Source organism: Acomys minous (genome assembly GCF_964271855.1).
Source record: "Acomys minous genome assembly, chromosome: 12".
In the NCBI taxonomy this organism is placed as follows: domain Eukaryota; kingdom Metazoa; phylum Chordata; class Mammalia; order Rodentia; family Muridae; genus Acomys; species Acomys minous.
The window spans coordinates 47,502,843-47,646,316 of NC_140493.1; the positions used below are offsets into that span (position 1 = coordinate 47,502,843).

Sequence of the window (143,474 nt, forward strand, 5' to 3'; positions counted from 1 at the left end):
CATTGTCCATAAGTCCATGGGTCAGTGGATAGTCGTGAACAACATCATGTCAAGGTTGGCTGATCTTGGTTGAGTTTTTGGCCACATCAGTAGAAGGTATAGGAAACGCTTACTTGCTGGGATCAGGCTGTGCCCTACTCTGCGTTACTCTGAGTTGTATAAAATGGTGGATTTTCAGGGTATGGTTTTCCCTAAGAGACTCCAATTTAGCAGCAGCTTTTGACTCCATTTATAAGAAGGTGAAAGACCAAGAGACCCCTAGGGGCATGACACAAACATCACCACCCCCTCCACCACTACCCATGCAGCAGACTGACAGATGACTTATTGCTGAGAATAGAAAGGGAGCACTCTATAAATTTATCAGGGTAAACTGAGAGTATAAGAACACATGGGCATATTAAAATCATAATGAGGAAAGGAGCCCTGAAAACTTATCCGACACACCAGAGCAAAGGAAGAGTGTAACTCCTTTGCCTGAACCTCATAAAATGGTAGAGACTTAACAGTGCTGTGACAGCACAGTGCCCTTGACCTGGTACCTACTGTGCATCAGGACTGACAGACACAGAACACCTGGAGCTTCATCTTGGGCCCTGCTACCGACTCAGCCTACCTGACTGCCTGCTTTCTACTGACTAGTTCATCTGGGCCTCAGTACAGATCTTTCTCAGTGCTAGGCTTAGGCCCTTCATCTTACAATATAGATCTTGTTAACACTTTTATCATCACTTCTGAGGCTTTTTGAATTTCACTATAAATTTTAAAACTTGCATTTATTTTATAAATCGCATGTATTCATGTATACATGTATTTATATATGTACATAAATGCATGTGCATATATGAGAGATTTATAGTGTGATAAGTGAAATATGATGAGACTTAATATTAGTAATTAAGATTGGAATCAAAGAATCTGCATTCATGTTGGCCAGATCGCCAAGGCAGATGGGGTTATCTGGCACATTGATGCTGTTGAAACCTCATCGCCCTGTGACTGTACTGTTATCCAATAAATTCTGACACTGTGGAGAAGTACAGCTGTGGTGGTTTGAATGGAAAATGCTCCCTATATTGGGGCTGGAGTGATGGCTCAGTGGTTAAGAGCACTGGCTGCCCTTCCTGAGGGCCTGAGTTCAATTCCCAGGACCCACGTGGCAGCTTGCACCTGTCTAAACTTCAGTTCCAGGGGATAGGGCACCTTCGCACAGGCACACATGCAGGTACAACACCAATGCACATACAATAAAAATAAAATTTTTTTTTAAAAAGAAAAATATTCCCTAGAGGCTCACATATTTGAAGACTGGTCCATAGCTGGTGGTGCTGTGCGGAGGAGCGTTCACTGTAGGCCGACTTTCAGAGTTTATAGCCATACCGCCACTTCTAGTTCACTCTCTGCTTCCTGTTTGTGAGTAAAGGTGTGATCGCCTAGCTTCCTTATTAGTCTGCCTGCTGCCATGCCTCCCACCTTCAATTGTGAACCCTCTCTCTGGAACCATAAACCAAAACATACTCTTCATTTCATAAGTTTATTTTAATTGTGGTGTGTGTGTGTGTGTGTGTGTGTGTGTGTGTGTGTGTGTATGTGTGTGTGTGTGTGTTTATCACAGCAGTGAAAAGTAACTAATACTGAAAAACATTGCACCTTGTATCTTACTGTTATTCAGTAAATCCCGACCTTGTGGAAAGACACAATTATGTTTGTCTATGTTTCTGGCTGAATGTGCTCACGACACTCATGTGGCAGAGGTGTCGAGGTGCCTGGGCCACCCACCCCGTTCTCCAGCAGCCTAGTCCAGGGTTCATGTTGGATAGGCCCTGCGGGAACCAGTGCAACGTGAACAGTTCAAGGTCTCAGTGGCCTCTGTTTCCAACCTCACAGACTCACAAATAAGAGGACTATCAAAGTCCAAGTGTGGTTCTATGTCTCTCTTTGTTTCTTTGTTCCTTCCTTCCTTCCTTCCTTCTTTGTTCCTTCCTTCCCTTTTTTCTTTCCTTCTTCCTTCCTTTCTTTTATTCTTTCACTTTACATCCCTATTGTAGCACCTCCCTCATCTCCTCCCAGCCCCACCCTCCCTCCCTCTTCCCCCATCTTCCCTCCCCTACTCCACCCATCTCTTGATGGTCAACTACAAAACTGCATAGCCAATGGGGATGGGCCTGGATGCAGCATGAGTGACAACTGTGGTCACTGTCACAGTTCATCCTGGGGTTGCTGTTGAAGATTTTGCTTCTATTTCTTCCTGGCTCTCCAGGGCTGTGGGAGATGCTTTGGTCAGTAAGGCAAACAAGACCAGAAAGGGGGCTCTCTAAGAGCCTGTGACCCCAAGTGATTATGACTTTCAGAGTCCGCACCTCCACCCTGTCCCTCACTCACCCATGTTGTGCATGGAGCATTGGAAGACCATTAATGGAAAGTCTTTTTCTTCTGGTAAAAAAAAAAAAAAGATGAAATCTGTCTTTGGTCTTTGCTGAATATGTAACATTCCAAACTATGCAAACATGAGAGTTTATGCAGCCTGGCCTGTCAATCATCTGCCTAAGAGACCATGCCTGCGGAAAGCAGACTTAACTATTACCATGCTAAAGGGATGTAGGGAATATTTTTTTTGTTTTTTTGTTTTTTGTTTGTTTGTTTGTTTTTTGAGTTTTTTGTTTTGTTTTGTTTTTTGAGACAGAGTCTCTTTGTGTTAGCCTTGACTGTCCTGGACTTGAACTCATAGCGATTCACCTGCCTCTCCCGCCTGAGTGCGCCACCACACCCAGCTAATAATTATGTTTTTAATAAGATGACATACTTTTCCTTTCCTTAAGCTGGGCTTTTGGTGCTGCCACGAGGCTGTGCTAGGTCTGCTTGCTTATCTGTTAACTCTGAAAAGTGTTACTTTTCCTTTGCTTTTTTTTCATGTCTTCCTTTCTCCTGGCCAGGGCCTAAGAGTGCTTTCTCTGGTTCTTCTGGGATTTTTTTTTTCACTGTTTCTCTGAGGCTACCTCCCTTTTGCCATGTGGCTGCTTGCCAAACCCCAATGCCCAACTTAAAAACACAGAGCTTAGCCTAGCTTCCTCTTTCCTGTCTTTCTCCTCTTGGGAGCTGCTGGGGTGCAGTTTGTCTGCCCTGTTGTTTTTCATTTAAACTCTAGTAAAAGTGTACCCACATTTTTTCTGGGTCCATTCTCAAAGACAAAGAACCCTGAGAGAAGATCCCAATTTCCTAGTAAAGCCTGACACCCCCAAATTTCTAGTAATAACAATACCAAGAGTCCTACATTGTTTTAAGTCTCTGAGATCTGAGGATACTCGCCATAGCCACAGAATTGACTGTATCCTGATGGGTACAAACCCTGACCTGATGCCACACACCACTCACTCACTGGCTGTGAAGGTTCAAAAGGACGAGGAAAACCCTTGCCTTTTTCAGCTCTCATCCTCATGAAGGCAAAATGAGCAGGTGCGCAAACAAATCAATGAGCAAACTATGCATTCAAAGTATGGTTGACCTGGCAAAGGAAAACACTAGGACTTGGGAACTATGTAACTTGGTCACTGGTTCAAAGCCAACTTTCTGGAGGAAACATTTAAACCACGACGGGAAGGCAGAAGGAAGGTCTCAGCTTTGTGGGAACAAGAACAACATTCTGGGGAGGCATTGGCAGGAAATGAGGTCTGAAGTGGGCAAGGCCTGGCTCACTGGAGGAAGTGAGAGGAGGCCAGTGTGGCAGGAAGGAGTGGGAGCTGATCCTCCAATGATAAGGATATGGGTAAGGAGGACGTCAGACCACCAGGCCGTGGAGGTGTGAGAAGTGTTTGGACTTATTGAAGAATCTGTGGGGCGCCACTGCCTATTGACACTGGGCCCAAGAGGTGTCATATATCTTCAGAGGGAACAGGGCAGGTATGGCTTTGCCTCTTTGGTGCAAACACAGATTCTAAGACTTGGTCCTGGCATTAGAGGCCCTCGTAAAAGAAAGGAAACTTTCCCACAATGTTTACAACATGGTGCAGCTAAGTCTTCTCTCTTTCTCTCCAAGGCTAGAGGCCAAGTTAGGGGCTGGGCAGAAGGTATCTTAGCAAATCCTGGCCCAGCCTGGAGCCCTCAGACACAGAGGAGCATGTGTGACCAGACACCTGATTTAGATAGTCACTTTATGGCAGAGAGGAGCAGGAAATGTAAATCAAACTAACTGTAGAGACAAGGAAAAGCTAGGCTAACTGGACCCGAGGAAACCACAGTGGGGTCTGTTAATCCCACTGGGTGAGAATAAGACCACTATCACATTTTTGAGCCAAATTTGAAGTAAGCTTTAATAAATATTGGTCAATGGATAATGGCTGAGTTTGTGGTGGTTTGAATAGGTATTGCCTGCCCCCTCACCCCAAAAACTGATGTGTTTGAATGCTTAGTCATATGGAGTGGCACTTTGAGGAGGTGAGGTCTTGTTAGAGGAACCGTGTCACTGTAGAGGCAGGGCTTTGAGGCCATGTGTGCTCTGGCTACATCTCCTTTTGCTGTCTTCTGGTCAAAAAGTTGAGCTCTCTCTCCCAGTACTTAGGAGGCAGAGGCAGGCAGATCTCTATGAGTTTGAGGCCATCCTGGTCTACAAAGCAAGTCCAGGACATCCAGGCCTACACAGATAAACCCTGTGTAGGAAAAAACAACAACAACAACAACGACAGAAAAGATGTAGAACTCTCAGCTCCTCCAGAAACATGCAGGCCTGTATGCTTCCATGTTTCCCGCCATGATGAAAAATGACGATATTGGACTATACCTCTGAAACTGTAAGCCAGCCCCAATGAAATGTTTTTCTTTATAAGAGTTGCTTTCTCATCATGGCATGGTGGCTCATGTCTGTAATCCAGCACTCAGAAAGGCAGAGGCAGGAGAATCTCTGTGAGTTTGAGGCCAGCCTGGTCCACAAATCTAGTCCAGGACATCTAGGTCTACACAGAAAAACCTATCTTGGAAAAAAAGAAAAGAAAAAGGAAAGGAAGGAAAGAAAAGTTGCCTTGGTTATGGTGTCTCCTTGCAGAAATGAAAGCCTAAGTAAGAAAAGGTCCATACCTGGAATTCCCAGACTATGGCTGAGAATTACATTAGCCTGGTACTTGAAGTCCACAAGGCTCTGTACTTCCCATCCAATTGGGGGCAATCATAAATCGTGACCCACTTCCTCTCTATGTATCTTTTGCCTATGTGTGATCAAGCACATGCTGTCTATTTGGGCAACCAACCTTGTTTACAGAAGTGAAAACATGGGGCTTATTACCTTATTTGAACACCATCCCCCAACATTCCTTTGACCCCTCACAGGTTCAAGTCCTATTCCTTCCTCGCTCCAAGCCTGTCAGCAGGTAAGGGGAACCTAGCCCATTAGACTCAGGCTACCTACTTTGGCTTGCTCAGGTTGTAGACTCAGTGGTCCATAGAGGATATAAGTGGCCTGGCTCACTGGAGGAAGTGAAAGGAGGCCAGTGTGGCAAGAAGAAATGGGAGATGATCCTGCCAGGATGAGGATATAAGGAGGGTCAGCTCATGGGCTTTTGAGTTGTAAAAGGGGCTTGAACTGAGCCTCTTATATATTATACACACACACACACACACACACACACACACACACACACACACACCAAGTCTCCCATGACTTATACTATACACATGCCACAGCAAACACACAGTTCACACACATATGCTACATAGGGCACGTTGTGGACTCCATTCACACACTTTCTACATGTACCACACCATATACCAAAACAAGCACACTATCACACACCATATACACTATATACCACATACACTATACAATCCACACAATATACCTCACACACCTCTTGCTTGTCATTTTATACATGTGACATACATTACATGAGACATGCATCCCACATTATACAAATCTCATATGCCCCACATGTCCATAAGCACAAGCTCCATATGAGCCACACACAAGCCACTTCATACTATATAGCATATCATGCCATGTCACATCATACATGAATACATAGATATGTGTACCACATACATCTTCCACATACATTACATAGCATATATCTGACATTATAGTAACAACAACAACTACTACTACACAGAAACACATACACTTCTGTAGGCATAGGGTTTTTTTGACTATTTTATTTAGGTTCTTATATCTATCACCCTTCTTCACCCCAATCCCTCCTAACACCCCAACACTAGGTAGGAGAGACAGAAGGCAAGAGAGGAAAGGGGCCATAGGTCCCTTTATATTTATTCATTTTTTTTTTTGAGACAAGGTTTCTCTGTGTGATAGCCATGGCTCCAGGACTTACTTTGTAGACCAGACTGGCCTAAAATTCACAGTGAGTCACCTGCCTCTGCCTCTGTCTCCCAATGCTGAGATTAAACATGTGCCACCATGCTCTGCACATAGATCTCTTTAAACTACTTCCTACTGATTAAGGTCTTGGGGTCCCTTAGTGCAAGTCCAAATTTCATTGTCATGATATCTCCAATATTTTCTTCTAGTCAAATTGTGACAACAGCAATCAGGAGCAGCAGGGGAGAGCAGCAGCCACTTACTTCTTCAGAGAGCACCCATCCCTCTCTGGGCTCTGGCATTTATACCCGTTCAAGCATCCCCAGAATTCCAAACTTAAACTATCTGTAGCTGGCAAAACTCACACCCCTGTTGGTGCATGAGACAAATCATAGTTAGCAGCTATGGACAGTCTGAAGCAGGCCCATATCCCCACACCTGGGATTAAAACAAAAACAAATTCACATAACATAATTTTCTTTTTTAGGAAACCAAAAACAAAACAAAACAAAACAAACAAAAAAACAAAAAAACCTCTCGCTATACCCCTCTGTATCTCAGGCATGGCAGATGCAATGAAAAAAAATCAAGGTACCTGAGATGGCCTGGGGAGGGGACTTCAGGAGGGTCTGGAATGGGTATGGAAGATTTCTGACAGTTTTCTTTGCCATAAAAAACAGTACACGTTTAAAAACACAGTTCTGACCAGTGCCTATGTTAGCATCAGAGGATATCATGATGCCCCGGTAACAGAATATTATCCCACAATCATAAACGCTAAGAGCCTAAGATCCAGGAGTACAGAAGCTGGCATCTGCTCTCTTGTGTGCAGTTTCTGATTGCCTTCCTTGGCTGGTAGACATACCTCTTGGATCGCTGCCTCTGTCTTCCTATGGCATTTCACCCCGTGTCTTCTCATTATTCTAGTAAGAGTTCCGTAAGCCCAAAGTGGCTTACCTTGCAGCCATTAATTAAATTAGCAAAGATGCTATTCCCAAATGACAGTGCTGGGAAGATTCACTCCCACCATATCGGGATCTAAAGGCCTCTTTCAACTTCCATAGAAGGCTGTTGAAGAAGAACCCTGAGCCTCTGGGTAAGTCGACTCCCTGTGCACTCACCATGTCCCTCCCAAACTAATTGGAGCAACAGGGTCCCTGCAGGGTGGCATGTGTTAGCATATAGGTCTTTGCCTCTAGGTTGCTTAGCAACCTATGACATCATCGCCAGATGCTGCAGGTGCATGTCAGATGCCCTTCAGCTGTGCAGCAGATATAAAAGGGCCAACCTGACACCTGTCTCTCTCTCTTATTTTCTCTCTTTCTCTTGCACTCTCTGTGCCTAGGGTTTCTCTTCCTCTCCCTGTGTCTGGGGTGCCTTCTACCCCCATTTCTCTCTCTCTCCCATTGTCTCTCTGTCTCTCTCTACCCTCATAGCCCACTCAGGCCCCAACTCCTTGCCTCTTCCCTTCCTGCAAATATATCTCCCCATAGTAGACCTGTTGTGTCTCTCACTATATTTTTTAATGAAAGCAGCATGTACAGGGCATATCACCTTGGAGAGTTTCACTGGTTATCTGAGTTACTTTTCTATTGCTGTGATAGAACGCTTGACCGAAAGTAACTTTGGGATGAAAAGGTTTATTTCATCTTGCAACTCTCTAGTCACAATCCATCAGTGAGAAAATCAGGGCAAGAACTCAAGGTAGGAACCTGGAGGCAGGAATCGAAGCAGAAGCCAAGAGGAATGCTGTGTACTGCTTCTTGGCTTGCACCTCATGGTTTGTTCACACTGCATGTTCATACAATTCATGACTGCCTGCCCAGGGATGGTACTGCCCACAGTTAGCTGTGACCTCCATAACACCTACAGGCTGGTCTTGAGAGGCATTTTCTCAATTAAGAGTCTCTCTTCCTAGATATATCTAGGTTTGTGTGGTTGATCAAAACCAACTACCACAGGATTCAAGGAGTAGTTTAGGGTTTGTTGTTGTTGTTGTTGGTTGGTTGGTTGTTTTGCTACCTTGTCACACTGCCCCTTGGTTCCACACCAAGAATCAGTCTATGTGCCCTCAAGATTGACTTGTCTATCCTTAAGCAACACAGGAGACCCTGTACTATTTATTGCCTTTTCATACTTGAGGAAACCGAGGCTCACAGACACGTCTTACCTAAGCACAAGGACAGAAAGGCAGATCCAAAGCCTTCAAATCTTTTCACAGACTCTAGCAAGACTCCCATTGTTTTGACTTGACTGTTTTGTTTTCCATGAAATTCAAAGCTGGGTGGGTAAAGAAAGAATTTGATAAACTTCTCAGGCCTGGAGCTCTTCCCAGAGGCCTGGGGGCAGAGAACCAAGTTCTGCTGACACACCCTCTTTGCCTGAAGGGCTTTTATAAAACTATGCCTGCCCTCTGGCTTCCTGTTTAGGCCACTGGATAGGGGGCACCTGGAGTGTACGGTGTCTTTCTGAGACTGTCCCTCCTAGGTGATGATTCTGCACAGCCTGAGTCTTTCCAGATTCTAAATGCAGAGACTTGAGAGAAGTTAAGAATCTTCCTGGACCATCAGGGAAAAGGGGATCCCAGGATACAAAATGACTTCTGCCAAACCAGAGCCCCTACAGCAGCCCCCAAACAGCTTTCAAATTAGCAGTGGCCTTGGGATCAAAGGTGATGAGCAGACACTGGAGAAAGGTGCCCTCATTTTATTCCAGACCTAAAGAACAGCCCTCCCCCTTTTTCCCAACTGTGGGTGCATCAGCTTGAACTTCCAGCATCAACAACTCAGCCCTGCCCAGCAAGAACTCTGCCCCAGGAGGCCTCAGCTGGTGAGCAAAACAAGAGTCCGTGTTAAGACCTTTGTTTTTATTGTGTCCGTTCCAAAACTCCAAGGCACGTTGGCAACAGCCGCAGCTTGCTTCTCGGTGACCAAATCTTTGGACCTGGAGACCTCCACGGAGCAGCATCTTTCTGGAAGCAGTAAGGACACCTGTGGAGAGAATCCATGCTCCAAGTCTTGTCACTGCCTTTCCTCAGGATGATGATGAGCCTGCTCCAAAGATGCTTAGGAAAGAGCGGTCCATCCTCAATAGTCTTCCAGCCTACTTGTTAAATAGTTGTCTAAACTTGTTATCACAACTGTAACTCTGGTTCTTTGATCATCTAGGCATTTCTCATCTTTAAAGAAATGCTCAAATACTCACTTGCTGATGATCTTGTGCAAAATTCTGCACTCTTAAAAGGTTTTTTCCCTTATTTTTATTTTATGTGTATAGGTGTTTTGCCTGTGTGCATGTCTAGGCACCGCATGTGTGCAGTGGCCTCAGCCGCCAGAAGGTGTTGAATCCTTGACACTGGGGTGACAGACCGTTGAGAGCTACCATGTGGATGCTGGGAATTGAACTCGGGGTCTCCTAGAAAAGTAGCTGAATGAAAAAAAAAAATGAAATAAAAGGAGGACATGACTACAGGAGAAGATTTTTATTGTAAATGTAAGGGAGAAAACAGGCTGAGGGGTGAGACCAGGCTGAACATGACCAGGAGACTAAACTGGACCATGAGAAGAGAGAGTGCGGGAGACAACAAGAAAGGAGCCACTGACCAAGAGAGGAAACCAGGGCCAAGGGACCAGCCAGCATAGCCAATATGACTAAGCTTTATATAGGGATCAGGCTGGGGAAGGAAGCAGAAGCTCAGGCTTTGGGAGGAAGAGGTTTAGGGTAGGGGTGGGTTGAGAAGTGCTGGGGAGAGCCACAGGTACTGCGTGAGACTTAGCCTGGGTTTGAGACCTAACAGTCGCCAGCGCTCTTAACTGCTGAGCATCTGTACAGCCCCCAAATATTACAGCTTTAAGACCTCAGCTTTCTCCATTGAACAAGAAGGGGTTCATCCAGCTGTTAGCCTCAGGTCAAGGTTGCTAGGATTCTGCCCCAGTCTGCCTAGCAACCTGTGATGTAATTGCCTACTTGCCACTGGGCGTGCCCCTGCCCAGGAGTATATAAAAGGACAAATCCACCTATCTTTCCCTCTTGCTCTCCTTCCTCCTCTCTTCCTCTCTCGTTCCTGTTTCTCTCTTCCTTTCTTCCTCTGTCTCTCCCTAAGGTCCCGCCTTCCTTCTCTCCCCATGCTTATATAGTAAACTTCATATAATACCTGTTGTATGGTGAATATTTCATATCTCATATTTCATTGTTATTTTTTAAAAGGCGGTTTTTCTTATTTTTACATTCCTTCCTTTCCGGGTGTCTTTCTCTTCTTTAGCTCCAATGCATAAACGTGCAGTCAGTGTCACTGAGAATTAACACTTGTTGGCAACTTGACAATATCTAGACTCACCCAGCATGTGTCTGGCTCCTTCTTCCTTCAGCCATGTCAGTGTTTGCTTTATATACTTAGGGACCTTGAGGGTTGATGCATAAGTATTTTAATTGTTTTATTCTCCTGGTAAATTGATTTCTTATCATTACACAGAGCTTTCTTTAGCTTGTGGCATTTTTAAAATTCTGTTTTGTTTTAATAGCCTTGGTATATGATCCAGGCTGGCCTCAAACTTATGACCCTTCAATGTCACAGTTGTGAGTCCTCGATCACAGGGCTGCACTGTCCTGCCCAGGCATTCTTGTGGCATTTTCTTACTTAAATTCACTGTATGTGAGATTAGCATAGCTGTTGTTGCTCTCCCTGGATTACGATTTCCGGAAACTGTGTTCTATCCTTTCATTTCCAGTCTGTGTGCCCTTCTGTCTAAAGTGAGTTTCTTACAGGCAGTGTATTGGTGAATCCTAGGGGTTTTTTTTTCCCAATCAACCTAATTACACCCTTTGACTTGGAATCGTAACACGGAGTAGAGAGGAGTGGAGCCAGCTTTGACTCTTTTGTTCCAAGGTTGGTGGCTTCTTCTTGGTGTCTTTAGGACTTTCAAAGCTCCTGCCTGGTACCGTAGCCACTAGACTATTGCATTGGCTTATAGGTCAATATTGCACATAAAAGTCAGTGGCTCTTTAATATAGAGACTTTGCCCTTCCCCTGACACTTTGCAAGCAGAGTGCCAAGCACAGAGCAGGAACTCTGTGCCTTCTCCTGCCTTTGCACTGGGTCAGGTGCTATGTGAATGCATTTTTGTTTCTGTCTTAGTGATCCAAGGAACTTGTAAAAAGAAAGCATTTAACTGGGGAATACTTATAGTTTTAGAGAGTAATTTCATCATGATGGAAAATATGGTGGCAGGGAGGCAGACAAAGTGCTGGAGCAGTAGCTGAGCGCTTACATCTGATCTGTAAGTTACAGGGCAGAGAGAGTATGTGGGGCAGGGATGGACTTTTTAAACCTCAAATCCCACCCCCCAGTGATACATCTCTTCCAACAAGGCCACATCACCTGCAGTAAGGCCACACCTCCCCATTCCTCCTAAATAGTTCAGCAGCTGGCAACCAGTCATTCAAATATATGAGTCTCATTCAAACCATCACACCTTGCATCATCTCTTCTTCCCACAAACTGATGACGTAAGGGTCATGAGTAATGGTCACTTGGGTAAGGGGAGTAACGGAGGTTTTCAGACTCCCTAAGCTAGGAGTAGCAGACCAGTCTGCAAACCCAAGGTGTCCAGTTCCAGTCTGAGCTCTAAATGCCTCATTATTGCCTCATTAAGTATCTCATTTTGTTCCATGTGACAGGACACTCCAAAGGACTAAAAGCCTAGGTCAAGAGGAAACTATTTATCTCTCATTTGGAAGAAGCCTGAGGCAGGCAGCAGAGATCAACACATCAGTGGATCAGGCTCACCTGATCCCAGAGTTCTCTGCTCTGTGCTCTATCCTTGGGAGAAACTGCCTCTCCAAAGCCTCACACCCAAGACAGCTACTATAATTCTAGAAAAAACAAACAAACAAAAAACCTGAAACAACAACAAAACCCGCCCACATTCCAGGTCCCTGGTGGTGGGAGACAGGTAAGGACTGGGCACTTTTTTACTTTGAGACAAGGTTTTGAAGCCTACACACGTTCACATATTTTGTGTATGTGTGTGCTGGCTAGTTTTATATGTCAAGTGGCCACAAGCTGGAGTCATCAGAGAGGAGGGAGAGCCTTGAGAACAATGCTTCCATAAGATCCAGCTGTAGGGTATTTTCTTAATTAGTGATTGGTGGGGACCACCCAGCCCATTGTGGGTGGTACCATTCCTGGACAAATGGTCCTAGGGTCTATAAAAAAGCAGACTGAGCAACCATGAAGAGCAAGCCAGTAAGCAGCACCCCTCCATGGCTTCTGCATCAGCTCCTGCCTCCAAGATTCTGCCCTGTTTGAGTTCCTGCTCTGACTTTCTTCAATGATAAACAGTGACGTGGTAGTGTAAGCTGAATAAACCCTTTCCTCCCCAAGTTGCTTTTGGTCATGGTGTTTCATCATAGCAATAGAAACCCTAACCAAGCCAATGTACATATACATATTTCTGTGCAGGTGCACATGCATGGTGCATGTGTGTGTGTGTGTGTGTGTGTGTGCACATGCATGTGGAGGCCAGAGACTAACCTCTGCTGTCATCCCTTAGCCGCTGTCCCTCCGTTTTGGTTGTTGCTATTGTTTGTTTGATTATGTCGTTGTTGAGACAGAGTCTCTCACTGGCCTGGAACTGATTAAGAGCAAGCTTGGCTGGCTGGTCATCCCTGACCAGCTCCAGGAATCTATCTGCTTCCACCTCCCCGGTGCTACAATTACAAGAATGCACTGCCTCACCCATTATTTTATGTGGGTTCTGGGAGTTGAACTCAGCTCCTTATGCTTGCAAGCCAAGCATCTTACTAACTAAGCTATCTCTGCAGCTCTTACATATACTTCCTGTTGCTCCACAGTAAACCTAGCAGCATAGAAAATATACAGCTATGGCACCAACTTCTCTGCATCAGGAGACCAAGCATGATTCAATTGCTCTTAGGGCCTTATGATGCTGCAATCCCAGAGACAATAGACACAGACCTCTTTGGAGGATGAGGAAGGACTTGTTTTCAAGGTTACTTGCAGGCTCTACTTTTGAGAGGATCTCACTCTTGTATCTGGAGGAGAAAGGGCATTAGTCTATAGCTAACTGTAAGCTAAAGCTGCCTCGGCTCCTAGTTGGCCTGTGAGTTCTACCACATGAATTCTTCAACAAGGTCACCAGATGGGTTTGTTGTTGTTTGGTTCTTTGGTTGGTTTTTTGAGACAGGGTTTCCAGACAGCTCTGGCTGTCCTGGAACTCTCTTTGTAGACCAGCCTGGCCTTGAACTCACAGAGATCCACCTGCTTCGGCCTCTCTCTAAGTGCTCGGATTAAAGGCACGCACCATCACCAGATGTTTTACTTTGACAGTTCTAACAGACTCCCAAGATATCTCCTGTGACAATTTTACTCTGCTCCCATTGTCTGAGACGTAACTTGTGTGGTTACAAGGGACATTGGGACTGTAGTTCTTCAGCTATGTCCCTTTAGAAGGAAGATTCTGCTGCTCAAACAGAGGAATAGTCACAGCTAGGAGTCACCTCCAAGTCAGATTGTTCTGCTGTTTCTTGTGGAAAAAAAAAAACAACACCAAAACAACAACAACAACAACAAAGAAACAAACAAAAAACATTAAAAAATGATGGATAGGAACAGCTTCTCTCTTAGCTTGTCTTGTTTTAATAATATTAGTTAAAAGAAAACTAAAGACTAAAATAAAGTCATGCTTTGTGTTCTTGAAGTCTCTTGTATGGTTGTATGTGGTTGGATGCACTAATTTCCGAGCATGTATGAAAGTCAGTGACTGTCTTGTAGGAGCTCCAGTGTGTAGTTTTCAGGAGTCAAAATCATGTCTCCAGGCTTGGCAGCAAGCACCTTGCCAGCCTTCTTCCTCTTACTCGGCTTTATTTCAGGTTCACTGAGTGCTTTATTGTAAATTTTCACTACTCGGGAGTCAATATGAGGGCTGGGATCCTAAGGGAACACTTTGAGGTAATTAATAAAATGAAAGAACAGCCATGGGTGCAGTCTCATCGCTAGAGAGTTGGATCTAATGACCGACATTTGCTGCAACTGAGAAGTCCAACTATTCCGTACCTAGCAGATGAGATAAAGATAAATGACATGTGGGAGTAGTGGCCGCCATAAAGTACTTTATGATGTGTATTTAGGAAAAGAAGTGCTCTCGACACATAAAATTTTTAAAGAAGCAGGAAGAATAGCTGTGTGCATAAAACTAAGACTTCAATACTATAAAAATGTGTGATGGAAATAATCTGATAGAAGATGATGAAACTGTCAGCAGTGCATTTCTTCAGCCAATTGAGGCCTGGGAGCTGTGACCTCAGATATCAGAGGGGGCCCCTTCTCAGCATTTTTGCTTTTGCATATTTTTGCATTCTCTACTTTAATAACTAGACACCACTTCCAGCATGGTAAAAAAGGGAGAAGTGTGTTTCTCCACAAGCAGTGACAGGAAGCACAATCTTGCCTGGTTAGAAGGGCATGGTGGGGGCACAGCTGAAGTGGCAGCCAGCTCTGTGGCTCTTTCAGTCGCACAGAAAATGGACCTTTGTCTTGTCCTTGAATCCTTTACTCTGGCCACAGTCTCAGTGTAAGGTCCCAACAAAACCCTGGATAAGGCTCACTCAGTACCTGGGGCTCCTCCCAGCACTTTGCCCCCTGCCCTCTACCCTAAACCTCTTCAGCCTGACATCCAGGAGGGGAGGAGTTGGATGGAGTGGGGAAGGGAAAGCTGTGCCTTTGAGCCCACAGTTTCCATGCTTGGAAAACAGCATCCTGAGGAGAGCTTTTGCATCCTGCCTGCAGCTGATGTTGTCACTGTCCTTTTCCTGTCCCCTCTGCCACCAACTGCTTTCTCCTTGGAGCTCTCATGTCAGCCTGAGCAGGAGCTGGCGGGGCCTGTATTAGTAACCTTTCTCTTTGTGACAAAACACCTGACAAAGAAATAGAAGAAAGGAAGGAAGGAAGGAAGCCAGGAGGGAGGGAGGGAGGGAGGGAGGGAGGGAGGGAAGATATATTTTGGTTCAAAATTTGACGTTACAGTCTGTCATGGCAGGAAAGACCCTGTGACAGGAATATGAGCCTGTCACACTGTATCCACAACCAGGAAGCAGAAAGAGAAAAAGGCTGGTGCTCCGTTCACTTTCTCCTTTTTATTCAGTTCAAAACTCTGACCCATGATGCTGCCAGGGTTGGTCTTTGTACATCAACTGATCTAACTTAGAAATTCCACTACAGACATGCACTAGGGTACATTTCCACGGCAATTCTAAATCTTGTCAAGTTGATGGCCAAGACTGATCATCACAAGAACCCACACAAGGACCAGGCTGGAGAAGCAGGTGGTGGCTGCGTAAAGGCTCAGCTTCCTTGGCCGCCCTGTATACACTGGTTCACGTTCCAGCACAGTGATGGAATCTCAGTGGTTATCTGTCCATCTCCAACATGGACACGTCTCTTTCTGTCTACTTCCTGTCCCCTCTCCTCTACTTCCCTCGTCAGTTCCAGAATAACATATCTTCTGAGATCCTTTTAGTGTCTGCTTCTCAGGAAACCCAGCCTAAGGCATGTTCTCTCCCCTTGCATCCTACTCCAGGGACCCAGCAAAGCAATTGTCAACACCTCTGAGCATGGAGACAGAGCAGCTACTGAAGAGAGGCTGAGGATAACCAGTGAGTCCATTGAGACAGTGAAGCAATTCAAAAGACATAAGAGCATCCCAGCTCCAACAGAGAGAGCTGGTTCTATCCAACTTTGCACTGAAAAAAAAAGGGGGAGGGTGAAATATGAAGGAACCAGGAGATAGGAAAGGACAGCAGAAGCATTTGAAGAAGGGTACAGACCTCCTTACCTTACACAGTGGGAAATTAACAGACTAATCTTTGTTTTATGATATACAGTCATGCAAGCTCAGCAGTAGCGCATGTTCTGAAAGATGTGGCAGTAGGCCTTTCTTGTGTGACTATCCTTGTGTGCTTCCATAAACCCACATGATGGAGATCAACCACTCAGGGTAGACACATGGTTAACATAAAAATAGATGTTGTAAAGACAAGATGTGCAGTAAGTGGACTTAAAAAAAACCATAACTGAAAGCGTGTACTCTGACACAATAATGCAAACGTAATAATAAATACATAAGCTGGGGTGAGGTCAACTTGATTGGACTGAGACATGCCCAAAAGTCCAGCATGGTGCACCCTTCAAAATGTGTCTGCAAGGGCATTTCCTGAGAGGATTACATGCAAGACAGAGAGAGAGGGACCCTAGGAATAGAGACAGCACCAGCTACAGGCTAGACATCAGATGGTAGAAGAGTGAAAGGAGGAAGAAACCCACAGCACAGGCTCCCTGTTTCACTTGCTGCTTCCTGGCTGCCACGGGGGAAACAGCACTGCTGCAACACAGCCTCCCTTCCATGATGCTGCTGCCTTGCCACAAGCCTAAAGACACAGAACAAAACAGAAACCAAAAACAATGCAGTGAGCCAACCGTGGAGACCAAAACGTCTGTAAGCCTGAGCATGGGGAGTAGAGCAAATTCTGACCTGAGTGACTGCGTATTGTTGACATGAGCACAGCCATATCAAGGACCCTTCATAAGTCCACAGTATATGCCTCTCGCTGGCCTCTCTGGTGTCTGTGCCTCATGCTAGCCACTCCACTGTCTCACCATGTCCTCATTGCACCCCACAGCTCAGCACTCCCACCACTGAATGCCTGCTCTCTGCCCAGTCCTTGACCTCTCTGCTCTCTGTTTCCAGTGCTATTCCCATATCTTCTACAGGACTGCCTCCTCCACACTCTGATGAGAATGCCCATCCCCTGCCAGTAAGCACTGCTCCCTTCTGTCCTTTGTCTGCCCAGAAACTCATAACGGTAGCTGAATGTACATTCAGTACAACATGCTTTCCTCATGACGTGGCATGGGACCCTCAGCTTGTGTCCTGGAGACCCAGTGCACAGCCCTGTTTGTTGATGGCTCTACAATGTATATAATAGGGATCAATACTTTAAAGGTACAGACTGTGTGTTTGCCATTGTACCTGGACTCAGTCAATCCCTAAGCTGTGCAGGTCATGGCAATAAGCTGAAATGTATCTTCCTTTGCTGTCTGGTGAAATTGTACACATTCTCATATAGTTGTTGTCCATTTGTATTTCACCTTTTGAGAACTGTCCATTCCATTGTCTATTTGTATAATCCAGAAATGTGTGCATGACACACCATCTTTCCTTCTTGGCTACTAAAGGCTCTTTACTATGGCATATAATTCATGACCAGTTTTCTTTTCTTGCTACATTATTTGACTGTAGACACTCACCCCTGACTTAGCACCTTCTATATAATATATACAAGCTCTAAGCTGAAATTAGCTTGAATGCCCCGCCACAGTCTCATCTGGCATCTGACCCCTTTGTGCTTTGACCTCCTTTACCTAGGACACTCTCTTTCTCCATTGTGCTCCTCTTTTTCTCTGTACAGAATTCCACCTTTGCAGCTCTTTACTTTGCTTCTTTGCTTACCTGTTTATTTCACCATTAGCCCATAAGGTCCCCGAGAAGCTCAGAGTAAGATGCCATACCTGGAAAAGAGTGGGCACTCAATAAATTTTGCTCAAATATGAGTGTGTTAAGGGGGGGGGTCTTCAGGCCCAGATGCTGTAGATATGGTACTTGTTGGGGCTTAGTCTGATATATTCTGGTGTTAATTACTGGCTCAAAGATCTAGTTACTGCCCTGAACCTTACCTCCTTAATTGGCTGAATAAAATACCTGGGCAAGGCCGAAGGAAGGGATGGAGTGAAGGCTCCCAGGCTTCGAAGGGAGAGGATCTTGGGAGAGGGAGCAGATGGAATAGGGTGGAGACTAGGAGGTATGGGAGGATAGCTTAGGAGGTAATATCTGCCTTGACTTTGTGTATGTGCGTGTGTGTGTATGTATGCATGATATGTGTGCATGAGCATTTGTGTATGTGAATGTATATAGTATGTATATGTTTGTGTGTGCATGTATGCACACTCATGTGTGTATGTGTGTGCATGGTATATGTGCATGAGTATTTGTGTGTATGAATATATACATGTATATATATATGCTTGCACGTGCATGTATGTACGTGTGTGTGTGTGTGTGTGTGTGTGTGTGTGTGTGTGTGTGTGTGTGTGTGTATTTGTTTTCCAGAGGTCAAACTTGGTGTCATTCCTCAGAAACTCTCCATGCTGTTTTTTTGAGACAGGGTACCTCAGTGGCCCAATGCCTACAAGTAGGCTAGGTTTCTTGGCCAGCAAATCCTAGGAATTCACCTCTCCCTGCCTCCCTAACAGCAAGTTATAAGTGTATACCACCATGTCTGGCTGTTTTGTACCAGTTCTTGAAATTGAACTCAGGTCCTCACACTTGGAAGAGAAGCACTTTAGCACCTGAGCCTTATTCCAGCCCTTGGTTGAAGACACAAAATCTGTGGCTTCTTCTAGGAGCCATAAGATAGCACAAGGCAGCTCAACCTCAAATGCCCACACACTCACTGTACCAGTTTCACTTCAACTCCCAGAACAGACAGAAACAAAGTAACCTCATGCCTGGAAGCAGATGGAGCCAGTGCCTTGCTTTCAGTCCCTCTGAAAGAAAGGCTGCCAGAGGCCTGCCTCTCTGTGGCCCAGGACACCCAGTTCTTGGTGACAAAGAACACAGAGTGGTCTTACTTCTTTCTTCAGTCCAGATCCCAGAGGCAGGAAATCTCTTTCCCCTTCCATTTCTGGGATCAGCTAAGAATACAAGTTGATGGGGCATGGTAGCCTAGCCTGTAATCCCAGAGATAGGGTTGGGGGTGGAAACCGGAAGATTAGAAAATCATAGCCAGTACTGGCTACCTAGTGACTGTGAGGCCAGCCTGGGATCCATGAGACCAGGCTTCAAACAAAGACAGCAGCCTAGAGTCGCAGATGTGCAGGCTTAGCAGAAGCTGGAGGAGCCAGCTTGCTGCACCCCTGCCTCCATCTTTGCAGCCCTGACCTCCCACTGAGAAGAAGAGACAGATCATTAGGCCATCCCTAGGGTGCCAAGTCAGCCTCAGGCAGCACCAGCAAGGTGGGCTGTGGCTTTCCCAGAAGTCTTTGTGCTGTGCCAGATTCTCCTGGAGTCCTCCTGTTCATGCTGCCAAGCAGATTCCTGTTGTGTGCTCTGGTCTCCTTTAGGAGAGCAAACGGGGTGGGGGGGGTGGGAGGTGGGGGGGGTGAGGGGGGGGGGGTAGGGAGGTGGGGAGAGGCTGTGCTGGAGCTAGGAGCAGGCCAGGCATCCAGGCATGACTGCCAAGGCAACTCCAGAGTCAGCAGGCACTGGAGGTCTGCTGTGTGGCTCTAGAAGGTACAAAGTCCTCCGGGAGGAGACAAGAGGCTCCCGAGAGAAGAGGGAAAGCAACACACCTTAGGTGCCTATCAAATCTTTGCAGCTATAAAACTTACTGATAGGCACTGTTCCTGAAGGTCCTGAGACACATTATCTGAACGTCAGTTTAGGCTTATGTATTCCTCTGAAGTCATCTTCCTTCTGCTCTATTCCCTATACTCCAGGGAAGAAAAACACACAACAACACATCCAGAAGAAGAAAACAAAGTGGAAGCAGCTGTTCTGTTTGTATCATGATTTATGTTGAAAGAATTTATCATTATAGGATTGTTTCTATGAATAAAGGTTAAGAAACCGTACAAATCTAATGGCAGGAGCTCAGATAAATGAATGTTGGTAATTCTGTATGCTCCTAGGCTAAACAGGTTGTTTAAAACAGGATGACAGGAAGTGGGGGGCAAACATACAAGACTGTGTGCTTCAGCAAGGATGTGTGTGCAAGTACGTAGACACACACACACACACACACACACACACACTTTCCAAAGAATGTTCCGGAACATTTGGCACAGTTGTCTTTAAAGCTGAGGTATAGTTTGTAATTTTCTAACATATAATTATCTGTGTTGTCTAAAATAACAAGTTCATTTATGTGTTTTCCTTTCTTCTTTTCTTTTTTCCCCCCAAGACAAGATTTCTCTCTATATCCTTGGCTGTCTTGGAACTCATTCTTCAGAGCAAAACGGCCTCTTGAACTCTGCCTGTGTTTGTTTCCCAAGTCTTGGGATTAAAAGCATACATCATCACAACAAGATACATGTTATTTTTCTTAAAAAAACAAAACAAAACAAAAGAAACTTTTTTTTTTCTTGAGATGAAGTTGAACGCTGCAGCCTAGGCTAGCTATGAACTCACAACAGTTCTCTTTCCCCGGCATCACGAGTGCTGGCATAATAGAAGTGTGTCACTCTGCCTGGCTGTAGTGTTTTTTTTTTTTTTAAACATTTATTTATTTGGATGATGTGTGTGTGTGTGTGTGAATTTATGGGAATTAGTTCTCTCCTTCTACCATGTGGGTTCTGGGGACTAAACTTAAGTTGTCACTTTTGGCATCCAGTGCCTTTCCCAGCTGGCCCATTTTTCTGGTCCATAGTACTTCTTTTTTGATGTTATGAATCCAAAAAATGTGCAGTCAGCTTATGTCTTGCATCGAGGATGGAGAAAAAAGCATATGGCAATGGTAGCCAACCAAGCTCTGGCTGAACCTGTCACCAGGGACATTTTTCTGGAAACCTCTAGAACTATAGCCATCAGCCAGGGCACAAGTTCACTCATGAGCCTGTTCCAAGTTTGCTTGACCTTTTACTTTAATCACATCCCTCAGCTTCTCTTCTTTAGAGGCCCAAGCTCTCTGAGTCTTCTGCACACGTGTCCCTGAGCTCGTGGGAATGGGGGTACTTAGATGGCATGCAAATTATTTTATGCATTTTCTTTCCATTCTAACACATATTCCACATGCTCCTGGTTAACACTGTTCCCTGAGCAGACATGAGTATATCCCTCCAGATGAATTCTAGGATTCTTAGAGACCATTTGATGGTGGCACCAAAGCTAATAAGGAGAATGGGGCTTGGGCCCATGACCAGCTAGCTTAGGACTTGGGCTTCTTTGTCCAGAGGATAGCATGTGTTCTCAGGCAAGTTAGATATACCCCCAAACCAAAGTCCCCAGGGAGTTGGGGCCCATAAGCTGTGTTTATAAAAGGCAGTTGGGAGCCTCGGAACCCTAGTTATTCATTACACTTTATGAAATGCTGATATCTCGAATCCTCATAAATAGGCTAAGAATGGTGAGTCACTCAAAGGCCAAACCAGACAAACGAGAGCCTTACTGATTAACCAGCCTTGCATCAATCTGCCAGCTGCCTAGCAGCGTGGAGGAGGCCCATGCTTTGCCAAGGCAATCAAAGGTAAGAGGCTGCCCTGATTCTATGGCTCCTGATCATCAGGAAACTCGACATTGCCCTTGGATTTTGTCAACTCTTAAAGGCTGAGAGGAGTCCCTTGATCCCCATCTTCCTGGACTCCATGAAGCTCATTGTGGAGACACAGATATGTCTTTCTGAAGATATATGGGAGTTTTGTCATCTCCCCTTTCACTGGGCCTAGGGCTTCACCTTGAACTCTGCTCTACCCCTTAAGCTGAATCAAAGTTAAACATTCTTGAGCACCCTTAGGACAGACCTAAAAAAAAATCTTCTCTGGACAAAGTGTTCAAGAACAATCTTTGTGCCAGAAGTAGAAAAAGAGGAAGAAAGATGACCTCTAAGGGACATGAATCACCAGGGACTTAAATTCCAGAGACACTGTCTTGGTTGACGCTTGGACATAGTTGTAGTTTAAATGTGAAATCTCTCTCTCTGAACACTTGGTTCCCAGCTGGTGACATTTTTATGGGAGAACGCCAAACCTTTCCAATATAGAGCCTGGCTGGTGGATATAGGCCTCTGGAAGGTTGGTCTTGAGGGGTAGAGCCTTGGCTTCTTGATATACCAGGACATGAAGAGCTTTTTCCGTGTCAGTTGGTAGATACTAGGCCTCTCTCAAAAGTCTGGAATAACCTCCCCATCTCAAGATCCTCAATTTGGTCATGTAGGCCAAGTCCTTTTGGCCATGCCAGGTGAAGTCCTCCTTGATTCTTGGGATGAGGAGATGGCCATCTTTGGGACTAAGCTCTTCCTGCAATTGTCAATGGGCAGATCCTCTGTTCTAATGATTTACTAATTTTCCATTAGCCCCAAGACACAGTGTTCCCGACTTTTCCTTAAGCCTCTCTCTAGGATTGGCAGAGCAGGTACTGGAACTCTCAGGTTGACAAGGTAGGAGGACCTTATGCTATAAGGCTTTGTGGCTCCTTGCTAGAACACTGTGGCTACCTACCACATTAGGATTCTGGCAATCCTAGGCTCCACTTTTGGTTTGAGTTTGAAACCAGACTTGACTAAAACAAGGCCATGAGAGACTTTAGCTGAACTGCTGCCACCTTTGTACTCTGTTTTTTTCATGGGCACAAAAGGGCCCAATGCCATCCCATCTCTATGACTTTGTTTTGGTTTTGATTTGTTTTGTTGTTTTTTTTTGTTGTTGTTGTTGTTTGTTTTTTTGTTTTTTGTTTTTTGTTTTTTGTTTTGAGACAGGGTTTCTCTGTGTTAGCCTTGGTTGTCCTGGACTCACTTTGTAGAACAGGCTGGCCTTGAACTCAGAGTGATCCACCTGCCTCTGCCTCCCTAGTGCTGGGATTAAAGACATGTGTCACCATCTCTATGACTTTTATGAGAAAAGCCTGAAATGTTGGTTGGGTAACATAAACACCAAGAATGGTCTTCTTGCTCTCTTGGAACCAAGCAGAAGTTTTGAAACAGCTCAGATTCTGGTCCTCATTCATTCACTCACAGTAGGCCTTTCAGCAGGTTCCAGGAACACATCTCCTTACAAGGGCAGGAGTCTCTCTAGGAGGAACATGTGCTGTGTGATGCCAGGCCCTCTCTAATCTCACCCTAGCACATTCTTCTTGCTTGGGAGGCAGCAGCTACACTTGCCTAGCTTCTGCTCCTGGAACATAAATGTGATTCCCCTTTCTAGAATATGTATTTTCTGTCTATCCAGTCCAGAGCTCTCTACCCAAGCCACTGGACCAGCTGGCTCCTAATCATCCTTCACCTCTTCACCCAAGCTCCTCTCCTCCTCCCTGGCCTTAGTAGGAATGTTTCCATTCCTTCTCAGTTTCTTTCCTGTACTTATTATGTCCCTTCTTTTCCTGAACCTGGCTGGCTCCATATCCAAGATATGTGTTCAGTGGGCTGTGGCATGGGACTTCTTTAGTCCCTGGTGTATGATGTAGCCTGTCTTTAGTCCTACTCAATGACTGGGATCTTTCAGCTCACACTAGTCAAACAAGGTGCCAAGCATCAGGGAAGACTATGCGCTTCCTACCAAAGGAGAAGTCATAAGATGATAGGGCCTGGACCTTCAAACCAATGCAAGGCCTCTGATAAGCACCCCTGTCAGATCGCCTGTGACCTAAACATGCAGCTGTTGGTTGTTTGGTGTTTGTACTCTCCTTGGCTTATTCATTGCCTGTCGTTTCCACTAAAATACAATACAAATTAAGGAGGAGAGAACTTGTCTATCATGGTCTTATCAGTCAGCACCAAGCATAATGAATATCCAAAGCTTGCTTAGTCAACAAGCAAGTCCCATGGCCCGGCTTCCTTCTCCAAGCTCTGTGGATGTCCAGCACCCCTGCCCCCATACACACACACCAGACTCCCATCTCTACAAATTACCAGGTAGCCAAAAGGCTCAGAGATTTACCATTCTCATTTCATTCCTGTTGAAATTTCAAGGGCTTTCATTCCATACTCACATTACAATAAGCCACAGATGTACCTTTACCCTTTTCTGTCACACCCATACTGTATCACAACACACACACACACACACACACACACACACACACACACACACACACACACACACCTTCCTGAGTCCTTTCTGTACAGGATATTCAATTCAAGTTTAGGAAAGGGTGTTCACCCCATAGCAATGCCTAGTACTGCCAAATGAAATCAACAGTTTTCAGCTCCCAGGCCTGTTCCAATCCACTCTCTCACTAACCTAGGTATTTTTTACTGCTATTTCCTTCCAGTATTGTTCTTCCTGCAGGCTACTTTTCTGTTCTTCCTTTTCCTCTTTGGCCTCCGTTCCATCCCCTTGATACCAACTATAGATTTTTTCAAGATGAATGGAGCCCTGTCTCCCATCTTGCACGATCTTCTATAGCATGGTCTTGACACCCTCTTCTTTGTCTCATTTTCATGACTCTGACCAACCCTGTGCCTGTTCCACATAGACAGCCGAAAGGACGAAGAGACTACGCATGGCCTCTAGATCATGGTAGTTTCTCCCTTGTCTACTGAGATGCTACGGCTGTGGCTTCAGTGTGTCCTTCAAGATGTGCTGGAAACTTAGGCTGTAGTGCGACAGTACAGAGAGGACAGGGCTGCCCTTGCCAGTGACTTATGTTGTCACTGAAAGGGTGATCTTGATACAAGGATCAATTTGGCTCTTTCCTTTCCCTCCTCCACCACCTTCTCAGTCCCCCCATAGTCTCCTACTTTGCCTCTCCTCTTTCTCTTTCTTGTTCTCTTATTCATCTGCCTCTGGCCATGGCATGAAATATGAGGCAGAGTCTCATCGTATCTAACCAGCTTTGAGCTCTTAACTTCTGGATTCCTAGTTTCTTTCCAGGATGGTAAGAGACAAATCTCTAATTTATTATTTTATCTCTATCTATTTATCTATCCATCCATCTTTTTATTTATTTTATCGTGTGTGTGTGTGTGTGTGTGTGTGTGTGTGTTTGTACACGTGTGTGTGTGAGAGAGACAGAGACAGAGACAGAGACAGAGACACAGAGAAAGATAGAGACAGAGACACAGAGACACACAAGAGAGACAGAGACAGAGACATAGAAAGAGTTTGCAGAAGTCAGTTCTCCCATTGTCTTTCTGTCATGTGGGTTCTGGGAATTGAACTCAGGCTTGGCAGCAAGAGCCTTTAACTTGCTGAGCCATCTTGGAGGCTTGAATCTGTTTTTAATAAATGCTCTAATCTCAGGTGTTCTGTTATGGTGACATAAAGCAGACCAGAGCACTTTGTTTTGGAAACCTGAGCCCAGCTCTGGCTGTGATATTGAGCGGAAGTTCTGGCCACAAGATGCTCCCTGATAGATGTTCTGGTCACAAGTCCCCACTAACGTTCTATCTGTGAAAAGGTTGAGAGAGGACACAGTGTGATGAATGATTTGGCTCCTGCAACAAGCTGATGCCCCAGACATCATGGGGGCATCCCTGCCGGGCCCTGTCCTACTTCCTGACCCACAGAATTTGTGAGCATAATGAAATTGTCCTTTGACGTCACTAGCTCTTTGGAACATTTGCTTTACAGTAAAACAGAACCCAAGAGGTCCCTTTCCTATTCTCTACAGGCAGAATGACCATTACTTTTCCTAAGCAGAGCTGTGTGGTCACTTCTATTGTTCTCGGGGGCCTTGCCCACCAGTCTCACATACTGCCCCGTGGTGACTTATCAAGATGTTTTCCTAAACAAAATCCTCCCAGGGGTTCCTTTGATGCCAGCAATTAAAATAGCAAAGACTTTTTTTTTTTCCTCTGCCAAGGTTTTGAATCTTTGGCACAGACACAGGGACACTCAATTACTGTCGGGTTTTTAATTCCTGCTTTTCTTTGAAGCCAAGGAGGAGAAGGGCGAGTGGGAGAAAGCAGAGTGATGAAAGGACCAAGGCTGGGACTGCAGAAATACACCACTGGCTCACGTTGGTCCACACGTCTGTCTGGCATGATTCAGAGCTAGACTAAGAGCTCCTACCAGGGGCAGCTAAGTAGGAAGTGCAACACGGAAGAGCAGGTATAGTGCCCTGGAGGGCTCTAAGGAGCCTTAGGTGCAGGGTGCAGGATAACACCAGGCAGCTAGTTAAGCCAGCAGACAAAGATCCTATTTGATTTTTACTAAAATGATTTGGGGTTTGCTATTTCTCTCAATGCAAATGCAACTACAACAGGGCTTCCTGTCTCTTCACTTGCTAATTTTGGTAACGCTACCCTAGGGACCAACTGGGAAGCCAGAGGTTAGAGTAGCAGGGGCCTTCCTTCCCTGGGTTGCAGGATGGGTGGTGCCTGAGTTCAGGGGTCAAGGCTGTCCTGACGGGTGTTCCAGGCATGCCCACTGCCTGGCAAAACCTAGGGAGAAGGAAGGGAAGCTCCATCCATCTCTACTATAGAGGAGTTGCTTGGGCTAGCAACTGGAGCATAACTCAGAGCCCATTCCAGCTTCTTGCCCTTCTTCCTGCTCCCTCGTGGCTGAACCCAGCAGGAGCCGCTGGCAAGGAATCCTTGGAAATGTAATTTGTAGAAGTGACTCCTGTGGGACCAGCAGGGCACAACAAAGGCAGTAATCTCTACACTCTAAGTTTTATTGCATTAATAAAAACTATTATATTAGATGTTAGTCTCTTCTTCAACCGTCATGGTATTTGCAACACTGTAATAAGCAATCCTAAATGCATTCTTTCAACGCATTCCTCACAACCTCTTCATCAGGACTCCGAGCCTCAGCAAGATTCAAAATATTGCCATGAAGTGTGCACAGAAATAGGGTTAGGACCAGTCCTTCTTGTACCAGCATCATGGCCACAGGGAGAAGGAAGAATAAAAGATAGGGACCCACTGGCAACACCGTTCCCCATACAAGGAAGGTCTAGACCAGGTGCTATCACAATCCTGGACTACATATTTTATCTAGTACTGGATCAGAAATGACCTTTCATTCTTCATAAAAGCACCAAACTCATGAGTTCTTCCATGAGTCTCAATAGGCTGTACCAGTGGCAGCTATGTGTGTTTTCAGAAATATCAGGGACTCCAGAAAAGGTAGAACTGGAGTCTGATGTCCAGTTTGAATCCTGGTTGTCAATGACTACCTCTGGACACGGGATGAGCTTCAGAGATGGTCTGTGTCCCCAGTTCCTCATGGCACAATGGAGCTGGCATTACAAGAATACCGCTCATGGTGATGACGGTGTCCATGTCCCAGGTGGGCCCACCAAATGCAGCCATACGTTCTTTTACACAAGGTTCAGTGCTGTCTGTGTGATAGGGTGGCAGTTTTAGACAAAGGTCACTGTCTAAAACTCCTTTACCTGCTGATATGAAGGGTTGGTAGACCCAGCCATAGGAATCCAGGGAGGGTGCTAATGCCAGGGACACAGTCTGTACCCTAAAAGTATTGATCCCTATTATATACATTGTAGAACCATCTACATACAGGGCTATGCATTGGGTCTCCAGGACACGAGGCTGAACGTCCCATGCCATGTCATGAGGAAAGCATGTTGTACTGAATGTACATTCAGCTACCGTCATGAGCCTCTGGGCAGGCAAAGGACAGAGGGGGCAGTTCTTACTGGCAGGGGATAGGCATTCCCATCAGAGCATGGAGGAGGCAGTCCTGTAGAAGATATGGGGACAGCATTGGAAACAGAGAGCAGAGAGGTCAAGGACTGGGCAGAGAGCAGGCATCCAGTGGTGAGAGTGCTGAGCTGTGGGGTGCAGTGGCGGCAAGGTAGGACACTGGCGTAGCTAGCACAAAGCACAGACACCAGAGAGGCTAGAGAGAGGCATTTGCTATGAGCCTACTAGGAATGACGGCTTAACTTCAGTAGCAGAGGCTGCTTTGCTTAGAGCTGACTTTTGACTGGGTGGCTGGGAGAACAGGAGGGAACAAGCTAGAAGGAAAGACTCTTTTCTACCCTTGGGTACCAGGCTCCATCCACTCCCTACTCTATTGTAGCCCCTCCTCAGCCTGCACTTTGCTGTTCCTCTGACCCAATGCCCCCTGTCTTGTACCATCCAATCTTTCTAGATGCTGCATTCCAGAGTTCCCAGCCCCATCTACCTCCTTCCAAATAAATCTGACCTCTGTCTCCCACTCTTAAGACCCACCCTGATCTGCCCTGTGGTTAGCTAGGCAGTCCACACAGAAGTCTCTGGCATCCCAGCTTGCCAAATTCCTTCTACGTCTGTTTTGCATTGAACAGAGTCCTTCATGGTCTCACGGAGGCTATCAGGGTTCATTTTGCTGTGAGCCCTTGGCTACAGTCACTGTCTACACCTTCCCAGTGAGGAACTTGTGGCCTCTCCTCCTTGGCTCTCAGCAGGGTTGTAGGAAATAACTTGGATTTTGGACACTGAAGTACACAGGAAAAGTCAGAACTTGAAATACTTTACAAAATTCCTGAGTACACTATGACCTAGCACAAAGGACTCTTTTGTTCTAGGCAACAACATCAAGGGGACTTTCTGTAGGAGGAGGTCGCTGTCTCAAAGTCCCCTCTGTCCTGAGCCTCTGCCTATGGCCTTTCCCCTCTATTCCACTTAAGGCATAGGCTACAGGAATGCTAGAATCAGAGAGGAAAAGACCTCTGGAACCCCCACTGTGTGTTAGAACCAGGCATGCCCACAGCCATGCAATCACAGGTCCAACAGCTTGCAGTTTTATTGGGCATTGTGGAAACTTTAAGAGGGGGCATGGGACTGGGGAGAGGGCTCAGCAGTTAAGATCCCTAATGGCTACTAAAGACCCAGGTTCAGTTCCTAGAACCCACGTGGCAGCTCACAACCATATGTAATTCCAGTGTCAGGGTATCTGATGCTCCTTTCTGGCCTCTGCAGGCACACTGCACATATGTGATGCACAGACATGCATGCAGGCAAAACACTCATAAGAAAATAAAATAATAAAATTTTAAAGGAGGAGCCTAGCATATGGTAATTAAGCCATCAGAGACATGCTATTGAAGCAGATGCTGTGAACCCATCCCATTTCTCCCTCTACCCCGTCTCACTTTGTTCTAGGCAACATAAGGTAAATGGTTTTACCCTCCCCCCTACAAATACAACATTCTGTCTTGCCACAGTCCCAAGGCAATAAACTGAAACCTCTGAAAAACTATAAGCCGAAATATACCTTTCTCCCCTTATTAAGTAGAACATTATGATAGGCAGATTTGGGCCCAGGGGTCCCACTCAAACTAAGGCACCAGCCAAGGACAATACAGGCCGTAAACTTTAAACCCCTACCTCGATCTAGCCAAGGGACAGAACATTCTCCACAGTTGAGTGGAGAGTGGGATATGACTTTCTCACGTACTCTGGTGCCTCACATTTGACCATGTCCCCTGGAGGGAAAAACCTGGTGGCACTCAGAGGAAGGACAGCAGGTTACCAAGAAGAGACTTGATACCCTATGAGCATATACAGGGGGAGGTAATCCCCCTCAGGAACAGTCATAGGGGAGGGGAATAAGGGGAAAATGGGAGGGAGGGAGGAATGGGAGGATACAAGGGATGGGATAACCATTGAGATGTAACAAGAATAAATTAAAAAAAAGAAAGAATGGAGAGATTACAATTGAGATTTAATGTAAATAAATTATAATAAAATGTAAAAAAAATTGTTTATCACAGATAGTTTATAACAGCAACATAAAGCAGATTCCCAGTAAGCTCCAGATGAGATCCCGGAGTGGTCTTACAGCTTTCTAGGTAAGTTGGGCATGGCACGATTTATCTTTTTATTTGGGGCCAATACAATGTGTGTGTGTGTGTGTGTGTGTGTGTGTGTGTGTGTGCGCGCGCGTGCGTGCGTGCATGTGTGTGTGTGTGTATGAGTTCTAAAAATGTATGCGTTTCTCCACTTACCAGCTCTTGTTGCACACCTCCCAGATGACAAGAACTACACTAGGCCCTGAAGCTATGCAGAGGGCTCCTAGAACAGGCAAGGAATAGAAACATGACTAGGAGAACGCCGGGAAGGGCTGCTTTTCTTAAGGCTAGTGATCATACCAGGGCTTGGGAAACCCAGAAGGGATGAGACAGGATGCCTGATCCTCCTGATGAGGATGGAGAGGACAGAATGATATTCCCGAGACCCATAAGGACATTTGTGTCCTCAGGAGATACAGCAGTGCAGCCTTGCTGGGCTGAAGGACGAGTGCCCCAGGATGGGTGGCTTTGTCCACCAGAGCTTGTGCTTAATTTTGGGCAGGAGGGCAGAAGGAGGAGAATTTTGCTCAGTGCTAGCTTTCCAGGACATTGGTCATCAGCTATCCCTACGTGCATTAGGGTGTCCAGGCGTCTGCTGTCCACACCACAGTGGCTCCAAGTGGCTTCATAGGCCATATTTTCCACCTTTATTCAGTGAGTTCTGCTGACAAAGGGAGGTTGGCTTATGTACCAGGAAGTCCATTTCCAGGATGTGCCATGCAGTCTCAGCCCTATTTTTGGAAGACTTCTACAGGCTCTGTGTTCCCGAGAAGCTCACACAAAGCCTCTGCAGGCCAACAGGCAGTGGGAGGGCTCAGCTTCTCCTCCTTGCAGAGTTCCTGGATCTGACTTTTGCTCCTCTTCCATCCCTAAGGCCTGCTGCCCTCATGCATAGCCTGAACTCCACAGCTGGGGCTTAGAAGGACCCCAAGTCACAGAGCACTGACATTGACTTGAGATTCAGGTACCCACTGTCCTCCCTCCATGGGCCAAGAAATGTTGATGGCTAGCCCCAGGCTCTCCCCTAGAAAGGGGAAGCTGGGGAACTGGGGCCTAATCCTTGTACCCCTGCAGAGACTGTGAGATTCAGCAAACTTGTTAGCCCCCCAGGACCTTCCTCAGTTTCCACTTATACAAAGACCAGAATATTGCCTGTGAAGGACAGCGTCTTGTCAAAGGAGAAGGACACTTTGAAATGTCATTTGTTATGTTATTGCTTTGAAAATCTTGCTGAAATTCCCATAGCACACAACCAGCCACTTAGGAATATAGCCCTGACCAGCACTAGTACACTCATAATGCGCCATTGCCACTTGTACCTAGTTGTAACACACACACACACACACACACACACACACACACACACACACACACACACACACAAAGTCATCATCCACTCAAAATGAACCCTGTACTCATTAAGCAGCTCTTTGCCGTACCCTGCAATCTTCCGCAATCTTCTATCTCCTCCTTACCTTCAGCCTCCGGAAACCACTGTTCTGCATTTTTATTTTGGGAGACAGGGTCTCATGTAGTCTAGGCTAGGCTCGAATTTGCTTTATAGCCAGAGTGACCTTGATTCTCCTGCCTCCATCTCTCAAGCTCCTGGTTACAGATGGGTTTCACCACGTCTGGTATATAGTGTGCTGGAGAGCCAACCTGCAGCTTAGTGCCCGCTGGGCAAGCACTCTAGCAGTTGAACTATATGCACAACCCTTCCTCTGCCTTTGGTTTGTGTGAATTTACAGATTATGGACACTAAGGAGTCCTAGAGCAGGCCGCTGGATCTGGCTTCTGGCCCGCAGCACCACACTTTTGGTTGTTGTCCACACTGACGCTTGAGACTGAGGGGTCACATGACACTGTGTGGAGGGAGCAGCCATCCCTCCCCCGATTCCCCTGCTGATGGATTTGGGGGTTCTTCCCACGTTTCACCTGTTTTGCAGCTGTGGGTGTGAGTATTTGTGAACCTGCTTGCAGCTATCGGCAATGCATATCTAGGCACAGAATTGCTGGGTCTTGGCTTAACTTTCTGAGGATCTGCCAAACTATTTTCCTACAGCAGCAGTGCCATTTTCATCTGGGCAGCAAAGCCCAGGTGTGCCACTTTACCCCCCTCTTCATCACCGCTGGTTATTTTCCACTGGGTGTGCTGACTCCAGCCGTGGTGGCTGATGAGTGTGGAGTGTCTCCTCAGGGTCACTGCTCATTTATTTGCTTTTTTGTAGAGAATGTTCCTGAGGATATTTCCCGTGTTTATTGCTCATTTGTTCGTCTCCTTTGGAGAACCAGCCACTCAAATAAGTCCTTCATTTTTCATTCACGTATTTTGTTTATGAGTGTGTATATGTGAGTGTGTGTGTGCATGTGTGTGTGTGTGTGTGTGTGTTGCATCTGTTTCACAGTGGATGTGGCATATCAGAGGAAAACCCCCAGCATTGGTTCTCACCTTCCATCATGTCTGAGTCAAGGCGTCCTGCTATTCACCACAATCCCCACACCTTGTATGCCAGGCTGGCTGGTGTCCAAACTTCCCAGGATTCTCCTATGTCTCTCCCCTACTCCACTGTAAGGGACCAGGACCTCTAAGGCACAGGCTACTCCACTGTAAGGGACCAGGACCTCTAAGGCACAGGCTACTCCACTGTAAGGGACCAGGACCTCTAAGGCACAGGCTACTCCACTGTAAGGGACCAGGACCTCTAAGGCACAGGCTACTCCACTGTAAGGGACCAGGACCTCTAAGGCACAGGCTACTCCACTGTAAGGGACCAGGACCTCTAAGGCACAGGCTACTCCACTGTAAGGGACCAGGACCTCTAAGGCACAGGCTACTCCACTGGATGTGTTCTGTGAATCTGAGCTCAGGATTGCCTTGTACAGAGAGCAGTTTACCCACCGAGCCATCTCCCTAGCTTACCTTCTCTACTGTGAAATTAGATTGCTTGACTGTTGTTGTTACAGTTGAAGGGTTCTTTGTGTATTCTGGGGACTGCACCTGTAGAGGGGGATACTCTTTTCTCCCACCCTGTAGATCTTTTAAAGGAATTAGTTCCGGGACTGGCAGAATGGCTCAATGTGAAGAAGTGTTTGACACAAGCCTTGGCCTCCACATGTGAGCATGGGCACTTGCGTATTCTCTGTCCCCGCCCCCTTTGAGGAAATGTGCATTAGTGTGTGAGTGCGTGCATAACACACACACACAAACACACACACACTCACGCACACAATTTATTCTTAATGCTAGTAAGAAATCACTCAGTAGGGGTTTAAGGTTTACCGCCTGTATTGTCCTTGGCTGGTGCCTTAGTTTGAGCGGGACCCCTGGGCCCAAATCTGCCTATCATAATGTTCTACTTGTAGGTTTCTAGGACCCTCTGGATCCTTCTACTTTGCCATTCTCCCATGCTTCTCTAGCCAATGGACAAAACACTCTCCACAGTAGAGTGGAGAGTGGGATATTACTTTCTCACATACTCTGGTGCCTCACCTTTGACCATGTCCCCTGGAGGGGGAGACCTGGTGGCAATCAGAGGAAGGACAGCAGGTTACCAAGAAGAGACTTGATACCCTATGAGCATATACAGGGGGAGGTAATCTCCCTCAGGAACAGTCATAGGGGAGGGGAATAAGGGGAAAATGGGAGGGAGGGAAGAATGGGAGGATACAAGGGATGGGATAACCATTGAGATGTAACAAGAATAAATTAATAAAAAAAAAAAAAAGAAATCACTCAGAAGAGATGAAGAGAATTGTTTGCAGCTCCTCTCACCTCATCTGTCTTTATGTAGGACACCCAACATATGCTAGCAGATATCTGAAAAACTTTACACACAGTTTTCCATTTATTCTGGAGATTTGACCATTCTTCCCTCAAAGAGGCAGAAACAGGGTGGCAGGGAGCCACTGCATGTGGGTTTTCTGGCTACTTGGATACTCTTCTCTGACCTCCTTAAAGCCAATCTGGCAATTTTTGAGGATATTTTACATGGTGGTTATAATAGGTGACAAACCAGGTCTCTTGGATTTCTAACTACCACTCAAATAAAACCTTATCTATCTTTTGACCAGCAGCTGCCCAGTGCCTCCCCAATTCCTAATAACCACCACCTTGTCCTCTGCTTCTGTTCTGACTTCTTCTCACCCACGCATATATGGGGAGGGTCACTACTGTGAGCAGTATTGAGGTGAACACAGGGCACAGAGATAGTGATATCCCTTTTCCTTGCTATATATATAGGAAGAGCTGGCTCACACAGAAGCTCTATTTTTAGTTGTTTTGAGGAATCTGCACGTTGTTTTCCACAGTAACTGTACTGATTCACGTTCTCACCAGCGGTGCACTTGCTGTGGCTTGTCCTTGCCTTGCTGTGAAAAACAGAGAAGGTGTAGGCATGGGGCTAGAATGCTCACTGTGATGCACTGAGGGACCTGTGACAGGGCTCCAGTTCCTGTGTACCCCGCTATGGTCAGAGGAGGGTCCTTTCTCACACTCGACTTTGAGCTTAGCCATCTCTTTTGGCTACACACTGCTATGTAGAAGATTGCCCCAAAACCCAGGGTGCAAAGCAGCAATTCTCACTTCCCCAGCTCACAAGCCTATACTGGAGGCAGGTCTGGGTGTGTGTGGGTTCTTCCCTGCTTCATCTGATAGAAACCAAAGCAGCTCTCTGGGGGTACAGAATACCCTCCCAACACTGTTCATGTGGGTGTGAGTTATGTTTTTTACCCAGGGTTCCTGCTCATGCCACAGGATCTCTGCAGGATCTGGTGCTTCCTTTAATGTGGTGTGTGTGCAAGTTATGGCACCAAGAACTCGAAGCTTCCACCGTTTGCTGAGCTGATTTAAATAGCACAATGACCTCTGCCATGCAGGAGGAGACACCCAGCTTGTCCTGCTCCATGGTAAGGGGCAGCTTAATAGGGGAATTGTAAAAGAATCTGAAATAGGTTTTGTTTTTCTTCTCCACCAGGTGTTAGAGGATATGATAGGAACCGATCTTTAATGTGCACTGGGGCTGGGCGTGGCGCACACCTTTAATCCCAGCACTCAGGAGGCAGGGCAGGCGGATCGCTGTGAGTTCAAAGCCAGCCTGGTCTACAAAGCAAGTCCAGGACAGCCAAGGCTAACACAGAGAGATCATGTTTCAAAAACAAAACAAAACAGAACAAAACAAAAAGTGCACTGAGGTGGGAGTAAATCTTTCTCTGTAGTACCCCTGTCACCCACATAATGTGTGTCTGGCTGAGAGTTATGAGAGAAAGTAGGGAAGTGCTGGACCGTATGTAGACAAAAGCCAAGTGCGAGGGAGATGAAGCCTGGTCACCAGGCGGATGATTGTGCAGCACAGCTGTGGCCACAGATGACTGATGCACGCCGGCTTGGGTTTTAGGCAGAACTGTCTGTACAGAAGGTAGAGAATGGATGAGTGAGTGACGAGACCCGCGTCAGGGGAAGGATGCTCACATTGATGTTATCTGGCTGGGAGGTAAAAAAATATCCTGTGCACACGCCAAGGGCATAGATAGGGCTGTGGAAAGTGCGGCTATGAGTCATGTCTGTTTTAGAAGTAGAAGGGCCGGGCTGATGTTGGATAGGCAGAGGGAGGACGGTGAGGCTTCTCAGGTCTCCACATGGGGATTTGGGCACACCTGTCCTGTAACGGGGAAGAGCAGGGGCAGAGAAGGGAGGAAAGACAAAATGTGTGGGTAGGGCCTGTGGAGTTGAAGGGATGTTAAACATGTCGGGAAACATCTCAGAAGGCAGAAGAATATGGAGCCTTAAGTGAGGATAGTTTGTCTCGAGAGGTCAAGAGGAGTGTTGCTCCTTTGTGAGAAGTGGAACAAATGGGGCAATGTCGGGCGGTCCAGGAACATGAATGTGGTGTTGGGAGATGTGGGAGCTGCAAATTTCCTAGAGAGGTGCAAACAAGGATGAAGGCAAGCCATGGGAAGTAGGAGATGGCCTCTGGCCTTTCAGTGGAGAAGCCCCTTTCCCACATTTTTACCCTCTGGAGAAGTCTGATGCTGCCCTCAGCATCCTGCTTGGTGTACCTGCGCTTCCATGGGCTGCATAACTGCTTCTGCATCCCCCAACTCAGTTTCTGGAAAATGAACCACCTGGAGACCACAGTGGGCCCTGCCTGGCTGGCTCTCTGTTGATGCACCAGCCCAGTGTCTGCCCCGCAAGGTGACTCTGTGTGGAGCAAGGCTTAGAGATAGGTGCCCCTGGCCTTGAGGGGAGGAGCAGTCTTCACCGGTTTGCGCGATCTCACACCACACTCAGCCCAGCTTCTTCCTGGGGAGTTTGCTGTTGACTCTGCCTACATAAGCAATTTCAGGCGGCTGGCTTCTGAGCCTGAGAGCCTGGTTCTCAGTGAGGTCTGTCACTACTGAGTGGCTCACCTCTTAGAAGGTTAGACTTCCGTATAATGTGTATGTCAGTGAGGCTGCCTACCCTGGGACATGTGAGAAGCAGGTGGGGGCCAGCCTGAGATTCGGCTGGAATGTTTCAGCTCTTATCATTCAATCGAAACAGAGTATTATGTGGCAATCAACATGATTCTGATTCACCTGCCTGCCTGATTCTTTGCTAGATGCTGGCCATTCAGAAGGAAAATCATTTGTATTATCTCTGCCTTTCGAAGACCTGTGGAAGTGGAATGTCAGGATGATTAGAACCTTGAGATACAATGCCCCGGCCCACTGGGATTCGACTAATGCTCAGGAGGAGAATTTTCCTGTATGGAGACAGAACAGTAGACACAAAGAAGGGGGCAAGTCTGCATTCTGATCAAACCCCGTTTATTGAGAATTTTTACAGAGTTTATATAGGCACAGAGGCATGGGTATTTGCGTAAGCAAGGGTTGCTATGGGTACCTAACTCTGGAATGCTCCAGCAGGTAGGTATCTACCTTTACAGCTGCTATAATTGCAGGAGAGAAATTCCAGGAAAATCATGAAGGATCTGGTTAGTCAGGAAAAAGCTACCGGAACTGCTGATCGCAGGCAGCTGGCCCTTAATCTGATCTTATCAGTAGTCCCACCGGAAAAGGAGTAGCTCAGGGGGGTCTAGAATGACCAGCCCCCACAATAAACCACAACAGGTGTCTAACTGCCGACCTACGACAAGGTCAGCTAGTTTCTGGTGAATGGCAGACTTCTGGAGAAATAGGAACCTAGGTTCTGACAAGATGGCTGAACATTGGCCATGTAGCCTGTCCCCAACAATACAAAGGTCTTGCTCAAGCCTTCCAGTGAGTACATTGGGAGCTAGAACACTGAAGTCAGCACATGGAAGCAGCTACCCTGAAGTCCCCGAGAACAGGAACAGCTTGGATTCTTGGGCAACCCACTGTCTTTCCACTGTGGCTCAAGGTACCGTTCATCTCTACCTGAGCTTGCAGGGAGAGTGAGCAGCCTCCATCTCTGTTCTCTGATGCTGGGCCTCCTGTCCCTTGGGATGCTCCTGCCCTACTGCCTGCATCATCTAAGCCTTCTGATCAGCTTTAACCCATGATTGACCAGAGTAGATCTGCTGGCTTGTCCCTAACTGGCTCTAAGTGTAGGGCAGGATCTCTCGCATCAAGAAAAGATTTTGGCAGATGTGGCCAGTTGCCCTCAAGGAGTCTGGAAGTTCTACCCCACCATCCATTTTCCCTTTATGGCTCTGTCTGGGCAATGAACATGCTGGTCAATGGACCTAGCATGGAAGTGATTGGGTATCAGATATAACTGGAGACATCTGAGAGCTTATGAGCCATTTGTTACCAGCTCCTTGTGCAGTGACCTTGAGCTCTTTGTGCTGAAGGTGAAGTTGGTAATGTCTTTCATTAAATAAAATATACAGGGCAGGTTGGGTCACCACATGGGGGAAAGCATGAAAACCCTAGAAGTGTCCCAGGAAGAAGCTAGTCTTGTGGCAGTCCCAAGTTAGTGGGACTTGGAGCATATTTGTTTTTGCAGCATTAGCCTGTCACAGCCTGACGGATACGCAGTCAGCTCTGGTCTTTATTCCTGGCTGAGTAGATATGAACAGTGTGACCACAGGCAAATGTCATTACCATCTTGGGTACTCTATGAGGACACCCTTGCCATCTCAGTCTCTTGGGAAAATTTGGGGAGAAGTATGTTAAGTGTTAGGCACATAGAAAATGTCGGAAACTGGGTGGCACAGAGCCTCATGCCTATCTTGTCATTTAATATCTTTTATAGATTAGTAAACCAAGGCTCAGAGAGGTCAGGTTCGCTCATGGGCACACAATTCAGAAATAATGGAGAGCCAAGAACGAATTCCAGGTCCGGTGACCCATGGAAGACGATACCACAGACAGAGCACTTACTATCTTGTCCACACTTGTTGGGACCCATGCCAAATTCTGCCATGTCAGAAATCCTGTGCTTAGGCTGTATGCTATGACCTTCGAGTTGCTGACCTTGACCTCACCACGAGGTCTTGTGTTCTAGGCCATCCTTGGACTATTTACCTTTGAAAGAAGTAGAGAAGTCTCAACTTGGACCCACCCAGAGGATTTAGGAAGTTCTTACAAGGAACTACTCAGAGAACTAGGAAGTTCTACAGGGAGTGATTTAGGCTATTGCATCCTTGCCCGGGGGCTAGGGTGAGTGAGATAAGAATAGATCCTATTGACCTTGCCCTATATCTGTTCCTGCTAGTCGGCAATAAAGTGAATCTTGATCAGAAATGTCCTGACTTGATTCATTATTTCTCGTGTCTCTGTATCCTACTTTCAATCCCTACTCCCTCTTTCAGGTGAACCCTGATTCGATTTTTCCCGAGGGATGGGACCCGACATACACTGGCTTGGGACTTTGGCTTTTCTCATATTTGGTCCAGGCCTGTTTTCTTCACTAGTCGAATGACAGAGATAGTGATCTTATCTGAAAAGTGTTGGGCTTGCTAAAGTCTAAGGCAAAGTCCTTTGAAGGTCTGACTTTGTTCACAGGTGTGTGCCTTTTCTCCTGTGGCTTTCAAAGGCTGCTCAACAGCTAAATTCAGCTGGATGCGATCCTGACGAAGGTGGCTCTGTTGCGCCCTCTGGTGGCCACCACCACTAATCACACTGGGTGGTGCTCTAAGCCAAGATCAGAAGGACCTGGGCAGCCTTGGGGTGGGCCTGCTTTCCTGCCTAAAACCAATGTGTAGGGTTCATCTCTAGAGTTCTTCCATTAGGAACACCACATACGATCTTTGTCCATGTCCCAAATGTCATATTCAGTGTTCAGGACACAGTACCTCAATCCTAGCTTTTGATGTGCTTGCTGCCTCCACCCTCTGACTCAACTTCACGTCTTCCTGAACCTGTTTCTCTTCCACCATGTGCTATGCCTCATCAAACTGATGCCTACGAAGAAGCCATAAACAATGACACTTTCTTGTTTTTATAGGCGTGGCTGCTGTCTGGTTATCTTCCTGTCACATGACTTCTGGCCTTGTCCTGCAGAGAGCCTTCGTCTTCCCACAGACATCTCCAGTGCCCAGTGCCCTTGCTGCTCTTGTGTTAGAAGCAGCAACTCCCAAGCCTGCATTTGCTCATGGCCACAAACTGTGGCATCCTTCTTACTCTATAGCAGTCTCAGCTCTAGACGCAGGCCTTTGGCTCCTGAGACTCATGGGTACCCTTGGTCCAACCACAGCTCCTCTTGAGGGAAGAAACCCTCCATCCGTGGGTAGACCCAGACCAACTTGAGCTCCTCTTTTGGGACAATGCTTCCACTGAGCTAGTCTAAGTGTTGGAAAGTATGGAGGGAGGATTGTCTCGGGGCAGCCAGGGAGGCCGGGCCTAGGAGCCTGAGGCCAAGAATCTCTCAGCCCATGAAACTTTCTGTTTCAACAATGCTCAGGGAGCCCTGATCCTTGAGCTCAAAGCAGATGCCAAGATCTTTTCTCTTAGGTCTGCCGTGGGCCAGGAGTACACCTGTACTTAGCTGATGAGGACCTGAGAGGAAACAGCTTGACTCCTTGATTGTAGAACACACCTGCAGGGGGATCCACGGCTCTGTCCTTTGGCACTTTCCCATCCTTTTTATCAACCAATGACACCACCCAGAAAAGGACTTCACCACCACTTTCCCGAATGAGAGCTTTTGCCTCTTTCTCTGTGCCGTATTGCATCCCAGCCATTTTGCCTCGGCAGCCTGACCCCACCACCTGGCTGCCTGTGTTCCCTGTCTCTTGCAAACTGCAGATGGGTCGGTGTGGTTTGAGTTAATTTGAGCCTTTATATTGTTGTCTGTCATGTCCCACTGCAATCATGCACATCCCTGGGTACTGGTGGCCTCTCTAGATTTTTCTATTTTTTGTACAGTTACCCCTCCTCAAATCACCCTCTCACCTGGAGGCAGCCATGATGCAGACTCAGGTGTTCATGGCCTGCAGCCTAACCAGGGCCCCCTCCTGTGATCAAGCACTGGCACTCAAATCCTCCACCCTGCTTCAGGGCCACAGTTGAAGTGATGGAGAAGCCAAATCAGGAAGCAGCGGAGGCTACACTCTTTTTCTGCTGCGTAGACCACAGCATAAGGCTGGGCACTGCAAGGAGCTGAGGAACTGCCTCTGCTTCATCTTGACCACCCGGTGTGCTCATCTGGCTCCATGGCAGTACCTTGCCCACAGTGGCCAGGTCAGCTGGAGAGCCGCCAGCACGAGGTGGGAAGAACAGGATGCTCTGTCCTGGAGAACTGCTGCACAGGGTGGGGCTTCCTTGAGAACGCTGGGACCACAGGTCCAGTCCCACCTGCCTCATGCCTCAACAGCAGAAATGTAATCGTTTGGGTTCTGGACACTAGAAATCCAAGGTCAGGGTGGGTTCTGGTGAGGGCTGCCTTGGTCTATAAGTGGATGTGTCTTTACATGATGGAGACAGAGAGAAAGGGAGAATGAGAGAGAGAGAGAGAGAGAGAGAGAGAGAGAGAGAGAGAGATGGTGACAGAGATGCAGAGGAGAAGGGAAAAGGGAGGGAGAACACTGATACTCAATGTCTCTTTGTTTATGGTTGTAAGAACACAACCCCGGGCTGGAGAGATGGCACAGTGGTTAAGAGTACTGCCTACTCTTCCAGAGGTCCTGAGTTCAATTCCCAGCAACCACATGGTGGCTCACAACCATCTGTAATGAGATCTGATGCCCTCTTCTGACATACAGGTGAAACACTGTATACATAATAATAAATAAATCTTAAAAAAAAAAAAGAATACAACCCCATCAGATCTGCCCCCAGCCCCCTGCTCACTTGAATAGCCTCCCAAAGGCTGTGTGTGTGTGTGTGTGTGTGTGTGTGTGTGTGTGTGTGTGTGTGCCTGCAGTATTGGAGTTGAAAGTTTGCCAAATACTAGATGTGAGAAGCAGCAACAGGCAGCCCCTGCAAGATGAGCGAGAACTAGGAGGCCTGCTTTTAGCCTGACACATGGAAGAGAGAGTTCACCCTCCTCTGTGGTTCAGGCTTGGGCATTCCCTGTGCGGGAACTGAGGGGTAGGGAAATGAGCCTGTCCTCTGAGGTACCTATGGCGAGTAAAGCAGGATGAAGCAGAGGCCGAGCCCTCCTCAGCAACCCCTGCTTAGCTCCTCCAGCAGGTGTATTGGGCCTCTAAAGTCCACTCCCACTTGGTAAGGGACAGACCTCTGAGGACACAGTTATCCATGTGTATCAGTAGTGGACTTCCTCTAGCACTTTGAGGATTTCAACATCCAGTGGTGCTGAAGCACCTTGTATTAAGCAGAGGAGCACACTGGAAGGCTCTCTGGGTTCTCTCAGAGGGGATGGCCAGAGGGCTGGGTGCTGTCTAAGGCCACTGTATGCAGGAGGTGCCAGGAAAGTCCTGCCTTTTTTTTTTTTTTTTGTCTAATGTACATTTCAGTAATTCAGACCTGAGACCTAGCACTGGGTGATGGGGACAAAGGAAGGAAACCAGGCCTGGTACCTCAGGGACCAACTACAGCATGCTGCCACCCTGTGGCTGCTTGTCCATTGTGTAACTGAAAACCATTCTCTGACGGAATGTGAGTATGTGATGTTTTTGATATGGTATGATGCATGTATGTGTGTGTGTGTGTGTGTGTGTGTGTGTGTGTGTGTGTGTACACTTGTGTATGTGAGTGCTATTGTGGTGTAGTATCATAATACATACATACATGTATGTGGTGTGTATGTGTTATATATTATGGTGTGTGTTGGCCACGGTGGGTTGTGTGTACTATGTATGTGCAGTGTGTGTTGCTATGATGTGCGCTTCTGTATTTTGTGTGTGAGGTGTAGGTTGATTGAATATACATGTATATGTGTGATGTGCTATGGTATGAGTTGTGCCTGTGTGCACTGTGTATGTGTAGTGTGTTGTGTGCGCTGTCTCTCTGTTGGGTGTATTCATGTATGCTATGTGTGTCTGTGTGTAGTTTGTTGTGTGTTTTAATCATGAATGAGCATAACTGCTTGTGAAGAAACAGACATGATAGAAGAAAAAAATCCAAGAGAAGAAGAAGCCACATGGAGAAGATGCATGGTGGAGGCCAGCACTGAAGGCAGGAGGCAGGAATGGATGCACAGGGAGCAAGAGTAAAGGCAGCCAGGGATGGGGCCTGGCCACCCTTCCTGGTGCTGCTCAAGTTCCTCTGTTCAGTGCTAAGTCCATTACCTGCGACAACTCATTGTTCAGTGCATATATATATATATACACACACACCCAGGTGTGTCACTATCCCAGTGTTACCATGGAGACGAGGTACTCGGGGCCTCAGAAACCTGCTCAATCTTACATAGCCAGGTGGTAGCCCCCAGACTGCCTGGCTCTAGGGCCACATCTGTATGTACAGACACCTGTACACCCATGTACACCTGTACAAGCTGTCTTGGTCTGGCTTCAGAGTGTGTCCAGTGAATTCAAGGGTCGGGCAGCAGGATGGATCAGGAAGCTAGGCCCACCTCTGCCTTCTCCTGTGGTGAGCTGTGTTGGAAGACCAGCCTGGGCAAGCAAGTTGGCATATAAACTGTAAAGTGATGTAGCAATCATGAGAGAGGGATCACAGGCACACACCAATCTCACATGACAACGTTCCAACTCAAGGCTTCTGGAGATACTTCTTTAAAAATCCAAGTAAGCAGAGCTAGGTGTGGTGGTGCATGCCTTTAAGCCCAGCACTTGGGAGGCAGAGGCAGGCGGATCCCTTCCAGTTTGAGGCCAACCTGGTCTTACAAAGTGAATCCAGGACCCCAAAGCTACACAGGGAAACCCTGTCTCGAAAATCAAAACAAACAAAAACAGAAAATCTAAGTTAGACTAGTTGCACCATTCAGACCTGGGCTGTGCTCTGCCCAGGCCTCTGTGTACACTGGGTGCCAGCCAAGCAAACATCACAGGCTTTGGCTCTGTGTCCACTTGGGCCTCTTGGGATGTTTTGTTTCTGATCTCAGTCCCTCCTTTGAAAATTGGCAAGGTGAAGTCCATCTGATGGACAGGGATTCAGGGGGGTCAGGTAACGCACCATAGCTACACAGCAGGGAAAGGCTCCACTCTGTCTCCTGTGCCCCCTTCAATGGGGAGGGCAACATCTCAGGGGACCCTCAGAGATGACACATCCAGCCATCCATTTCAGGATTAAACAGACCCCTGGAATAGAAGCTGCACCAAAGCAGAACTCTGAACACACTCAAACAACAAAATAGCTCTTTTTATTCACTTTGATTCGGATCATTGGCAATATTCAACAATAAATAAGAGAGACAGGGGCTGAGGAAGGCAGACTCGCTAACATCATCAGAAATGCATTCAGACCAATTGGGAGGATTATGGGATGTGGGCAGGTGAAAGCAATGTTTAAATGGGCAATACTGGGCCACAGGAGGCAAGGAAGGAAAAGATTTTGGGGGGAAAGTGCTTGGAGAACTTTGGCTCTGAAGGGGGCTTGGAAAGGGGCTAAAGTGATTGTGCAGGGGTCTGAGGGTGCAGGGGGGGACCCATAATCAGGCTCTGTGGAAAGGGTTAAGTGACTGTGCAGGGGTCTGGGGGTGCAGGAGCGACCCATGTCCACCTATGTTCACCCATGGGTGAGCAAGATCCATAGTAGGCTCTGGAGAAAGGGTTAAAGCTGATGCCATGGGGCAAACCCTGGGCAGGGGGAGCCAAGATGAAAGCTTAGTGAGCAGAGAGCTTGGAGACTTTAAGATGGGGTCCTTCCCTAAATGGAAGGAAATCAGCAAGTGGAAGCGAGCTCCAGGCTGGGCCTGCCTGAGGTTACATACTGTTTAGGGTAATGACACAGTTACTACATTCTGAGGCTGAAGGCATGGGACACAGTTCTGCTGGTCTCTGCTTTCTCTCTTCACCCTCCGTGTTTCTTACAGGTACTAGGTAGCAGCTGGGGCACAGGAGAGGGTGACAGACAAGAGGAGAGCTTTTGCTATCTCAAAGTTGGCTAGGCAGGCCACAGTGGCTAAGCAACCCTGGGCCAATCTTTCTCACCTCAGGGCCACCTGGCTATGGTGGAACCAGTGGCCCTAGCTGCCAGCTCCTGAGGGGATATCGCTGGCATCCTCTCCTCTGGTGGACACACAGGGCCTTCCCCACTCTGCAAGTTGGGAGCTACTCTGAAGGGCACAGGTAAAGCCAACCTCTGGGTTCCCAATATCCACTGTGGTCCCTTCCCCCTTGGACAGGGAGGCCACATTCCCAGGAGGTGCGATGGGCCTCTAGCGGCCCCATGTGGCTATGGGGGAGCCTGCAGCACCATCTGTACCTTTCTGTGGTCTTTTTTTCCCTAAAGCAATCTACATGGCCTTACCTAGTTGCTGGCCTCCTTATTCTATCATATCCTTGGGCATATTTCACTAGCCCTGCCCACAGGCTTTATTGGATGATGTCTGATGCCTTTAAAAGCTAGCCTAAAGGCATCGGCATAAAGATATTCCTCTGGCTTGTCTCTTCCAGGAACTAACAGCTAGAGGAACTAAACAGGAACTAAAAGAGGCTGTGGGCAGGGGACGCCTGCTGCCAGTGCAAGAAATGCCAGCCTCCTGGTTCACTGCACTTTAGCAGTCTGGGGTTCTGCTCAGACACCCTCAATTGCCTTGGACTTAGCAGCTTCCCATGCACTGGAAGCCAACCCCATTGCTCTCTGCCTGAAGCCCAGGACCAGCTCTTCTCTCAGCAGTCAGACTAGTCTCCTTGGGAAAGGCCTTTCTTGCTCTCAGCCACCCACACCCAAGGAAAGCTCCAATTACCTTAAACTAATTGGCGCACTTAATTCTGGCCACAACGGACTGTGTTTTATTCGGTTAGGAGCCCACTGCTAAGGCAGGGAAACACAGGAGAGGGAGGAAGATTATGGAAAGAAATGAATGCTGGCTGGAGGGCTGGAGGAGGGACAGAGGGTGGGAAAGTGGAAGGCGGGGAGGGCCAGGAAGGACAATGGGAGTGAGCTGTGAAGACCACAAGAGCTTCCTGAGCATTCTGCTAGAAATGGCTACACTCTTGGTGCGGGCAGGCACTTGCTCTCATGCAGTCGAACCCAGCTACCCCCCGAACTGCCAACCCTATGTCAATGCCCACCGATTTTGACTTATCCCAGGGCTCGGCCCGCTGGCTCACAAACATCCGCCGAGTTCCTTCCTCACACTTGGATCTTTTAGGATGCCTCTCCACAGCAAGGACCTCACAGGAGTCTGGCCTTTTCAGCCAAGGATCTTATGTCAGAAAGATTTTAAAAGTGAACCATGTTCTTCCCCTCATCAAAAGCCGGAATTCTGAGTCTTTCAGAATTGGATAAAAGCTCCACCAAAGCCACCCATGGGACAGACTCCTGGAAAATGACAATTGTGATGTATGCTCTTTGGTGATGCCTGTGAATGGCCCAAAGCTATAAGGGGCCCCTGAGCTCTTCCGTGCAGAGTGCAACCTGAGCATGGGGAGATCGCCCAGCCTTCAAGATGAGCCTCTCGTGCTCCGCCTTGGTGAAGGTGCAGTGGCCTTTAGGGAACTTTTTCGACAGAAACAGACGTTTCTCCTATTGAACATCGGTAAGGATGTTCAATACTAATGTACCACCCAGTGCCTGCTCTCCCTTGTTTTAATCCCCTCACCAAGGAGTTACCAGTGAGGTGGGAGGTCCCAGCCTGAGGGAGTCCCTTCTGCAATGAGGAAGGAAGGCAAGTCAGTTGTACTAGAAAGGGAGGAAATCCTGACAGAGGATTGTCAGCGCCACAGGATCTGCCCACCCAGGACAGCACACACCCAGGACGTGCAGGAGCTTTCCCTTTTGTGCCCGTTCCCACAAGGCAGGCAAGGCAACAAAAACCACCATGAGCAGCAATGGGGAAGGGCATGCATAGGGTTGGCTGAATTAACAAAGCAATTAATAATCAGGATTTCTGGAGAGGGGAGAGGGGAGGGGAGAGCAGACAGGACTGAGGAGAGGAGGCACATGCCTTTCAGTTGTAGTCCTAGAATGTCCCCAGTGTGACCCTAAAGGACTCCAGGAGGGTGGCTGCTAGGGACTTGGCTCAGTGTTCAAGACCCAGGGGAGTATGCTGGTTGCAGAGTGGTCCTGAACCCAACAGTCTGAGGACATAGAAATGAGCATCCATCCCATGCCTGGCATACTGTGGGTGGTGCGGAGTAGTATCTGAAAAGAGATTCTGAGCTTTGCAGTAAAATGGGGTGCTGGTGGAGGTCCCCTTTCTCCAGTTGGGGATTTTGCTTCTTATCAGCCAATGCATGCATTTCTTTCTCAAGTTCAAAGGCACATGGAAGTAGTCAGACCTGTTCTGGCCATCAGTATCACTATAGAAGGGGGAAATCACACAAAATGGTGACGAGGGCTTCGCTCCTGTCAGCAACACATGGCCGGGTTCCTATGGAAGACCTCTGGAGGCAGAAGCTTTACCCAGCCATCATCGGTGAGCTTTTTGAAGAAAGGGACAATGGGGATGTCATATCAAGTGACAGGCCAGGCTTCATGCAAGGGAGTACAGCATCTTGCCTCAGTGCTGGTGTAGCCCAGTATGGCTCTGCTCTGGAAATGGCTGTCCACAACATTCCAGCCAGAGTCTGGGTTGAGCATGAGGCCCATGGTTCAGTGGAAGCCTCTAAATGCCTTCCCGGAAATGCCTACCTTTTGATCACAGCAATCTTCAGGATTTATTTTCTCCATCCTCACCCTCCAACCCACCAGCCAAAGTAACTGTCGTTGCTTGGAGGGTAGATCTTCCCCAGGATGCATTTACTTTCTGGGGGACAGCAGCGGGGGAAATGCTCCCACCTTAGAAGGGCTTGAGACTTTCTCTGTGCCCTGGGAAAACTGGACAACTTGGCTAAATAGATGCTACCAAAATGAGGGTGCAAGAGGCTGCCTGAAAGCCTGGGAACACCCTGAGTTCAGCCCTGGAAGTTTCTGGAACGGATTGCTCCAGTGGAGATGCTAGGGCTGCAAGTTGAGAGGTCTGAGGTGGTGTGTCCATCCTTAAAGCGTCGCGGCATCATCTCCCCTTGAAGATGCGGATTTTGTTGATGGCTGCCAGGGTAGCTGTGACATTGTGCTCGAAGTCACCGTCATGAACCCCCGTCTTTCGGAATGCACCCGCTGACGGGTTGTTTTCCCAGTAATGGTGCCAATTCCCTTTGCTGTCTGCTCCAAAGCCATACAGGTCCACCTGTAGGACAAAGCCAAGATGAGACCCACATAGCATGACCATGGTGGTGGTGATGGTGGTGGTGGGGAGCTGGGAAGGCAGCCTGTGCTTGTCCCTGAAATTTTATGGTAAACATTCATGATTCAGAGGAACTTTCTTCAAAAAGGCAAAGCAAGCCCAGTCAGGCTCAAGTTCAACTCCAGCCCAAAGTCACCTTGGGATAGCCTCAGGTGGGTGGTCGTGAGAGGGGCAGGGCCTCCATTGGAGCCCCCAAGCAGTCCTGGAGGTAAAGTGGGGAAAAAGGGCTTGAAAGGCAGGCAAACCATCCCTCGTCCAAGCTGACTCTTGACACATCGGATCATCTCAGGACCTCAATGCCTCATGTGGAGCGGAGGCCAAGAGGTGTGATGGCAGAAGGTAGGTGACAGGCTCTAAACCCTTCCTTCTGAGGCCAGCATCCGAGACTGGGGCCCATACACACGTGGCAAACACCAGTGGCTACTTATTGTGGACCAACCACTGTGCCGACAAGACCTACTTTCCTCAGTTTCTACCTGGCAGGTACTGGGGACATTAGGGACATACCCATGAGGCTTCAACCCTTACAACGTATAGCATTCATGGACAGAATGTCACTTAAAGAGACAAGGGTTAAATTCTGGGCTCTCAGGGCACTGAAGAGAGGCCATAGACCCAACGTGTCTTTCCAGGACTGGACATCCCAGTTGTGTCTTAGCTAATGAGTAGATGGTGACCGGTAAGGAGTCACTCAGATGAGCCTAAAATGAGGGACACTGACATACCATCTAGCTGTGGGATGGAGGATAGACCGGAGCTAGAGATGGGTGTGCCCAACAGAGCAGGGACAGCACAGTTCAGCAGTTCAGTGGCATTCACTTTCTCAGCACAGACCTCCCTTGGAGCTGAGATCTTTGGGTGGGATTAGGGATGAAAGACGGGAAACAGGGCCTCTGAGGTCCTCCTCCAGATCTCACAGTTGGTGGGTGGTGGAAGCCCCGTACATCTGGTTGGCTTCCTGGAAATTCTGGAGAAGTGGGTCAGGGTGTGGTTCCCCGGGTGGCCCTATCAAGCAACCTGGGGGTGGTAGCTGTGGCCTTTGTAGCCCTCTCTGTCTAAGCCATGTAGAACCTGCTTCTTCATGTTGAACTGAATCCGAGCCACTTTCACTAGAATGTTTCAGAAATCCTGCCCTTGAGAATGATAGCACACGGTTGCCACTCTGACAACTGCCTGGTGAGGCAGGTGTCTCAGAGACCCATGGGAACTGTCTTCTGTCCTCTCTCCTACCCTGGACTCCCCTGGAAACATGGAGTGATCACATCCTTGTCGCAGTAACCTGCAGGAAGGCAGGATAGCATACCTCATCACAGAGATGAAGGGAGAAGATGACTGAGAGGATGCCAGTCGATGGGTACCGCCCGTGGCCCTCAAGCCAGTTGTCAAAGACATACTTGATGAAGGCTGGGTGGTAGATCAGGATCTGCAGGGAGAATGGGCAGGGTGAGTAGAGCCAGGACAAGACACACGAAGTGCTCTGACAAACACCCTTGCACTTATGGACTTAGTGCTGGGGACACTCTAGATATCCTGCATCATTGAGAGGTAGCGCTGAAGAGTGACAGGAGCCACAGGCAAGAGTCAGAGCAGAACAGCTTCAAAGCCCTGAAGAAAGCCTGGAAGGGGACAGGGATGTTGAAATAAAAATCCTATGGGGGCAACGGGGTGTGACCCAAGGCTCCAGAAGTGTTCCAGGGAGCAGTGTGAGGAGGGGTCATGACAGTGTGTCACTGCATTATAATCACACCCATGAGCCACCTGCTCTGGCTGGCTTTGGCTGGAATCTCTGACCTAAGGCAAACTAAATGCATGCCTTTTCTTTCCCGTTATGAAGACACCAAGGCCCAGAGAGGCTAAGCACCATCTTCCGCGTTGCACAGCCAGGAAGGTCTACCTGTGCCAGGCATGGCCTCATCCTCCATGCTTGTCTTGGGGACAGTGAAAGAGACTGTAGGAGCAGCAAAGGGTTAGGCAGCCTTATGCTGTTCTTTAGGGCAGGGTTGAAATGATGGGCGTACGAGTCTCTGGAGGGCTCATTGCTTCTCAGCCTTGTTTTAGGCCATTGATTTGGGTCTTAGCAGAGAGACCCACCCTATAAAAATCCTGGGGCTTCTTTCTGGGCTTGTGGTGCTCAGGGTCAAGGAGAGCATGTTGCAGGAACAGGAGGACTTCATCTAGCCCTAATGTGATCTAGGCTATGTCCTTGGGCAAGTTACTGGCCTCTCTGAGCCTCCTGAAGTATGACAGTGCATGCAAATATCCACTATGGTGGCTCTTTCACACATGTTCCTGCTTTTGCCCATGTCTGGGTCAGAGCAGTACAGGGGTTTGCTAGGAAGGATGGGAAGGAAAGAGGCAAGTCTGGCTCTGAGGAGCTCCCGGTAACCATTAAAAAGCCACTGCCTACATTGTTCCCATCCTCCAGGGGCTTGTGAGAGCTGGATGACTGGCTGCTACTCTGATTTGGCTGTAGTAAGTTTGAGTATTCCTGAGTCATGTCTGTGGCAAGTTCCCAGATGGTACTGCTGCTCTGAAGACCCACTGTGAGGACCTGTCCTTAGCGGCGAAGCTCCACAAGTGCCCACAACTGCACCGGGACTGGGCCCGTAGGTAGTCTGTGTAGCCCAGTGACCCACCACAGCACCAAATCTCGGAAAAGAAATCAGAGCAAAACTGGAAGGTCCCAAGCTGCCTCTTACCTTCTCTTGTTTCACTTTGATCTTCGGAGGCACGGGGACGTAGGTGCTGTAGATGAGAAACAGGAGGATCTTAACATTGGGAAGGGACCAGAAGTGACACAGCCAAGAAGATAAGGAGGCTTAGGCTCTCAGAAGCCACCTTGCTAGCCCAACATAGCTCCTTCTGCAGCAGCTCCTGAATGTCGCTAGGGGGCGCTCTGGCTGATTTGAGAACGTTCTCTGGTTAGATGGGCTAGAATAGGGATTTGCACAGCCTTTCAGGGGCCTAGTGATATTTGTCTCCACGTGCCCATTAGCGGGGATCAGGCTGATGTTGCAGAGCCGATGGAGTGACCTGTGGATATCTCCAGCTCATGCAAGCAGACGTGGGTTGCAGCAACAAGGTGTAAAATCCTCTATCAAATGGAACATAATGGTGCACTGGGCTTTCCGTGTGGCTGGGTAACAGGGAACACCTTAAGCCAGCCACCTGGCCCAATCTCTTGCCGAGCCTTTCTTTCACACTCCGTCCTCTGGAGGCTTGGGGTTCCTGGAACCCACAGTTCTTGGCTCTGGCTCTGATCCTGGGAGAGCTGGACTAGGACTAGGAGTTATGCTGACATCTGGAAATGGAAGCCACTCCCCTTCGAGAAAAGTCAGGGACTGAGGAATTAGACCCAGATGGTTGCCTAGGCACTCGGTCAAGTTCAGTGTTGGGCAAGTGGTTTGGCCTGGCCATGGTTGCTCCCTGGAGGCCAGATCTACTGAGAAGCCCTGCTGTGAGGACCAAATGAGATGCCAAGTGTCGGATGATAGGTGCCATGCCTGGGGAGCTGACGGCAGCACTTACTCTCGGAGAGCCAGTGTTGACGTATCCATGACGTGTGTGCTCAGCAGCCCTGCCTGGTCAGTCCTACAGTCTTAAAGCGAAGAGTTCTCAGCACTAAGGAGGGACGGGGACTTACCACAAGAAGGTACTCCAGCCCTGAGGATCAGCACAGAGCTACCACATGCTGAGTCCTCTCCTGGGGTTCATCTAAGAGATTCCAGAGAGTTTCAGGGGAGCAAACCATGGAGTCCTAAATGTAAGCAGCACGACTTTGGAGAATCAGTGCTAGGAAGTGAGGGGATCAGTCACATAGGAGCAACCAGGGAGAGGGCAGGAGCTGTCACTTGTGTCCCAGGAGGTGTGGGAAAGTGGAATCCTAAGGGACAGCCCAGCAGGAGGGAGCCAAGGTAGGAGACAGATGGCTACTTAGAGAAACTCACTGCGTGATGGTGCCTGTGGTGGTGGCACTGATGACCCACTGCAAGTCAGTGGTCTTGAAGGGGACAAGGACCATGCTGACATTCTCTCCCAGCTCCCGGAAACTCTCAGGATACACAAGATGGTGGGTGGTCCTGCTCCCGACATCTGCCTCAAAGCCCACTGTGGGTGCCCTGTTCATCCTGGGACGGGAGAAAAGGAGGCCACATGGTAAGGATGCTGGCGTTGGAGGCACCCGTGTGGTAACCACAGGCGAACTCCTTCGTGCCCTAGGCTTCAGGTTCTCCATGTGTACAATGAGAACACTGGAGACACAGGCCAGACATGCCCAGGCGAGCAGGTCTGAAATACCATCTACTTGGGAGGCTGAGCCACGAGGACGGCAAGTTCAAGGCCAGCCTGAGCAACTCAGTTGGAAGTGTGGGAAGTAACTCAATCAGGGGAAGACAGCTTGCCTGGCACACAGAAGGCCAAATTCTATCACTAGTTCAGCAAAACAGAGGCAAGGCTTGCTTCATTCATTCATTCATTCATTCATTTGAAAAGCAAGTTGGGTGGGTCTTGCCCTCCCTATCACCAACCACCTGTGCCATGGGGTAACTGCACCTAGTAGGTGCACCTTTTCCTATTATCGAGAGCTCAGACAAGTTTTCTACCAAGCCGCACAGCTTTTAAAGTCTGGTCTATCCAACCTTGAACCTGACTCTGCCTCTCCTCATGGCCGTTCCCACAGGATACCAGGTACATTGAAAGCCAGAAAAGGGGCCTACAGACACGAAGCCAGAGAGCCAGAAATTAGATTATTCTAGATTCTCAAACTCCCTAGAACCCAGAACGTATCTGGGGACACTGAGTCCCACCTCTGATTATGGCCCCTGTCCCTAGACACTTCTGAGTAGGGATTATGAAAAATTCAAGAGAGGCACTGTCCCTTCTTCCTGAGATGCCAAATTCACTTGGGGACAGAGGAAGCAAAGTTTACATTAAAAGCTTCTGGATTGCAGTCTAGATGGAAAGCTGGGGGTATATTTGAGGCAAGGAAAGAGAGGCCTCAAATCAGTTTTACTCACTCAATAAGCCTTAAGTACTAAGTCCTCAGCCCATTGGAAGTATCTAGCAAAATCTTCCTTACTGCATGCCACCTTGCTAGAGAAAGCTGAGGAGACTAAGACCCCAGTTGGTAGTAGAGCCTCAGGCCTTGAACGTTGGCCCTCAGAGATGAGGCAAGGTATTTCATACACCTCTGGGGAAATCCCTGGACTTGGGATGAGAGCCTAGTGCTTACCTTAGCACAAAGTCATGGCTATCAATCTCAGGCCCGTACGAGGAGTCCCTCAGGTTCCCGGAGTTGCCCACGACAGCACAGCGTCGGCAACCCACCAGCCTCTTGTTCAGCATGGGGTCCACATTCCCAGGCACCACGCGGAACAGTTCCTTGACAGTGTCACTCAGGTTGTTGGGTTTCCTCTCCCGCTGGAGCCTCTGGGGGAACAGAGGGGAATGACCACCCTGGCTCCCCGTCTCAAGCTGGGCAGGCTGCCTTCCTGGCCGTCAAACCCAGCTAAGTGTGAAGGCACAGGCGGCTAGTGACAGACACCGCCATCCCAAGACAGGAGATAGGAAGAAAGCTCATCTATCCATTATAGTGTGGCCTCTGGGCCCCTACCGTGTGTGAGACCCGGACTTCATCTGACCGTTGGGGATGCAGGAATGGGCCAAGGCCAATCCCCAGACACCGAGGACCACTGTATCTACTGCATTCCTCATTCACATCACCTCCTAAGTCCTAGTTTTCCTACTGCCTGGATTCAGGGTACACTCTAGAGCCAAGGCCACACACCCTTCCCAGGAGAGGACACCAGAGACACAGGGAAAGCTTGGGATGTGAGGGCAGAGACTGGGTGCTACAGATGTGGGGCAAGGGGTGTCACTAATGGGCAGCAGCAGTGGTATCAGGAGAGAGAGCGGCATTGGGGTGGTGGTGGTAGGAGAGCAAAGAGTCTTGGCCTCTGGAAATGGGACTTGTGATCACTTCTAATGTCTTAGGCTACCAGCTCCAGGGTGATTTGTTATGGGAGCCACAGGAGGGAAAAGCAGTAAGGGTTTTCTCTGACATATACATAATAGATGCTCAATAAATACTTGCTGAGTGAAGGGACGAATATATATATATACACACACATACATATACTCTGAACGCTGAAGGATGCTTGGAGAATCCCCAGGTCTGCCCCAACCTTGCCCCCAGACCCTATTCTGCTCACCAGCCACCATTGATATGTGTCCTCCTCCATCAGAGCATTGTGGGCTGTCAGCAGCGGCTGCATGGTCTTGTTGAAGCGCTGGTCAAACCAGTATGAGACCTTGCTCTGGCTGATGCAGTGTGTGCAGGTGCATGGCTGTGACTTGATGAACTTGCGGAGTTCCAGTACCATCCGCTTGGAGAACCAGGCAGTGGGCACTCCCGTGTTTGAGTAGTTCAGGACAAAGGAAGTGAGGAAGATGAAGAGCAGAAAGAAGGTGAGCCACTTGAGGGTCCTTTTCCTCATGTTCACCATCTCCACCCTCTGCTGGGACTTCTGTGTTGATGGGAGGGTGGAAGAGAGGAGACCCTGCCTAGAGCTGAGCAGAGACACAGGGAGCAGGCGGCAGGAAAAGGAGTCTGCAAAGAGGCTTTAGAAGCGGTGAGGGTGAACTCCAGCCTGTGGGAGGCACACCCAGGTCTGTGCTCTGGGAATTCCTGTGTGGCACATGAGGGCTGACTGTGTGATGTAGTCTTGGCTGTATCGTCTTCCTTTTGGTAAACAGCGTGGTGCTCTACTTCTTATGCAACCCCAAGCAAAGTCCAGAATGTGGCTTGATGAGACCTTGGTGACCACCCAGAAGATCACTCAAGAGAGATCAGGGTTATTTAGTTAGTTCTCAGCCTGCATGAACCCCTGGACGACCTGAAAAGGGGTCCAGGTGTAGGATGTGAGGCTGCTTGGCCTCCCTCCTCCAGAAAGTGTGGCTCAGGAGAATCCTTAGTTAGAGCCGGCTGTCACCAGCAATGGGGGCTTAAAGGACATCTGGAAGGTACAGGGGTTGCCGAACATCTGTATAGAAAGGAAGAAGAAAGAAAGATGAAACTTGGCGACTTTGCTATGGAAACCATTTCTCTCTCCACTTGTCTGTCATGAGCCTCTGGGGCTCCCTATAGGCTCCAGGGGTTTTGATACCATTTGTCTGTGTTTTCTTGCTTCTAGCTTGAACTTTGCCCCCACATCCAGCAGAATATGTCACTGCCATGTGATCACTCCCCACCCCCTTACGGACACAGGCGCTCTGGCTGCCATGCTTTGCCCTCCACAGTGAACTGATATACGCTGAAGTCATGAATCATAGTAGATTTGACGTCCCTTGGGTTGTTCCCGGCTGATATGCTGTCACGGTCAAAGCAAAAGACAAACAAACAAACACTAATACAATGGCCAGAGTGTGAAGATCAGCTTTTTAGTTTCTCAGTTGCTGTTTCCTGCTTCTTCTTCAACTATGAACCCATGCACCTTACACATGACCAGATGCCTCCAATGAGGGAATGTACGTCCCTTCCCCCAGGATTTCCTTTGCTATGGGGGTAGCCTCGCAGTGTTGGACTTAGTGTCTGATGAACTTAAGCCATCTCTCTCTGTACTTTCGATCATGTCTCCATTTGGCTCCTTGCTGTTCTCAACTCTACCTCCTAGGAGGCAGCACCCACCTTGTGCAGGAGGTTGGCTGCTTCAACTCCACTTTATCTCTCATTTTCACCCACTTCATCGCACTCATTTCACCTCAGGGATCCCCACCTTTCAGGCCTTGGCTATCCCTACCTGGAGTTCTCCATCCCTAACCATTCTAGGTTAGGGAGGAAAGGGTTCTACCTGTGTTTGACCCCCTCTGTGCAGACAGCAAGGCTCCCATGAGCACCAGAATATCTCCTCTCTCTATAGACTTGGGCAGGTGGTTGGGCAGGAAGGGGCAAAGCAACGAGTGGGACCTCCACAGCCTCCGCCCTGCCCAGAAGCAGCTCTTTTATCTCTGTGATAGACATGCTTTCTATAACAGTCCTGACTCATGGCCCAGTGACTTCTGGGCTAATCTTGTCCTCTTCATCACTGAAAAGTAGATCCTCTCCAGGCCCCTGGGGTCTGGCTCACTGGCTTCACATGGCAGAATCAGAAACCAGAGAGTAAGACCCAGGCCAGTGGAATGCCTTCAACACAAGAGAGAGAGAGAGCCTTCTGCAAGGTGTTGTCAAGCCCTGTCCTGGCAAGGGGATACCCAGCGCCACCTATCTTTACTACAGAAGGTTTTCAGTGGAGCCTGGCCAAGAGCACCAGACTACAAACAGTCACAGACAGCACACCATATAGTTGCCGTGCGTTGTGGGCCAGGCCCTTTATCTCTCTGATCCTTGCTTCCTGAATCCAGAGAATAGAAGAGTGGTCCTCCAGGTCTGTGTGGAAAGAATGACGGGCATCGAGGCGACCAGCTCAGAGCAGCTGAGTGTATGTACTACACGAGTCATAGCTGTTTCTCTTCCTCAAATCCCAGATGCTTCCTGTGTAAAATGTACCCCAATAAGATGGCGGGGCTGTCTCAAGGACAAGGCTATTTAAAGGACCAAATGACACCAGGCATCAAAGAATAAAAGGCAGCGACACCCTGCCTCAGTTCCTCCAGGTGGTGGCAACTGAGCCTTCAGTGCTTTCTGAGGACCTGGGGGAAAGGGATCCTAACTAACTCATGGTGTGTGCGTGCAAGCATGTGTGCAAGCTACTCTTGACTCCTGAGGGCTCCTCCACACTGGCTCTACTCATCCTTTCTACTTGCCTGTCCCTCCTATTCCCCTGCCCTCCACACTTGGGAGTACAGATGCACTGCCCTTTGGAGCCTATGAGATTAACAGCCACTAGGAGAGGCTGACATCCTCATAGATTTGTGCCCCAGTATTGGATGGGGCCAACTTGTTCTTTGTACTTTGCAACTCAGGGTCCCAGCTGCCACCTGTTAAGCTCCGAGCAGCCCTCTGCACTGGCCTATAACTAGAGCATACAGCCTTTGCATTCAGCTAAGCCTTAGTGTAAACGTTGAGCCCATCTTTCCTAGCTGAGAGACCCTGTGTAAGTCAGTCTGTCTCTGTAGGTCCAGGTCTGCTCCTTAAGGCAGAGCATCACACTTCTTTATGGGCCTCTAGGGAATAAGAGCTTCCTAGCAGGGAACGTGCACTGAAAAGCGTTACCCTCACCACCGATGCCCAGGTGATGTGACTCAGACTCACTGAGGAAGCCTCAGACCGAGTTCACACACCCAGAAAACCAACCACGAATTTGAACCTGGGTCCTCCTTATCAAATAGGGTGCTTTCTCAGACTTGGGAATGAAAAGTCTAGATACTCCCAACTCCCTGCCTTTTTTGTTTCTGGCACATCTGCTTGGTGCTAAGCAAGGCATTTCCAGGAGGAAGATGTTGGCCCTGAAAATGGTATCCTCTGAGCAGGATCTGGAGTTTCTGTGTTTTCACGCCGGGTGTGTCCTACTTCTGCTTTACTCCGTCATTTGGAAAACCCAAGGTCCAGTGAGTCACAGTGAGCTCCTGCCCAGGGCTCAGCTGTGGAGGGAAATACAGCTGGCCCCAGCTCCTGTACCACTCATAACCTGCAGCTGACAACCACTCAGGGCTTCTTGCTGCTGATGCTAAGTGACTTGCTTTCATCCTGATGAGGTCCCCCAGCTACAACTCTCTGGGGAACTTGGGGGCCTGAGGATGTTCAAATCTTCCAGGCGAATTCTACAATCTTGTAGTTAAAGTTAAAGCATGAGAGGTGGCCAGATGCCAGGGAGGTATCTGCTTTGAAATGGCTGATTCCCACTCCAAGGTGGTGTTATTGCTGCATTCCAACTGAGGACTTTTAGGGAGTCCTGTTTCTTGCTGACCTGGACCCTAGTTTGGGTCACTGTCTACCACAGTCGGGGGAGATCTACTCCTCCATATCCCTGCCCCTTGAGTGATATAGGGCCTGCACCTCAAAAATCTCATTTTTGAACTTTCCTTGCCCAAATAGTTCGAAAGACAGTTAATCAATAATGTCTGGGTTGACAGAAGAGAGATAAGGCCTTCCTTCCTTCTGCCCTACCTTAGTGGTAGTGCCTGAAAGTGGCTTCACACGGAACTGCAGGACCTGTCTTCCCTACCTAAAGGCTGAAGTTAGTAAGATTTGTGTTCTGTGCTGACTTCCTGAAGCTTCCTGGTCTCAGGGTGCCAGGCAGAATGGGTGCCCAAAAGGCCTTGAGGTCCCACATGTCCTCCCTTCCCTCAACTTTACAAATGACGGGTCTGTGAAGAGCATGCATTTTCCTTCCATATTCTCAGATAGGATCCTCAGTGCTTGCCTTGAAGATCTCTAGGATGTCTCCAACCAAACCTGGCAGCCCAAATGACTCCCCACTTTACCTCTGCTTGGCCTGCCCATCCCAGACATAACTACCCCCTAACAACCTTTGTGCATATTATACCCAGGTGTGATGGATAATTTTCATTGTCAAGTTGACTGGATTTAGAATTACTCTGGAAATAAAATAAATCTTATGAAGGTAGAAAAAGGTGGTTGGAGAGATGGCTCAGAGGTTAAGAGCACTTCCTACTCTTGCAGGGGGGTCACGGTTTGGATCCTAGAATTCATATTGTACAGCACACATCTACCTGTATGTAACCCCAGTTCTGAGGGACCTTTGCCATCTTCTGACCTCTACAGGCACCTGCACACACTTGAGTGAGTTTCTTTGCAAACTCAGGTATGTTATGTAAATATGTTTTTGTTTTAATTTCAAGTGTGGAATCTTACTTTGGACTTTAGTATGTTCGCTGATGATAACTGCTTCCTGTGGGGCATGGTCTTTGTCAGCTGGTAATAGCCTATCTCATGAAGCACAGTGAGGGGTGTGGTCTAGGACTCGGAGGAAGATAAATAGGAGAGCCCGGGGGTGGGGGTGGGGGGGGTGGTGGTGGCATGCAATGGTAGCACGTCGTGTGTAGCAGTTTGGAGAGAGTAGAGACGAATGGTGTGGCAGGTTGGAGATAGATGGGGAGAAATGTTTCAGTGCAGCAGCAGCTCAGAGGAGACTGCTTGGTGCATTTGCTGTTGATGGAGATTGGTACTGCTCCCAGTGAACCCATTAAATCTAAACAGCCAAGAGAAGTAAAGGGGTCTGTGCCCTTTCTCTCCACCAACCTTCTTTCTCATACCCGGGGTTAAGGGGTTGGAGGAAGGGAGGTAGAGGCTTCAATACCCCCAAATAAAATACGTTTAAAAACAAATAAATAGATAAATAAAAAAATAAATTTATGGATTTCTATTAAAGAGGCTCTTTACAAAGTCTTAGTTGAGCTGGAACAACCTGTCCTGAATATAGATGGCATCATACTGGACTGAATCAGGAGGAGAATGTCAGGTGAGCACTAGCATTCATCACTCTCTGGGACGCGGAAGCAATTGTGCTCAACCACTCCACTGTCCTCCCACTGTACCATCTCTGCCAAGGTGAACTACACCCTCTGACTGTGAGCTAAAACAACCCCTTTAATGATGGCTGGGATGAAAAATGGATCACGTATTTGAATACTTGGTTCCCAGTTGGCGACACTGTTTGGAGAAGTTATGGAACCTTTTGGAGGTTGAGAAAGTATGTTAGTGGATAGGCCTTGAGTTTAAAGCCTTGCTCCACTTCCAGTTCGCTCTCTGTTTCCTGCATGCAGATAAGGATGTGACCTCTTAGCTTTTTGATCTGGCCACCTGCTTCCATGCCTCCCCTAGCAATAATGGACTCCCCCTTCCCCAGCTCAGAACCACAAACCGAATAAACTCTTCTGAAATTCATTTTTTTTTTTAATTGAGATGTTTTATCATGTCAGCAAAAAAAAGAAAACTCATAAAGAAATTGGTAACAGGAATGTGTGTGTGTGTGTGTGTGTGTGTGTGTGTGTGTGTGTGTGTGTGTGTGTGTGGGAGGTGCTCTACAATCAGAACACAGCCCCAAGGGGCAGGGGAGGCCATTATATGACACTATAGCCGTGAAGCCTGAGCTGCTGTGGAGCCCTCAAGGTGTTAGAAATGTATGAGCTGTAAAACACCTGTCAAGGAAGTGTTGCATACAGAGAACGGAACCAGTCAGAGTGAGGTGCAGGTGGCAGACAGCAAAGCTTGGGCATCAGGCTGGGCTTTCTAAATCCTCAGATGCTAGGCATTAAGCTACAGGATCTGGTGTTTTCCCCCATGGATCTTGTTTGAGTCCAGTATTTGCTCCATGTGCCTCTAGCCACTCACCCCCACCCAAGAAATATTATGTGTATTCTGTGCAATTATATCTTGGAAGTATATAATTTGCCTTTTCATTTACAGGGAGTTACAGTCAAGAGATTGCCTTCAGTTTCAGAAGTAACAGTGTTCAAATTGCTAATGACTACGGGGACTTCTGAAGTTAGACTAAATGCATTATGCATTAGGATATGACCGTGAGCCCATGAAAGGAAGTGGAAATGTGATGGGTTGAATAAGAAATATCTCTCATAGGCTGACATATTTTAACACTTGGTTCCTGGTTGGTAGCATTGTTTGGGAAGGCTACGGAAACTTGAAGGTGGAGACTAGTTGGAGGAAGTACATCATTGAGGGTGGGCTTAAAGAGATCACAGCCTCTCTCCACGTCTAGTTCTGTCTCTACTTCTTGCATTGGATAAAGATGTGATTTCTCAACTTCCTGTTCCATCTCTCCCTGGCCATCGGGGGCTTTCTTTTTAGGATAGCAGGCCCAAATAAATTCGTTGATAAGTTGATTTTGGTCATGGTACTTTATGATAACAATAAAAAGTAATCAATACATCTGCCTTCCTTCCTTAAGTTGCTTTTTGTCAGGCATTTTATCGTGTCCATGAGGAAAGTAACTAATATGTGAAATTCAAGCAGCCAGAGAGTCTCCTAGCAGCCTCCTGGAACTCTCCTTTGTAGAGGAGCATGCTGGGCTCTAAGAGGCTGACCTTCCCAAGCCATAAGGAACTGTAGAAGCAACAGCTGCATTTAACAGAGTGCAAGGTCAAGCCCTTGAATCAAGGATTTTGCTGTGGGTCAAGGCTAGGAAGGACTGAGTTGGCTCCTAAGTCTGACCTTCAGTGCCACACTGTCTTTCTTATCTGTGCCCTGAGCATCTGAGGATACCTGGAAACCTGCAATGCTCTTCTGAACATAGTTGTCATGGTGGTTCGAATGGGAATGCCCTCCAAAGGCTCTGACATTTGAACATTTGGTCCCCAATTGGTAGCACTCCTTGGCGGTGGGGGGGGGGGGGGGGGCGGGGCTTAGGAGATACCTCCTTGCTGGAGGAAGTATGTCACTGGAGGTGGGCTTTGAGAGCTTAACGCTTCACACTAATCCTAGTTCACTGTCTCTGTGCTTTGTGCTTGTGGTTCAAGTTATAAGCCCTCAGTATCTGCTCCAGCCACCACGCCTGCCACCCAATGTCCCTGCGCCACCACCATGGACTTTAACTGTCTGGAATCTTAACCCCAAATAACCTCTTCTTCTATAAATTGCCTTGGTCACCAAGTTTTATCTCAGCAACAGAAAAGTAACTAACACATTTGTGTGTTTGTCATCCTCACCACTAGATAATGAAGCCAAGACTGAACTACAGCCAGGAAGCATCACGACAGTGCCTGTGCTAAATCTGCTCAGAGGAGCCAGTGCCTCCCAGGAGGCTTCATCAAAGAGTAAAGTGACTCTGAAATGGCTGACCAGTGACAGCATTAAAAGGCCCCTTTTGAATAAGTGGCTCTGTGGACAACTGAGGCTTGGTATGGGTGGGGGATGAGGCGTCCAATTGAGGTTCATCTCAGCATATGGTTGTGGCGATGGAATATTAGCCAGGGTTATGGAGAACAGGGTGTCCTGTAGAATGCCTGAGCCAGTGGACACTGCTTGGTCATGGAGTATTTGGAAATATAGACTTAAGAATAAGGCAAAAAAGCCAGTGTGTGAGAATCACCAGGGCTACAATGACATAGAAGGCTGGAGTGTAGAGGCGTCTTGGGACACTCCAAAGAAGGCTGAAGAAGCTGGTCGTTTTTGGGGGGGGGGATCTGGTTCCCTGATCCTTCCCACACACTCTCTTATCCATCCCTCCTTTTGCTAAGTAGAGATGCTCGCAGATGGGAGGGGCCTCGACTCCATCTAAGTCTCTCTCCTGACTCTCTTCCTTGCCGTTCTTGCTGATTTTCTTGCTGGAAAGATGGGGAGCACAGACTGCCTTGAAACACGGGTAGCGACTCAGGGCACAGTCTGGAGACTCCCCCGCGAGAAGCCTAATTAAGCAGGATTAGAGCGAGTCACACGGCAGCGGCCAGGTCATGTTTTTATATTCTCAGCAGCACAAAAGGCACTTAAGTCCACAAATCTTCTTACATGGATGGAGGGGCACTCAACTTGGCATCTGACGATGTGCAAACAGCATGAGAAGTGAAGAACGGGAGGGTGAACCTGAGGGATCCTGCTGTCTGGGTACCCAGGCACACCGGTCCTCAAAGGAAAGGGCATCTCTGATATGGATGGTATGGCAAGAATGGCACAGGAAAGGCTCCTTAGGACGCCCCCCCCCTCCCCTGTCCACTCCTCCCAGTGTCCCCTGGAACTGTCAGTTGCTTTTAAGAAGCTCATGTGAGTGAAGGATGGCAGCCAGGCTGCTTGGAGCTAAGCTTCAGAAAGCTGACATGTGACTCCAAGAGGGACCTTTCTGCACAGTCCCTTCAGTGTCACAGGAATACATTAATTCTGATTACAAGGGTATTAGAAGGTTCTGGAAGAGGCTGGGACTACCTCTAGTGTGTCATGGATGGGCAGGCAGACTGTGGTACAGAGTCCAGCACTCCCCAGCAGGTTATGTTTGATACGGAGGGTTTCAGGCACATCTTTATGTGCAGTGGGCTCTTAGGTGAAGCTGCCTAGCCCCTGAGGTGAACAAAAGTCACCCTTCCACTTGACAGTTCATGGCACCTAAGTTGCCTGTTGACACCCCTTCCAAACTCAGGAAATGAGGGGCATTGTCCTAGTCAAGGGAAATCCTCTTGGAGGACTGGGGTACCGGGCTGGAGTAGAAGTGTAGGGGACTAGCACTGTAGAAGCAGAGGACTCAACAAAGCAGCAGAGGCCAGATACCCCTGGGGAGGCCAAGGACGAAGACAGGAAACAGAGGGTGGTGTGCCGGGCAGTGTGGGCAGGCCCGCCTAACAAACAGGAAACAGTGAAGATTAGTGGGCCATGTGATATGCTTTGAGGGCCTAGGGTAACCCTGCAGACAAGAACACAACAGCCACGAGAGAGATGCTACCGTTAATGTCTCCCCACGGGTGTCCTTGATGGAGAAGCCTGACCACAGTCATGCAGCCCCGTGCTGGGGAGGACAGCCCAGGGACCTGGCTTTAGTATGCAGCCTGCTCTGTTGAGAGGCTCTGGGAACTTCAGCCTTGCAGCTCAGAGCTAACTTTTACTTTGTATACTGGGAACATGGAGATAGGAGGGGCCGAGGACATAACTCACTGCCGCATTGTGAGTGACAAGCCCCCAGTCAGAGCCAGACATGGCACCTGGGTCATGCTGCTGATGCCTGTGATGGATACCATATGCTGGGGGCCAGAGACAGCTCTGATAGCACCATGCTACCCAATGGATTCCTGGTACGGTGCGTGGTCACAGAGGCACTTCCCCATCAATCATTATATGAGCACGGAGGCTTCAGGCTTCATGGAAAAAGTCACTAAGAAAACAGTTCCTAGGTTTGGGGTCAGCTGCAGGGCCACAGCCTGACAGCCTTCTCTGGGCAGGAGACAATGTAACAACACCTCTACAGTCTAGTAGAACGGAGTGAGAAAATGCAGGCGCCTTGTCCAACCCCCATGTGCTAGCCCCAAGCAGAGCGCCAGGAGATGTATTCTGCTTCATCCAATCAACCTGTCGACATGTCAACTTTACACATTAGGAAAATGAAGTCCAGAAAGGGGAAGTCACTGGCTCCAGTATGGAACATTTTGTAAGAGTTATGCTGAGAGGCCGGCTTAGCAGTGTGGGGAGCTAAGAGGCCGGCTTAGCAGTGGGGCTGCAGAGCACAAGCTCTTTTTGCTCGGTTTTGCCTCTCAGATCTGGCCTTGTGCCAGGTCTCTTCTTGAGTCACAGAGGTCTTCTGCCTCAGGGACTCCACATGGAAAGGGGAGGGTCATTCCACCCGGTCTTGCACCTCACAAAGTGACCACAGATGCTATACCCTCCATTTCATTGAGGAAGCATGCACCGAGAGAGGTGTCCTGAGCCACCTGAGCCAGTACCAGTTATGGCTGGAGGTAGAGTGGGAGCGGCCCAGCCATCTGCCAAGTAGGTGTTTAAAATAGACAGTTCCACCCATCCCACCCTGCAGCCTGTTCTGAGTACAAGAGAGGGATGACAGTACGAGATTGCACATCTCTTGCTGCCTATCAAAGGACATCTGAGTAGAGAGCACAGAGCACATTCTGGTCCATTTGCATCTCCTCTGAGCACCAGTAGTGAGAGGCAGATCTGGGGAAGTTTGGCTGCTCCCCTTGGCTCTGAGCAAGATGCCAGGGCTAGAAAGGTAGGAGGGCACAGATGTTCCAGGTGTGGGGCCTGAAACATCTGCCTGAACCTGGCTCTCAGACTTAGCCAGTCAGTGCAAGGCCTCTTCCACACAATGACTCATCCAGACAATTGGAGATACAAATATGTCCCAAGAACACTAACACAGGCACAAGGCACAGCCATGTGAGGGAGGGGCACTGTATGGTTGTGTAAAATGAGGCACAGATCTAAATAGGGGCAGTCCTTAATAGTTCCTTTTTTTTTTTTTTTGATATCTTGTCACCTTCCCTCTAGTGATCCATCCTTCCCCTTGTGAGGGAACAAACCAAGCATGGGGGGGGGGGTGGCGTGGGAGAGAGAGAGAGAGAGAGAGAGAGAGAGAGAGAGAGAGAGAGAGAGAGAGAGACAGACAGAATGACTGTGTGTGTGTCTCTGTGTGTGTGTGTGTGTCTCTGTGTGTGTGTATGTGTGTGTACATTGGAGTTCAGATAAAATTATCATTCTCAGTAAAGAAAAAGACAATCTAACCCTGAAAGGGTGAATTATGGAGGTGAACTGGCTTTCTCTATGAGCACAGACAGTGACCATTTATAGGACTATGATATGTCTCTGCATAGCTCTCCCACTATGCAGGACTTTCATGTCCTCTGCCAGGGTCTAGCATCCCCTATAGTTTGAATGGTTTGTTCGCAAACATAAAACAGAACCCAGCCCAGGCTCAGGCTTTCTTTGCCTCCTGTGCTGTTCTTTGCCCCCAAAGCTCTGTGGCCTCTCTAGACCTTGAATACAATCCCAGCCCACATCACCTCCACAAGATCCTACCTGAGCTACAGTAATAACTACCCTGGCAAGACAGTGTAATAGTAGTATCACTGCTAATGGGTTAACAATCATTCTCTGATTGGATTTCAGGACCACTCAGAAATAAGAACTCATATCTGGCCAAGAATCCATGCCTGGGGAGGCCATGGGCCCTAAGGGAGGAGTTAATTACTATTAGTTTACTACATAAACATAGTACCAAACTCCTTTTTAAATAATTATTTTGTATTCATAGATTAGTACATCACTCAGTCTTCATCAGAGAAGCTTCTTTTTGCACTGCATGGTGCTTAATACAGGGTGATGATGAGTGTTCAGCTATTTCAAAGGTTGAGGAATGTTGCAAAAGAGGTAATGGGAAAAAAAAAACTGTAAAGAGATAGAGTTCATGAAGGCCAGGGGAGAAACAATGTTTTCTGGACATGACATTTACAGGACTGAACTCATAGCAGCTGGGGTTGCCTGCACAAAATCAAAGCCAGTCAACACTGTAGTGTGTGGGGGAGGGGGTGAGCTCATAAGGCCCCCACCTCTAACGGAGAAGCTATCGGCACTTGATAACTGTTAGGAGAGGAAGAGTCAATTTTCTTCAGGGCTGCGACCCCTGGTAAGTAGACCATACATCAGTGGACAGCCTTACACCCTTCCATATAAGGGCAAAACTAATTTAACATAAATAGTTACAAATTAAGAAAACATAAAAGGAGGACATGAAGTTGAAAGTGGGACATGGTGGGGGGGTCTGGGAAGAGTTAAAGGGGAGTGGGACAGATATGATCAAAATATATTATACGCGTACATTAAATACATTTAAAAGTTTAAAGGATACTTTAACACACCTTGACTTCCCATGAAGGCATTACTTCCACCGTTACTAAAGTATTTGCTGCAGCTGTACCTTGTCTCTGCTGTGGTACCTGTTGGGATTACTGGTTCATGAAGAGAAGGCTTTGCCCTGGGAAAATGTATTTTTTTGTCACCAGGGAGACAAGCAGGGACTAAGAAACATTAAAAACAAAAGAAAAAAAAACCCACCCAAGCTGGCTGTCTTCCTATGTGGCTCTACAGCAGACCCCATGGGACAGGCCCAGCGACTTGCACAAGCTGTCTGCCCTGCCCAGGGGCCTTTCCCTGACAGTTTGCTCCTCCATTCAAATCAGAATGGTGGGTGGGGCAGGTGACAGCTCCCTTGGACAAACTGGAAAGTGTCCTTATCATATCACTTCTGCATCCATGTGTTCTAGACCACACAGTGATTAGTGAACACCGTGTGAAAAGCTGAAAGGGTGGGCCTGAAGTTAAGCTGCCTCCACTTCCTCATCTCCGCCCCTCCCCCAGCCCTGCCATTCATCGTTCCCACTGTGCTCCTAGGGGACTTGGAATATCTTTAGCAATCGCTTGGTTTGGGGGGGAGGAGGGGGCAGGGGACCATCTGCATTTTACAAATGAGGGAGCCTAGTGGTTTTTAATATTACCACTCAGCTAATAATACATCTAGGGCTTTTAAATTACTCAGTCTCCACCTAGTAACTGGGTTTTCCAATCCACCTAGTAACTCTTTTTTTTTCCCAATGCTGACATGGTTGGGAGACTTCCTATCTTTTGTGTTCTCAGGCGTCATGCTGACACTTCTACAAGGCCGGATTAGAGGCCTCTGCAGCGCTCTGTTACAAAATGGCAGCACCCTACACTTGATGTTCCTGCCTCAAACTGCAACCCACTGACTGCATGTGCAGGCCTTGGTTCAGGCCTTTATTTGTCTCTCAGAACTTAGGAAAGAAAGACCAGAGTCTCGTGGCCTCTGACTCCTCTAGGAAGCAGGCAGCAGGCAGCACATTCGCTGCCAAACGAAATAAAATCCAGACCTAGATGATGCACCACCACTGTTCTAACCACATGTCCAGATATTTTTATTTATCAAATGACTCCAGATACACCTCGGTGACAGAGCAGATCTCTGTCCATAGCCCTTCCCAGACAGAGCACCCCTGCTGAGGGTCTTTGGGGTATTGGACAGAAGGCAGCGGAAGCAAAAGCGATCTGCCTGAAAAAGCCAAAATTAGCACTATCAACAGGACCACGGTAAAAGCTAACGAAGTCTGGGAAGATACTGGGGAAGGAAGCACACAAGACAGTGAGTGGAAAATGTCTAAACATTGACATTGTGGAGACTGTAAGGATGACTTAGCCAAGCACTCTCTGCAGTTTGGTCGATGGGGAAGGGCAGTTAAGATGAAGGGTCCGCACAAAGAACTTCCTGTTAGAGACACCTGTGTCCTGCCCCCACTCAACTGACATATGTTTCTTGTTCCCTGCCACGGTCCAATAAAAGAGCTACTCGGAGATGACAGACAGAGGAAAACAGAGAGGAGTGGTGGCTGAGACGGTAGGAGAGGCAGACGTGAACACCCAGGCAGACAGGTTAGAAGAGAGCAACGGGTACCAAGTACAATGGCTGACTCAGGGTCTTTGTACCTACTGTTGGCTACACAGCAGTCTTCTTACCCCAGCGTCTGTAAGGAGGGCACGCACAACATCTGAGTCTGTGCTGGAGTCCAAGTCCTTGACCTTTCTGAGGCTCCGTTTCATATCAGGCATATGGGATCAGGATAATCGGATGATGTTCAGTGAAGCAGGCTCGCTGGCAGAGCCACAGCCTGCCCCTGGGGGAGGAGGGTGCAGCCACAGGTCTGGGTTGCTTCCCACCAGGCTGGAGTTCTGGCCTGTTCCTTATGAGATATGTATAGATGATCCCAGCCTGTATCTGACACTGAGGCTAAGAGTTGGGATCCTTGACCGTCTGAGCACATCCCTTGTCGTATGACGAGCTGTGGGAACTGGGCAGTGGGTGCCTGGCAGGTGACAATGCCATCCCATGGAGAAGTAGACCTGGACAGAAGCCAGACCTGCCAGCCGCTTCTGCGCCTCTCCAGCTCCAGTCTCTCCCTGCTTGGGCATCTCTCCCTGAGGCCAGCACCACACAGAGGCCCAAGCTTTGCTTTCTGAATGGAACCTTCTTTTGTTCCATCTGGAGTTATGGGCCTGGTATAGTGATGTGTAGAGGGCTCACAGTCCTAGCTCGGAAATGCATTTGGAGACTAAACGCAAAGCAACAAAATGAAGCAACTTCAAACTGCCCTGAGTGCAGTGGACTAAGGACGCACGAACAGCTTCCTGTCAGAGAGACTTCTGTTCTGCTCCCAGTCAGCTGTCTGATTTTTCTTGTTCCCTCCCAATCCGATAGGCACTTGGGAATGACAGATAGAGAGAAATAGAGAGAAGCCGTGGCTGTGTTGGTGGGGAGGGGGGAGACTGAACACACAGAGGACCAAGGTGGAAGACTGCAATGGGGGCACCAAATACATTCTTTGAGGCAAGGAATGTACTTCCCTGAGGCACACGCTGTTGTTTTCACAGCAGTCTTGCTCTTCACTGCCTTTACTCTGTTATTTTGTGTCTGTGTAGGTACACGTGTGTGTGCAGATGCTTGAGCGTGCACAGGTAAATAAATCCATGTGGAGGCCGGAGGTCGATGACAGATGTCCTTTTTTCGGTCAGGAGCCATCCATCTTGTGTTTTGAGACAGGGTCCTGGGCTCACCCATTATGCTATGCTGGTTGGCCAGCAAAAACCCCAGGGGATTTGCCAGGCTTAGTGTCCCTGCTGCTGAGGTAGCGGGCAAGGATCACTATATCTAGCATTTGAAAATGTGAGTGTAGGACTCAGTTTCAGGTTTCCACACCTGCAAGGCAGGATTTTACTGACTGAGCTACCCACCGTCATCTCTCACTGTACTCGTGACTTTGCTCTCTCCTGGACACCCTAAAGCCACTTGGTTGTAGCTCCCTGGCTCTGTAGCATTTTTCCTCTCCTGCCTGAACCATGAGATAACACTGCACTGCAGGCTCAAGTTACTTGTTTTCCTCTGTGTCCCCTGCTGACCTGTCCCCTGCTGATCTGTGGGATTGGAGATCACCAGGCTGTCTTGTCCCCAGTGACACAGGAGTGCAAACTAAGGCCAGGAGCCAGGTTCTTCCTGCCTGGGCCTCACAGGGGCTATGAGGGAGTGCTCAGTCATCTGAGGTGCTGAGACCTCATTGGGAAGAAGGGGCTGGTTAGACCACAGTGTCCACCTGGAGAAGCAGCTTCTGACCTTGAGACCTTAAGTCTGGAGCTGGCCTTTTCTGGCCGAGCAAATTATAGGTTCCCGGGAGGGACTTCCTCTGGCTTTGCAGAAACCAAACAACCAAAACCAACCGCACGGTGTGACTGTCCAACCACCGAAGACTGTTACTGAGGGTGAGATGCCTCTGTGGCTGAGGCAGGATGTGACGCAGTCACAAGGAGGCACCTGGCCCCTTTGTGGGCTCAATGTTCTGCTTCCTAGAGGGCTGGGTCCTCAGAGGGCTTTTTTTGGGAGAGGTGGATACACTCTTGACAGTCACCCAGGGCTGATTCCTCAACCTAGGACACTAGCGTTATGCTCCGGCGTGCCCTAATGACATACCACCTGCCACCCCCACCTTGGCCATAAGCCTACAGTTCTGCATGAGGTCACCACATCACAAGAGCCACAGCCCAGCCTTTGGTGGAGGAGACAATCAGTCCAGCACCATCTCAGACAATTCAGAGCACAGTCTCTAAAGAGGACCCGAGAGCTTACCTGCTGTGAGGCATCAGTGGAGTTCCTTAACCTCTCTCAGTCTTAGTTTCTTTATCTGAAAAACAGAAACAGTGGCTTGGCTTCAGCAGCAGCAGGAGGGTGGGTGCCTGTAGGACTAAGGACAGAGTTCCTGCAGTTTGCCCAGCTCAGCCTTCCACAGGAAACACTTGCAAAGTGAGTGACAGCCCCTTTAGCGGTTCAGTGCCAGGGAAGAACACACAAGTACTGAAAACAACACTTCTGGACTTCCTGTCCAAGAAAACGGAAACAGCAAAGCTGGTCTGGAGACCAGGCCTCTAAGATAATTTTCAGTTCCAAAATGTTAACTGGGGAACATCTGCCACAAAGTCTGAACTACCTGGGGGCGCTGGTAGGTCCAGATGCTCTTACTCCTGGGGGAGGGGGGTGTGTTGGAGGGGGGAAGGGGCGAATATGGGAAGCATATTCTTAGAAACGGATGTGGGAGCAGGCAGTAGCACTTTCCTGGTGGCCCACAAATACAGGCTGAGCTCTGCCTTCATCCCAACCTCAGGGCAGTAGCTGCCTTACAGGGAGGGGACAGCAGGAAGAATGTGAGGTCAGAGCCTGGGCTGGAGCTCAGATCTCAGGTCAAAGGCCATGACCTCTGTCTGACTCAGGCTCCTGCTGCAAAGTCACCACAAGGGTCTCAGAATTGGGAGTCCTTTTGGGTAAGAGATTTATTAGGTGGGTTCTGAACATTATAGAAACGCAGCATAGGAGTTGGGAGGGGGCTCTTACAGGTTTTATAGGTGGGGGAGGGGCTTCCAGGCCATGTGGTTGATGAGTAGCCTAAAGGACACGCCTGCGTTCAGGTTGTCTCTGATTCCTAGGGAACAGGAAGGCAGAAGTTCTGCCCTTGAGTTAATGTGTGTCCAACATGAGGGAGCGCTGCTGGTGAACATGGCTCGAAAGGCCCTGGCCCAAACTTAGCAGTCATAGCCCAAACTTAACAGGAGGCAGAAAGAAGTTTTGACTCTGGACCATTCTTTTAGGGCCAGGAAACAGGTAGCTAGGAAACCATGTCCTGACTCTATGCATCTGGTGTGCAGGGGGTGGGGGGTGGGGGTGTTGGGCACAGCTAGAGACATCTGGAAGAGTCCAGATTGGGTGTGGCCAGCAGAATAGACTGACGTATGAGAGGAGAGAGGGAGGAAAAAAAAAAAAAAGAGGAAGATAAAAGCAGAGAAGGCAAAGAGAACCAAAACAGTGCATAGCCAAAATGGCTGAGTTATTTAGGAAAGAGATGTTAGTGAAGAGAGGCAAAGCTCAGGGGCTGGAGAGAGTTAGGGTAGGAGGTGGGACTGAGGAGTGTGAAGAGGGGCCAGGATGCTGTAACAGGTACTTTTGAGGCTGAGGCTGGTGGCTAGAATCTGCTTTGATATGTTAATAGGCACCTCAGTTAGCCAAGTGTCCTGGGTTTCTTTGAGGCCTGACAGTGTGGAAACTTTCACTTTATACACCTGGTGCTAACCCCCACCCCCCCCCACCCCAGGGTTCATATTGTTAATTAAGAGAGCTGCAGCAGGGTGTGGCCTGAATTTAGGAGAGGGAGAGAAGTAATGGGGCGCCTGTGTCCCAATGGGAGGTATACCAGTGTTCTAAGGCTGTTAGTAGACTTAGAGGAAAGATGTGGAGTTTTCAGCACTGTGCCTGACAAAGGGGAGCTGGGGATGACTGCCTGATATATGGGGGTTGAAGGGTAAGCCCAGGGGCCTGGATCTTGATGTTGCTCTCACACTTGCTTAAAAGAGTTACTCTGGGGCCCACAGGGTAGGAAGTTCACGTTGTACTTGGATGGGGTGAGGGCTGCCGGGGAGGGGAGGTTGATCTCCTTAGGCACACAGAGGCACAGAAGGGAGAGTAGGGTGGGAAGGCACATGTGGGGCACACGTTCCTCACTCCACCTGCCACAGCAAGACTTTTTCGGGCTAGCCTAGGAATTTGGACTGGAATGGTGGTTTCCCGGGATCTGTCAGGCACCATCCTGCTGCCTTCTGCTCACACCCCCATGCTGCCTTCAGACCGATGTCAAGTGTCTCCACCCTCAAGAGTGGGCTGCCGGAACTTTACACAGCACACCAAGTTCTGAGTCATTTCCAAACTCCTCCTTTGCCTGGGGGAAAAAAGTGGTCACACTTGGCATCTCTGAGACAACCCACAGGACCCAAGGGACCTTGGGTATCTGGATCCCAGCCAAAGAAATGAACACCTGAAACCTACCTGCCCAGTGAAGTGACCCTAAGGGTCACTGGATTCATTTGCAACCTGAGGAAAGCCCAGCAGGGCTCTTGATCAACATGCCCCGCCCACTCCTACTTGCTGCTGCTCAAGTTTCCTGTCATACAGGAGTTGCTTCAACCCGAGAAACCCCCTTTCCCTTCCAACCCACCACCCCAGGAAGGTGGCCCCCTCACCCTAACATGGGCCATCCTTGAACTGCCTATCAAAGTGAAGGCTAGCCCTAGCTGGGAACACACCATGCTCTGCAGCTGCTTCCGCCTGGCTCTGCTCCCAGACCCCTCTGGAAACACTTCCTAGGTAGTCCACGTGCTCTGAAGCCCTGCCTCAAGCTCTGTTGGGAGGGAACCGAGAAAGACGTGGTGTGAGGCTGGTCTGAGCAACGAGCATCAGGAAAAAAAAAAAAAAAGACCTCCGAAGTGGTGCCCTTCCAAGTGCAGAGAGATTTGTGAAGAGCAAGATCCTCATCGCAGACCTGGTCCAGCCCTCTGGCCTCACGTCACGTGCCAGAAACCAGCGGTCACTTGGCAAAGAATTACCCAGTCTCCAGTACATGGCAGGCCTCACCCCTGATCCTGGCAATGGCACTGTGAACAAAATGAAGCCTCTTCTTTCCTGGAGGCTTGTTGAGTCTAATCGTAAAAACCGGTAAACAAGGAGCAGGTTTGTAGAAAAGCCTAGAGTCTCTGAGGCAAGTAGAAGGATAGGAATGGGAAGCCCAGCCCCTGGGCTGTGATGCATGGCGGGAAATTCTTGTCTCTGGTCCAGATGCTAGGGTCTTTGCAGCATCTGCCAGCAGGCTGATCCGTTAGCTGGCATGACAGGTTCTTCCAGAGCATCAAAGCTGCTGGTTTCATGCAGCTAATTCTAATTAAAATTTAACCTTAGAATTAAAACGCAGCTCCTTGGTTGCACTAATCAATGAACAAATTAGCACTACTAATTCAATAAAGTAATTTGATCAAAATTAAATATAAAATGAGTCCCTCGGTGGCAGCAAATTTCGGGCGCTTATTAGCCTGGTGGCTGGTGACTACTGCCCCAGCCCGAGCTGCTTGCTGTATTGACTCACTGTCACAGGCTCCAGTAGAAAGTGCAGACCTGGGAGGTCCTAGTAGAGTTCAGGGTGAATGTTTTGGGTAAAAATCCCTGTCCTAAAGCTCCCTGGCTGTGTGGCCGTTTGTAGATGACCAACTCTCTGTGAGTTGTTTCTTCACTGTCAACAACTGTACAGGACTGACACCTTGAATTCTGCTAAAGACCTTGAGTCAGTGCCATGATCTGAGGGGAGACAACTGGGCAGGGTTCCCAGAAGAACATCCTACTGAGCTCCAGAGACATTGGAAACACAGGGAGCAGGGACCAGGAAGAGAGACAGGGACAGAGAGCCTCCAGGTGAAAGGGACCTGCAATACATGCTGGGAGTGGCAGCAAGCTGAACAGAAGGAATGGAACATCTTTGTAGGACCAGGGACATTTGCCCATCAAATTACTTAAGGACAAAATCTCTTCACATACCCACTTTCAGGTCCTTTCTCTGATTTCCTCTGTCCTTGGAAACCTATGCGTCCTGGAGTCCCCAGGCCAAGCCCTTCTTTTAGGCTAGCTGTTGCTATGCCAAAAGAGAGTAAGGCCCAGGAGGAAACTATTGGGGGGGGGGCTCTTGGAGACCAGCTCCACTCTCTAAGGCAGCAGTTCTCAACCTGTGGCTTGTAACCCTTTTGGGGGTCAAGTGAAGTAGTAAATAAAATAGTTTTATGGGTGGGGTCCATGACAACATGTGGAGCTGAATTAAAAGGTCACAGAATTAGGGAGGCGGAAGAAATTAGGGAAACTATACCTTTCACGATAGCCACAAGCAATATAAAATATCTAGAAGTAGTTCTAACCAAGCAAGTGAAGGACTTGTTTGAAAAAAATTTCAAATCTCTGAAGAAAGAGATTGAAGATGGCATCAGAAGATGGAAGGATATCCCTTGTTCGTGGATCGGGAGAATTAACATAGTAAAAATGGCCATCTTACCAAAAGTAATTTACAGATTCAATGCAATCCCTATCAAAATACCTCACAAAAATTTAAAGACATTGAAAGATCAATTCTCAACTTCATATGGGGGAAAAAAAACCCAGAATAGCTAAAACAATACTATACAATAAAAGATCCTCTGGAGGAATCTCCTTACCCGATCTCAAGCTGTACTATAGAGCAACAGTAATTAAACCTGCATGAGACAGTGACTTTTAACCTCTATCTCATTCCCTTTTAAGGCCATTGGTACTTGGGACACAACTTCTGAATGACTGTGGTCCAAAGAGGCTCACAAGGAGTGGCACTATTAGGAGGTGTTGGCCTTCTTGTAGTAGGTGTGGCATTGTTGAAAGGAAGTGCGTCATGTTATTGGGAGCTGGTTTTGCGGTCTCAGATGCTCAAGCCAGGCCACTGTCTTAGGGTCTCTTCCTGCTGCCTGCAGATCAACTCTAAGCTACCTCTCCAGCACTAGGCCTGCCAGCATGCTGCCATGCTTCCTGCCGTGGTGATAATGGACAAAACCTATGAACTATAAGCCAGCCCCAACTCCTTCATAAGAGTTGCTGTGGTCATGGTGTCCCTTCCCAGCAATAGAACCCTAACTAAGCTAGGACTGTAACTCAGTTGGGAGAGTGCTTATCTAACATTCTTGAAGTCTTGGCTTTAATCTTCGGCATCCCCAACAGAGCATGGTGGTCCACACTTGTAACCTCTGCATACATGGAGCTAGGATCATCAGAAGTTCAGGGTCACCCTAGGCTGCAAAGCCAAGTTCAGTGACAGTCTGGGATTACTGAGATTTATTCTCAATGGAAAGAAAAACAAAACAAACGGAGGCAAAAAGATAAGTCACAGCCCTAAACCTGCAGTCACCTTGAGTTCCAGGAATAGCCAGGCCTGTAGGCAGACAGCCCACCCTCAAGAATGAGGACAATTATCTGTGAAGGAGAGGCTGCACCTAGAAGCAGCTCACCTGGAAAAAAAAAACAACCAGATTTGTCCCTTTGGGCAAGGATGGTGAAGGCAGTGAAGACAGAAATTAATAGCTCATCGATCTCCTTGCATGAGTGAAGGGGAGACGGTGATGAGTGGGATTATAACTTAAGCAGGAGTGACACTCACACTAGGACCCCTGAAGAAAGCCTATTTGGGAGTCTCTGGACCCCTCTCTGTTTTTCTCTTCCAAGATGCACTGGTGAAATCTCTCTGCTTTGCAGCCTTTCTAGTCCCCTCCGTAGGTGTGTTGGGATGCCTCTGAGTAGAGACTGTTGTAGCTGCTGGGAACGGTGCTTTGGGCCTCAGACTGCAGTTGCTCTTTGCGATGAGGAAAGCAGCTGTCATAAAAGTGCAGTAATGGTGACCTGCCAATCTGCCTAGGTTTTCAGCAACACAGATAGCATCTCATGCTGGGCACAGACATGCTGAATGTGTATGTGGGCATCAGGTAGGCTTCACAAGCTGCAATAGTGAAAGGGCAGGGACCCGAGCGTGGAAAGAGAACAGAGTGGTCCTCTCCCAGGTCTTTATCTCTATGTTCTGGCAGTGAGCATCCAAACTGGGATTTGAAGGGATAAACATAAATGCCCATCACCATAGGAGAGAAAGGGTGAGGAAGTGTAAGCCTTTCCATTTCCTTCTTTAATCGCCAGCATTGTTTAATTGCCAGCTTTCTCTCGAGCTCCTGGATTAAACCCGGATGTCTTGGCAGTGTGTACTCATCTCAAGAACTTGAAAAGATCCAAAAACACATTTTGAAATTTTCTTTTTTTTTTTTGTCAAGCCAACAAACATTTGCTAGGAAAGAAAAGCAAGCCTGGGGACACTGAGGGCTCAGCTGAATGAGGCTTGGGGAGTGTCTGGTATCTTAAATTGTTGCAAAAACACCAATCAAGAGTAGAGTGGGACTTTTCTGGTTCCCTTACCTGCAGATGGGTGCTTACAGGTCACCCTGTATGCCTGGTACTTTCTATGCTAGCAAATGCTAACCTCTTAGGTACACACAGACAAGCACAGGGATGCAGCTCCTTATCTTGGGTCACACAGCTCTGAGAGGGCAGTGCCAGTTCCTGAACTCAGGACTCCCCACTCAAGAGCCGATGCCTACAGACACATATGACCCTAAGCTGCCTCACTTCATCTCTGATTCGGACTTTTTAATGCCACTCACAGTCCCCTCCGTTGTAACAAGAGGTCCCAAAGACCAGAAAAAGGAGACAGGGCTCCCCAGATGGAGACTATGCAGGCTCCACTCAGCCTTTCAAGCCTGGTTCTGCGGTATGTTGCCATGTTACCAAGCATGGCAAATCCGGTGGGAAAACAATCACCCAGAAAAGACTCTGCAAAGTCAAATTGTGATTTCTAGTTGACAAAGAAAATTGGTGAATCAGCCCTGGCTGCAGGAATATCTCAGGAGCTGGGTTAGAAGGGAGAAGAAGTCCCTAGGCCCCTCTCTCTCCAAGAATATATAAACACTAAAGACACCACATTGACTCAGACATTGCCACCGACAATCCCCTTCATTGTAACAAGAGATCATGGAGGCCAGGAAAGAGGCAGGGATACTCCAAAGACGGGGCTCATGCATGTTCCACCCAGTTCCTAAGCCTGCTTCTCTGGTTTGTCACCATGTCCCCAAGCATGGCAGAGCCAAAGAAACAGCCACACAGAGAAGCCTCTGCAAAGGCAAACTGGGTCACTCTCAGATAAGTCCATCCCACAGGAAGTCCAGCAGAACTGCCTGGAAGGAGGCTCAGACCAACTGAGCTACCAGGAAAGGACACTCTGCAACTTCTTGAGCTGCCTGCGGGCTCCTCTGTGTGCCTCCGGTTCCCAGCCTACATGGCTACCATCTAATCTGCTTTGGTGATGCAGATGTCATTGAGACATTTCTGTTCCTGTAAGTAACCCCTCACCCAGATTCCTGCAGTCACTCCAATAAAACTCACTGGCTCACCAAGTTGGTATGTATGTTGTGTCTCCCAGCAACAGTCTGTCTCCCAGCAGTACATCCATGGATGAAGGTGATGGTGAGCCTGGTGACTTCCACAGAGGGAAGGCGGGATCCTCTTTTTGTTTCGCCTAGACACATGACACCTGCACCGCCAATTTGGCCCCCGAGATCCTGGACAGCCTTTCCTAACCCCTCTGTCCTCTGCAGGTCAGACAGAATGCTCAGCTTGAGGCTAGCCCTCCTACTGCCCGATGGAAGGATCCCCCCTCCTCCTCCTCCTCCTGGAACCTACACCCTGGCCAGTGAAAATACAGAACCTCAGGTCACATCCAGAGCTCTGCCACCACCAAGGCCTCATAGAACTACTTTCTGCATGGAATCAAGGCCCAGCTGAGAAGCTTGGGGAAGCTCTTGTGGGGAGCTAGCTCCTCCTTAGAAATTGCCTGCTTATAGAATTCTAGGGTTGGAAAGGGGATTGAATAAAAGCAGCCACCCTAACCCAGCATTTCAGGCTACATTCTCCTCCAGGAAGGCTGGGGACGCCTTGGAGGTCGGCTGGCAGAAGCTGAGAATATAGATGTATCCTTGCTCTGAGGCACAGGAGCCCGGAAGCCCAACAGGGACTGCAAAGGAACTCTGCCCTGCTCAGCTGTATCGTGGGTCAGGTATACCTCCTGGTTCCCAAGAAAACTCCCTGGGCCTTTAACCCTCAGTTTTCAGGTAAAGACCTGAAGTTCAGAGAGGCAGAAGCCTCTGTTTGAGACTGTGTTTCCTGGAACAGGCTTTCGTCTCAGAAATGGGAGGAGACTTCAGAGGAGGCTGGCAAGCTCCACATCAGCCTCTTATGCCAGGAGAGCAGTTGCACTTGGTCTGTCTAGCTAACCTGTGAGGGGGTGAGAAGAAGTGGGTGGGGTGGGAGGGAAACAGAGGCCAGACAGAAGGGGGAGGAGATAAAAAAAGCCCTCCTCAGCCATTGGAAAAAGGCAAATGAAGACAGAAGGTGACATCTTGTGACACCGATCAACTTGGTGGAAATGAGAAGACACTGGCCATGAGCAGGCTGTGATGCGTTCTTGTCATGTCATCCCTACTAATGGGGGGCATAGGGGACATAAGCCATGCTGAGGAACCCTTTGGAAGTGCTAAGGCATGTTTCATACAGGCTTGTGATAAATTCCACTTAGGAGAATCCCAGAGTTGCTCAAATTATCAAGCAGTCTCCTGGAGGTTGTCATACAAGTTTAAAGAACAACAGCTGTCTGTAAAGAATTTACAATAGGCGATATTGCTATGACATCATTTACAAGAGCATGGGACTGTATTGCTATGACACCAGTTACAATAGCATGGTATTGCTATGTACATCATCCTCTATGGTGTCGAAGCAGCAGGAGCCAGGGAATAAGGAGATGGCCACCATCCACTGTCAGTAATAATGGCTGAGAAGGCATAGGACACACTTCGAGACTGAAAAACTGAACTAGCTGAAGGTCTGTTACTGCTAACCCTCGCACGGCTCTCCACAACGTCGCCTGTTTATTCTGCATTCCTTCCATGCACGATGACTAAACCCTTGCCTTGGGTCAAGTGATAACCTAGGTGTAGGAGGACCAAAGCAGGAACAAACCTGACCACAAGGAGAAACTGAAATTCTAGGAGAGGCAGAGAGCAAATAAAGGCGACAGTGCATATCTGGTGGGATGTCTCTATGTCACTTGAAGAGGGCTGCAGAATAGTCATGGGGGTAGGTGTGTGCCGGTACTGTTTCATGGTTATTCTTCAGGGAACTCTTCTTGCTGGAGGTTGCCGCCTTTCTTGCCATGGAAGTTTGTTTGTCCAGACACTCCAGGTCAGCCTTCCAAAAGCTCTGAGTCATCCCAGTCCTGAGACAAACTTGATCTGATTACGAGGACTCAAACAGCTGCCAAGTCATCCCTGTAGGATGCTGAGTCAGAGCCCATCTCTGCCTTTGCTGAGCCAGGAGCACCTAGGCGTTGGTCCCTGCTCAGCACAAAAGAGCTACAAGCCTCTTCCAGGAGGCCTGGTCCTTACCAGGTCTGCCTTGCCACAGTCTTCCACTTGGCACAAAAGAACAGTCACCCAGGCGTGAAAAGCCTAGAAAATGGCTGTCTGCTTCCATCCCCAAAATCTCAATGTACCATCACCGTTGTGTGCAGAGATGCTTATGGTGATGTCATTTTAGCGAGCACCATGCATGTCAGAGTGCTTCTACACATGCCGCTGCAAGGAAGTCATCACTACGGGGTACGTGGTGCAGGCTGCGATCCCAGCACTCGGGAAGGAGAGGCAGGCAGATCAGGAGTTCAAGCCTCAACTACATAGAGAATTTGAGGCCAGCCTGGGATAGGAAAGATTCTGTCTCTAAGCAAGCAAGCAAGCAAACAAACAAACAAAAGCAAAACGAGAAGAAAACACCATCAGGTAGGTAAGTCATGGGTGCAAATACGTTATCAGATGGATTAGGCAGCATGGGGTATCGTCACACCTCATAACACACCTGGAGTTTCCAACAGCACTGAAAGTACTCAATGTACTGTGCAGTCAGAAAGCATAAAGAAACCATCACTGAAGCAGAACTCCAGAGAGAAAACCAGAAGGAAACATGGGGACAGGTAAGAACACTAGAAGGGGCAGTCATGGGAATCTGGGTGTCCACTGTTTTGTTTTCGGAGCTTTCATGGCTTTCTCAGCTTCTTAAGATTTGCTTCACTGACCACAGACCAGTTCTCTGATTGGGAATTATAACTGTCTAATTTAAAACACTGACCACTGGTGGTCCCCAGTGCTGGGCACTGTGGGGGTGAGGTCAGGGTGAGGGAGTCTCCACTCTTGGGACCTTGACCTGAGACCTCCAGAAACTGAGTGTCTGGGGCGAGGCAGCCGAGGAACCATTTCCCTAGGCTCAACTTGAAGTCAGTCGAGCCCAGAACAGTGAAGGACACCACAGGAAGTTGAGCTCAAGGCAGGCATGTGAGAATGTTGCCCCAGCAACACTTAGAAATCAAAATCACTGATGCTGCCTCCTGACAGCACCTAGAGGATGCTGCCCTGCATTGGCGGAGACCAGCCCAACTGTTGTTCCAACCAAAACCCCCACCAGAGACGGCAGGGTCCCTTCTCTATTGCAAAGTGGGGTCACTGGGTAGGGCACAGTCTGCTGGCCTGCAGCCTGTCCTTGTATGGATGTGCTGGGACTGAAGGTCAGAGTTGAAAAATCTGCTCAGAGGAAGCAGCTACCTTATCATCCAGGGCAGCACAATAGGTGTAGGGCAGAGCACAGAATGGTCCAGGCTACCTTCTCACCCAACTCTCACGGTACTTTACACAATGATGGAAGAGAGTGCTTGAAACCTGGGTGTACAGTCCCAGCAGTTACTCTGTGGGAGCACAGGTTTCCTTCATACTGCTGGAGAGCCTTAGCCTTCTCTCCACTTCCAGGTCACCTAGAAACTGCTCTGCACTGTTACTCTTTCCACTATGATAGACTGAATGCTCTAAGACTATGAGCCCAATTAAGCCCTTCCTGCTTTAAAATCATCTCCCTTAGGTCTTTGTCATAGCAATGGCAAGCAAAGATGGTCAATGTGAGTTACTGTAAACCAGCTAAGAGCAGGGGATTATCAGGGCCTCAGAGAGGCTCCGGTTCCTTCTCCCTCCTGGGGATCTGAAGGCAATTGACTCCCAGCAAGAGCCCAGCTCAGCAGTGATGGTTCTGCGGGTCCACCAGGGTTGGGGGGCTTGAAGGGAAGACGAAAAGGGGTGCTTGGAGTTGACATAGCCTTGAATGATAGACTTCAGTCTGAGGTCCTCACAGTGTGCCTGGGCATGGAAAAGAAGCCTTGAACTGAAAGCATGACCCAGCTCCAGGCATGGATCTCTCTGCAACTCCTATCCGCAAATACAAAACACCCGGGCAGCCCTATCCTCTAGAGAGCTGTGATCCTCACCCTCGATGACTGTTCATTACCACCCAGAGCACACAAGCTGTTCTAGAGGAAGAGGTGGGAAGGTAGAACTGATGAGGACTGTTAAGGGTCCCCAGCCGCCTGGAGTCACCCAACTCCCACAGAAGGCCACCACATTCAGTTTGTCAGATTGCGTGGTTTGCTTCAAGCTGCCCATGGCTTCTTTTCTACTCGGACGTCTGCCTCGTTATAAAGCATCTCCATGGGCCCGAACACAACTGAAAGAATCCTGGGTTCCAGGAAGCAGAGACGATCACGAAGGCTTTGCAATTGCAGTTATAGGCAAGCAAAAAGTAGCCCACTTAGATTTCCTAGGAATTCACAGGGGTAAGAGCTCAGTGGTTCTCACATGAGCTCACCAGCTCAGCATGGAATGCAGGGTCCCCGTAGTTCACAGTGGGCAAAGGAAGCTACACAGGAGGGGATAAGGAGAGGAAGTGATGTGTGTGGAGGGTCAAAGCTCAGCCATGGTGGTACTGCAGACCCAACATAAGCTAGGTTCATGGAAGGCAAGGCTTGAACCCCTGTCCTCATAAGCTTTTAAGGTGCTAGAAAGAGGCCACGTAGGAATGGCTTTCTGTGTCTCTCTGGCCACAGTAAGGCAGAGGCTATTGCTGCAGTGGGGAGCTGCATTTCTTGAGGCCGAATTTGTGGTATCTAGCAGCTGCTGGGGGAATCTGACAGGCAAATAGTAGCTGGCACGTAACGGTTTCTCATAAAGGAGAGAAACAGGCACACCTGGGGATAAGGGAACAGGAGTCCTTGAGGGGACTGTACTTGGGAAGGGCCTTAGGGTCTGAGAGTGGGGTGCTGCTCTTGAATGAAGCTGGAGTTTATAAACATCAGGACCCATCTACCATCCCCCCCCCGCCCCCCACCGAAAGACCTGGACATTGTGGGAAGCAGGCGGACAGGGAAGAAGAGCCCAAATCGAGGCTCAAGGTCTACACAGGACACTATAGGCACAGGCCGGTGAGGTGTAGTGGGAAGGTGCATGGGAAAGCTTCCACCAAAGGCCACCACGGCCTCTTTGACCCATTCATCTTCATGTTCTCTGCTTTTGCTTTTCTGTCAGCTCCCTGAGATCTACCCCGCTGGTCTTCAGGCACCTTCCTGGGTCTCTAGTGATCACAAAAGTCCCCTCTGCAACACAGCTCTGCTCCCTTGATGGCCACACCTTTAACCATTGTAGTCAACACAGGACTCTTCCCTAGGAGCACCAGGGCTTCCCAAAGGATTTGGTTTGTCCTAGTGAGGAAACTCAGTTCTCTGAGCCTTGCCTTCCCTCATGGCTCTCCATTGGGTACTGTGTAGTGAGAATTTTGTTTTTTGGTTTTTTTTTCTTTTTTTGGTTTTTTGAGATAGGGTCTCTCTGTGTCAGCCTTGGCTGTCCTGGCTGTCGCTTTGTAGACCAGGTTGGCCCGAATTTACAGCGATTCACCTGCCTCTGCCTCCCGAGTGCTGGGATTAAAGGTGTGTGCCACCACGCCTGGCTGAATTTTGGTCTCCTTAAAAACGCAGTTGTTATATTATGTGAATATGTTTTTGTTTGAATCCCAGGTGTGGGATACGCGGCCACTTCAGATTGTCTACAGGAATTGACTATAATGTGTCTCTGTGTCTCATGTTCTGGTAGGGGCATGATTTTGCCAGCTGAAGATAGTTTAAGTTTAGGATTCTGGGGACTCCGGAGAGGGTGTAAATGCTAGGGCCCTGAGAGGGCCTGTGGTGACTGCTGCTGCCCTTGCTGCTGCTGATTCCTACTACTGCTTTTGCTAGTTGTTGATTGTTTTTGCTGTTGGATGGATTGCTGCTCCTGACCATGAAGACTGGACTTGCTCCAAGAAATTCAATGCCCCTAATCAGCAGGAAGTAGTCTAAAGAGCTCCATGCTCCCTTTCCCCTCTATCCTCCTTTCTCTCCTACCTAGTGCTGGGGGTGGAGGTGGCAGTTGGAAGGGATTGGGGTGGAGGAGGATGGTAGGTAAAAGAATCCAATAAAGTAGCCAAAAGTCTGGCTACAGTACTTTTAGCCGAACTTATGAATAAACATAGTAGGGGGCGGGCACACCAGTGCAGGCCTTAATAGAATATCTTCAGGCAAGTGTCCCTTCAGGACCTTAGCCTCTGGGGGCCTCCCTCCCTCCTCCCAAGGTGCCGCTGAGTCAGAACAGGCAGGCCAGACTTGCTACTGGTTCTAAAGAGTCTCATGGGTAGGGACACGTGCACCTTTGAAGACCGTGGGTATCTAGGAAGAGAGCCCTGGGGCAAAGTGCTCTCAGCTGTGGCTCATGTGGCTCTGTGGGTCCTGGGATGGCCCTGGGGTTTCCTATGCTGATCTCTACTGTGTCTAGGTGTTAAAGAAACAGCAGCAAAAACCAGAAGACAAAAAGTCAGGCGCTGTCACCAGCCTAAAGAGGAGCTCCAGGGAAGCAAAGGGGAGCAGGTGGCTTTTAGCACCTGGTCAGACATTTGTACCTGACCTTTGTAACTACATTCTGTACAGCACCCTCTAAACAAACTACCAGTTGACCTCCTCGGTGTCTCCATTCTGGGTGCAGAGACACCCAGACAGAAACTGAGGAATGACAAGTGGAAGACTTTTCTAGAGGGACGTACAAGGTTTGTTTAAATTTGTTTCAGTATATGCACAGTACATTTTATATATTTATAAATGCATATGGATATATGTGTGTATATTACATAAAATAATAATGTCATGCATGCTATATAGTGTTTATGCATATGCACATATATGCACTAAATGCATACAGTAAGTATGTGCATGCATGCAATGTGAATGAGTGTGTAGACATACAGGCACACGTGTAAGTTCTGCAGCATTTCTGATCTACTTGGCCCTTGGAGTTTTATACTATTCACCCTGATAATTCCTCTAAGTAGGTGTTATCCCTGTTTATAGAGAAAGGAAGTGAAGCACGGCAAGCTTCAACAGCTGGCTGTGGTCCCTGGATACGCTGCAGCTGCGTGAGGAATACAGCCCTTCGCCATCAAGCCCAAGAGAGCCCATGTACCTGTTCTTACAGCCATCCCCAGAACTGCCATGGAGAGGAGGCCAGTGAGGGGAGGAAGCGCAGATTAAGCCCCATGGAGAGCTCTTTGAGGACCAGCATGGCCCCTCTGTGGAGTTCATAGACAGAACCGTTCCACACTAACACCGGGCTCCTCCCTGGCTTTCACTCCTACCCTCAGGGGCAGATGACATCTTATTTCATGACAGACTGAAAGAAAGGCAGAGACTGACACTCCAGGTGTCACCCAAACATTGACAAAGCATGCCCAGAAACACCACTCTCCTCACTAACTTAATTTCCGTCCAAGTATTTTCCTTGAAATGCTGCAGGTGTAACCTTATAACCAATTATTACTATTTTCAGACAATGAGATAAACATTTCAAGAATTCTTTAAGATTTTCACCCAGAACAGTGCCTATTAACACATCTGAATTATGTGAGTGACCTAGCTCTTGGCTAGTGTCCCCAGCTGCCTTTCCTGGTACGTGAGCCTGTCCCTGTGGCAGTACGGTGTGCCTACAAAATACAAGACGTTTCCTGTAGCTAGAACACGAGAGAGTTTCCAGGCCTCACTGGATGTGTGTGAGGGATCCGTGCCAATGAAGTGTGGCTTACACTATGAAGCCTTTCTGGACTTCAGGGTGCTTAGCAGAGCCAAGGCTATCTGGATTCTACTGGATGCTGCAGTCTTGGAAGCTCCTGAATTTCCAGGGAATGTGGGCATTCCACCCCTCATGGTCCAAAGGCCTTCTCAATGTCATGGAACCCTGAAGAACTGTCATCAGGTACAAATGGCCTGCAGGCTTTGCAGTCACTTAGAGCCCCACATGAGCTATGTTTGTAGATTATAAACAGCCCAAGCTGACCTGAAGTGTACACAGTCCAGTGTAGCTCATTAACTGCTGACAGATGTCCTGCCTCATCTACATGCTAGCCCCTAAAGAGTACAATATCACAGAATGGGTTCTTTTCAGATCAGAAACCAGCTCCCTTGACCCCGTGGTGTCCTGCCTCTTCTTTGCTTGACCTCTCCTTGCTCCTGTTTCTCCCTGACCTGGGCACTGAGCCCCACAGAAAAAGGATCCACTTGCCTGTCACATGATCCCACCATGCTCTGGGATCTCCTTGGTTTTTGCCCTGTCCCTCTCCCAGCCTCTTGGGATCATCTTCCAGCTCCTGTTCCCAATCTTCCTGGCTTCCTTCCCCCAGCAAGGTCACAATTGCAAACAGGTGGCAGAAATTCTCAAAGCAGCTCCAGTGTCTGATCCCTCCTGGGAAATCATCCCGGGGACACAGTTCAAATGAAGAGAAATGCTCGCAACATCACAGGGCTGGTGACAGTAACCAGAGTGATAATATATATTGATGTGCGTGACATATAAATATGCAGCAATAGAGGGATGGAAGCTTCCAGCATCTACTGCTGCTTGCTGGAGTATTACACAACCACCATGCACTGCAAAACGATTGCCCATGGTGATTCCTGGAACACTCTCAGAGTGACTCTTGACCCAAGCACAGGATTCAGCTGGGGGGGGGGGAGGGGGCGGGGGGCGGGGCGGCAGGGGGCGGGGGGAGTCTGTCCCTGACCCCTAGAGGCCCCTGTTGAGTACACTACCCATCTACAGAGGCTGCTAAGTGCAGGGAGCCAATTCCATTCTAATTAACAAAGAGTAAAGCAAGTCTGTGTCTCCAGCTTTAAAGGTCCCTTCCTGCTTTTCTTCTGATAGCCATTACTCTCAGCACACAGGGTGCTTAGAAAAAGTGTTTACACAAAAAAACATTGAGCAACATGGTGACGTGTCTTCCCTGAAGGGCTGGCTTCTTGGATGTGCTGTAGCCCAAAGGCACGCCAAATGGATCTCAGGCAGGCTGGCTCTGTTCACCTCCCTTCTCCTTCCTCCGCCTCCTCCTCACCCAGCCATTGATTTCAGAAAGGGCTGAAGACTACTTGGGTGTGTTTGCTTAATAAAGTGGGAGACATGCAGACATGCGAGTGGCAGTTATTTGGGCCAGTATCCAGAAGGAGCAAAGGTTCCCAAAGTCAAAAGACGCTAAGCCCACAGATATATGATCTTCATTTTCCATCGTCTTAAAACTAGGACTAAGGTGGTGTCACATGCCTGAGCTGGCTGTAGAGGGCAGACAGATCCCCAGGAGTCCCACATAACCCCACTCACTCAGGTGCTGCACTCTGAATACAGTGTTTATGGATGTAGTAGGTGGGCCAGCCATTATGGAGCTAAGGAAGGCCAGTTGGTGGCGCTGAGAATGGTGGGAAATAGCCTGGCTTTGGATTGCAGTTTCTAGTGCATTGGGAACGTCTAGACACGCTGGGTCCATTGTCTTCCTCAGTGCTAGAAAAGAAAGAGTTCACCAGGAAGGAGGAAACACCATCCCTGCTTCCTCCAGGACCCCAAGCAGCTATTTAGGACTGGCTAGGTTGACAATGAGATGCCACAGGCGGCATGTGAGAGGCCAGAGCAGGAGGCCTGGTTGAAGATGGGGTGAAAATGGAAATGGGAGGGAGACGTTTCCCAGAGGACAGGACATGTGCATGCACTGAGCTGTGAAGAAGAGATGACAAATAACTCATTAAGGGGCAGGGAAAGAGGTGCTCCAGCAAGGAAGAACATATGCAAACCACAGAGGCATGAATTTCCTGAGGCTTGGCAGGCTTCCTTCCGTACGGGGTGGTCATAAGGCTTATGATGTTACAGCTATATCCCTATCCACAGCCACCCCCTTTGTTGTGGACTCAACTCCACACAGAAAAAAAAAAAGCCACACCTATGTTGAAGATCTTGCAGACTGATTAGTGCTCAGGAATTGAGGGTAGCTGAACTGTTGAAGCCAGAGAGAAAAATATCATGGGCCCATGGGGGTGGGGGTGGGCATGTAGACTCAGTTGGTAGAGTGCTTACTCAGCACGTCCTGGGTTCAATCCCTGGCACCGCAGAAGCGGGAGATGGTGTTGCATACCTGCAGTCTCAGCCCTGGGGAAGTAGAGGCAGGAAGAACAGAAGAAGTTCAAGGTCATCCTCAGCTACACAGCAAGTCCAAAGCCAGCTTGGCTACATGAGACCCTGTCTCATAAACATTATGGGGTTATTTTTAAGTCTTCTTAATATCCACTTATCAATGACCTCTGTATCTCATTTAACATTATTTTAACTTCAGGGGAAACCTTCAGTAGGTAGTAGCACACCACTAGCTTCCAACTTAAAAGCCGAGCACGCCATTCAATCGCCTCTGAAATCTACAGCAGAGATACCCCATGCTCTTTGCCCTTTAGGAACTTTCTTTTGTTCTGTGACTGAGGCGGCCATGTGAACAGTTAACAGGGGAACAAGCTGAGTCTGTGTTCTTCATCCGTGGTCACTTGTATGTGGCTCAGAATAAGCTTTCTTTCCCTCTAGAGCAAGGGCTGTGCTTCCATCAACACCTGCTGACGATTCTTCTGTGTCAGACTGGCCATCAGAGTGTGCTGTATCTAGAAGGACTCTGAGCACCTTTCCGTAAATTCAGTAATTCAGGCTATCAGGAACTCTTTTGTCCATTTCACAGGTAAGGAAACTGAGGTCAGGATGACACGGTGAGTAACAAGAGTGTGATTAGCACATAGGCCACACCAATCACTGCTCTGTAGAGGGCTCTGTGCACAGCAGCAGAGTGCGGTTGGGAGGGCCAGAATGACACTGGGGACTTTGAGGTGGCTTGAGTCTTATGCTTCATCCCACATGATTTGGACTCTACTCCAGGGCTACTACAGGCATGAGCATTAGAAGGAAGACGAACAAAATGGAGGCATGTCTGGAACTAAGATTATCTGCAGAAACCATAAATGCCTGCCCACCTACCAGCTGGGCGTGACCAGACCAAAAGCTGGCCATTCAGGAAGAATGAAGGACTCAGTGTGTGGGGTTGGCTTCTAAAAGAACCTGTGAGGTTTCCATGCCCCTGGTGGCTCTCCCTCCCTGCGATCCTGGGCCTGGCCGCAGTGGCTGACTGGAAATATCTGAAGAAAAGCGTTGGATCCAAGGAAGGCTGATGTGATGTGCGTCAGGCACAATAGGGAAGGTGCACGTGGTAGCAGAGAGCCCACAGCAAGCTGGACAGTGAGCAACCACAAGTGCAGGAGCATGCCTGGACCTCCTGACCTTTCAAAGCTTCAAGATCGGAACAACAGGACAGAAGCTCATGGATGTATGGGTAAAGGAGCCTGCTGTAAGATAGCCAACTGAGGGTGTACAAGCCGCAGAGAGAACTCAACATCACCAGACCCCAGTAGTCACTGTATTCTGTACACAAGTGGGGCTTTCCCCTTAGCATCTAACATCTGGAACATTCCAGGGTTCTAGGAAAAACTCAACATGGACTCATTATGCATAATTTCATTCTAAGTTGTATTTTTATCTAAGCCTGATCCTGAACTTGATCATTTGGGCTATTCCCGGATATTAGAAGCTACAAAAGAATTTAGGAGCAAGGATCCTGCAGAGGCAACAGAGCTGATGGGCAAGGCTCTGGAAATATACTGCAACTACAAAGCCCAGTGCAGAGTCATGAGCCTAGGGCTCCGTTACTAAACCACACTGTGCCTCTCTGTTCCATAAAAGGATTGTGCAGTTTGGAGTTGTCTCTAAGGAAACACGATACAAAGCCACAGGTTTAAAACATAATGCAAGCTCTTGTTAAGTGGGGTGCGCCTGGCTTGTTAGTAGCTAGTTCTCATAGCGGCTGACCACGAGCTCTTCGAAATGAGCTCTAGCTTAGTCTTTGGAGGTGCTCCCACATGCTCCACACATACTCAGCTCAGCACTTCTGCTGTTCAGCTGGTCCCTGGGATGCAGCCCGGCAGCGGGATCACTAGGTCAGTATCTTGGTTACTGTTCTATTGCTACGAACAAACATGACAATCAAGGCAACCCCTATGAAAGAAAGCATCTAATTGGGGGCTTGATCAGAGATTTTAAGGGTTAGATCATGACAAGAAGCAGATAGGCATGGTGCTGGAGCAGTAGCCTAGAGCTTTACATCCTGATCTGAAGGCAACAGGCAGAGTGACAGAGAGAGACAGAGAGAGAGAGAGAGAGAGAGAGAGAGAGAGAGAGAGAGAGAGAGAGAGAGAGAGAGAGAGAGAGAACAGACAGAGACAGAGACAGAGACAGAGACACAGAAAGACAGAGAGACAGAGAGAGACAGAGAGACTGGGTTTTTGAAACCTTGAATTCTACCCCCAACAACATATTTCCTCTAACAAGTCCACACCTCCTAATCCTTCTCAAACAGTTCCACTCCTTGGTAACTAAGCCTGCCAATATAGGAGCCTCCGCAGGCCAGGTCATTCTCAAGTCACCACAGTTGGCCTAAAGAGTGTATAGACTATGTCTTTGAGCACCCAGCAGCATGAAGAGAAAAAAAGACTTGATCTTATCAGCCGGAAAACAAGCCCAAGAACACCCAGGCTACCAAACACTACCGTGGATGTTCCTGTCCTCCCCAATGGCCTTCCTTCTGAGTACAGGTCCAGGCATTAGCAGGTGACCTGTTCCCAACCTGCAAATTCCAGAGACCCAGGAAAGAAGGCCTGATAGTCCCTCAGCTGCAAATCCACTAGAGACTGGCCCACACCCAGGAGAATGTACCCTATCCCCCGAGCACCCCACTCATCAAGGTTTATCTTTTCTTTTAAATCTATGACTTAGTACATTATTTCTTTACAAAAGGACTTCAAAGTGCATATGCCTGAGGTTTCACAAAGCCAGAACCACATCCTGTGCCTGCCACTGACTGGTGGATCTATCTATTTTTCCCTGCTTGGGCTATCAACATCCCAGACGTATGGTGCCTGATGACTTCTTTCACCTTCAGTGCCCAGCAATGCCCCAGTGCTGGCAGTACCCATGAGTGCCTGGCAAGAAACTGCAGATGGGAGGTATAGACAGAAATAAAAGCTGTCTTCTTTTTGTACTCATTCATCCACTGGGTTCACTCATAAAATCCACTGTACAAGCTAATCCTTCGCCATCTGACAGCCTTTTGGGCATGCAAAGATACTCCCTCGATTGTGCCTCCCCTCTTCCAGGGAAGGGGCAGCGCTCTTGACACGGCTGCTCTCTTCTGAAAGGCTAACAACAAAGGAAACTGCCCTAAGCTCCTCTCCACCCAGGTCAGAATCTGGGGACTGCCACATGCTCTCTTATCTCCTGCAGGCTGTCTCTGGTCTGCCTGATAACACAGCCTGTTGTTTTTTTTTTTTTTTTTGGGGGGGGGGAGGGGGAAATAGCTTAGCACTGAGAGCTTCCATGCACATGACTGTCCGAATATGTCAGGGGCAGGACAGGCTTGGCTCCACACAGGGCCACAACCCCGATGAAGGAGGAAACACGTGTGTCATGAATTGTGACATCCATTAGCAGTAGGGTTGGGCTCCCCATGAGCACCTGAACAGACCTCTGGTGCCTACACAATTGCAATGCTCCATACCATGGGTCCCCTGGCCATTATCCTGTCACTTCTATGCATACTTCCTCCTTCCCCTTAGTCACTCCAGTATAGGATGAGAACTCTCTGGGTCTTCATCTAGAATAGCACCTGACACATCCAAGAACTCAGAAACACTTGTAGACACACAAGGGAAGCTATTATTTGTCAAGTGATGTTAGGAACACAGCTCTGTTTAGGTTAAGGTGTCCTTCCTAACGGGACCCAGCTAGGTCACTCCAGGACAAAAGGAGAAAGGTCTCATGTCTTCCTCCCACTCTGAGCTCAGGACGAGAGGCCATGAGCTGCCCTCTCACGTGCATGGACATTCAAACATTGCTAGGTGTTTTCTGTGTACTTTCCCTTCCAAGGCCATGTGTGAGTGCTGTGGATCATATGCATGACTCATGTGAGTGCTGTGGATCATGGGGAACAAGGAAGAGGAGACCAAGAGCAAGGTCCAGCTGGCTATTGCCAGTGTCAGAGGCCTGTAGCCATGGGAACAAACAGGTATCCATTGTTAAAGTTTGGAGGTGAAATGACCGCTATAGTCTTACATGTTTGAATGATGGATTTCCAGCTGTTGGCCCTGTTTGGGGAATTATGGACCCTTTAAGATGTACCTGTGGACCTGTCTGGAACTGTCTCTCCAGCCTCTAGGTCTATCTGGCCAGATGTGAGCGAGCTTCTGCTGCTGTAGTGGAAGCCATTCCTGCCACTGTGCCTTTACCACCATGCTGGGCAGTCTACCCTTAAACCAGAAGCCAAAAGAAATCCTTCTGCCTTTAGGTAGCTTTGGTGAGGTACTTGGTCACAGCAAGGAGGGGTGGGTCTGTGACGTCCACCGTCTGCTCCAGGATATCTTCCTTATTTATGGTGTGCCCCTGAGCCTTTCAATCTGAGCTCCCTGTGAGTGGCTGCCTTCCACAGCAGGCCCTGATAGTCTAATACACGTGGTAGTTAGGATGGTATCGAGCCATTTAATAGCCAAGAGAGACCTGCATATCAGGGATGTTCTAGCATTATTAGCAGGAACGGATGCTGTGGTTACTATGCAGATAAGTCAGTCAATTTAATGAGGTTTAGAATTGCCAGAGACACAAACCTCTGGGCCCCCCTTTGGGGGGAGTTTCTAAGGGAGATTTAATTGAGGTGGGGATGCCTAGCCTAATTGTGGTGGAACCCATGCATGGGCTGGGGTCCTGAACTAAAGGAGAAGGAGACAGCAAGCTGAGTCCCAGCACTCATCTCTTTCTGCTTCCTGACTGTGGGCGGGTGCAGCTGTGGGCACAGCTGCCTCATGCTCCCGATACAAGAACTTCTGTGTGACAGTGGAGTGGCTATTCTGTGAACTGTCAGCCAGAATAAACTCTTCCCTTTCTGTTTTTGTTTTCTTTCTTTCTTTCTTTCTTTCTTTCTTTCTTTCTTTCTTTCTTTCTTTCTTTCTTTCCTTCCTTTTTTTAGACAGGGTTTCTCTGTGTAGCCTTGGCTGTCCTGGATTCACTTTGTAGACCAGACTGGCCTTGAACTCACAGCAATCCACCTGCCTCTGCCTCCCTGAGTGCTGGGGTTAAAGGTGTGCGCCACCACGCCCAGCTAACTCTTCCTTCCCTCAGCTGCTTCTGTTGATGAAAAGTAACCTCTATAGCTTGCTTAGTAATAATCTGGGTGATGTGTACGGTGTAGATGTGTATTTATATGTATGGAAATGTGTGTGTTCATCTTACACGGACACACACATCTTTCCCAGCACTATGTTCAGAACGTAGAACAGCAATATGTACACACGGCACTTCACTGTGGCTGCCACACCATTTTCCTCTGAGACACATACGGGCACTGACAAAACACTGACTCCACACGCCAACTAGCTCATCTTCAGGTCTAGACACACAGGACGCAAAGCAAATGAGGCTCCTTAGGCTTTGTCCTCAGAGCCAGCATGTGACACTTGACCTAGAATGCAGCAGTGTCTGGCTCTACTTGTAACTTCAGCAGCCACTTGTCACGGAAGAATGGTCACAATTCAGGTGTCTCTTCTCAATTTTCATGAGAACCACAAAGCTCTCCATCAGAAGCCTCCTTCTGTACTTAACAGGGAAAGCAGGTCCCCTTAGTGGGCACCGCTCCACATGGCAAGCAGGCTGTGCTACAAAGAGTCTAAGAAAACAGGGCAACACCCCTTGCGTCGCTACATAACCCACAGAAGTCTGGAAAACACAGCGCACGTCTCGCCCCCTGTCCAATCCCTGAACATAATTCCAAGGGTGGAAAAAGACTTTTCTCATCCCCTAATGAAATCTACAACATAGTCCCGTGGGAGAGTCTGGAAAAGACAGCACATCTCCCTCATGGGGGCAAAATCAGTCACTCACCTCAGGAAGCTGAGCGACTCTCTATCCTGGCTCACAGATACAACTAACTGCCCGGCCCCACAGCACTGAGCCTTGCTCAGCACAACGCCAACAGGTGCCAGTTGCTTCTTGACGGCATTTCTAGCTCAGGGAAGACAAGTCTGCAAATAGAAAAGAGAGAGAAAGCACAAGTTAGTTTGGGCGTTAATGCCATCCCAGGCCTTTTTGAGACGACTCAAGACAGTGACTGGGAATCCACCCAAGCGCTCAACACTGCATAGGGGGTTCCAACAGCACTACTGTCCCATGACCAGAGTAGGGACAACCAACCAACCAACCAACCCACACTTCCTGCTTTCAAGGGGCAAGAGACAGAAGACTGCACAGAAAATGCATGGTAATGGAACACAGGCTGTAAGGGACACTTGGGAGAATGGAAGAGGAAGTGAGCAAGTTGGTCTGAAAGAAGGGTGTGATAGGAAAGGGGGTGTGACATGTTAACCATGAATACACATCAGATGCCACTTAAAAAAAAAGCCTTGAGGGAAGTGTCCCCAAGGACCAGGGAAAACAATACAAGCATGAGAATTTAAGGGGATTACTGGATCATGAGCAACAGCGGAAACTCACTGGCTTTTGCTGGTTCCCAGCTCTGCAACACATTCCTGATGTTACTGAGGTCATAGTCCCTAAGATTCCCATATTACGGATCTGAAGAGCATGCAAATTAGCACAGCACAACAAGGGCAGTAAAGAAGAGAAAACAGATTACACTGTCCCACCAGGGCCATCGTTGCAAAGAGTGTCCCAGTTTTCCCATTCTATCTGTATTCAAAGCAGTGCCGTCGTCTTCCCTCACCAAGTGGAGGCTGTTTCTCCACCGTTTGATCCAGAGATTGAATTTACAAGAGTAAAATAGCGGACGGAGCACAAAGGCTCAAACACAGACCGTGGCAGGGACTGGGGTGTGGCTGAGCAGCAGGGCACATGCTTAATATCCAGGAGGCCTCAGGTTCCACCCCTTGGATTACATACACCCAAGCCGGGACTCATGCCACCTGTCTTCCTCCATACTGCAGGGGCTCATTCTGCTAGCACAGCATCCTCATCCCGATGGAGGATACAAAACACCATGGCGAGGTCTTGGGTGTCCTGGCCAGCCCAGGTAAGTACCAGATTTGTTTGTGTGAATATCAGATACGATGAGTCCCAGCTAAGCTAAGTAGATCGGAAGTGTGCGTTCACCCAGAGTTGGGAAATGAGAGCAGTGGGCTGGATCTGGCCCCTGAGTTTGGAGTAGGCATCTTTCAGGGAAGGGGTGCTAAGCAACATACTCACCCTGGTGCCTCGCCATGGCAGTCCACAGCGAATTAGGAAGGAAGCTAGTTATTGAGGAGACACAGCTGGGGCAAGAGGAGAAGGGAGACTGAAGAGCTGTTTCAGGTGAAGAACTGGCAGACAGGAGATCAACAGAAGCCAGCTTTGTCTAAAGGCTTGGGTCTGGCACTGGAAACCACACATGGTGCTGACTATAAACAGTCTGTTAGGAGCTGCCGTGGGACAGGATGTTTACAGGGAGCTGCACGGAAGGGACATAAGCAGAAGGACTCAGATTCTCAGTATGGAAACACACACACACACACACACACACACACACACACACACACACACACACACACACAGCCTCTCCTTCCGGCCCTATCTTAAGTGAGCTGCCAGAAAGGGCTGGCATCCTTGGCATCTGGTCACCACCACCTCCACCTCTTGCCTCTCATCAACAGCTGAAAGGAGCCTTGACTACCATTAATAGCTGGAAGGATCTAGCTAATCAGCAACAACTGGAGGGGGTCTTGTGGCTCAGCAACATCTGGAGGGGTCCTTTACTGTTACCACCAACTGAATGGGGAGTGCGGGGGGGGGGGGATCTTGCTTCTTATCCAACAGCTGGAGGAGGCCTTTTCTTTCCACAACAGCTGGAAGTGGGCTTGCCTCTTAGTAAGTGCTGGAGGAAGCCCTGACTCTCTCAGCAGCAGCTAGCATAGGTCTTGCTGACCTTAACCTGACCTCCTCACTTCACTGCATGGTACAATCCCCTTTATTTTTTGTGTTTTTTTTTGTTTTCTCGTCCTTCACATTCCAGTACAAAGGCCACCTCCCAGGACCCCTCTGCTGACTCTGAGATGGGGAAAACATTGCCATGGCAGTTCCTGGCATCTGTACTTGCACAAAATGCTTTCTGGCTTGCTAAACACTGAGGTGAGGGGCCATCTTCTTCTCATCAGAGCCTCTAGTGTGACATATGAAGAAAGTCAATCACTATTACTCCTCTTGTTCGCTCTTTCTTTTCTTCTTCTTCTCCTCCTCCTCCTGCTCCTTCTCCTTCTTCTCCTTCTTCTTTCTTTTTCCTCTTCCTCCTCCTCCTCCTCTTCCTTTTTGTAGTCCTAAAGATCAAGTCCTGGGCCTCCTGCATACAAGCTGGGCTAGAGGCCTTACTCAGGGGCACCCATAGTTTCTTTTGTTTCACTCACCTACTTTCTATTCAGTCTTTGATGAAGCACAGGCTTACCTCACACCAGGTGTCCCTCCCCTTAGTCTTCCGTCATTGCTCTCCCTAGAACAAGCCCCTTGGTGAGGAGGGGCCGCACCTCAACAGCTGCATCCACCACTCACAGCCCTGAGTGCCACATTCGTGCCTTTCTACTGCACAGCATTATATAGTAAATCATGTGAGAGACTGTTCTCCCACCTACCCTTGTTACCTATTATACAAGACTGTATTTTATATCCAATACTGAGGAAGGACGTGGCGATTGTTAAATGAATAAATGAACCAAAGAGGAAGCTCTGAGCATCAACTGGAGTAGGGCTGGTTCATAAATCAATAGAAGCTTGTACTGACATTTGGGTTTTATGTAGGTTACGTCTTACTGAATAGTTGAAAACTATCATGACAAAACATCCTACATATATATGTATATATGTGGGCAAATATATATGCATCCTTAGAGATAATACTTTGATATCTTTATATCTTAAGGCATAAGGGGGAAATTGAGAATTACTTTAACATGGAACCCTGGTCCCCACTGAGCCTTACTCCTATAGTCTGGCACTGTAAGACTTAGGATCTCACTAGAGCTATGCAACTAACCCTGAACCAGGGTTCCTTCCTTGGTCTGGGCATGGCTGATTTGACTATGAATTATCTCCTGAAGGTCAAAGGCTCTGTTATCAGCTGATGAGCCTCAGGGAACTGAATGGCCCTCAAGGGTCGGCCCGGCTTTATCCATGGATACATCCACAGATGGATTGCTAATTTGATGGCCTTATTGGGATATGATGGGCATGGGGCCTGGGGCCTGGTCAGAGGATGGAGGTCCTTGGCAGCTCTACCTCTCTCTTCTCCTTCCCTGTCTCCCTTAACTTCCTGGAAGTCTTGATCTTAGTGGCCTCCTTTGTCCCACAGGTTACAGGCCCACTGCCGTGGAATCAAGCCACAGTGGATGGAAAGGCCAGGAATTGGGCCAAACTAACCCTCCCCGCTCATGTGGTTCTTCTCAGACATTTCCTCAGAGGAATGAGAAACAGAAATTATCACTCAGCATCTGAGCTCAGCTCACCTGCCATAGCCTCAGTTGCTCAATTTTGAAGTCAGAGCACTGAACTTTCAGACATAGAGAGGCCCACTGCTGATGCCAAGAAGAGCCAATTCATTACTGTGACTTCCCATGCCCTGTATTTTTTAACACAAGTCCCCAAAACAAAATTGGAGAACAGTCTCTTGTGAGATGTACTGTTTAATGCTGTGCAGTAGAAAAGCACATCTGATAGCATGCGGGGCTGTGAATGCTGGGTGCCCTGACAGGGTCTTTTTATAGGCCTTTGCTAAAAGGCCACCTTGCAGCTCTGTCCCCATCAAACTCTGATGCCATGCCTCTATTTGTACAAGCTGATGTTTCCACAGGGTGGGGAGGAGTGTGTGTGGGAATTCCCAACAAAGATGGCATGGCAACTAAGTGAATTTTACACACCAGAAAATCAGCCAAAAGAGCTGTTCTCTGTGAGCCCAGAAACAGTTCCCCAAGACCATAAACAGGAAATCCAATTTCCGAAGGGTGGCCCGCTCAAGGCTTAAGAGTGGCCCTTCTATCACCCAGCTGGTCCACTTGGTCTGTGGAGCGAGTATAGACTCCAGCTTGTGTCAACCTACCTACCTCTTCATGCTGCCCATCCCCCAGGCAACATGAGCATCAACCCAGACCCTCAGTGGGAGGCTGCTGGGTTCCATCCAGGACACTCAGAGACAAGAATGACATTTATCAACTAGCTGGAGCACGGATTAGGACAAATTCCAGCTAAACAAATCATGGTTATGTTCCTCTGTGTTCTTATTTCCCCTGTTCTGGGCCTATAAGTCATTCTTTCTTTGACCCTATTAGTGCATCCACCACTCACAGCCCCGAGTGCCATCAGACATGCCTTTCTACAGCACAGCATTATCCTGTAAATCTCGCAAGAGACTGTTGTCCAATTTTGTTCCTTCTCAGGGTAGGGCAGCAAGCAAGAAATAAAACTCAACATCATTCCTGGAGAGACAGAGCCAGTTGGCTTAATAAATCATAGCTTTCCCCCTCTAAGCAGAAAATGATTGTCTGAACGTTGTCTGGCCCGACACTATCGCTGCATTTATAAATTACAGGACTCTTTCCTGAGGGGCCCGCGGGCATGTCATGTTCTGACACGGATGAACGCTATGTGTGCCACAGGGAAGGGCAGCCCAGTCCACTGTGTGATTTTTTTTTTTTTTTTACAAAAGCAGCTTTTCTCAGACGTGCTCAAGGAGAAGCTACAAAGTGTGCCTGCTTCCACTGTCTTGCAGAGCTGTAGATGAATTAACAAGAGCACGGGGCCTGGGAAGATGGCTCCGAAAGTAAAAGTGCTTTCTGCACAAGCACGAAGACCTGAATTTGTACCCTCAGAGCCCATATAAAATCCAGGTTGCATAGTGTGTCCCTGTACGCCAAGCACTAAGGAGAGACAGGTGGGTCTGCCGTGCTTGGTGGCCAGCCAGCCCAAGTGAAGCAGTGAGTGCAGGCTCAGTGTGAGACCCTGTCTCAAAGAACCAAGGTGTAGATGGATTAAAGCAGATGCCCGAGATCAGCTTCTGACCTGTACACATAGGCACACACAAAAGGAAAGTTTTACAGTGTTAAAATTGTAAAAGGAACATGAGATCACTTTGATAAAACTAAGTAAAACAGCAGAAGGAACAGCAACTGGTATTTTTCTTTAAGTGCAGAATGGCACTTTATTAAACTATCCTTGAGAGAGAGATAGAGATAGAGAGATAGATAGATAGATAGAGAGAGAGAGAGAGAGAGAGAGAGAGAGAGAGAGAGTACTGCCATTTTTTTTTTTTATCATTTTGAGCATGTGATGGTTGGAAGAGGAATGGCCCTCATAGACTCATGTGTGTGAATGCTTGGCCCATACGGAGGGGCCCTGTTAAGAAGTGTGGCCTTGTTGGAGGAAGTGTATCACTGTGGGGGTGTTGTTGGAGGAAGTGTATCACTGTGGGGTGGGCTTTGAGGTCTCCTATGCTCAAGCTACTCTCAGTGTGGTACCCAGTCTTCTGCTGCCCGAGGACCAAGATGTAGAACTCTCAGCTCCTCCAGTACCACATCTGCCTACACACTGCCATGCTGCCTGCCATGATGGTAATGGACTAAGCCTGTGAAACTGTAAGGGAGCCCCTATTAAAGGTTTTCCTTTAGAAGACTTGCCTTGGTGTCTCTTAACAGCAATAACACCCTAACTAAGACACACACACACACACACACACACACACACACACACACACACACACACACACACACAGGCTTGGGATTAAGTAATGGGGTGATATGACTAGCATATTCTGGGGTCAGAAACAAAAACTAACACATAGCTAACCTCACTTGTAAAGGCCAGAACTGGCATAGTTTCCCTCATGTGAACATTTATAAGGCTTGGTGGGGCTGTCATACATTGTGAGGCCAACAGTAGACTCTTGGGCACTGCCTTCCAGGAGGGCACTGTGTATGCCAGGGGCACAGACTCATGCCCAAGGCGCTAGATCACTCTCTACCCTGTGGGAGACTATGAATGTACTTGTGGGTAGTTTCCTAACTAGAATCCTGTCCCAAACATAATGTCCCTGGACAATGGGATCGACATGTTGAGTGTCTGGCTGCATTTGAGTACAAAAGGGATAACTGACTGAGGAATAAGAGCAGACAGAGATGCTAGTGAGGGCCAGTGGGGAGACCTAGAAAAGTCATGTAGTAGCCGCAGGCTGATGCCGGGGGCTGATGCCAAGGGTATAGGCACAGAGAGCAGGAGCACGGCTTTCATTGTATGTGAAAGCAACACTCTCACATCAATCTGGACAGAAACTCCAAAAGCCATGGACTTGTCAGCAAGTCCATGTGAACCGCCCATATCTGAAAGAGGCTCCCTACCCTGGACTCCTCATGGTGATGTGTAGTGTTGAGTCTGAAAGTCAAATGCTGAGGTCTGGCTACTTTGAGGGAGAAACAGTATCACTAACAACAGTGGCTGTGGTTGAGCCTGGCCAGGGCGCTGGCCCATGCCACACCACACCAAGTATTTCATGTGCATAATTTCTCTCCACCTTCAGTATCAGGCTCTGAGACATCTTGTCCAGCCCTATTTCACAGATGTAGAAACCGAGAACTTGAAGTAGTTTCCCTTATTTACTCAAGACCACACAGAAATGGGAGGAGGTGAAACTCAAAGCCAGGGCTCCAACACTCATGTCCAGTGCTGAGCTTTGCTCTGACTTCAATTGCAAAGACAGATCTACAGAAACGTAACTGTGAAGTGAACCTGCCTCGTCCCCACACCTTGGGTAAGGTGCCCCCCAATCATTCCCCTGATAATGGCTTTCTGCATGCCAGGGCAGTGGATAGAGTCCCTATGGCCAGGCAGCTCACCTAAGAGAACACTAAAAAAGCCCATTTATCCCTTTCCTTCAGCAGCAGGGTAGGAGGCCAAGACCACGGCCCAAGTCTCTAAATACTGTTTTGATCATCCTCAGTCAGTTCCTACCTCTCAAACCTAAACGTTTCTATCTGCAGGGTGGTACTGATGGTGACAATGGTCATAAAGAAGAAAGGATACATGCTTTTCCGTGTGGGTGCCTAGGCCTCCTCCTCCTTTGGGGATACGGATGGGGATGCAGGAAGTCCCTGACTCCAGGTAGGATGTTTCTGGGCATCCCTGAGGTAGACTGAGTTGGTTTTCAGTGGAAGTGGCAGCAGTCTGAGTGCTTCTTCTCTGGGCATCAGTTGTATCTCATTATATGCTCTCATTGTCTCCTGAGGGGTGTGTGTGTGTGTGTGTGTGTTTGTGTGTGTGTGTGTGTGTGTGTGTGTGTGTACATGCGTGCATGGGTAATGTTTTCTAGCCAAACTCTTCTTTAATGGAGGAGGTTTGTGAACCTGATCTTGTGAAGGGGCGGGGGGGGGGGGGGGGGAGGGGGAGAAGGAATGAAGGAAAGAGGAAAGAGAGGGAGAGTAGCAGGAAGAAACCTTGGACCCAGCCTCTGGTGCAGGTCACCTGAGTGCCACTAATAACCATCCTCTTGTTGGCTCTCAGTAGTATAGCTCAGTGTACATGCTGTGGGGCGGGGGTGGGGGTGGGGTGGGGTGGGGGGGAAACGACTGTTAGTCTCTTATCTTTATCTGAGTCAAGGAATGGACTGAGGAGAGGTACAGGGAGATAAGCAGGGAACTCAATACAGCAAGAGATGGAGGTACCGCTTTAATGATTAAAAAATAAAATGCCAGGCAACAGATATTAGATGGAGAAGTTTATTAAATGAGCACTGGGAGAGAAGGAAAGGGAAGAGTGGTACCCTGGAGAGAAACAGAGAGAGAGACAGAGAGGAAGAAAGAGGGGTGAGAGAGAGGTAGGAAGAAGAGAGGCATGAGAGAGACTCTCAAGGAGGGTTTGTCCTTTTATAGTCTTGGGAAGGGCCACGCCCAGTGGGAGGTAGGCAATGACAGGTAGAGGGACGGAAGCAGAAAACTAACAGGTCCTACAATGTTGAATGAGGGTGTCATTCACAGCGTTACTTCAGCATCCCCTTTTCCAACATTTCCAGAGCAGTAACCCCCTTGGCATTCACTTAGCACTTCCTGGAAGACAGTTACTAACTATGAGGGAATGGAAGCACCCAACAGCAAACCAACACTCTCCAGGTCACACAGTTGGCACTTTAACAAATGAATCAGTGAGTGACTCAGCAGAGGAATAACTGAAGTCCTGGGGAGGGGAAGGTTGAACAAGGGCATGCTCTAAGATTTCATAACTCTGTTCCACACTGTCTTAGCGTGCACCCTCCATAAGCTACTATCATCGGGTCATCTCATGGTACCCTCACCTACCCCAAGTAACAGTTCCATAGCTCAAGGCAAAAAAGAAAACCTCCCTGAATGCATCCCAGGGATGCTTTTCAGTTCTTCTGGCTGTCCATATTCCAAACGCATTCTACTGCTTCCAAGGCTTCCTCTGATTTGTGTGTTTGGCATGGCATCAGGCATCGGTTTCTATTGTAAAATCCTGTATGTATTTCTCGGCTCACAACTACTTTGGTCTGTTCCAGGTTGTAGGCAGAGGCAGGAAACCAGCAAATGGCATTACGTTAGAGCCAGTGCATCCCCTACAGAAAGTGGCTTTTTTTTCCTTTCTTTTTTTCGTGTGTGTGTGTGTGTGTGTGTGTGTGTGTGTGTGTGTGTGTGTGTGTGTTTGGGGTGATGGCTAATTGTGCACATGACATGGCTTGCACATGGAAGTCTGAGGACAACTTTTCTTTGGGAGTCAATTCTCTTCCATGTAGGTTCTGGAGAGGGAGCAGGTCTTCAGGCTTGCTTGGCAAGCACATATACCCACTGCCAGCTCCTGGAAGTTTTTTTGTTTTGTTTTTAATCCAAAGTTCCTATGAGGGGGGTGGCAAGGACAACCAACAGCTCATCTTATCTTCTCATTTCATTTTAATTTCCTTTTTGGCCAAAAGATCACATTTTTTTTTTACATTGAAGTTAGCCTTTGAGACTTCCAGCTCTGCACCCCACTGAGCAGCTCTGGGCTGTGGCAGCTAATATGTTTCCTGAGCAACAGGCTTTATCCCTCTGACCCCGCACCAGGTGGTGGGATTAGCAGATCTTCCACTCCAGGAACAACACACCTTCCTGCCTTTTGTGAAGATGTTATTAAAAGGCGGGTTTTCACCCTTCAGTTCACATGAAGCAGATCTGCCTCCCAAGGTGCCTATCTTGGAAGCTGGGGGACGGGGACAATTCTCAGGCTGGCTTGCCAACTAGGTGCTGTTAAGTTTCATTGCCAGTTCTGGGAGACTCACCATGGCTTTGTGCATCACTTGGTCCTCAGGCACCATAGGCTTTTTGGAGTCAGTGCACGCCAGCACCAAAACAAAACAAAACAACAAAAGAAACCAACAACAATAACAAGAAAAAAAAACCCCAAAATAAAACAAACAAACAAAAAAACCCACTTGCCATCAGAGACATCGGATGGGGATGGAAGTGAAGATGGCAAAATCACGTGAGTCCAGAATCAACCAAGACAACCCACGAATCCTGATTGGGGTATGACTCTTGGGACACACTGTGCCAAGCAGCAGTCTACCAAAGGGTGAGGCTGATGATCTTAGACTCAGGAGAAAGGAAGTGGGGAAACTCAGGACTCCTTCTGATTAGCTAGTTAAAGCATTGAGCCCATGGCCACTAATGAAGATGCTCAGATGGGATAAACCTAGGGGCTAGGCTGGGAGCTGATGCCCCATCAGATGCAGCTCTGCTTTCCCGTGTCCCCCCAAACCTCCATAATGCAAAGTTGTAGGATACAGGAGGATAATCCAAGTACATTGCATGGGTCAGGGTCTTGGGCTCCCACAGTGCCAGTAAATCCCAACTCTGCCACTTCTAGTTATGAGACTCACTTACATCAGTGTCTTGACCTTGCTGTCTCTGCTTCCAGTTTCTGTGTCAGTGAGATTGGATTAGAATAAAAAATACAGATACCGCCCAGGCTGCGGTGGGGGATGAGGGTACAATGCCAGAGGGGTCAGATTCTGCTGCCAGGGACCCTGCATGCAGATTAAGCCAAGCTGAACCATGATCATGGGTCTCTGTAGTCAGGTGCGAGACCAGACACCTTGTCTCCCTACTTTGTAGAAACAGATGCAGATCAACGACAAGTCACATGGCTCAGGAGATGAAAGCACGTGCCACTACTGGGGCTGGAGAGATGGCTCAGAGGGTAAGAGCACTGGCTGCTCTTCCAGAGGTCCTGAATTCAATTCCCACCAACCACAGGGTGATTCACAACCATCTATGATGAGATCTGGTGCCCTCTTCTGGCATTCAGGCATACATGTAGGCAAAACACTGTATACATAATCAATCAATCAATCAATCTTAAAAAAAAAAAAAAAAAAAAAGCAATTGCCACCAAGTCTGGCAACCTGCACTGGGATCCTCAGGGCGATCCTAGTGGAAGGAGAAAACAGAAACCCAAAAGTTGTCCCCTGACTTTCACAGAAGTGTCTTTGTACACTGACATGCCACAGTCCTCAGATCTGCATGTAAGAAGATCTAGTGTGATGCTCAGAAGGTGACCCAGCTACAGATACAGCCTGGGAGCCGAGGCTGGCTGTTGCCAAGATGTAGCTCTCAGACCCTTTCAAGCCTGGTTCTAGCCACAGCTTACCAAAGCAGGAGAGAGGATGGAGTCTTTCGTTATATGACCAAAGAAATCAGATTTATTTGAAGGTCCCGTCTAGTCTTCTGAGGATCTAAAGGAAGAGTTGTGTTTTTATTTTCTTTCCTTCCACTGAGCCTTTTAGTTCTGAAAAAGTAAATGGTTAATTAGATGAATTTTGGTCTTTCATGTGGAGTTGCTCTGGGCCTGTTGAACATGAGACAGTATTTTGGAGTTGTTCCATCTTAGTTAGAAAAACCATATGTTTGCTTTGGTTGTTTTGTTGCTGTTGTTGTTATTGTTTGTTTTTTGATGGATGATGGATTTTTCTCAGGAATTCTCTACTAAGTAAATATGCACGGAGTTGGCTTCTTGCTTCTATTAGTTTCTTGTACATTCAAATGGATTTCTGATGTTTTGTTTTAATGAAGCCAAATCTATCATAATGCAATCTACTTGGGTAAGTTTTGTTTTTTAAACTGTGTGTAGTACAATTCAGAGAAAGTATTTTCTCTGTAAATGCTAGCTGTCCCTTCCTGAAGTCACCTTTTAATTCCACCAGGTCACCTGGAACATATGTTATATTCAATTGTTCTGATGACTTATTTATTTTTGAGAAAGTTTCTTACTGTAGAGCCCTGGCTGGCCTTAAACTCAGAGCTCTACCTGTCTTTGCCTCCCACCTATTGAGATTATGTGCCATCAGGTCAGAGTGATTTTGGTTTGTTAACCCTTGTTTCATATTCTCTTTAAAACTTTCAAATTCTTGATAGAGTGGCTCAGCAATTAGGAGCACACATTGCTTTTCCAGGGGACCTGAGAGAATTCCCAGCACCCACATCAGAAGGCTCACAACCACCTGTAATTCCAGCTCCAGGGAATCTGTGGGCACCTGTACTCATGTGGACATACCCGCACATATATGCACATACATATACATAATTAAAAATAACAAACACAAAAATTTAAAAATCCTTTCATATTTATAGGGTGGAATAACTTCAGTATTTTCGAGTAGGAAAACAAAAACATAAACAAAATGAAAAGTATGTAGAAAGAACCAGAAAAAAGTTTTAAGTGACTGCAGACTAACTGGAAGACATCTTTAACATACAACTATTCCAGTCTTATTATGCAATCTTTGAATGGGCTCAGCCTGTCCCCACACTAACCTGTCCAGAAATTAACCTTCATAGGAATGAGAAGCCATCATTGATGGAGCTAAGGAGAGAGCCAGATGGACAAAGCGCTGGCTTTGTTCGAATTCTTGGTTCCCACATAAAAAGCCAGGCATGACTACATACACTTGTAACCCCTGCATTGTGTGTGTGTGTGTGTATGGCGGGGGGCGGCAGTCAGAGACAGCTGGACTCCAAGAGTTTGCTGGCCAGATGGCCTTAACAAAACAGATAGCTTCTGGTCCAGTGAGGGACCCTGTGTCAAAGCAGTAAGGTAGAGAATGATAGAAGCAATCACCCATGTCCTACTCTCACTCTGAATGTACTACTACGCAAAAATATCAGCACATATATCCACTCAGATGCATGTCACAGACACACACACACACACACACACACACACACACACACACACAATACACACACACACACCAGCATATGCTGGGCAGGTCTTATAACCCAAGCTTTACAGTGAATGACTTGTTTTCACATCAGTTGTACAAAGTATGTCTGTGTGATAAAAGAGAAAACGGAAGTGGGGGAGCAGCTCAGTGCTCTGGTCACTGAACATCTACTTGAGGCGCCCTGAAACTTAGACAAACCTCAACACTTCCCACTGAGGTGTGAGGGGCGGCAAGATGAGGGCCTGCGGGGTTTGGATGTGGTTGGAGGGGGTCCTTTAAGGATTCACGTGTTGGAAGCTTGGTCCCCAGTAAACAATGCTAAGGGATGGTGGAGCCTTTCAGAGGTGAGACCTAGTGGGAGGACACCAGACTAATGCAACCTCACCCTGTCCTGCTTCCTGACTGTTGAGTCACCAGGGCATCTCTCCCTAGTGTGTACCACCTTTTCACGCCCATCATTCGAACTGAGCCAGGAGGCCTCACGGGAGCCTGTGCCATGCGGCTTGAATTCTCAACTCCCAATGTTATAAACTAAATCAGCCTCTTTTCTCCACAATCTCTCAGCCTCAGACAGTTTGCTTTATCAACAGAGAACTAACAAAGGACATTGTTATCCTCTTATCTTCCGCACACTTCAGGGCAATCTGATACAATGAGTCAAACCAGGCTTTGTAAGAACTCTGTGTCCCCCACCTAAGGGATCCACCCTCTGGCTTCTTGCTGACAGTAGGGGAGTCTTTGGCCTGGCGTACTGATGTCTCAGGCTGAGGCAGCATCAGATGAGATAACAAGTGTGGGTTGGAGCGCCCCAGTCTACTCAGCATGCCCTCTCAGTTCCCTCCTCAGGGGGCTACAGTAAAGAATTCCTCCTGCATCCCCAGCTGAGCCCCTGGCTGCCGGGTGCCTGCATTTCCAGAAGCCATGCATGGCAGGTTGGGTTAGGGCAAAGTCCCCGAGTTGGTCCTTCTTCTCCCAGGCCCCACGGTCTCTCCCCAGGGCCTCTGCGCATCTGTACTGCTGTGCTATCCTGGATCCCAGCCCCTTCCTATGCCTCTGAGAGTGGGGAGGGCACTGCATCACTTTTTGCTGATTTCTCCAAGTGCTGCCCCAACGTCTGGGAGAAAAAGGGCATTATGCAACTCCTCACTTGAATTTCCTAAATGAACCTAAATATCAAGATGTCCAAAACCCTTCAGGCTTACACTAAACACTTAGTGAAAAAGTACATGCTACTGAAATCCTTTTCAGGGAGGCAAGTAAAACATGCTTACATAAACCTCTGTCGCCTAGGCTCCTCCCAGGAGACAGAGGCAGGGTGAGCCCTTTACATTGCTGACTCCTACTAAGGACATGGAGGGTCAAAGAGGAAAAGGGAAGAGGCCAAGGTTCCCAGACAGGAGCACATGGGACAGGACAGACCAAGACTCAGGAGTTCTAAGTCCCAGGCACCAGGTTTCTCTTCTTGGGTTGGCCCCCTGACCTGGAGAACATCATTCTGACACGGGAGCCTTGCGCTCTAGTTTCATTCCTATTGCTAAGAGAAGATCTGCTGACTGAAAGCAACGTAGAGGCGAAAAGGGCCTCTTTCAACCACAGCTCCAGATTATAGTCCACCACTGAGGCAAGATCCAGGCAGGAAGTTAGGCAGGGACAGAGGACTGCACAGCTCCTGCTTGCTAGCTAATTTTTATCCAGTGTCTTCCAGTCTCGTAGAGGACCCTCTGCCTGGGGAGCCATTCCACCCACCATGGCTTGGGTCTTCTTACATCAATTAACAAAAAACAAAACCAAAACCAAACCAAACCAACCAACCAACCAAAAAAACCTCCCAAAAAAACTCCCCCCTAAAAACCCCCAAAAGCCCAGGCAATCCACAAAAGAAATGGCCACAGGCCACCTTAATCTATGCGGTCCCTTAATTGAAGATCTCTTCCCAGTTAATTCTAGATTGACACTTAAAACGACCCATCCCATCTCCCCACCAGGATCACAGTGGCTACTCTCAGTCCATCCTGGCCACCTTAAACTTCATTTAAGTTGCTCTTCTCCTCCCAGCCAGGTTGCAGAGTGCTCTGGTACCAGGCTACTGTTCCTGGTAATGGTGCTTCAGGGCCACTTCTCAGTCCCTGTTCTGATCAGGTGATGATTTTGCACTCTTATTCTTCCATAGGGAAGTGGTTTTTTTGTTTTTTTGTTTTTTTTTTTAAGGTTTTATACAAGTCGAAGGACCCCAGGGGCAGCACAGGAAGCTTTCAGAGATGGTTAATACGCCGTTTTTACCTCAAAATCAGCTGACTATTTACAGAGTGTTCCTATGAGCCTTCCAGAACCTTCGTACTCCATTTCACCACTTAGAGCAGACTCACGGCCGGCACAATCACTTTCACTGATAAATCGATTAAATTCAACTGGAACTTAGAAACTCTGGAGCGTCCATGAGTAAACCTGCACTTTCATCTTCTCTGTATCCCCACAACCCAGTGAAGAGGCCCATGTACCCCACTAACACATAGTACAGAGGTATGAGGCCTGACCTGTTCGCACAGCTCACACAGCTCACACATGTGGCCATGTCTCCCCCCAATAGATCGTATTCTCAGAAGCTTGAGATGAGGGCCCTGCAGGCTCTGGCTATCCTAGCATGTAAACTGTCCTGAGAAAAGGAAACAGTGAAGACATCTGAGGCCAAAGCATCTAGTTGCTACCACCTCCAGCTGCCTTACTTCTGTGCAGAAGCTGAAGGTAGCCTGTCATCTCCTTCGCTCTATTTCTCTTGTACACACAGGCTGTATGACCACTTGGTCATACAGTAGCTTTGGCTGTCCTGGACTCACTTGGTAGGCCAGGCTGGCCTAGAACTCACAGAGATCTGCTTGCCTCCACCTCCCGGAGTGCTGGGATTACACAGGCACTTTTCATATCTGCATGACATCAGTCAAGAAAATACATCTGTTCTACTGCAGACCGGACAGCAGAAACTCTACATCCCTGAGGCTTGGTACCTCCAGGATTCCTTCTGTGGACCCCTCAAGGAAGAGGGGCTAAAGCATCTTGTGGCCCTGTCAGCACAAGTGGCTTTTGTTATGACAAATACCACACATGGCATGGCTCTGTATTATTCCATGCACTTCCCCAGAATACTGTCCTCTAGGACAGCAAAAGTTCAAGGACCATGTGTTTTTCCACTCCTGTATCTCCAACACCCTGTGAGGTATCTGGAACAAAACAAAGCCTCCATAAACATTAGCTCATATGGAACCAATGCAATCTAACTCTCACCACCGATGTAACCGAAGAAGCAGTGAACTCCGGATTTTCCAGTGTGTGATGTTGGGTCTCCAATAAGAGCATCTCGACGAGGGTAAACGGAAATGAGTGGGTTTGGAGACGAGGGAGCCGAAAGGGTTATGATAGTACTCTGGCACTGTTCCCCTGGGGCTTTGCATTAAAGTTATAGGATTGAACAGAATCATGTCTAAGGTCACTTGCAGCTTTCAGACAAGGAGGTCACCCTGGTCTCTTTGCATCTCCACATGGGAACCTCTAATATATCACTATAAATGTGCTAGCAGCAGTAGGACCTTATCTCGTAAGTCCAATGTTGAGACCTGCTGGCAAACACCTGACCAAGTGAAGGAGGGCTCAGAGAGACAGGAAGCCACCGTGGGAGTGAGAGGGGAGGAGCTTGTGACCTGGGGTAGCAGGCTGTGGTCTCTCCAAGCTGACTAGTTCTGAGGAAGAATCTGAACAAACTTAAAGGAGGCTGGGGACTGTCTTCAGGAAGAGACTTTACTGTAGGCCAGGTGACCGTCAGCAGAGCACCACAGCTTCTTGTTTTGCAGAGAGAGAGAAACTGAGACCCAGGACTCAGGAATAGCTTGAGCGCTACACTGCAGAGCAACTGAGCCTTGGCATTGAGCCTGGAAAGCAGACTCTCACGGGGGTCACATCTGCGCTCTTCTGACCAATTTAAAACAGACAAGCTCTCTGGCTGTCAGGCCACTGATGGGAAGTGCAGCTTCCATATGGGTCATGGAAGCGATCAAAAGGGCCTGAAAGTCTGATTCTAGCGTTTCTGCTTCCCAGGCCAGCTCGCTCGCCATGCGCAAAGCACTCACTGGAAGTACTCTAGAAGTCTACCTAGCCAGTGGTTTCATTTCTCTATTTTCAGTAACTTGCAACCAGCTGAAGTGCAAAGAAAAAAATTACATTGAAAATTCTAGAAGTTTTAGACTGACACATTTGAAGCAATTTTTATTGCTGATTTTTGTTATGATTGTTCCATTTAGATGCTAGTTATTGTTAACCTTTTGTTGTGCTTGATTCAAGATTTGGACTTTGTCCCAGCACTCTATATTAGCCAAGGTCTTGGCTATCTACTGAGATCTTAGGAAATAATCTGTGGATAAGAGACCATTGTATAAGCACAAGCTGACGGGCAAGCTTTACTTTTTTTTTCCTTTTCTGTTTGCTTTTCCGAGACTGGGAAGGACTTGGGATGAGAGTTAAGGGTCAGCGTCCACAAAGTAAAGCTCTGTCGAAACACAAACCCCCGAGTTAGTAACTCTAGCCAGGTAAACTGATGGGGGTGGGTATCAAAGGCACACATCAGGAGGGAGGCTCCTTCCTGGGGAGGTCTGCCTGATACTGTTTCTAGAACTCTGACAAGACAGGCTGCTTGGTGGGAGAAGCAGTGAGAGAGTCACTTGTCACAAAATCATAAGGAGGATCCAGGACCCCAAGACATGCTTTCCTTTCAGGCCCATCCATGGACCACTCCCTCAAGCCTGGAGAAATCAAGGAAGGACCTCAAGGTTGGTGACAGCCAACTGTTCAAAGGCCCCAACCTCAAGAGGAGTGTGGGCTTGGTGGCGGGCAACCCGCTGACTCTGTCTACAAATAGCTCAGAAAAAGACAGCTTCTGCTCAATGCTACAGAGTCCAGAGGAGTGGGGCTCACACCCTTAAAGAAACCTCTGTGGTAACTTCCAGCAACACTTCCTCTTTTCTAGTCCCAGATCTGGTTGGGTATTTCTGGCTGAAGCAAAGCCAGTATGCACCCCCCCCCCCCGCCCCGCCCCGGCCCCAATCCCCAAGTGCAGTTCCTGGTTTTACTGGCCAGTATGACCTCAACAAAAAAGGCAGGAAGAGGAAATGTCAGAAAGGGCAGGGAAGAAGCTCATTCTTCTATTCTTTTACTCAGGTCCTGTCCACGTGCATGCACACGCACGAGCATATTGTGAGCATGTTTGCAGAGGACACGTCTACACCCAGTTATACGTAACGGTTACTCTACAGGACTCATTTTGAAGCCTATAGTAGGGGATCCACTTTACAGAAACTGGTTCTCAGAGGCTGCCACGGGCTCAAAGAGGAAGTCTCCGTTCTATACGCAATTTTAGGCACAAGCAGGAGTCACAGAATGGCGAAGCTTAGGTTTTTTTCTTTCTTTCTTTCTTTCTTTTTTCTGTTTCTGTCAATCATGAAAGTTCAGATAATGACTAGGCTTTGATGTTTTAGGGCAGGAAGGGGAAGTGCAGAGAGGCACAGGGTCCAGCCCAAAGGCTTTGGTCGCCTTTTCTCACAACTTAGCCTAAGCCTTGTTTCCAAAGCAGCCAGCAGGGGGCAGTGCATCCCTCTTTTTCAAAACTGGGGGCGCCCTGGGCCATCATCCAAGAAAGAAAACCTGGGGACACCGCCCGCAGTTTCCAGAATGGCGCAAGCTGGTTTAGCGAGGGTAGGTGCTCAGCGCTCTCTTAGAAACCGCTGGGTGAATTTAAATTCAGTAGTAATAACGGAAAAGGACGACGGGCGTTCTGACCCCGGCCAGCGCCTTATATCCTAGAGGTCTTTTATGTATTAGCACCTACTATGTGCCAGAAGCGGCGGCAGAGATTGTCCACAGCTCCCAGCAGTTTTTCTGCTGGGGAGCGCCCTTCACCTGCCTCAGAGAGGGATGGGCGCTCCATCTCACCGCAGGTCCGTGCAAACTGGGGACCTACGATAGCGGTAAGCTGGGAGAGTTATCCATAAACGCAGTAAAAGTCTGGCGAATGTCTGATGTAGCAACTGGGAGAGCTTGTTCATATCCTTGGGGTCACTAGTGTCTCCCAAGGATTCGTTCAACTTCCGAGATGCCTTGGCCATCCCAGCCCCCACGCACTCGCGCGCTTCTGGGCGCGCACATGCCTCTCGTGGAGCGCCACCAATTCCTGCTTGGCAGTAGGAGCCGGTTAGGACCCTTGTGCAAGAGGCTGAGGAAACTCCACGTTCCAGCAGACTGAGGTCCATCGCCCTTTCCTGAGATTCCGCCGTGAGGCATGGCTAAGCCCCCCACGTTTTACCGGTACCACAATCCCCATCTCGAGTTCAGGCGCGGTGTCTCCCGCAAGGTCACGCTCAAACACACACGCGTAGAAAAACAAGGGCTGAAAGTTGCTTGCGCAAGTGTCCGATTCTAAGCTAACAGTACTCCAACCGAGTCGCCTAGCCTCGTGTCACCGTTTCCCACCCCTGTGCACTTATCAAAGGGGCCCAGCGCAGGTCACACTATAGAGATACAGACAAGTTGATAACTTTTGCCACATTATTTCTTAGCAACTGCGGCGCCTAACCGGGTTGGGGCCAACTCCAAGTTTAGAGTTGCCACAGCCTTGCTCCCTTTGCCCACCCCAATCTACCCACTTTCTAACACACCTCATCCTGTTTTCCTGTCCTAAACTCCAACTTCTCCCGGCGACCCCGAGCAGAGCGGGATTAGAGGTGTCCTGGGGGGGGGGGGGGACGGGGACAACAGCCTTCTCCCGGGTCTGCGCCTGCTCACAGAAGACTGGGAAACTCCAGCCGGATATCGTCCCACCACCTCTGCTCTAGATCACTAACAGCCTCCAAGAGTCCCTACAGTGTCCCAGCCTGAGACCTCGGTTTCTCTAGATACTGGTAACAGTCAGTGCCTGATGGAGTCTCCTATCCGCGGCCCATGAGGGGGATCTACTGCGGTGCTGCGTGCAAAGTCACCGCAGCCGCTCCGGGAACCGCTGCTACAATCACCATAGGCTCCCCCACTGAGCTCCGAGAGGCTTCTCCAGTAAGCGCCAAAGATCCTGGGGCCCCAGGGCTGTTGTCTCCTCCCTGACCCTCTCCCTGAGACCGCCCTGGTGGCCGTGGCGGACACAGGGATTTCTCTCCTGTGTCTCCCTCTTGGCGCCTAGGGTCTAGGGTCCCACTTCTACTGTCACACCTTCCTACTCCCTTTCCCAGCCCGTCAGTTCTCGGGTCGGGACGATCACCTCGGCACTCAGAGAACACATGCGAAATTTCCCAAGCCCAAACTCGAGAAGGGGCCCCCTCCCTGGGGCACCCGGACGGATACCAGATAGGTGCGCACTCACCAACGCCTGATACACGCCGGAGTTGCCCGGCTTGGGGCACTGAAGCGGTTCAGCGGGGTATCTAAGGAGATGTGTCCGGGATACTCACCCTAGCCAGCTCACACCTCCGGGTCCTCCACTACCTCCTCTTCTGCCTCCTCCTCTCTCTCCTCCCTCCGGTCTAGGGCTCTTTGTCTTTGCAAAGTGTCGAAAGTGTCTAGCATAGTGGGCTCCGCCAGCGGAGGCTATCGCCGGAGAAGCGGGAGGCGGGATGAGGATGGGAGCGGCCTCTGGAACACCTTCCCCCGAGTGTAACGGGAGTGAGAGGCGGGGCGTCCGGGGAGGGGCTGCCTTCGCCCGCCGGCTGGGACCAAGCCGCGACTCAAGCGCGCCCAGCCCGGAGGCCGCCTCCTCGGCGCACAGCCCTCCCCTTCCTCCGCCCAGCGCCCGCCCCTCGGCGCCCGGGCGCCCCCTCGCCCCTCCTGCCCGCCTCAGCTCGGCTTTCCTCTAGCTTGGGGCTTCCTGCGAGCCCAATATAGCTCTGCCGAGCCACGTGGACCGTAGCGGGCTGGGTGGAGGCCGGACGGGCTTGAGAGGCGCCGGAGGAGGCGGCGTGGGGACAAGATCGCCGCCCCAAGAGAGGGATCTGCGGGAACAGCTGGCGAGGCTAGGGAAGAACTCCCGAGAGGACGGGAGCCGGTGGGGTCAACCTCGGGGAGGAGGCGTTGGGCGTGCACGGAAAGGACGCGGCTGGCGGTGCCCAGAAGAGCCCTAGTTGTGTTCGCCGTAGAGAGAGGAGGCGAGCCCACCGCGGGCGTTCGGGCCGAGCCACTGCTTCCTCTAAGGGCGTGGGACTTGAGGTGGGATTTAGGGAGGCTGGGGGAGGGGCGCGGCGGGGTTAGGAATCGCGATGAGGAGAGCCTTGGTCTGTGGGGCCAGGACTCGGAGCCTCAGAAGCTCCGTAAGCATCCACATCCCCGCCCTTCCCGCCTGCCCTCCAAGCCTTGGGTGGAGAAGCAGCTGCGTGGTCCAGACGCTGGCATTGGGAACCAGAGTTAGAGCGGTCCGTAAGGCAACCTGGAGATGGGGGTTTATTTTAGGGGAGGATTGCGGTTTTTCTGTCCCTCCCTGTTTTAATAGGAAGTGAGACTAGTGGATACGGAATTTAATGTGTGTGGGTCGTAGATTCTAAATAGTCGATTTAAATAGGATTTCTAAAGATCTGGTTAGTCAGTGCGTAGTCTCACTGGGACTATCTCTTCTACAACTTTTCTGTGGAATGTTTAAGAGGAAAGACAGCGCGCTCAGGGGTCTTTCCATTTTTAGCTCTGGCTGCTTCTGGAGACAAGCCTTTACAGTGGAGGAGGCTAGAGCTGCCTAGTGTTCACTCATCAGAATGAGGCTGTGATGTAGGAGCTAATTTGTGGCGCTTTTCCCCCCTGACTGTGAGATCTTGGGCTCATGGGGGAGGGGGGGTTGTCCTCTGTTTCCTAGGTTTGTGCGTTGAAGTCCTCACTTGCAGAGGGTTCTTGTCACACCGTCTGTTTGCTAGGGTTGTGCTGAGCAAGTGAAGAGCTCCTGAAACTAACTGCCCTTGGCATCTTCTAAGAGCTCAGTCCAAGCCAGCTGTGGAAGTGGGGGACGGGATGGGGGTGGGGAGGCGGGTCCGACTGTGTTATGGGACTTCCTAGATAGAGTGGAGGCATTGTGTAAGTCCTCGGGAAGGGAAGTAGAATAGAGCTTCCAGCTTGATTAAAGGGGAGGAAGGGGAGGACAGAAATTAAACTTTAAGGAAAGAAAGGAAAAGAATGAAGACCCACAAATTCCACTTATCAGGCCGGGGAGTAATGTTGCAAGGACTCCTTTAGTCATGTCTCACTGGGGCCTGACCTGCCACTTTGTCCCAACCCTCCAGGAATTTGAGAGGAGGGGTCTCAGGTCTCCAAGGTCTTCTATAGCCTGTGCTGAGCCCTGTTCCCTGCTGTCCTAGGTTGGTTTGGGTTTCCATGCTAGACACGGGGTGAGGTGCTTGTCTCACATGGAAGTATCTCTATAAGGTTTGTTGTGTTTGTGAGATGCTGGTCAAACTGCAGCACCTGGCATTCGTGTGTGTGTGTGTGTGTGTGTGTGTGTGTGTGTGTGTGTGTGTGTAGGACATAGATTCAAATCGAGTCAGCTACCTTCCTCCATAGCACAACATCTTCCAGCCACTTACATTCTTGGTCTTCCAGAGATACAGTTCGGAGCAGGCACACGCACCGTCCTGGTGACTCTCAATAGAACACAATTTATATGGCCACCTAGCTGGGCTCCTCGCTGCCAAGAAAACAGCCCTGTGGTTTGCAAGCCTGTGTCTGCTGGCCACGTGCCTCTTGATTTGATGATGGCCAAGCAAACACTGCATCTTACTTCCTGCTGACTGCAGTCCTATGCCTGTGGTCCGCGAGGTAGTAAGGAATGAATTAATTGTAGTGTTCTTGCAAGGAGCCACGAGTGCATAGAGAATCACTTAGGAAAATGGAAAAATACTGTATGAATAGAGGGCTGCTAGTCTAATGGATTTCTGTGGAGCGAGGTTTAGATTAGGCAAATTAATAGCCCCAGGTCATACAGTTTGTTATATACTATGCTGCTGAGAGCCCACACCAGCTCTTTTTCCACCCCAGATCCTTAGTGGGTCACTGGATGGTGCCAAAAGTAATTCTACTGAATGCACATAAACCATCACCTTAGCTATATACGGTGCATCTACTTTTAGTAAGGAAATGCAGGTGGGATCTTTTTTAATCCACCTACTCCCTGTCTGTTACAACACATTTCTTTCTAGGTAACAGGGCAGGCTTCCATATCCTTCCCTTCTTCCTTTTTGATTTTCTGTTGTTGTTGTTGTTGTTTGTTGTTGTTGTTATTGTCGTTGTCATTGTCATTGTCGTGGCATTCCATGCAAGCAGCATGTTTGACACCCTGGACCATTTCCGGAAGCAAGGGAAACAGGGTGCATGCCAGGGGAGGATGTATGCATTCCTTCTTGCCACCCTGATCGTGTCTCCCAACATGCCCTGCTGGGAAACAGCTGGAAGTAGTCATCATTGGGAGTGCCTGCACAGCAGGCCTCCTGGGGAGCCCCGATATGGATTTAGTGCACACTGCCACCACCTCCTTGGGAGTTCAGAGCACAGAAAGGCTATCTTGCTGATGGCTCAGGGAATTGATTTTCTCAACTCCCTCCCCCCTTTGTTGGCACACCAGAGTGGAAAAGTACTAATGGGTTCCAATCCCACTGGGCAATTGTGCAGAAAAAGCAGGGTGATAGGGCTTGCTGGAGGCTGGCAAAGGGGCCAGCACCTGCTACTCTATGTTTTGCGTGGTGCTTTCTTTGGTCTCGGGGCTGTGAAGAATTCTTGAAGTCTCCTTAGGAAAAATGGTTCATGTAAAATTGTCCAAAGTAATGCAACTTGGGAAACTGGAAGGAGAGACTGCTTGTGCCACCCCATGTCCCCCCACCGCCCCTCCGTGTGTGTGTGTGTGTGTGTGTGTGTGTGTGTGTGTGTGTGTGTGTGTGTTGAATTAGTTTTCGTAGGGAGATGCAGAGAAACCTATTCACTGACAGTCTGAAGGAAATATTTCATTCAGGTTTAGCTTAGTGGACCAGCACATTGGTGGTGTTACTAAAGAGGAGCCTGGCTGTCAGAAAGATAGCATCACTGGAGTTCCCTACAGAATGTGCAGAAAGTTACTACACCAGAGAGCCCTCTCTTCCCTGCAGTTGCTAACTGCTTATGTAATCTCAGGGAGCAGCCCACCACTCCTATACATTTCTTATGAGTTTACTGAGCTTCTGCCTTACCTCTTGAGGGAACGTTTTCAATAGGAAGTTACACAACATATTAAAAACAGTTATGCAACAGAATGTGTGTGTGTGTATGTGTGTGTGAAGTTTTCTTTTCTAGAATAGCCCTTAATACTTTGTGTGAGCTCTTGCCCCACCCTCTGATACCACTGCAACCATAGAGACAGTTATTTTAGTCCCACTCTCTCACTGTTGATCCCTTCAATATTTGAGTTTGTTCAGGAGAGGAATCCAATTGACAGGCGCATTCAGGGGTTAATGGGGTCACCAGTCCAACTTGCACAGGCTGCCAAGCATCATGTGCCCGTCACTGATTGGACCACTGGTTCTACGCTTGCCACTTGATGCAAGGTAGAGAATAGAGCCTGTTAACCTGCTCTGACCCTGAGACTCCTGAGCCAGGTTGACCTGTATGGTCAACCTCATTCCCAGAACCAGTGTCCATCCAGCCATGCTCATTGGTGTCAGTCATTTGTGACTTCCTAATTGGCCCCAAGGTGAGCTTTAATGCCAGGCGGAGACACCAGGAGAAGGAGGTAAATGGGCTTGATTTCTTAAGAATAAACTGTAGGGGGGGGGGGTGCTGGAGAGATGGCTCAGAGGTTAAGACCACTGCCTGCTCTTCTAAAGGTCCTGAGTTCGATACCCAGCAACCACGTGGCTCACAACCATCTGTGATGAGATCTGGTGCCCTCATGCAGAAATACATGCAGGCAAAACACTATATACTTAATAAATACATCTTTAAAAAGAAGAATAAACTGTAGGCCAGGTATTTGGCTCCCATGGTAGAGCACTTGTCTACAATGTGTGAGGTCTGCGTTCGGTTTACAGTACTGAAGAAAACAAAAAAAAAACACAAAAGGGAAAAAAGACAAACTTTGGAGTAGAGCTATAAAGCTCTTGTCCATTTGTATAATAAACTTACTTTATTTATTTTGGGGGGACACTCATGAGGAAGTGAGAGGACAACACCCGTGGCTGGGAAGGGCAATGGGAGGAGGGCAGAGCTGACCCTGCTACCCCACAGAGCAGAAAGGCATTACCGATGAAGGCACGACAGCTCCTACTACCTTCAGCTGACATCTCTTTGATCTCACAGCAGACTCATGCTGTCATGTTTTCGCTTGTTTGTTTGTTTATCTAACATGTGTACCACCTTGGTGGGAAGCCCAGAATGGTATGGATCAAAGATGGAAAGACTTTGACTCTGAGGCCATCACTGAGTGTCAGGTTTCATGCCAGCAGCTTCTCAGGATCTCTTGCTCTGTTAAAGGAAAATATGCCTATTGTGGGTGTGGGTTTTTTTGTTTTGTTTTGTTTTGTTTTGTTTCTGAACATTGAGGCAGAAAACAGCTCCTGACCACCCTGGGTCAAGTGGTTTAGGATCAAGACAACCCAGCAGGGTGTCTTGTTTGCCCATCATGTCTTGAGAGAACTAGAAGTTTAAAAGACACTCAGGTGACCAAGGGTCCTCCACTCAGTCTAGCCATGGCCATGGATGACTCAAAGGCTGTGTGCATCAGGTGTATGCAGTAGCTTACTCATATGACTGGGCTTTTTGTAATCTGGAGCCTGGATTCTAAAAAGCAGCATCACATGGCCAGGAAGAAGCCATGGCTTTTCTGACGTAACCTTTAAGGACACAATATTATACTGTTATCCTCAACAAGTTCAAGGACTGAGCCCAGGAAACCATCTTGGATGTCAAGCGCATGCTGAGGGTCTGTCGATGGGGTAACATTTACACGTAACCCGTGTGTTCTTTCTTGGGTACTCCAGTGAGTCATTTGTAGATGTTACATAGTCACTACAGTGTATTGTTTCGAGGACTGCGAGAGAAGGGCCTATGTGCATTTAGTACCAACACATACTTTTAAAATATTTGCAAATGCAGCATTTGCATCTGCTCTGTTCCCCTTAGATGGGAGAAGTGGCAAAGAGCTTGTGGCTCTGATTTTAAAGCCACAGGCAGTTGCATGCTCAGGATGTGGGTGTCAGAGTTGTTCAGCCAGACACAGAGGAAGCCAGGTGAAGATGAGATGGTGTGGGAGTGGGAGATAAAAGGGGCCCTGGGTGGCACCTTGGGAGATGGCTTGTACAACGCAGGCTACCGAGTGGCCGATGGAGGTGCTAGATTCACCCAAGGCAATGTTCCTGTTTCTAGCCCAAGTGGGGAAGGATCCAACTGAAGAAGCCACTGGCTTCCTCCTGGGGTCAGACTTTTTGATCCTCTGAGTCCTGCTCATCCGCGGTATTTTTAAAGGTGAGTCTCGGCTGTAACATGGCTGTGGGGCTTGGGAAGACTGAGCAGGAGACTTTTAAAGTCTTGCTCAACCAGTGAGCAGGTTACACGACGGCAGGAATTCCAAATCACATCCCGTGAAGCCCAGGGATCCTATGCAGAACACTGATTGGTGTCAACCTGTGACAGCACACAGCCACGGAAAGTTTGTGGTACACGACTTGGGCTGCATTAAAGAAGCACACCAGACACTGTCCTGAGTCAGTTGCTTCAAGGTGGCCCCAGTCCAATAGCAGTGCACATCATAAGGGGATTTAGAGGAGACACAAATGGATGAGGTGGGCTGAGGCAAAGAGGACCATGGTGGTGTAACATGTCAGGGTGTGTGCACGCTTTGTGCTATTGCTTGGATAAGCTATTCGCAGGCTTGAAACACTGGCTTAGGTGAGGTATAACAACAGTCTTGGAATAGGCACCTTTTGCTCTATGATACTTTCCCCAACTGAAGTCAAAACAGGCAAGACAAAATGACTGGCTTTTGAAATCTGCCCCCAAATAGGAGGTCGACCCCTTAGTTCTTGAAAAGAAATGGCGAGGCTCTTCAGGGAGGGAGCCTGCTCTGTGTCATGGGTCTAATGGCAAGTACGGCCAGCAGCTGAACCTGAGGAACTGAGTCTGAGCTCAAGAGAGGGTTGAGCTCCTCCTTGCTTTTATCCATGTGTATAGACAAGAGCCTGAAGCCAGAAGGCAAGCAAGCGTCTGCACAGTTTATACTGCAGTCTGGGTTCTATCCCTCAAAACTGGCATTTCAGCTGTTCTAAGGAGAAAGATGACATACAGAACCAACTAGCTCAGTGCCACATACTCAGAGGGCCTCCAATAACTGATGGCCATCTTTCTGACATGCATTATGCTTGTCAACATATCTGCAGGTGTCTTATAAATGGGAATGGAAAAGTACACAGTTTGTGTGCTGCGAAGACATACCAGGTCTGCCACGCTGGCTGCATTTCTTTGGAAGAGAGAATTTTCTAGTGTGTGTGTGTGTGTGTGTGTGTGTGTGTGTGTGTGAGAGAGAGAGAGAGAGAGAGAGAGAGAGAGAGAGAGAGAGAGAGAGAGAGAGAGAGAGAGATCAATGGGAGTGGCTTCAACACTATTTTCTCTCTTTTTGTTTTTGTGTTTTTTAGTTTGCTTTATGCCAACAAGAAAAGTAGAATTTTTGTCTGGTCAAAACCAAGTACAAATATCTAAATCTGTAATAAAAGATTCCTATGCTTGAAAGAGATGTATTTAGTATCTGCCAGGGACCAAAAGGCCTGAGGCCGACTCCCACCCATTCAGTATTTGCAGCAAACATCCTGCTGGGCCACTCATTAGGTATGCAAGGCATCCGGCTTAGTCCTGAGAAGACAGCGATCTGATCCTAAGATAACCACAGAGATATCCTGCTTTGTCTCACCTGAAAGACCCCTCCCCTTGCAAATGTTCCCGGGGCTCAACCCAGAAGATTTTGTACTTTTCCACTACTCTCCTTGCGTACCCCCGCCCTCACTAAAGCAGGTTTTAAAAAGCCTGCCCTTACCTTTAATAAACGAGCTCTTGACAAGCAATTGTTCGCTTGAGCTACTGTCTCTCTCCCGCCCATGTCTTTATGTACAGGTTGCGACCCCCCTCGATCCCCCAATAACTGACCAGCTGGACTGGTTGGTGGACTAATTATCGTTACATGGATTAATTTCATCTGGCGACCACGAAGGGACTCGAGGTGCGGGTTTCTCCCCGAACGGATTAAGGGACCGGTCCACAGGAGTTTTCATGACCAGCCGAGCTCGCCCGGCCGGCTTCGTCATTAGGTGAGTCATCCGTTCGCATATCTCAAGAATGGGCCATTCGCTGTCCAAGGAAGCAAAGTTCATAAAAGGCTTAAAGGACGTACTCAGAGAGAGAGGTATTAGGGTAAAAAAGAAACATTTGATTGAGTTTTTTGTTTTTATTGACCAGACCTGTCCCTGGTTCATGATTGATGGACCTACTATTCATTCTGAAAAGTGGCAGAAGGTGGGGCGTGAGCTTAATGCACTTATTAAAAAAGATGGTAATACAGCGGTGTCGAACAGTATTTTTTCTTATTGGGGCCTTATACGGGACATAATTGAGTCCGGCGAAAACGAAAGCGGAGAGAGGCAGCTCCTCTCCGTGGCTGAACTCTGCCTGCGCGAATCTCTCCCTCCTTCTCGTGTTCCTTCCTGTTCCTCTTTGCAGGGTTCCTCTCTTCCTACATCCTCGGAGCCCTTAAAAAATCTTTCCCCTGCGCCTGCGTCCAATCCTTCCCCTTCCCCCCGCCGTCTTTATCCGTCGCTTCCTCCCACCTATGAGGACCCTATTTCCGCTATGGAACGCGGGTGTTCACCACTTTGTGCCTCTGTTTTTCCCCCAAAAAGGACACCCTCTGTCCGGTCCGGTCCGCCAGCCTCTCCTGTTCCCCCTTCACGCGCCTCCCGCCATTCCGCCATTTTCCTTTCTCAGGCCCCAGATGAGCCCTTGGATCCGGATGCTGCTGCCACCCTTGAGGAGGAGGCTGCTCGACATCATTCCGATGATGGCCTCCTCCGCGCGGCGCCAACCTTTCCCTCCTCTACCTTGCTCACTCTTCCCCCTCCCCTTACTAAGCCCTACCCTGCCTCCCGGCTCCCGCCACCTTGTTCCCTCCCAAACTGCTTTTGCCAGACGGAGGCTCATCTCCAACACCAGATCTCCCATGCGACGAAGATTCTTCAGCTTCAACAACGGCTTTCGCTTTTAACAACGCGCATTTCCTCCACAGCTCCGTTTATTTTCCCTGTCACCCGTTCCCAGAGCCAGCCCGCCCTGAGCGGGGCGAAAACTGAGGCCATTGATTCAGGCGCTGCTTTGGGAGACCCACCTGCCCCTACACCCTCCCAGTCGTCCGCGGCCCTTGTAGATTCTGATAGTGAGCATGATTCCTCAGGTTCGGAGGGAGAACAGAAAGGTGGTGGAACGGCTCCTGACCCTACCCCCACTGCTTATCATAAACTCAAATTTAAAAAGCTAGAAAAACTTAACACGGCTGTCCGTAGTTACGGACCTAATGCGCCGTTCACACTCTCCCTCCTTGATGATTTGGCAGATGGAGGTCATCTAACGCCCAACGAGTGGATCACCACTGCACAGACTGTCCTCACTCGAGGACAGTTCCTTTCTTGGAGGGCGGACTGGGCTGATCGTTGCCGTGACCTTATCCGAAAAAACGTACAGCAGGGACATCGCGAGACCCGTGAATGGTCTCTTGACAAACTCCTTGGCCAGGGCAAATATGCCACTGACGAAAAACAGCGTGCACTCCCCTTTTCCTTACTTTCACATTCTAGTTCTGCCGCTCTCGCTGCTTGGAGAACTATTGCTTCCACGGGCTCCGCCCTGTCCCCTATTACCAAGATTCTTCAGGGACCTCAGGAGCCCTTCAGCGACTTCGCTGCGCGCCTCCTGGAGGCTTCAGAAAGATCCCTTGGTCCTGGCCAGACAGACAGTAAATTTCTTACACAATTGGCCTTTGAAAATGCCAACTCAGCCTGTAAGGCAGTTCTTAGACACAAATATAAGGGCAGGGATCTTGATGAGATGATTCAGCTTTGCCGAGAGGTTGATCCCCTAACTGATAAGTTTACCAAGGCCATTATGGCCGTCGGAGCCCTCCCTAGCGGGGCCTCCTGTTACCGGTGCGGCCAACCGGGACATTTTGCCCGCGCCTGCCCAAATGAGCGTAACCGCCCACCCTCACAGGCTGGACAGCCGCCGGTCGTTCCGCCACCCACTGGATCCCGGGGACCTGTGGCCCGGCCCCCCCCTACTACGCTCTGCCCTCGTTGCCATAGAGGTCGTCATTGGGCGAACACCTGCCGTTCCACTGTTGATGCCATGGGTAACCCTCTCCCCCCGCGTTCGGGAAACTCCTCTGGGGGCCAGTCCCGGGCCCCCCACCCTATCCAATTCCAGCCTGCGTCGGGACCGGTGTCACAGGCTCCCCCCAATTTACAGACCCGCTTCCATCCACAGACCTCCTACCCCACCTCCCAAACCCAACCTCCTCCCATTCCAGCGGCGGCCCCTTGCCCTCCCCCACAGGATTGGACTTCCGTGCCACCACCTCTACAATACTGACGCCCGAGGATGGAACCTTGTCCTTGCCTGTCGCCCTCTTTGGAAACCCTCCCCCTCTTCCCCTCCTGGTCCTCGGCCGTGCCTCTTCTGCCCTTATCGGGCTACTCATCTATCCCCTCGTTTTAAAACACCCGCTCCCTTCTCCTACGCTCCTCCTTGCCGCCGCTACCCAGGGCCCTCTCTCCATCTCTCCTGGTCAGATTCTGGCCTGGGCCCTTCCGTTAACCCTGGCTGACTCTGTTGTCTCTCCTCCCGCCACCCCGACTCCCTCCCTGCCCCCCTCCGCTTTTTGGGTCCAACGCTTAACTTCTGATAGACCCCATCTTACACTAAGGCTTGATGGCCGCCCCTTTGAAGGCATCATTGATTCCGGGGCAGATTCGACGGTCCTGTCCCAATCTTCTTGGCCCTCGTCTTGGCCCTGTCAGCCCTCCCTTACTCACCTTCAGGGCATCGGAATATCTACCAATACCCTTCAAAGTTCTAAGGTCCTTCGCTGGACTGACCCTGATGGCCAGACAGGGACGGTGCAACCGTTCATTGTCCCAGGGTTACCCGTTAATCTGTGGGGCCGGGACATACTCTCTCAGATGGGGGTCTTTATCTATAGCCCCTCCTCTCCTGTCACGCATCAGCTTTTGGATCAAGGCTATTTGCCAGGCCAGGGCCTCGGCAAGCTGGGACAGGGGCGTCTCGAGCCCATTGTCCCTATGCCTAGGATTAGTCGCCAAGGGCTGGGATATGAACAAAATTTTTTATAAGGGCCACTTCTCCCCCTGCACTCCAGGCCGATAAAATTACTTGGAGAACTGATTCTCCTGTCTGGATCGATCAGTGGCCCCTTCCTTCCCGTAAACTGGCCGCAGCCTCAAGGCTGGTGCAGGAGCAACTTGATGCAGGCCATGTTGAGCCCTCTACTTCCCCCTGGAACACCCCCATTTTTGTCATCCAAAAAAAGAATGGTGCCTGGCGACTCCTCCAGGACCTCAGGGAAATTAACAAGACCATGATGCCCATGGGAGCTCTGCAGCCTGGTCTCCCCTCTCCTGTATCTATCCCTAAAGGATTTCATAAACTTGTTCTCGACCTTAAAGATTGCTTCTTTTGCATTCCCCTACACCCTGACGATTCCAAACGTTTTGCCTTTAGCCTCCCTGTTGTTAATCATGTTGGGCCCTCACCCAGATTTCAATGGCGGGTACTTCCTCAGGGCATGGCCAACAGTCCCACTCTTTGTCAAAAATATGTAGCCCAGGCCATCGACCCGCTACGCCTTAGGTACCCACATTTATATATTATTCATTATATGGATGACATCTTACTTGCTGGCCCTAACACGGCTGAGCTCTCTCTCGTCACCCAGGAACTTGTTAAGAGTTTGGGTCATCTGGGACTTAAAATTGCCCCAGACAAAATACAACTACACCCCCCTTTTCTTTTTCTGGGCTATGAACTTGGGACCTCTTCAGTCAGGACCCAAAAGGTCCAGCTCCGCCGAGACACCCTTAAAACACTTCATGACTTCCAGCAGCTTTTGGGGGACATAAACTGGCTGCGCCCCTACCTTAAGCTCACTACTGGAGAGCTTAAACCCCTTTTTGATATTTTAAAAGGCAACTCTGACCCTTCTTCACCACGCAGTCTCACTGCTGAAGCTTCAGTGGCCCTACAAAAGGTCGAAGACGCCATCTTCCACCAGTCCATCTCCTATTATGACCCTACCCAGCCTTTCGCGCTCATAATTTTTCCTTCCCTCTTTGCCCCCACAGGACTGCTCTGGCAACGGACCCCTCTCTTTTGGCTTCATCTCCCCTCCTCCTCCACTAAGGTCCTTCCTACCTATCCTACTCTGGTTGCGTCTCTCATTCGACAGGGGCGGGAAGCGGCCACCAGGCTTTTCGGAAGGGACCCTCACTCTATTATCACGCCTTACTCGGCCACACAAATAAGGTGGCTTTTTCAAAATTCAGATGATTGGGCGGTCTCCTGTATTTCTTTTTGCGGCCTATTAGATAATCATTATCCCCCAGATAAACTAATTCAATTCCTGCAGCGACAACCTGTCATCTTCCCGAGAGTCACCCGCTCCAGACCCCTCCCCCAAGCTTCCCTGGTTTTTACTGATGGCTCCTCTACCGGGGTTGCTGCCCTCTCTGTGGACGGAGCTATCCTGCAAAAACAAACCCCCCATACCTCTGCTCAGCTTGTTGAGCTGGAAGCTGTCGCACACGCCTTTACATTGCTTCCCCATACTCCCTTTAATCTATATACTGATAGTGCCTATGTCGCGTCCTCTGTTCCACTCCTCGAGACGGTTCCTCGTATTAAGCCTGCTACTAATGCCTCCCCTCTCTTCTCCCGTATCCAACAGCTTATTCTTTTGCGCTCTCAGCCTTTTTTCGTTGGTCATATTCGTGCTCACTCTACCCTGCCAGGGCCTCTGACTACACTTAATGCCCAGGTGGACTCAGCCACGCGCCCCCTGCTTTCAGGGCTGGCCGTTCCATCCGCATAGCAACCCCAATTGCTATGGCCAGGGAGGCTCACGCCCTCCACCACCTTAATTCCCAAAGCCTTCACCACATGTTCTCCATCACTCGGGAACAAGCCCGGACTATTGTTAAAGAATGCCAGGCATGTGTCACCTTTCTTCCCGAGCCACATACGGGAGTCAACCCTCGTGGCCTCATGCCTGGACAGGTCTGACAAATGGATGTTACTCATTTTTCCTCTTTTAAGAAACTTAAGTATATTCATGTGTCTATAGATACTTTTAGTGGATTTATTTGCGCCTCTCCGCATGCTGGAGAGTCTACTAGAGATGTTATTGATCATGTTTTGTATTGCCTTATTGTATGCTGGAGAGTCTACTAGAGATGTTATTGATCATGTTTTGTATTGCCTTATTGTACGATGGAGAGTCTACTAGAGATGTTATTGATCATGTTTTGTATTGCCTTATTGTACGATGGAGAGTCTACTAGAGATGTTATTGATCATGTTTTATATTGCCTTACTGTTGCCCCCAAACCCTATACCTTAAAGACTGATAACGGCCCTGGGTATACAAGCTCTGCCTTCAAGTCCTTCTGTGCCCAACTACAGATTAAACATGTTACGGGGATACCTTACAATCCCCAAGGACAAGGAATTGTCGAGAGGGCCCACCAGACACTTAAAACAATGCTTAATAAGTTACAGTTTTCTAAAGGAATCCTATATCCCTCTACAGCAGGGCCTCGCCTGCTTCTCAATCATGCATTGTTCGTCCTAAATTTTCTACAAAAGGATGATCTTGGCCATTCGGCGGCCGATCGCCTTTGGCACTCCTCCACCTCCTCCACCTATGCCAAGGCTCTGTGGAAGGATCCACTGACCCACCGATGGCATGGACCCGACCCAGTCCTTATTTGGGGCAAAGGTCATGCCTGCATTTATGATCAGAAAGAACAAAATGCGCGCTGGTTACCTGAGCGCCTAGTCAAACCTTTTAACCCCCCTCTCCCAGGGAACTCCCCTGAGGAAAAGATGTAATTGTGCTCTTTTTTAGGATAAAAAAGATACCGCCGATGCATCACGTTGCTACTCACCACGTCGCTCCTTTGCCTCTGCCTCCCTGAAGTGATTCTCGCCGCATTTCTGCGCCAACCTCAGCCTTATACAATCTATAATTTTATCTGGGTCATTATTAACCAAGCGGGAGATATTGTTAGTTCCTCCTCCTCTCAGGGCATTAATCCCCAGTGGCTCGATTTACAGGTTGACCTCTGTGCCCTGGCCCTGGGAGGCCCCTCTTCTTGGGGCGTGGAAGACATTTTTTTTCTCTCGCTCGGTTGGTGGTCCCAGTCCCGGCTGCTGTAATGACCTGGAGCGCATCATGCTCCACAAAACCTTACACCAAGATGGGATTGCTTGGGCCGGAGGGCTCTATGTTTTCCCGGGACCCTCTCATCGCTGTGGTGGGGCCCAAGATTTTTACTGTGCCTCTTGGGGGTGTGAGACCACTGGCGACACGTACTGGAAGCCATCCTCTTCTTGGGACCCTTAAAGACCTTTGCAATGTAGCTCGTTCAGTCACCAATGGCTGGTGCAACCCCCTGACCATTCGCTTCACTGAGCCCGGTAAACGTGCCATTTGGACGGGTCGTGGATTTAAATGGGGCCTCCGTGTTTATAAATCAGAGTACGATTTTGAACTTACGTTCAGGTTACACCTCCTGAAAGAAGGTACCCAGTAAGGGCGCTGCAGTGGTTGGGCCTAATCATATTTTCCATCATCCTGTTCCCGTTCCTGCTCCTGACCCGCCCCCCCCCCCCCGCCTAAACCCGCCACCCCCATGCCTCCCTCCCCTCCCACCCCCTCCCTTCCGACCTACCCTCCCTCTGGGCCCCCCCCCCATTTCGGCTGATGTCATTCCCCAGTTGACAAATGCCTCCATATGGGCCTTAAAAAAAAAAAAAAAAAAAAAAAATGAAAATGAATGACTCCTCCTTGTCATTTCCTGAATGTTGGATGTGTTTCTCCCCCTCCCCGCCCTTTTACGAGGGTATTGCTCTTCTTTCCACCTTGCTCTTTACTAATGTTACCTCACCCTCACCGGCTTAGCTCCCGACAATCGCATTACCCTCCAGCCTGTTTCCGGCATAGGTACTTGCCTCCTGGGTCCCCATATGCTCCCTCCCCCAACCTCTTCCCCTCAGCGACGTTCGCGCCCAGACTGTCATTCCCGACCTCTCCCTCCCCTACATTCTCGCGCCAAATAACACCCATTTTGCTTGTTCCTCTGGTTTAACCTCGATCGTCTATGCCCCTACCTTCCTTTCCTCCAAAGACTGGTGTGTCCTTGTTATTCTTCTTCCCCGTTTTACTATTCATGACCCCGACTCATTTTTAAATTTTCTGAAAGGGGGAATTTCCCCAACCCTAACCTTGCCTCCCCCTGGCTTACTACCCTTCTCCTCACCCTGCTCGGGCCCCTCGTTGGTGTTCTCCTTCTATTATCCTTTGGCCCATGGACTTTAAACCGTCTTACAGGATTTGTTAAAAGTCAGGTTGAAGCTGCCACCAAGAATATCCAGGTTCACTACTGCAGCCTGGAGACTGAGGACTCAAATGAGACTTCTATTTCCATCCAGGAGATTTCACCTACGCCTCAGTCGGTTAACTACGGGCGGCCTTTGCAGTTCCTATGGGCGGCCTTTGCAGTTCCCGAGGATGCAGAATGCTGGATGGTGAGCCTGGTTGTGCCCTCGGTGCCTTTGGTAAACCTGTGCAAGCCCTCCCCTATATCTTTTGGCCTGAGCCCACCTTGACCTGACCCGCGATAGTGCCTGGTAAGTCAGAGACGGAGCGATCGAATAAGTCTCGGTTATCAGACGTCGGTCGGTCCTTGGTGGGAGGACAGACCATAGGCGTGGTAAGATTGAGCATCGATCCTCTAGCAGGCTCAGGCCATCGCGAGGCCCCCTCTCCTTGGGAATTTGGCCGGTCCAGAATAACTGTTGTCCTGAAACATTGGACATTAGTGATTCTTAAATATACCGCCATCCTGTAACAATGACTGGTGACCTCCTAAAGGTCATTCGCTGGGCTGTAAGGTCTCCCTCAGGCCAAAGTAAACAAAAGGGGTGAGGATGCCAGGGACCAAAAGGCCTGAGGCCGACTCCCACCCATTCAGTATTTGCAGCAAACATCCTGCTGGGCCACTCATTAGGTATGCAAGGCATCCGGCTTAGTCCTGAGAAGACAGCGATCTGATCCTAAGATAACCACAGAGATATCCTGCTTTGTCTCACCTGAAAGACCCCTCCCCTTGCAAATGTTCCCGGGGCTCAACCCAGAAGATTTTGTACTTTTCCACTACTCTCCTTGCGTACCCCCGCCCTCACTAAAGCAGGTTTTAAAAAGCCTGCCCTTACCTTTAATAAACGAGCTCTTGACAAGCAATTGTTCGCTTGAGCTACTGTCTCTCTCCCGCCCATGTCTTTATGTACAGGTTGCGACCCCCCTCGATCCCCCAATAACTGACCAGCTGGACTGGTTGGTGGACTAATTATCGTTACATGGATTAATTTCAAGTATCCACGTCTGTACCTGGGAAAATAAATAACACATGAAGCAAATTCTCTCATTTTGTTTTGTTTTTGCACCTTAGTAAAGCAGGTTGACTATCCTTGAAACATGTCTGCCAAGCTTTCCCTTTTGTTTTTGGTAGTTGAAACATACTTAGAAGTCACCAGTAGGAACATCTCTTTTATGCTGTGCCCTATCAAGTGGAACTGTTTTATACACAGGTAAGATGTCCAATAGTTTGCTGGCCTCTAACATGAGTAATGATGGGCTAACCTAGGACTGTCAGGAAGGTTCAATATCGTGACATGTAAAATGAGCATCTTAGTTTTACTGTTCGACCACACACCTGGCAAGAAGCAACTTAAAGGAGGAAGGGATTCTTTTGGCTCATGGTTGAAGAGCACAGTCTTTCATAGTAAAGCATGGAAGAAAGCTATGGCAGAACTCTTTGGCTGCTTGCTCACATCCTAGTGCTCAGGAAGCAGAAAGATTGGGCTGAGCTATAAACCTCAAGAACTGCTGTCCAGCAACCCAGTTCCTTCAGCCATACGTCATCTTCTAAGGTGAGTCTATGGGGGATATGTTCTACCCAAACTACTTAGTCATGTATAAGTGAATTCTGTCCCCCCCCCTTTTCAGTTCAGAGAGTAATGTTGGTAGGCAATACCAGCTATCCCCAAGTTTATCTCATAGTACATACAACTTGTTCTAACTGTAGGCACCAGATTTTTATTTTGCGCATTTGGAGAAATTACCCCACTATCTTTAAACACACTACCTATAGGCACTCCCCAACACTTCCGCAAGCATTTCCCTGCTTGGGATAGTCTCAAGTCTATAGTTTTGAGGAGTGCTGAATAAACATTTTTATCCCACGTATCCAGATGCTGAAGCCAGTGGGCAATTGAGAGCCATTAACAATCTGTGCTGCAAGGTACAAGAGGCTAAAGCACTAAACTTAGATCAAGGCCAAGGGTATGAAAACCATAGCAATGTATAAAATGTGGACTTGTAGCTTCATGTTGCCATAGTAACTAGAAAATAATCTAAGTCCAACTGTGAAGGGGAAGGAAACTACCTTTGCCAGACCCCTCTGGCTGTTAAGTCCTAAATTCAGGATGGAACTTGCCCGTGGTATTAAACACAGCGTGGTTATTCCAGCTCTAAGCTCCTGTGTACCCCGGAAAAGTTCAGAATTATACAGAGACTTGGAAATGACAAGGAAGGCTGTGAATAAGAACCAGGCCCTTTGGGGGCGGGGTGTGTACTTAAAGGCATTTTTGATGGCCTTAAGGCAGACCAGTCTTTCGATGACTATTTTACATGTGACTGAGTTGTGCTTAATTTGTACCTAGCATTTCACTGAGGAAATTTAAGTAAGATATTCCCAGTGTTGCCATATTTTGTTAATTCAGAGAAACTGATGGCCCTTACATTTGTATGTCTCCCTATTCTATAGCATTAGCCTTTCCATTCTTTGGCCTATCCTGTCAGTTAAAACATGGGGAGAGGACATTTAAGCAATTTGCTATGTGAACTCTGCTGGAAGTGAGCATTTAACAGGAGACCTCTTAAGGGGAATAGTTAAGATTTCATCTATGTTGACATGGATTTGTGAGTTGAATTAAAAGACCAAAAGAAAGCTGGATTTGGAAAATTCAGGGACTGGAAAGATGAATGCCTTGGGAGATAAGAGCACTTGCTGCTCTTGCCAAGGAACAGGGTTCAGCTCCCCCCACATACACAGTGCCTCAACCATTTCTGACACCCTTTTCTGGCCATAAATACATAGCAAACAAAACCACTCAAAACCAAGAGTTTCACTATATAACAATCAAATATTTTATATATGCAGATTCTGCATATATAGATTGTGTGTGTGTATGTGTGTGTGTTGTACAGTGTGCATATGTCTACTTGAGTATTTACGTAGAGATCAGAAGTTAGAAGTCAACCTTGAGTGTCATTTCTCAGGCTTTGTCCTCATTGTTTGCGGCAGGGTCTCTCACTGGCTTGGATCTTGTCATGAGGGCCAGATTGGCTGACCAGCAAGAGTTCTGTTTCCACCTCCCTGGGACTTGAATTGTACATGTACACCATCACACTGGGTCTTTTATGTGAGCTCTGGGAATCACACTCGGGTCTTTGTGCTTGCAGCAACATCACCAACTGAGCCATCTCCCTAGCCAAAGTGTATGGTTTAAATGCATACTGACACATCAAACAATCACCTTTATCTTTGTTCACTCATGTACAAAACAAGAAGGTTCCTGGCTTCTTTTCGTTTTTTTTTTTTTTTTTTTTGGTTTTTTTTTTTTCTGTCTTTCATAGGGAGAGCTGTTATTTCCTTTTTTGTTTAATATTGAATTTTATGTGAAATGTTGTGTTGACTCTTTTAGGAAATGACACTCCTGTTGCAAGTTGTCTGGGGAGTTTGTAGTCAAGAGACCTTCCTTTCCTTGGCAATGGTCCTGTAAGGCCATTTACCACCTTTCTAGATTCCTGGCCTTCAAGCATCCCAACTTCAGCATAATAGCCTATACCTCCCACCCAGAAGCCAAACTTTGTATGTTTAGATCAAGCATACTTTTTAGCTGTGTGACCTTGGACTTGCTCCATCCTGGAGTCCGTTTTTCCATCTATGTAATCAGGAAAATGACTGCACCTTCCTACAGTAAGACATCAATACGTGACTATATGGCTACTCTTTGGACAATGGCTAGCTCAGACAAGTCTATGCTACGTAAATGAAGTGCCAGGATTTATTCTTCAACATCAGCTTTCTCTGTAGACAAATGTCTAGTTGCTGAGTTGCTCTGCACTAAACTCTCTCCTCCATCCTCTTTTAAACCTGCTCTTGGCAAACAGAGCATTCTAAAGATGCAGGTTGTGCACAAGTTGGTATCCAAAGTAGGAGCAGGGCCCAGGCCCAATATTTAGACTCACCATGCCTTCTGCAACAACTGAAGAGCCCTTCAGTGTCAGTGGGTAAGGATGGAGACTGGTGAGCATCCACTGAAATTCCCAGCACTGTGATTCCTGGGACAATGGTTTAGACATGGATGTGTGGATAGCTGTGGAAGCAGAGACAACTTATTAAGAAAGACTGCTTCTGTGGGCTGGGGAAATAAATCAGGAGGTAAAATGCTAGCCTTGTGGGTGCAGAAACCTGAATTCAGTGGCTAGGACCCATGTAAATATGCTAGGAATGTTGATGAGACCTTATGGGTGTAGCTTTTGACATTACTTGGGGAAAACAGTCTCATAGTAAACTCCCCAATCCCATAGCTCCTAAAAAAAATCTTTCTGCCCCCTCTTCTGCAATGTTCACTGAGACTCAGTGGTGGGAGTTATTTTGTAGATGTATCCACTGGGACTATATTCCATGATTGTGCATTTTTAATTAATTATTTATTCACTTTACCCCCTAGTCATATCCCTCTCCTTCCCTACCCACCCACCCAGCTCATCAAGTCGATTGTGCACTTTGATTGGTTGTGGTTTTCCTATAATGGTCCCCATCTGTTGCAAAGAGAAGTTTCCTTGGTGAGAGAATTCTCCATGTCTGTGGGTATAAGGACAAATATTTAGAGTGTAGTCAGGGTTTAGGCTGGCCTAGTAAAATGGAGGCTGTAGGTTCTCCTCCAAGATTCATGATGTCACTAGCCCTAGATGAATGCCCAAACATGAATGGGACAAGTACTACTACAACAACAACAGATATGCCAGTGTGGACAGGAGAAAGCTCATGATACCTCAGCCTTACACAGAGGACTACAGCAACTACAGAATGTTGAGAGTGGGAGAAATAATTTTCAGGGAAAAGCACACCAATCAGTTACCCAGCATCAAATGGCCAGCCCTGAAAACATATACAAACTAGTAACATCATACAGGCTATGTGGGGGCATTAGAAATTATATATATATATGTATGTATATTCATATGCCAATATAGTAAAACAATAAAAATAGGCCATAATTTGAAAAAGAACAATTATATAGATAGCAATTTGAAAGACAGGTGTATATATAGGAGGGCTTAGAGGAAGGAAAGGGAAAGAGGATGTAAATCAATTATATTATATCAAAAAATCAAAGAAAAAAATCCAAGCATGGTGGCCACATACTTACTTGTAATCCCAGGGCCAGGGACATATGAGACAGAGGGTCCTCTGGGGATCATTGGATACTTAGGCTAGTCTAATCAGCAAGCATTAGAGCCTATCCTAAAACTAAGGTAGATGGTACATACCTATGGCATAACAGAGACAGACAGAGACAGAGAGACAGAAAGGGAGAGACAGACAGACAGACACACACACATACACACACACACACAGGGAGAGAGAGACACAGAGAGAGAGAGAGAGAGACAGACAGACAGACAGACAGAGAGAGACAGAGAGAGAGAGAGAGGGGGGAGAGAGAGAGAGGGGGGGGAGAGAGAGAGAGAGAGAGAGAGAGAGAGAGAGAGAGAGAGAGAGAGAGAGAGAGAGAGAGAGAGAAGAAAAAGATAGAAAGAGATCACTTATCAATACGGAAGTATGTGACATTTCCTGGGGGAAGTGTCAGTGGCTCAAAGGCAATGGCTGTACAAAAGGCTGAGACTTCTGCTTCCCAGGACTGGGGACACTGAGATTGTTCCCTTGAGCATGCTGAACTTCAACACAGTTCAGCCTAGGGAAGAAGCATTTCCAGTTTTCTTATGCTAATTCTGACCTCATTCTCTGCCTTACTGCCCTATTCTTTGTCAGGACAAAGATCAGGGCCTCCAGGCAATGCACTCAAAACTCCTGGCTGACATGACTTTAGAGACCCTGGCTTAATGCACTCTGTGGCTCTGATTGCTTTGCCTAAGAATGTCTGGGCCACAGGATCACTTGGACTTCAGATTGGGAGCATAGGAGATGGACATCCATATGGCTCTTGTGAAGACAGAAAATAAACTCTTGAATTTAACGGATGGTTAGCAAGTCTCAATATCAGAAAAAGTAGAGGATAAAGAGAAAGAAAAGAAGAAGCAGAGGAAAGAAAAAGAGGAGGAAAAGGAGGGAGAAGAGGAAGAGGAAGGATAGGAAGAGGAACACAAGAAAAGCACTCATGTCTCTGTAGCCATTCATGGAACTATCTATTGTGACTTCCTTATACCTCTCCTGTCTGTGGAGTATAGGGACTATCCCTCAGCACGAGGTCACCAGATTCTTGCGTTCTGCACTTGTTCCTTCCCTCAGTTGCCCACTCATCCTTCTTCCTTGAGGTGATTGGAATGAGATAGGTCCCCCATAATCTTGGGAATTTGAACACTTGGTCCCTACTTGACGTGGAGTTTAGGTGGTGTACCCTTGCTGGAGGCAGGCTTCGAGAGTAAAACACCGCACTTCTCTGGTTTACTCTCTCAGCATTGTCTTAGGTTTGGAGATGTGAGCCCTGAGTGACCTGTGTCTGCCACCATGCCTGCTGTCTACTGCCATGACTGTACCACCATATGGACTCTTACCCCCTGAGAACCATAAGCCAAAATAAACTCTTCCTTAAGTCACCTTTAGTCATGATATTTTATCACAGCAACAGACAGTGACTAATACAGTCCATCTCACCATGCAGCAGAAATGACCTCAGTGCACACTTCTGCTCCATGCTCTGCCCACTGCTAAGCCTCTGTGCACTTTCTTCCCTCTGCATTTCATGCCATGTTTAACTTCTGCAGCTTCAGCTGCATTCTTCCCTGAAGAAAGCCCCTGACTCCCCAGCACATTATCAAATCACATAGCCTGCTGCTGATCAGATGGATCTCCTCCTTGACCACAGAGCCCCTTCCTTCATGTCATTTTGTGTTCGCTGTCGGTCTGGTTCCTCACAGAATCCATGCCTCTCAATAGTTCCCAAGCTTTCCTTTGCCTGGCCACAGTGCCTTTCTAAGGGAGATTTTCTTCGTGTGTCTGGCTGGTAGAGCCTTTCCCACTGGTTTGAGTGGTGGGCTGAGGTACTGGTTTAGTATCTACATCTCTTCTATGTGAGGAAGGGATGTCCCCAGTACCAACATGAGTGAATTAAAGAGATTCTAAACAGCATGATTTAGACATGATGACAATTCTTACATATGTGCACTTATAGATTCCTGAATATAACCCTGCTGGGACCTTAAGTGCAAAGGGGATTAATTGCAAATAGTCAGTGAGACTGTCACACTTGTCTTTCATGACCCTAAGGGGATGCCTGTGCCACCCAGCTGCAGAAGCATGGCCCTTGAAATCTGTAGGTACCAGCACTCAGGGTCAGGAGGAAATGATTTGGGGTAGGCATCAACTAGTAGTGTCTAGTACCGTAATAAGTGAGTTAGATAATGTCAGCATCATGCAGTGTCAAAAGAATCCATAGCACATTCCATTAGCTTGGAAAGAGGGAAATGCTAGGACATTAACAGAAACTAGAAACCTGACTTGAGGCAGGAAGAGAATGCAGCAGGTGCCAGGCTCTTCAACTTTTGTTACCCATGACCTCTTGTCCTCTTCCCTGCCCCCCACAATCTACAAAGGAGCACACAGGCACCCATGTTCTCCATTGCCAATCTTCTGTGAAGATAGAAAAATTTGTTGTCTTGTGAGCTCACTTCTTTAATAAAACATGAGGTGTTCTACCATCACAAAATGACAGCTTCTTACAAAAGAACAAGACTTTAAGAAGCATTCATTCAGCCAGGATCACTGGGAAAAGCTGTAATGGCCACATGTGCTGGCCACTTGCCATTTGCCAGACTTGACATTCTCTGTGGCACGAAGAGGGGCAGACACATTCACCCTCATGGGAGTTCCCTACAGGGTCTTGGTTGAATCCTTGCTCCTACTCTGTATTGAAGCATGTGCTCCTCCCTCTGTCTCCAGCTACCCCAGGCCCATGGACACTTGTTACCTATTTGCTATGATCCATCAAGTGCTCCTTTGACTACCAAAACACTAACTTGAAAAAGGACAACCAGCCTATGTAGTAGTTTGAATGTTTATGTCTGCCATGACCTCATACGTTTGAATAATTGGTTCCCAGTTGGTAGAACTGTTTGGGAAGGGTCAGGAGGCCCTGCTGAGGTATGTGTGTCATGGCAGGTGGGCTTTTCAGTTTCAAAAGACTGGAGGAATTGCTAGTATCTTTCTGTCTCGTGGTTGTGTCTCAGGAGGTGAGCTCTCAGCTACTGCTCCAGCACTCTGCCTGACTGCCTGTCTGCTGCCATGCTTCTTGCTGTGATGCTCATGGACTCTAACCCTCTGAAATTGTAAGCCCCAAATAAACTCTTCCTTGGGTAAGTTGTCTTTTTCCAAGTTGTTCTATCACAGTAATAGAAAAGTAACTAAGGTTGCTGGCTCTGAACTGGTTCACTTGGCCTGGGCACAAGTTCAGGCAGGGCCCTGCTATGCGTTCATTCTACAGTTTACTTTGTGACCACAAAAAGTTAATCACCTGACTTCTCCTTCTTTTTATCATGAGTATCATATAGAGGATTTTCCTCAGCCTCACAGGGATCTTGTGTGGAGTCCCTCTAGCACAGTTTGTGTTGGTCATGGGTCGGTACCTGGTTGAGGTCCATGAGCTGCATGGGACCAGGGACAGCCACAGATGTGGTCCAACACAAGATAAGAAAAAAACTCAGAACATCAAGTATTTTTTCCAATTTGCTCTGTAACTTGATTGTGCAGGTCTAGAGTGTGACCTTTGTAAGTGACAATGTCATGTCACAGTCTCAAAAGGCTGACATTGGTCCTGAGATGCATAACGCTGTTAGGCAGCTTGTTCAAATCTTTCATTACATTGCAGGCTAAGTCCTGAGTGGAAATAATCTGTTCCCATGGAGTCCTATGTTGACTTATTTGTTTAAAAAATATCTAGATGATGCTTATCAGTACCCTTTCAGGTTATTTACAAATACTAGCAGCTTTTCTTGTGTGTGTAACTGGAAATTGTACCAAGGGACTTCAGACCTGCTAGGCAAGCTCTCTCCCACTGAACTGCTTCCTGGGCCTCACCCTATTTGTCATGTTACTTTGAATTAGAGTCTTAGTAAGCTGCTCAGGCTAGCTTTGAACTCTTGTGACCCACTTGTCTCAGCTGTCCCAGTGGTTTGGATGCAAGCTTATACCACCAGGTTCAGCAATATTAGCATATGTAGAAACTCAGGGATGTTAATCTATCACTAGCCCCACTTTATAGAAGGGGTCAGAAAGTGAACCAACTTGTATCATTCTAACTGTGTAGCTATAGGAATAAAGAGACAGACTTGATCAACTGGCTCTGGATTTTGTCTAGAGCCACCACCTCAGTCTTGTCCTCTCACTTTCCCTTGACAGCAACTGGAGATCCAGTGCCCACCGCCTCTGTTTATCTTTTCCTCCATACCTTCTCCACTCTCTTCTTCCTTTCCCTCTTGAGCCATCACAATGAAAGAAGAGTGGGGATGGGTTTCCATGGGGATCTGCCGTATCTTTCCAAGTTTCTTTTACAAAGGCCTACTTCCCTATGGAGGATAGAAATGGAGGATTTGCTTGGGGGGGGGATGCAGGAGAGGAGAAGTGAGAACAGATTAGAGCTCATGACCCTGGGTTGATTGTTAGTCATACCATTTCTTGGTATTCTCTCCCAGGATCCCATTGGGGAGATGATGGCAGGGAGTTCCAACTGGGAGTAGACCCCCATGGACTCAAAGTTGTCCTTGGACTATCAGTATGGACCAATCTATGTGGCCACAGACAGGCTTCCAGTGGCTCACCAAACAGGAACAGGACAAGTGTTTGAGACTGTCATGATGGAAGGGGCCTGAGCTATCGAGAGCTGGGTGGAAAAAAGGCTAAGGGGTAGAGACCAGGTAGACTGTGAAGAACCAAGCGTTCCAGCATAACAGGAAGCATCATACATCTGCTTCTTGGAGACTTGGGGGTTTCTCAACACCCAGGTCTGGGCAAGAGTCCCCAGAGTTTAGGATTTCTTTTGGGGGGGGGGACACATCCATTAATTTTTGTCTTTCTTTCACTTATTAAATGAGATCAAATAAGTTAACAGGAAAGAGCTCTTCCAAGGTGATGCAGTGAGGTAGTGGTGAACTGAGGACGCGTCTGGCTTTTCTAGGGGCATTTGGATGCTGCCCTAACAGCACTGTGGAGAAGGAAAGTTCAGAGCGTCTCCAAGCCAGGCATAGGAAGCAAGAGCAGTTCATGCACCCTGTGCTGCAACCCTTCCCACCTCTGCTGTGCAGCTGGAAGCCCAGCACCCAGTAGGCCAGCAAAGCAAGGTCTCCTGGTGCTGGGGTGTGAATCATCAGAAAAGGCTTTGGGCTCAGTTTATCAGTGGATGTTCCCGTCTTCAAAATGGCACTTTAAACGGCAGCAATGTCCCTTCTTTCCCTAATTGTAAAATAGGTTAACTGAGTACCCAAGACATTTGGAAATGATTGCTAAGATGTGCAGTTCTGAGAGTGACAATTGCCATGAGTCTCAAGGCCAGCAGAGGCTGTTGGAGGAACCAAGTATCTGCAGTAGCTTTATGATCCTCTTAGATTCCAGGCACAGTTCAATAGGGGATGTCGGACACCTTGAGGAGATGCACCAGTTCTTCTCTGCAGACTTGGGACAGAGGGATTTGCATGAAAAATCTCTATTTTGTAGACAAAATATGTGACTCAGAGGGGCTTGGGGCTTTTCCTTGTGTCTTGCAGATGACAGACAGTGACTACAGGCCAGATTCCTGATGGTGGAAGTCACCTTTGCACTTTAAGAAGTGCCCTGACTATTGGACTGCTAGTTTGTAAGTTAGCCTGAGGGCTAAATGCAAACCTTTTGCAGGAGGCTTTAGGGCCAGGCTCTAGATGGTCCATTACCCTATGGCTCTGCCTGTGCCAGGAACTTCACGCCTTAAAACTGGGCCTAGCTATGTTCTGGTTCAATGATCTTGAGCCACCCATTACTGAGGGTTCATGCCAGGTGCCTCTATGTTTTATCGGCTAAAGGAGGAAAGTTTTCCCATACAAGGTCAGGAGCACAGGCATGCGGCTTTGAGATAACCTCCAACTCCAACCCAGGAAGCCTCGGAACTCAGCCAATGTCCGTATCCTCCCCTTTCCCTGGTGAACTTCTGAACTTCCTCTGAGATTATCCTGCCACTGCTCTGTCCCCTTTCATATGCCTCAGCTACCACCCTTTCCTGCCCCTTGCACAGTTGCTCTCTTCTGGAGTTTCTACATAGTAGAGCTATGAATTTACCACTTAGAACCATCCCAGGGCATAGCTCACCTCCTGACATGTGCCAGTCTCATTGCTAAATGCCAGCAGAATAAGACAGGAACACATTCCTAAAGGCACTTGGTAATTACTCAGGATTTGGATTCAACTTCAACGGGAAGTCCGGTGTATGTGCACGCCTGTCTCTGTGAGGACAAGGAGAGAGGGCTGGGTTTTGTCAGTTTAGTGAGAATTTCATTAACCTCTCTGTGGAGTCTAAAGTGATTAGGGCAGGGGCTGATCTAATGAACAGAGCGCAGCCCTGCCCTAATTTCTGGACTCATCACAATAGCTCTTGCAAAGCTCCAAGCAAACAAATTAGCCACTTGAGGAACAGTTTTTAATGAATACACCCTTGTCTTCATCTCTTTTCAGGCTGACAGCTCATCAGGAAAGCCAAGTAGGATATGGATGTTTGCATTCTCTATTTCCTCACCACACACACACACACACACACACACACACACACGCACACACATTCATGTATGCATGCCCACACATGCCCATGCATACACATATGCATGCATACACATGTGCACGCACATATGCACGCATGCACAGGAGCACACTACCGAGTACAAGGAAGAGAGTATGCGACCACCTGTTGCTCTAACAGCATGCCCAAGGGCGTGGGCACAGGAGCATCTCCTCAGTGTGATGGGCAGATGCACCAGGGAGAGGAGGAAGACAACAGAGGCTGATGTGCTCCCTGCCCCCGACCCACTGCTCCATTTGAGCAAAGTCTGATAAACAGTCTGTGTGTAACCTTCAGGTAAATCAGTGTTGGATCGGCAGGCTGAGCTTGTAGCAGCATGTGGCAAGCCTACAATCACTTAGCAGTCAAGCTATGGGCCATTTTACCAAGGAGTGCCATTTAAGCAAGTCCAACAAGACCTGGTGGAATCAGATGACGCATGAAAAGGACCTGAAGTAGGAAGGCACCTACAGGGGAGTTCCCTTGTTTTGTTATGTGCTATGGTGTTCATGGCATGGAATACATTTTACCTGAGATGCATCTATGTACAAATACCACCTGGACCTCATTAGACAGAACCTTGCCCATTTGTGGGGAGTCCATTTTTTTTCACAAAAAATTTTACATGTATGTATGTATATATGAATATATGAATAAAAGGAAGAAAGGAAGAGTGTATGGGCCATGGTGTATGTGTGGAGATTCATTTTTTCCCTCCACTATGTAGGTTCCAAGGACTGAACTCAGGTTATCAGGCTTGGCAGCAAGTACCCTACCCACTGAGCTGTCTCATCAGTCCCCATTCTAAGAATCCCTTTTTAAAAAAGTATTATTTGTTTTTTTTGTTTTATGTGTTTTGCCTGCATGTAGGTATGCATGTATGTACCATATGTGCAGTGCCCATGGAGACTAGAAGAGGGTGTTGCACTCCATGGAACTGTAGTTCCAGATGGTTGATAGCTGCCAAGTGGGTGTTAGGAATCAAACCCAGGTCCTTTGGAACAGCTACCAGTGCTCTTGACCACTGAGCCATCTCCTGTCCCCATTGTAGAAATTCTTAAGGGACTCTCTCTTCCTTTCCCCCTCTTATCTCAACAGACAACCATCCTTCCCTTCCAATTTCTCTTCCTTCAGCTATACTTACTGTCTTTCTGGGCGTGTGGAAGGTATAAAACACCTTGACACAAGCATCACCCTGTGAAACAGGAGGGAAATAGAAATCTACCTCAATTCGCTGCTAGGGAAGAGTTAGAAAGCATCCATTTCAGCCACGCCATCCTTTGGGCTGAGAAATGAGATCTGGGCAAGAATGTGTCAGAACATTTGCAACAAGCAGACTTAGAATCTGGGCCTTGCGATTCTTTGCATTGGCTGAGGGATGAGATGAGAGCCTGCTTGGTTCTGGCTCCATCCCACTCCATCCTGGCTTCGTGACCTAAAAGGAGTTGCTGAACATCAGTGAGCCTAGGCTTCCCTTTTTTCCTTTTCTTTTTTATATTATTTATTACTTTTTATTTTTAATTTTTTCACTTTACATCCCAATTGTAGCCCCTCCCTCATCGCCTCCCGGTGCCCCCTCCTTCCTCTATCCCTTCCTCTTCCCTCCCCTAGTCCTCAGAAAGAGGAATCCCTCCTCCCCTATCATCTAACCTCAGCCAATCAATTCTCATCTGAACTGCCTGTATCCTTTCCCCTTGTGGCCTGGCAAGACCATCCCCCCTCCCCCCCCCCCAGCCCACCACAGGGGAAAGTGATCAATGAGTGGGCACCAGAGTCCATGTCAAAGGTAGCCCTTACTCCCCGTATCATGGAACCCACAAGGAGGCTGTCCTGCCTATCTACTACATCTGAGCAAAGGGGCTAGGTCTTCACCATGCATGGTCCTTGCTCGGTGCAGGACCCTCCCTCCTCTGCACCCACCTGCCTAGATTTGTTCCTCCATTAGCCTCCTTGTGGATGTCCTGTCCCATGCAGTTCCTTTTTATGTCCTAGTTCTTCCATAAGACTCCCTGCACTCCGCCTTGAAGTTTGGCTGTGAGTCTCGGCATCTGCTTGGATGTCCTGCCGGGTGGAGTCTTTCAGAGGACACCTCTACGGTGGGCTCCCATCTCACTTATAAGTGGACATTAGCCACATAATACAGGACAACCACACTAAAACACACAGACCTAAAGAAGCTAAGTAACAAGGAGGACCCCAGGAAGGATGTTTAGTTCTCGTTCAGAAGGGCAAATAGAATAGACACGGGAAGCGATTGAAGAGTTGGCTTCCCTTCCTAGTGAATGAAAAAGAGCACTGCCAAATTAATACATGAGGGTACATCTTCAGCCTGGTGATCCAATCCCAAGCCCCATTCCCCACAGAGACACATCACAGACTCACAAGTAAGTGTAGCATGCCTCTACCACCCCAAGCATATCAGATTGGCATCGCCTTCACATACTAATCACATCTTTTTAATGCCATGACTGTAACAATTTCTGGAGTCACTCTGACCCTGGTGCTGTGTCATCTTGGAGAAGAACCTCTCTGACTGTGACCTGCTGTCTGTTCGCATGAATGAGCAGTACGCAGATGCAGCCTGTCCAGTTAGCCTGAGTCTGGAGAGCCTGCAGGGCCTATTGCACTGGATACTAGGATCTGCAGTGACAGGACTCAGCAGAGGAGTCTGCTGTCTGTCGAGGCAGCTTGTAGAAATGCATGGGCTTTCCACCGACATGTGAGGGGGAGGGGACTGTGACACAACATTTTTACAACCTGGGGGATAAAATCTAAGCCTTCAGTTATGCTAGGCAAGTGCTCTATGACAGTGTCAATGCTGCCCCAGCTCTAACAGCACTTGTCTCATTGGCTTGCCTTCTACTTTTTGTATTTTGTTTCCATGTACAGTTTACATTCCACAGAGCATAATAATAATACTCTTATGCAGCCAGCATTCACATCTATCCATCCTTTACTTTGTGTTTTCATTCAGACATTGCCATGTGCCTTTTAGGTTTCTTTTCCAATTGTTTAAAGAACGTTATTTTATGTTTGTGCTCTGTTCGTCCTAAAATCAATTCTTTGCCTGATTTTTAAAATTATTAGTGTTTGTGTAAAATTCTAGGTGGCAGGTATTTCCTTTCTGTATTTTGAGGATGTCATTCCATTGTCTCCTGGCTCACACTTTCTCCTGAAAAATCAGCTGCCTTAGGTGCAAATGCAGCTTAATAATCTTTCACAAACTAAATATACCATGAAATCAGCAACCAGATGAAGATGCACATTAGCGCCCTTCCCCCCCCCACACAACACACACAGAAGCTTGCATTGGTTCCTGCTGTTCAGAATGTCTGCAAGGACTGTCTGTGAACCTGATCTTGCAGCTATAGAGGCTACATTCTCAGTGCTGTGTGTTGTCCCATGATAGAAGGCTCTATGCATTCCCTTATTTATCCTCCCACTGGAATAGGCCACTGGGGCTAAGAGTGTTCTAGTGCACTGCATGGCTAAACAAAGCATGCAGCTGCATGGCCCATGAGGATGCACATGTTTAGCCTTTGTCGCTGCTGCAGCCAGTTAGTTGCAGCCAGTGCCTGTGATTTCCAGCTGTACTGGTGAGAGTGATCTGACTGTTTCATATCACACTGACTAGAGACACTGTTTTTTTTTGTCTCTGTAACCCTGGAAGATGCTTGTTGCTGGATCCTCAGGCTCACAGGATGCATAGACCTGAGAGCAGAGGTGTAAGGCAAGAAGGTTGCAGAACTCAAGTGCAGACAAAGTCGTTTTATCTCTGTCTCACATGATGAAGTGAGAACCTCTATGAACCTCCAGGGACTTGTCTGTGGCCACACAGTGGTCAGGAGACAGGGCCTAGTCCAGGTTAGTTTGCTCTGCCCCTGAGCCTTGCTCAGATCATCCCATTGTTTTCCTAACTTCTGGTG

At 48.4% G+C, this 143,474-nt stretch overlaps 1 protein-coding gene and 2 long non-coding RNA genes across 6 annotated transcripts; 1 reads left to right on the top strand and 2 right to left on the bottom strand.

Moving 5' to 3' along the window:
- Nucleotides 1-9,037: 9,037 nt before the first annotated feature.
- On the bottom strand, nt 9,038-19,451 carry LOC311578866. 2 transcript variants are annotated; one of them, XR_014772984.1, is made up of 3 exons: nt 19,002-19,451; nt 17,824-17,882; nt 9,038-9,288 (listed from the first exon to the last, which is right to left on the bottom strand). It is a non-coding gene; the product is annotated as an uncharacterized lncRNA (long non-coding RNA). The 2 variants fall into 2 exon arrangements; XR_014772985.1 differs by lacking the exon at nt 9,038-9,288 and adding an exon at nt 16,462-16,741.
- A 2,012-nt stretch (nt 19,452-21,463) lies between these two features.
- On the top strand, nt 21,464-38,532 carry LOC311578314. The gene is made up of 4 exons (XR_014772823.1): nt 21,464-21,613; nt 29,749-29,826; nt 34,560-34,731; nt 36,423-38,532. It is a non-coding gene; the product is annotated as an uncharacterized lncRNA (long non-coding RNA).
- Nucleotides 38,533-43,494: 4,962 nt separating this feature from the next.
- ST3GAL1 (ST3 beta-galactoside alpha-2,3-sialyltransferase 1) lies at nt 43,495-112,814 on the bottom strand. Of its 3 annotated transcripts, XM_084750390.1 has the most exons (10): nt 112,575-112,814; nt 92,751-92,890; nt 69,631-69,685; nt 65,807-65,922; nt 53,755-54,585; nt 52,776-52,972; nt 51,493-51,672; nt 50,245-50,290; nt 48,849-48,968; nt 43,495-47,488 (listed from the first exon to the last, which is right to left on the bottom strand). In XM_084750390.1, the coding sequence occupies exons 5-10, from the start codon at nt 54,046-54,048 to the stop codon at nt 47,315-47,317; spliced, it is 1,011 nt and encodes a 336-aa protein (XP_084606516.1). In that variant the 5' UTR covers nt 54,049-54,585; nt 65,807-65,922; nt 69,631-69,685; nt 92,751-92,890; nt 112,575-112,814; the 3' UTR covers nt 43,495-47,314. The 3 variants fall into 3 exon arrangements, with proteins under 3 accessions (XP_084606516.1, XP_084606515.1, XP_084606517.1); XM_084750389.1 differs by lacking the exon at nt 65,807-65,922; XM_084750391.1 differs by lacking the exons at nt 65,807-65,922; nt 69,631-69,685.
- Nucleotides 112,815-143,474: the final 30,660 nt, after the last annotated feature.

What these genes read in the sequence shown, in the direction of transcription:
- ST3GAL1 (XM_084750391.1), bottom strand. Translation starts at nt 54,048, where the DNA reads ATGGTGAACATGAGGAAAAGGACCCTCAAGTGGCTCACCTTCTTTCTG. An exon ending in AGCCATGACTTTGTGCTAAG is followed by an intron (nt 51,673 to 52,775) that starts GTAAGCACTAGG and finishes CTCCCGTCCCAG; the next exon opens with GATGAACAGGGCACCCACAG. An exon ending in CCCTTCATCTCTGTGATGAG is followed by an intron (nt 47,489 to 48,848) that starts GTATGCTATCCT and finishes TTTGTCCTACAG; the next exon opens with GTGGACCTGTATGGCTTTGG.